This window comes from Oncorhynchus mykiss, chromosome 10 (genome assembly GCF_013265735.2).
Source record: "Oncorhynchus mykiss isolate Arlee chromosome 10, USDA_OmykA_1.1, whole genome shotgun sequence".
In the NCBI taxonomy this organism is placed as follows: domain Eukaryota; kingdom Metazoa; phylum Chordata; class Actinopteri; order Salmoniformes; family Salmonidae; genus Oncorhynchus; species Oncorhynchus mykiss.
Window position 1 is genome coordinate 32,867,730 of NC_048574.1, and position 144,179 is coordinate 33,011,908.

At 42.1% G+C, this 144,179-nt stretch overlaps 7 protein-coding genes across 12 annotated transcripts in view; 1 reads left to right on the plus strand and 6 right to left on the minus strand.

Annotated features, from left to right (window-relative positions):
* Positions 1 to 8,509: 8,509 nt before the first annotated feature.
* LOC110533665 (protein Wnt-11) lies at positions 8,510 to 43,537 on the minus strand. Its single transcript, XM_021618098.2, has 6 exons — positions 43,343 to 43,537; positions 40,896 to 41,091; positions 38,171 to 38,415; positions 35,826 to 36,103; positions 27,454 to 27,746; positions 8,510 to 11,729 (listed from the first exon to the last, which is right to left on the minus strand). Exons 2-6 carry the CDS (start codon positions 40,976 to 40,978, stop codon positions 11,555 to 11,557), a joined length of 1,074 nt encoding a protein of 357 aa, XP_021473773.1. The 5' UTR covers positions 40,979 to 41,091; positions 43,343 to 43,537; the 3' UTR covers positions 8,510 to 11,554.
* Positions 43,538 to 66,001: 22,464 nt separating this feature from the next.
* LOC110533666 lies at positions 66,002 to 84,623 on the minus strand. 4 transcript variants are annotated; one of them, XM_021618102.2, is made up of 11 exons: positions 84,296 to 84,623; positions 77,308 to 77,428; positions 76,576 to 76,686; positions 76,286 to 76,322; positions 74,205 to 76,012; positions 73,967 to 74,000; positions 72,029 to 73,833; positions 71,349 to 71,397; positions 69,274 to 71,084; positions 69,011 to 69,047; positions 66,002 to 68,899 (listed from the first exon to the last, which is right to left on the minus strand). In XM_021618102.2, exons 1-11 carry the CDS (start codon positions 84,394 to 84,396, stop codon positions 67,134 to 67,136), a joined length of 7,680 nt encoding a protein of 2,559 aa, XP_021473777.2. In that variant the 5' UTR covers positions 84,397 to 84,623; the 3' UTR covers positions 66,002 to 67,133. The 4 variants fall into 4 exon arrangements, with proteins under 4 accessions (XP_021473777.2, XP_021473775.2, XP_021473774.2 ...); XM_021618100.2 differs by having other exon boundaries at positions 76,274 to 76,322; XM_021618099.2 differs by having other exon boundaries at positions 74,205 to 76,015; positions 76,274 to 76,322.
* Positions 84,624 to 92,937: 8,314 nt separating this feature from the next.
* LOC110533667 (52 kDa repressor of the inhibitor of the protein kinase) lies at positions 92,938 to 100,025 on the minus strand. Of its 2 annotated transcripts, XM_021618104.2 has the most exons (6): positions 99,890 to 100,025; positions 99,746 to 99,815; positions 99,087 to 99,207; positions 98,495 to 98,602; positions 98,343 to 98,379; positions 92,938 to 98,134 (listed from the first exon to the last, which is right to left on the minus strand). In XM_021618104.2, exons 3-6 carry the CDS (start codon positions 99,099 to 99,101, stop codon positions 96,243 to 96,245), a joined length of 2,052 nt encoding a protein of 683 aa, XP_021473779.1. In that variant the 5' UTR covers positions 99,102 to 99,207; positions 99,746 to 99,815; positions 99,890 to 100,025; the 3' UTR covers positions 92,938 to 96,242. The 2 variants fall into 2 exon arrangements, with proteins under 2 accessions (XP_021473779.1, XP_021473778.1); XM_021618103.2 differs by having other exon boundaries at positions 99,746 to 100,001.
* Positions 100,026 to 105,687: 5,662 nt separating this feature from the next.
* On the minus strand, positions 105,688 to 109,447 carry LOC110533668 (cytoskeleton-associated protein 2). Of its 2 annotated transcripts, none has more exons than XM_021618105.2 (7): positions 109,242 to 109,447; positions 108,933 to 109,006; positions 107,654 to 108,462; positions 107,199 to 107,553; positions 107,068 to 107,119; positions 106,627 to 106,897; positions 105,688 to 106,454 (listed from the first exon to the last, which is right to left on the minus strand). In XM_021618105.2, exons 2-7 carry the CDS (start codon positions 108,969 to 108,971, stop codon positions 106,178 to 106,180), a joined length of 1,803 nt encoding a protein of 600 aa, XP_021473780.2. In that variant the 5' UTR covers positions 108,972 to 109,006; positions 109,242 to 109,447; the 3' UTR covers positions 105,688 to 106,177. The 2 variants fall into 2 exon arrangements, with proteins under 2 accessions (XP_021473780.2, XP_021473781.2); XM_021618106.2 differs by having other exon boundaries at positions 106,067 to 106,454; positions 107,214 to 107,553.
* Positions 109,448 to 115,978: 6,531 nt separating this feature from the next.
* Positions 115,979 to 124,959, minus strand: LOC110533669 (dolichyl-diphosphooligosaccharide--protein glycosyltransferase subunit STT3A). The gene is made up of 17 exons (XM_021618107.2): positions 124,807 to 124,959; positions 122,850 to 122,977; positions 122,652 to 122,712; positions 122,408 to 122,529; positions 121,907 to 122,052; positions 121,691 to 121,781; positions 121,491 to 121,597; positions 121,102 to 121,266; positions 120,682 to 120,862; positions 119,016 to 119,171; positions 118,756 to 118,847; positions 118,337 to 118,492; positions 117,773 to 118,078; positions 117,530 to 117,632; positions 116,930 to 117,118; positions 116,726 to 116,841; positions 115,979 to 116,346 (listed from the first exon to the last, which is right to left on the minus strand). Exons 2-17 carry the CDS (start codon positions 122,935 to 122,937, stop codon positions 116,308 to 116,310), a joined length of 2,118 nt encoding a protein of 705 aa, XP_021473782.1. The 5' UTR covers positions 122,938 to 122,977; positions 124,807 to 124,959; the 3' UTR covers positions 115,979 to 116,307.
* Positions 124,960 to 125,395: 436 nt separating this feature from the next.
* On the minus strand, positions 125,396 to 135,147 carry LOC110533670 (etoposide-induced protein 2.4 homolog). The gene is made up of 11 exons (XM_036990083.1): positions 134,986 to 135,147; positions 133,617 to 133,764; positions 132,812 to 132,957; positions 132,165 to 132,225; positions 131,951 to 132,017; positions 131,712 to 131,836; positions 127,982 to 128,101; positions 127,653 to 127,764; positions 127,432 to 127,543; positions 127,226 to 127,300; positions 125,396 to 127,110 (listed from the first exon to the last, which is right to left on the minus strand). The coding sequence occupies exons 2-11, from the start codon at positions 133,656 to 133,658 to the stop codon at positions 126,945 to 126,947; spliced, it is 1,026 nt and encodes a 341-aa protein (XP_036845978.1). The 5' UTR covers positions 133,659 to 133,764; positions 134,986 to 135,147; the 3' UTR covers positions 125,396 to 126,944.
* A 6,510-nt stretch (positions 135,148 to 141,657) lies between these two features.
* The window catches only part of LOC110533671 (spectrin beta chain, non-erythrocytic 4), a 31,628-nt gene continuing 29,106 nt past the window's right edge, over positions 141,658 to 144,179 (plus strand). The window contains exon 1 of the mRNA XM_036990084.1: positions 141,658 to 142,768. Within this exon, the coding sequence (XP_036845979.1) occupies positions 142,640 to 142,768 (129 nt within the window). The 5' untranslated portion in view covers positions 141,658 to 142,639. The remainder of the gene's footprint in view (positions 142,769 to 144,179) is intronic.

A 144,179-nucleotide genomic window follows, 5' to 3' on the forward strand; every position in this document is an offset into this window, starting at 1 on the left:
AATGGATGAAATAAATGTTTTTTTGCTAGGGTATTTAGAGGTTAATGCAATTGGAACAAGTATCTAAAGACATCAATTAACATGAATGGTGTCCTTTTATCTAAATCACATGGCATGTTTCGTAACTCCTTCGTAACTCCTTCTTTTAGTGCTGAGACACTGTCAATAATGACTGCTCGCTATGTCAAGAATCTTGATCTTCAATATTATGAGAGCATCTGTATTGTATCTATGATGATCGTTGACTGACTTGATTTTGGGGGGAAAGCACCATAGAAATAGAATAACCTGTAATTCTATCTCTCTGGAAAGTACCCATTATATCTACATATTTCTCCACTAAACCGACCTCCATAACCTTCCTTCACCAGTTCCCCTGATCCCCCATCTCACCCATCTTACCAGTTAGTCTTTATCTGGGATGTTCCTGTGCTATCTCCCAGGCAAGATGCCTCAGGACACATCCTAACTGCCCTGGAGCACCAGCCAGCTGTCTGATCTCAGAAAACAACAAAAGCAGCATTTAACAGCACATACTGCTGTGCCCTATTTACAAAGGGCTGGAGGGTGGGTGGGGAGTGGCTCACAAAAGTCAATTTACAGTATGGGTCAGTACATCTCAAAGCCTTTACTACTCCAGTCAAATTCTTTGTCTCCTTCGTTCACAGCAAGTATCTAGACCATAGGGTACACAAAGGTGATGGTCATTATTATGGTCATCAACCCCTAGAGATTTTCACTGCTGCCCATTGAACTCTCCTTTCCCCTGTCGATTACAGGCCAATTCACGCAGAGCCAGGGTCATACCAACTCCACTACCATCGCTCTGGCTAAACACATATCTCTGGAAAATACATAGAAACGTTAACTTTAGCGACAATCAGTTTGTGTTGATTTTTTATGTCTTGGGACTATGGGTGTTCTAAAGCTGCTGTGGTGGTGAAAGGCTGAGCAACAAAACCGCCTGGCCATTCTGTTCACATAAGCTCACAGCTCCTCGTCCGCTTCTCTCTGGACTTTGTGTAGAAAGAAAGAGAACAGACAGAATGTGCAACAAGTTTATTTTCTTTTAGCCACTAGTGGTCCTCTCTAAAATGGACACCCACATTAAAAAATACTACAGTTTACTAGAGAATACTATTGTACTTACTAATAGCATTCTACAGTAAACTACACAGTATCCCTCGATATGTGTAGTACTTACTATAGAATTTTGTAGTATAATTTAGAATACCATAGTAAATACTACAGTATACTACAGTCCGTAAAAACACTAGAGTGTGCTTAAACACTACCGTTTAACTATAGTAGTAAACTATTGTATTTATTCATGTGGGTAGAATCAACCACACTTTCATGGATTATCTGAATTGTTTCACAGAGTCAAAGTCTTCTTAATTTCTGTTATTCTGTGAGATATTTCAACCCTATTGTTCAATTAGACGTAGTAAGGTCAGATAGGGCCTCCTGAGTAGAGCATTGGTCTAAGGCACTGCATCAGGGTGCTAGCTGTGCCACTAGAGATTCTGGGTCCAGGCGCTGTCGCAGCTGGCCGTGACCAGGAGACCGATGATGTGGCGCACAATTGGCCCAGCGTCATGTCCTTGTCCCATCTCGCACTAGCGGGCGCAGTGCACGCTGACACATTCGCCAGGTGTATGGTGTTTCCTCCGACACATTGATGCGGATGGCTTCCGAGTTAAGTGGGCATTGTGTCAAGAAGCAGAGCGGCTTGGCTGGGTTGTGTTTCGTGGGACGCACGGCTCTCGGCCTTCACCTCTCCCGAGTCCATACGGGAGTTGCAGCGATGAGACAAGACTGTAACTACCAATTGGATACCACGCAATTTGGGAGAAAAAAAGAGGTAAAAAAAAAAAATAGAAACAAGAAAGGTCAGATAGAGGTCAGTGGAATTGAAGCATGCTGACAGAACTCACAAGTGATTCTAAGGCATTGTAAATCTCTGGTAAAAAAATTCAGAGAATGATTTTCAGCAAGACTATTATTAGACTGAATTCATTATTGTGTTCACATATTGTTGTTTTTTATATTGGGTATACATTTAGGGGATTTATAGACTTATTAGAGTAAATCTTTTGTTACAATGGAAACAACCTAGTCTCAGGGTAATTCTGTCATGTGTGTGCGTACTGGTAGCGAAGTCAGGTGCAGGAGAGCAGAGAGTTGTGAACAGGCGCACGCTTTATTGAGGCAGGAGAAACCAACAGACGGACCCAACTGCGTCAAAACCTCCAGCCCATAGGCAAAAGTGCAAAATGCACAAAACAATCACAATAATATATGTTTAACAATAAACAACTTTGTGAACAACACGTATAAGCAAACCAGTCTGGCGTGTCAACAATTAACCTTTCTAGGGCACGGAAACCCTCGTCAACATTCCGCTGAACAGGCAGTGCGCGAAATTCAAAAATATTTTGGGGAAATATGTAACTTTCACACATTAACAAGTCCAATACAGCATATGAAAGGTAAACATCTTGTTAATCTACCCATCGTGTACGATTTCAAAAATGCTTTACAGCGAAAGCACAACATATGATTATGTTAGGTCATAGCCAAGTCGAAAAAACACAGGCATTTTTCCAGCTAAAGATAGGAGTCACAAAAAGCTGAATTATAGATCAAATTAATCACTAACCTTTGATGATTTTCATCAGATGACACTCATAGGACATCATGTTACACAATACATGTATGTTTTGTTCGATAATGTGCATATTTATATCCAAGAAACTCAGTTTACATTGGCGCCTTACGTGCAGTAATGTTTTGATTCCAAAACATCCTGTGTTTTTGCAGAAATACTCATAATAAACATTGATAAAAGATACAAGTGTTATTCACAGTGTCAGATTTCAAAAAAACTTTACGGAAAAAGCATAATCTGAGAACGGCGCTCAAAACCCAAAACAGCCAGAGGAATTTCCGCCATTTTGGAGTCAACAAAGTTAGAAACAACACCATAAATAGTCACTTACCTTTGATGATCTTCATCAGAAGGCACTCCCAGGAATCCCAGTTCGACAATAAATGACTGATTTGTTCCACAAAGTCCATCATTTATGTCCAAATAGCCACTTGTTTTTAGCGTGTTCAGCCCAGTAATCCATCTTCATGAGGCGCAGGCACTTCATCCAGACAAAAACTCGAAAAGTTTGGTTACAGTCCTTTAGAAACATGTCAAACGATGTATGGAATCAATCTTTAGGATGTTTTTAACATAAAACCTCAATAATGTTCCAACAGGAGAATTCCTTTGTCTTCAGAATAGCACTGGAACGATAGGTAACTCTGTCGGGAGTGCGCGTCATTAGACCAAGGCACTCTGCCAGACCACTGACTCAACGAGGTCTCATGAGCCCCTCCTTTATAGTAGAATCCTCATTCAAGTTTCTAAAGACGGTTGACATCTAGTGGAAGCCGTAGGAAGTGCAACTTTATCCATATCTCACTGTGTATTCGGTAGGCCAAGCTTTGAAAAACTACAAACCTCAGATGTCCCACTTCCTGGTTGGATTTTTCTCAGGTTTTCGCCTGCCATATGAGTACTGTTATACTCACAGGCATCATTCAAACAGTTTTAGAAACTTCAGAGTGTTTTCTATCCAATACTAATACTAATATGCATATATTAGCATCTGGGACAGAGTAGGAGGCAGTTCACTTTGGGCACGCTATTCATCCAAAAGTGAAAATGATGCCCCCTATCCCAAAAAGGTTTTAACATGTAACACAAACAATTTCACACAAAGACATGAGGGGGAACGGAGGAATAAATACATGCAGTGAGATTGGGGAATGAAAACCAGGTGTGCAGGGAACAAGACAAAACAAACGGATCAATGAAAAATGGAGCGGCGATGGCTAGAAAACCGGTGACGTCGACCACCGAACGCCGCCCGAACAAGGAGAGGAGCCGACTTCGGCGGAAGTCATGACAAATTCGTAGGATTCATATCTGTTCCCTCCATTTAGTACAATATATTACGTTACATTTGGCTACATTAATAGTGGTTGTATAATTTCATACGAATTAGAGGACGTACAGTATCATCCGTCTTAGAGACTCTGCAGATCTTACACAGTGCAATGATTCGGAGCGTAACGCAGTATATCTATATTTTTTTAATTCTCACAAAAACGGGTGGCTTCTTATGTAGTCCTGCTTATGCTGCTCACAACACAGTTTTGTTCCATTCAAATACTGTAAGGGGATGGAGAGTTCCTTGCACAGCCGTGTGGGTTGTGTTGTGTGTGTGTAGGCAATGAATCTGTATTTTACCACCAAACTCGCTTGGTTCATTTATCTGATCTTTAGGCTATGCATCATAGAACAGTCTATTTTGCATTGGTAACAAATATCGCCTTTTGAGCGCATTCCTATGCTTATACGTTGCTGATGCCTGACAGCTCTTACAATGCCTGGATAGGTATTTAAGTATCAGCTAACCTAATCATATGTTATAGCTATTTGTCAGTCGATGACACATTTGATGACATGGCACACAACCATTGGTTGTTGCTTCACCATGCCTTAGCTGTGGAACGCACCCTTTCTCAACGAGGCTGTATTTTACCACCAAATTCTCTTGGTTGAAATGGAACCAGAAAAATGTATTTTATTCCTCTTTCTCTTTAGGTCTATTCTATCAATTTAAACTGCTCTAAAAAATAATCACCAGTGAAAACAAAAGTGATGAAAGTGATGACCCATGAAAACAAAAGTGATGAAAATGTAAACGCCGTTCCTTGATCTATAGGCTATGCATCAAAGTAGCATATTTTGTGTTGATATACTGTCCATTCACATCACACCCACACACACCAACATGGACTCAGGGGTAGATGTAACATGGTAAACGAAAATCCAGGACATTCAAATTAGTATGATATGTTACGTTGTATTAATTTGCGAATGTCCTTCATGCATTTCGGAGGATATGTTCCGAATTACAATTCGTATGATATGTTACGAATTACAGTTCGCATGATATGTTACGAATTACAATATGTATGATATGTTACGAATTACAGTTCGCATGATATGTTACGAATTACAATTCATATGATATGTCACGAATTACAGTTCGTATGATATGTTACGAATTACAATATGTATGATATGTTAAGAATTGCAATTCTTACAATATGTTATGAATTTGCAATACGTATGATATGTTACGAATTCTAGCTAACTTTAGCTAGGTGGCTAACATGAATGTTAGCTAGGTGGCTAACGTTAGCTAGGCTTAGGGTTAAGGGTTAAAGGTAGGGTTAGGAGTTAGGAGTTAGGTTAGGGGAAGGGTTATCGTACATGCTAAGTAGTTGCAAAATAGCTAAAGAGTAGTAAGTAGTTGCAAAGTTGCTAAAATGCTGAAGTTGTCCGAGATGAGATTCAAACACGCAACCTTTGTGTTGCTAGACATTTGTGTTATACGCCTACCCATCTACCCGGTCCAACCACCCTCCTTTAGTTTATGCCCTAAGTAACCCTTCTGTCTTGTGTAACCATACCAAACGTAACATATCATACTAATTTGAGTGTCCGGGTTTCCATTTTCTATGTTACATCTAGGCTATGAGACCAGAATGCACACAGTCTATGACAGCATGGCTTTAGTGGACTCACTGTTCACTATTCTACTCTAGCTCTCCACGCGCTACCCTCCTCCAACACCCATTTACCCCCCACGCCCATTCCCCATCACGACAGATTGTGTCCATCCTTACTTGCTGGCACTGCTTTTAGAATGCTGACAGATAGGTTCACAGGATGCCCTTTGAAGATTCTAAGTAGATAGTGTCCATTGTTCACTCCTTCTACACTGTGTTTCTATATACAGTATGTACTGTTCTAACACAGCATGAAAATAGGGTTATGTATCCATGACACTGGCTTGTCTGGATTACAGGAAACATTGTGGGTGTGTTCAAGCGGATCGCTTTTGTCAAAATGTTGACCAACGTTGGTCACCGCCTTTCAAAGTGTTGCATTATGGTATAAAAATTGTCCGACTTACAACAACATGTCAACTGCATGACCTTTACAACAACCACGTGATCAAAGGTCATGATCTTTCGACTGCAGTTGGCTGGACATTTCAACCGTTTGCTCCTCACCAACTGCAACTTGAAGTCGGAACCAAAGCATTGTTCGAGACAACCTTCTGTTTTTTTGGAAGCAAAAGGCACTACATGCTCATAAATGGTTGATGTCGCCAACTATCATTGGTTATTATCAATGCAATGTTTACTTTATTCTTACATCCTTACATCTAATTACATAGGACTACATACATAAATAAATGAAATATCCTACTGTACCTATCTAGATGTAATGTTGTGTCCCATGTTATAGTCTACAATTTGTCTTGTATGTAATGTTGCTGTCACCAAACAAAGGCAAAATTGTTGATTGTCTATTAAGTGTGAATAAAATAGAATGCGTATTGTAAGCTACTTGTGGGTTATTTTAGGGGATTTCTACACTGGCAATTTTAGAGGCTTAATCTGTGTCTGGGAAATGGACCCTTAATGAGCAGACAAATTACCAGGATGTGTACTCAGAACATGCGCTGACCTGCTGGCAAGTGTTTTCAGTGACATTTTCAACCTCTCTCTGACCCAGTCTGTATGACTTACATGTTTCAAGCAGACCACCATAGTCCCTGTGCTCAAGAACACCAAGGTAACCTGCCTAAAGGGCTATCCCCCCGTAGCACTCACATCTGTAGCCATGAAATTCTTTGAAAGGCTGGTCATGGCTCACATCAACACCATCATCCCAGACACCGTGGACCCACTCCAATTCGCATACCACCCTAACAAATCTGCAGATGACTCGGTCTTTATTGCACTCCACACTGCCCTTTCCCACTTGGACAAAAGGCACCTACAGTATGTGAAAATGCTGTTTATTGACTATAGCTCAGCGTTCAACACTATAGTGCCCTCCAAGCTCATAACTAAGCTAAGGACAATGGGACTGAACACATCCCCCTGCAACTGGATCCTGGACTTCCTGATGGGACATCCCCAGGTGGTGAGGGTAGGCAACAACACATTTGCCACACTGACCCTCAACACGGGTGCCCCTCAGGGGTGTGTGCTTAGTCCCCTCCTCTACTCCCTGTTCACCCATGACTGTGTGGCAGTGCACAACTCCAACGACGATGAGACAGCCTATAGGGAGGAAGTTAGAGACCAGGTAGTGTGGTGCCAGGACATCAACTTCTCCCTCAACGTCAGCAAGACAATGGAGCTGATCGTGGACTACAGGAAACAGAAGGCCAAGCACTCATCATCGACAGGGCGGTAGTCCACATCACTAAGGATCTATCACGGTCCAAACACACCAACACAGTCGTGGAGAGGGCACGAAAACACATCTCCCCCTCAAGACGCTGAAAAGATTTGGCATGGGTCCTCAGGTCCTCAAAACGTTTTACACCTGCCCCATTGAGAGTATCTTGACTGGGTGCATCACCGCTTGGTATGGCAACTGCTTGGCATCTGACCAAAAGGCGCTACAGAGAGTATTGCGTACAGCCCAGTACATCACTGGGGCTGAGCTCCCTGCCATCCAGAACATCTATACTAGGCAGTGTCAGAGGAAGGCCCTAAAAGTTGTGAAAGACTCCAGCCACCTAGACTATTCTCTCTGCTACCACATGGCAAGCGGTACCGATGCACCAAGTTTGGAACCAACAGGACCCTGAACAGCTTCTACCCCCAAGGCATAAGACTGCTAAATTAACCAAACCCTGAACAGCTTCTACCCCCAAGGCATAAGACTGCTAAATTAACCAATAGCTAGCCGGACTATCTGCATTGACTTTTTTTGCACAAACTTTTTTGACTCATCACATACGCTGCTGCTACTGTTCATTATCTGTCACTTTATTCCTAGTTATATGTACATATATAACTCAATATAACTCAATTTCCTCATATCACATATCACAGCACATCGACTTTGTACTGGTACCCCTTGTATAATGCCAAGTTATCGTTACTCATTGTGTATCTACTATTACGTTATTGTTAAGTGTTTTATTTTTCTATTATTTTTCTACTTTCTTTGTCTCTGCATTGTTGGGAATGCCTGTAAGCAAGCATTTCACTGTTAGTCCACACCTGTTGTTTACAAAACATGTGACATATGAAATTATACTAGATTTGATTTGAAGTACCCCAGACAACAGTCGTGGGTTCAATACCAAGTGCATTTGAGTGCTTGGCATATTACTTGGCATATTGTTTACCCTGTAACTTATGTGAACTGATGTACATGTAGTGTGTAGTATAATTATTGTCATGTTTTTTACCCAGTAACTTACCCTGAGTGCTTTGTCATTCATGTGATTGAATAAAATGCTGTTCTTTACATGCTTACTGACAAAAGCAACATAAAGGTTGAGAATTAAAGAAATTCACTGCAGTCTATAGTGATGATGACATGCAATCAATTACCATACAGGAATAATCTTTGTGGACTCCATTTAATCACATCTGTTATAATTCCATGTTGCACAATCACAAATAATAATGAGGAAGGTACAAGGCATGAAGTAATGGCAAGTAACAGGGGAGGCTAGCATTTTTTGGTGGGTATGATATTTGTGCATCTGTAACTTTCTCACTCATCATTATTGACGATTCATTTCAGGACTATCCGCAATCATGCTAGCATCCACATTAATGTACATGCTTAGAAGTGTTTAGAAACATATGCTATTCTTATTTACAATGTAAATTATTCCAAAGTGACACAATACATTATTTACTATTAATTTCTATTGGGCACAAAATAATCTGAAACACAACCAAAACAAACAGCAAATGCATCCAACAAATTTGTAGTGTCACAAGCTTGATGCAATCATTGCGTGTTAGTCAAAAGGTTGGACACACCTAGTCATTCAAGGGTTTTTCTTTATTTTTTACTATTTTCTACATTGTAGAATAGTAGTGAAGACGTCAAAACTATGAAATAACACATTTGGAATCATGTAGTAACCAAAAAGTCTTAAACAAATATTTTATATTTCAGACACTTCAATGTATTCACCCCTTGCCTTGTTGATAGCTTTGCTGTAATTCCTAAACGGTTGACCCGATATGGATGCAAATAACCTGAAATTAAAGCTGACAGTCTGCACTTTAACCTCATCGCCGTATAATTTCAAATCTAAAGTGCTGTAGTACAGAGCCAAAAGAAGACTAAATGCTTCACTGTGCCAATAATTACAGAGGGCTCTGTATGTTCTCATTCTAGCAGCCTGTGCACTCACTACCTGCTAATATTTTTGAGAAAACCATCACAAAAATACAAAACAAGTCCTGTGAACTTGGTATCTTATTTCCTTATCAAAATATGAATTCTTTAGAACATGTTGATCATGTTTAGCTTTGTGTAGAAGTGTAATTTTGATAACATCACCTTTATCAACAATAACAAAGGAAATTTTTATTTTATTTAACTAGGCAAGTCAGTTAAGAACAAATTCTTATTTTCTATGACAGCCTAGGAACAGTGGGTTAACTGCCTGTTCAGGGGTAGAACGACAGATTTGTAACTTGTCAGCTGGGGGGTTTGAACTTGCAACCTTCCAGCTGCTAGTCCAACGCTCTAACCACTAGGCTACCCTGCCATGTCTCCCATTGTAACGTTTCCTAGAAACAGCAGAAGTTGTCCAACTTGCTGTCGGTGCATTTGAACCTCCCCTGACTTTACTGTCAACTTCCGTTTACAGTCGGCTACTTTCGCCTTACCACTCAAACACGCCAGTGTATCTGGAATCCACTCCGCTGTACATTTCTCATAATTCCTAAAAATAGAAAGACTTTAATCAGTTAAAACATGCCTATCAACCAATTTGTTAGCAGCTATTGACCGCTGCAAACACAAACCGAGCTCATAAAAGGCCTCCAAAAAGCTCATGTAACAATGATTGCGTTCTATTAAACATACTTCCCCTGCTGTTCTATATTGCTGTAGCTGTGTTGGCAGCATCTGTGCCCCCATGGGCAGGCTAGGTCAATAGTGGTACATGTGCAGGTTGGAGCCTCAATGTGTCAGAGCACAGCATTGGCCAAGATGCTTAGCTTCAAGCCCTCACTAGCTATTTGTGTCTGTTAAGAATTATGAGAACCACAAGGCAACACAACGTTTGGTCAGAGGGTAATACTTCCCTTTAGTAACAACCTAACCCTTTGTATTCAAATAAATTAGATTTATTTTGTTTTTTAATTAGAGGTTTAACCACTTCCAAGATCTCACCTAATTCATATGAGCGTTAGGCTAAACCTGTGATAGAATTAAAGCTTTCTTACAATGGTCTTTGTGACAGTGAGGAATGTCCAAACAAACAGTATCCCAGGTATTTTGTAATTGAGAGGTTGATCACAATTGGCCTTGAGATGAAACACTACAACACATCACAAGTGTGTTCATTTATCATAGGTTCACAGATGATTGTGTGAAATATTTATTTTCTTAACACTTGGAGATTAAAACAGTAATGCTTCGAGGGGAATAAATATAGCTAGTCTATTCCAAAAACATCAACTTGTGAGATTATGTAGTTCTCTTGACAAGTTTTTTCTAAATGACCAACAAGTTTTTCACCACGATGATGATGATGATGCTGATAATGTGCGGTCTTGGGAAATTTTTTACGAGCTTGGTAAAGATTCTTTAATTAGTTTATAAATATTTAATTATTTAATTCAGCATACAAAAAGACAGTATGTACATCCACTCAAGAGTGGTTCATAATAACACAGGATTATATGAGACCGATGTGTTCTGTTCACATGCTCTGAGCGTTAGGCTTTGGACTACCTGCATGTCAGACATTATAGGGATGATGTGCTGTTTCTACCACTGGGAGTTCTTTTTCCTTTTTCTGAGGATGCACACAGAACTTTCTGTCTGCAGGCGAGTCCCCATTCGAGTTCAAGTGTCCACAGTTCAACATCAGTTACTGAAAGTACTTGAAGTTCCCTTTGTGTGTTTTGTACCCTTTTCCTCTCTTTCTTTGCGTGTCTTTCTCTCTTGAAAAAACAAGTATCATTTGAGCAATAAAAAATATGGATCCTTCAGAACCCTTTGAACTCCGTGGAAACGGTGAACGTCAACATCAGAGCGTGACCAGAAGTACAAAAAAACAAACATCCAATATCATTTATTTTAATAAAGGTATATGAAAATAGACTTTTGATATCCAAGTATAGCAAGTGTAAGGAAAGTGTAAGGAAAGAAAAAACCCTTGAGGACGGTGGTCTTCACGTAAACCGATAGGCATTGTCACAACACCCATTTGTCCACGTTCGTAAAAATGTTTAACTTTTTAGTCCAGCTTGTGGGTCAGAGTTTAATAAAGAATTATGAACAAAAATAAACTGTTTCTTGTCAAAATATACATGCTAAAGCTTAAGACAAAAGTAAGCCATCTTGGAAACGTAGTGCTTTGGTTATCTGTGGCCCCAGCCCAGAGACTGGATGGATGAAGTAGACAACATGGACTCATTTGCAGACGTATCTCTCCACAATCCTCTCACACTTCTTACATGTGACATAGCAGCACCAGTGGTACTTGCAGTGGCAGCGTTCCACCAGCTTCTCTGTGTAGGGGTTGTAGCCTCGCCCACAGCACATCAGGTCGCAGCTGTCGCTGCCGATGGACGTCTTGTTGCACTGCCTGGAATGGACAGAGAAAGCAAGTTAAAATGACGTTTAATCCTTTTTTGCATCCATAAATGACACTGTCTGCCCCAAAACAAATGACAGAGAAACAAACCATTCTATACACCGGTAATACATTTTTGGCCAATGGAAAGCCCTCAAGGTCCCTAACATGTTTACACACACGCACGCACACACACACAGATACACACAGTCTCTCCAATGAATTCCCCGCTCAAAAAAAACCATTGTTCCTCTCTCAAATATCAACCCCAAAAAGGCCAACCCAAGCCTCACAAATGTATTTAAAAGGGAGAGCTTGACAAATGCTAATTGTGCATTCACCCAAACATTCTCCCACGTGTTTTGTCTGAGGGCAGCAGATGCTTTGCTTGGGACCCTTTAATTTCTTAAGCCCAGGGGCATCTTAAGTGAGCAGAGAATAGCTCTATCATAAATCAGAGTGAATACAGGGGAGCCCTCCCTCTATTTAACCCTCTCCACATAATTGCATTGATTTATAATAGCAGAGTGTTAATGGCCAGCGTGGTGGGAGACAGAGACACTAAGAGGATGGCTGAAGGCTGCTGACACAGAGGGAAAAGGAGGGAAGGGGTGGTGGGTAGGGAGGGGGGAGGGAAGGAGGGAGGGAGGGAGGGTCATTGGAATACGTAGGACAGACTCCTTTATTTATTTTCTTTTTACCTTTTTCTTTTTTGTTTATTTTTAGGGGGTGGATCAGCTTTAATATTGAGGATAGATTGTTGCTTCCATCAATGTAATTGTCTAAATCATTTCCAATCCCCCATATCATTTTTGGGTAAATATATATATCCATGTACATACATACAGTACATACAGTACATAGACATACACACCCAAATATATATATATGTAAACATTCATAGATACAGTGCCTTGCGAAAGTATTCGGCCCCCTTGAACTTTGCGACCTTTTGCCACATTTCAGGCTTCAAACATAAAGATATAAAACTGTATTTTTTTGTGAACAATCAACAACAAGTGGGACACAATCATGAAGTGGAACGACATTTATTGGATATTTCAAACTTTTTTAACAAATCAAAAACTGAAAAATTGGGCATGCAAAATTATTTACATACACTTAGTTTGGAGTCATTAAATCTAGTTTTTCAACCACTCCACAAAATTCTTGTTAACAAACTATAGTTTGGCAAGTCGGTTAGGACATCTACTTTGTGCATGACACAAGTAATTTTTCCAACAATTGTTTGCAGACAGATTATTTATTTATCACAATTCCAGTGGGTCAGAAGTTAACATACACTAAATGAATTGTGCCTTTAAATAACTTGGAAAATTCCAGAAAATGATGTCATGGCTTTAGATGCTTCTGATAGGCTACTTGACATCATTTCAGTCAATTGGAGGTGTACCTGTGGATGTATTTCAAAGCCTACCTTCAAACTCATTGACTCTGCTTGACATCATGGGAAAATCAAAAGAAATCAACCAAGACCTCAGAAAAAATTAATTGTAGACCTCCACAAGTCTGGTTCATCCTTGGGAGCAATTTCCAAACGCCTGGAGGTACAACGTTCATCTGTACAAACAATATCACGCAAGTATAAACACCATGGGAACACACAGCCATGATACCACTCAGGAAGGAGACGCGTTCTGTCTCTTAGAGATGAACATACTTTGGTGCAAAAAGTGCAAATCAATCGTAGAACAACAGCAAAGGACCTTGTGAAGATGCTGGAGGAAACAGGTACAAAAGTATCTATATCCACAGTAAAACGAGTCTTATATCGACATAACCTCAAAGGCCGTTCAGCAAGGAAGAAGCCACTGCTCCAAAACCAGCATAAAAAAGCCAGACTACGGTTTGCAACTGCACATGGGGGCAAAGATCGTACTTTTTGGAGAAATGTCCTCTGGTCCTCTGATGAAACAAAAATGGAACTGTTTGGCCATAATGACCATCATTATGTTTGGAGGAAAAAAGGTGGAGGCTTGCAAGCCGAAGAACACTATCCCAACCGTGAAGCACAAGGGTGGCAGCATCATGTTGTGGGGGTGCATTGCTGCAAGAGGGACTGGTGCACTTCACAAAATAGATGGCAACATGAGCAAAGACAATTATGTGGATATATTGAAGCAACATCTCAAGACATCAGTCAGGAAGTTAAAGCTTGGTCGCAAATTGGTCTTCCAAATGAACAATGACCCCAAGCATACCTCCAAAGTTGTGGCAAAATGGCTTAAATACAACAAAGTCAAGATATTGGAGTGTCCATCACAAAGCCCTGACCTCAATCCCATAGAAAATGTGCGGGCAGAACTGAAAAAAACGTGGGCGAGCAAGGAGGCCTACAAACCTGACTCAGTTACACCAGTTCTGTCAGGAGGAATGGACCAAAATTCACCCAACTTATTGTGGGAAGCTTGTGGAAGAACACCCAAACCGTTTGACCAAAGTTAAACCATTTAAAGGCAATGCTACCAAATACTAATTGAGTGCATTTAAACTTCTGACTCACTGGGAATGTGATGAAAGAAATAAAAGCTGAAATTAACCATTCTCTCTATTATTATTCTGACATTTCACATTCTTAAAATAAAGTGGTGATCCTAATTGGCCTAAAACAGGTCATTTTTATGAGGATTAAATGTCAGGAATTGTGAAAAACTGAATTAACATGTTTTTGGCTAAGGTGTATGTAAACTTCTGACTTCAACTGTACATACAGTGCCTTGCGAAAGTATTCGGCCACCTTGAACTTTGCGACCTTTTGCCACATTTCAGGCTTCAAACAAAGATTTAAACTGTATTTTTTTGTGAAGAATCAACAACAAGTGGGACACAATCATGAAGTGGAACGACATTTATTGGATATTTCAAACCTTTTTAACAAATCAAAAACTGAAAAATTGGGCGTGCAAAATTATTCAGCCCCTTTACTTTCAGTGCAGCAAACTCTCTCCAGAAGTTCAGTGAGGATCTCTGAATGATCCAATGTTGACCTAAATGACTAATTACATCTGTAATTGCAGCAAAAGGTGGCGCTACAAAGTATTAACTTAAGGGGGCTGAATAATTTTGCACGCCCAATTTTTCTGTTTTTGATTTGTTAAAAAAGTTTGAAATATCCAATAAATGTAGTTCCACTTCATGAATGTGTCCCACTTGTTGTTGATTCTTCACAAAAAATACAGTTTTATATCTTTATGTTTGAAGCCTGAAATGTGGCAAAAGGTCGCAAAGTTCAAGGTGGCCAAATACTTTCGCAAGGCACTGTACATACACATTCATATATACATACATACATACATATGCACACTTTTTTTTAGAATATGCCTTTATTATTCCCCGCAAACCCTACCACCCTTCCCACAATTGAAGTAAACTAATAAACAATAACACTTAGGCTTCTACCTTCAGTTTATACGTATCATACACATTTACAGACACAATCTATTTTACAATAGTTATATATATATTTTTTTGTCCTTCCTCTATTTCTGATGTCCATCCAGTTTGATTTCTATTTGTAACTGTGCTATTTCAAAATTTCTGAACCTATACACATTTTACAGACCCTGTATGTTTTACATTGGTTATCTTGTTGTTATTAGTCCCAACCTTCAGCTTCATTCAACCCCTCCCATCTTTCTCTTAACACCATCCATTTTGGATTTCTATTTTCCATATATTTTTCAACTGTGCTGTGATTCTTCAGAAAAGTACTGAACCTTTCTAATCTCATAGCTTCTACAGACTGTAAATTAAAGATAAACAATTTTGCTAAAATAATTATTGTATTATTGATTGATTGACTATGACTTTTCAAATCACCCAGTATTGCTATCTGCAGCGTTAGTTCTAGGTAAATGTTGCAATTCTTCAGCCAATCCTGGACCTATGACCAAAAACGAGCTACATATGGACAGTACCAAAATAAATTATCTAATGACTGCCTCCTCGCAGCAAAATCTGCAGAACTGGGAAGATTGTATCCCCCATGTATATAACATTATATTGGTTGCAAGAATTTTGAATAATAATTTACATTTGAAGTTTTGAATCCGGCGTTGTTTTTATGAACCATGTGAATTCATGAACCATGTGCCATGGAATCGGTACATCGAATATCTCTCCCAAACTATTTTGCAATTTATATGGCACAGCTGTCAATTTCTTGGTCCTTATATGAAATTGGTATATATTTTTATTTATCACAATTTTCTTTAACCATTTATGGTCTTTAATACAGGGTCGACAGACAAGTTCCTTACTCTTTCCCCCTTCTACTTGCCTCTTCCATTTTTGTGGTAATGCTGCAATTAGTTGGTTGTAATTTTGGGTAGAGCAGACATTTCCATATGTCTGTGTTAGCTGCATGTGTGACATAACTCCACCAGTCCTGTCAATGATATAATTTACAAAAAGTATAACTTTTTTTTATTAAAAAAAATACATTCTTTCTATCAATTAGTATATTTGAGTTTAACCACAATATTTTTTGTATTATTTATTCTGTTCTTTCAGGTGGATTAAACTGAAATTGCAACCAACTTTCTAAGGCTTGTTTAAAAAAGAACAATATTTTGTAGAGAGGATTTCATTTTCAAATAATCAAATGTGAGCAGTTGTAATCTGAATAAAGGGAAAAAAGGCCATTCTTGAACATGGGGTGTGACATTCTTACTAATTTACTTGAGAACCATTTCATATTTAAGTATTAATTTTGTATGACTGATGCCTTTAGTGAGAGGTCTAATGCTTTAATATTTAATCATTTCTGCCCTCCAAATTCATATTCGTTATATAAATAGACCAGTTTAATTTTGTCTGGCTTGCCATTCCAAATACAATTTAATATTTTTAGTTCATATAATTTAAAAAGCAGGTCACTAGGTGTATGCAAAACCATAAGTAAATAGATGAACTGTGATATGACTAAAGAGTTAATCATGGAGATTTTTCCACAAATAGACAGGTATTTTCCTTTCCATGGTAGGAAGAGCTTATCTATTTTTGCTAACTTTCTATTAAAATATAGTGGAGTGAGATTATTTCTTTCTTTTGAGATATGTACACCGAGTATGTCCACATCCCTGTCAGACCATTTTATTGGTAAACTACACGGTAATGTAAAAGTTTCATTTTTTGTGATCCAATACATCATATAGTAAGTACACTTATCATAATTTGGTTCTAATCCAGCGAGGTTAGCAAAAGTATCTAGATCCTCTATGAGGCTGTGGAGGGATTCTAACTGTGGTTATAAAAGAAAACATAAATCATCAGCGTACCATGACACCTTTGTTTTTAAGCCACAGATTTCTAATCCCTTAATATTATTGTTAGATCTAATTTTAACAGCTAACATTTCTATGGCAATAATAAATAGATATGTCGATAGTGGACAACCTTGTTTTACTCCTCTTGACAGTTTAAAACTTTCTGACATGTAGTCATTATTTACTATTATACACATAACTTTAACCAATTTTATAAGAGATTCTACAAAATTGAAATATTCTAGGCCTTTATATATAAACTCCAGTTGTACTTTATCAAAAGTCTTTTCAAAATCAGCTATGAAAACCAGGACTGGTTTCCCCGATATTTCATAGTACTCTATTGTTCCCAGTATTTGTCTTATATTATCTCCAATGTATCAACCATGTAAAAAAAAACGTCTGATTAGGATTAATAATATCTGACAATACCTTTTTAATTCCATGCGGCAATCATTTAGCCATACATTTTTGCATCACAACACTGAAGTGTAAGAGGCCTCCAATTTTTTTTATGGACTGGATCTTTATACAGTATATACCACTTGAATCCTGTTTCAGTAATAATGAAATCAGACCTTCTTGTTGCGTGTCCGATAATCTACCATTTATATAGGAGTGGTTAAAACATGCTAATAATGGCCCTCTGAGTATATAAAAAAAGTTTGGTATTCTTCCACTTCTATGCCATCCAGACCTGGAGTTTTCCCAGACTTAAAGGCTTTAATTGTATCATGAAGTTCCTCCTCTGTAATTTGGCCTTCACATGAGTCTTTCTGTACAGATGTTCATTGTACATTATTAATAGGAAACAAATCCATACAATTAGCTTTGATTGGTGGAGATGGAAGAGACTGAAACGAAAACATATTCTTAAAGTACTTTACTTCCTCTTTCAAAATATTGTTTGGTGAATCATGCGTGACTCCATCATCTGTAACAAGTTTCAATACATTTTGGGGGGTAGCATTTCTATATTGAAGATTGAAAAAGAATTTGGTGCATTTATCCCCATATTCCATCCAGTTTGCTTTATTTTATAATATATTACATAATATATTACACTGGATCTTTCTTGAATAAGTTCCATTTCTTTTTGTTTTTCCTCTAACTTATTCTGTGCCTCTATGGTACAGTTTTTATTGCTATCTGACTGTACTGTTAGTCCTTCAATTTCCTTTGTTAATATGGACTCTTTATCTCTAAATTGCATTTGTTTTATAGATGAGTACTGAATTGCATGGCCTCTAAAGGCACATTTAAAAGTGTCCCATACAATAAAGGGATCTGCTGTACCTATGTTATGTCGGGAAAAGTCTGTTATAAATTATTCTGTGCTAGTTATAAACAAGTTATCATCCAGTAGGCTTTGATTAAATTTCCAATATCCTCGCCCATGTGGACATTCTGTAAGAGTAACATATACATGCTAATTATGTGATGATGTGATTATGTGATGTGCATTCTGTCCCCTATCGACACTTTTTAAACTTTTGGTGCCAGAGAGAATGACATAAGAAAGTAATCAAGACGACTAGCTTGATAAAGCCTCTGCCATGTATATCTCACTAGGTCAGGGTATTTAAGCCTCCATATATTCACAAATTCCAATATATCCATGACATTCATGATTTCCTTAAGTGCCTGAGGGTGATAGTTTGTAGTGTGATTTCCTTTACGGTCCATAGAGGTATTTCAAACCGTAATCCCCCACCATAATAATATAGTCTAGTGTTGCTTGTAGAGTTGATAAATTCTTATATATATTTTCAAAGAAGCTTGGATCATCATTATTCGGACCGCATAGGTTAATAAGCCATATCTGTTTACTGTCCAATAACATGTTTAAAATTATCCATCGACCTTGATAATCTGTTTGGAATATTTGCACATTTAGATCAAAATGACTGTTAATTAATATCATCATCCATTTTGAGATTCTTTCCCATGGGAGAAATATGTATCCCCCCAGTCCTTTTTCCCCAAAACTTCATCTAAAATTGTTGAATGAGTTTCCTGTAAAAACAAAATATATTATATTCCTTCTCTTTTAGCCAGGTAAATACTGATTGTCTTTTCGTATTATCTGCTAAACCATTACAATTATAACTGGCTATACTTATTTCACCACTTACCATAATGAGACACAAGTTTCAATTCTATTTATCAAAATATATGTCTGTAAACGTACCATTAAAAACGAACATGATGATTGGGTGTCAATATAGCTGTACCAGGATATTTGCATTGCTACTAAGTAAACCTCCAATTGGTCCCCACTATTCCACCCACTAAAACCCCTCCTCATCCCGAGTTGGGTTGTCATCCCAATGCCTGGCAGACCACTCCCGCCCCTCCGGATCCCATGGCCCCGAAGACACAGGGACCCATCCTTCGAAAAGAACACACAGTGCCACCCACAGAATAGAGCAAATCAACCGCCAAATGCATTTCCATCGCCCTCACCTTGATTTGTATTATATATAGCCATTAAAAAATGTATATACTGTATATATATTTAAAAAATCATGTTTATCTTATTTTCCATAATTAGCTATTAATATTTGGAGTAATGTAGGTAATTTATGCAAAGGATTTTTACCTCTCACCAGTCTCGCCATCACCAAAATTACATTATCGCAAGCAATTATTATTTTAGCAAACAATTATTGTGATTCATCCTATATTGTCCCTAACATCTTTTAACATCTTTTACTTTTACTGGGATACACACACACACACTCATACACACTCATACACACTCATACACACTCAACCCCTTTCCCCCACAACAACCATAGACTCAACAGTTACACTATCCTAGAGCCCAACTCAAGAAAGGTCTTGATTTATGAATGCATATACAGTTGCAGTTGTATGAGAAGGCCTGCAAAACTGAGCAAAGAAATGGGGAGATTTGATTAACCATTGTCAGGTCCTAGGTGATGGAGGTCAGATATACTCCCTTCCCCTGACACACCCACAACATGTTCCCCCATAGTGATCATATTCTTAGCATCTCTCCGTGCAGTCAGACCTTTGATTTTGTGCCTCCATTGCCACAATAATATGCCCCCTCTCTGAATGTCTGAGTGTGACCTCCTCCCCGGCTAGGTTCAAGGTCGTCAAGGTTCCCATTAGCAGCTTTGAGAATTTCCTTGTATATTATGCTCTCCCATCCTTACAATAATGGCCTTTGGGGTGGAACAATTAACAATAGCTCTACACAGATTTGTTTTGTCAGGGAAAATCTGCCCTATCTGGTGCAAGTTAATGGATCAAAAGGACAGCACAGTCTGTTAACTCCACATCACTCTCACACAGCTGTCACTCACAGTCAGAGCTACTAATGTCATTCTGAATTAAAACACATCCTTCGATGGTGCCGTCACACGCAAGACCCACAGTGCTTGTTGCATTTGAGACACTGATCATCCCTCAGCTCCGGGGATATTATTGAAACGTAATTTGTTATGCATTTCCTATTATTACAGAACACATTATAATCCCACAAACAACATCACTATAGGACACTTGTAAAAGACAGCTTTCTACAGAAGAGGCGTCCAACATTTCTGTCCCTAACTGAGTAGGCTTCAAGTTTGCTGCTACTCCACTCCAGGTATTATCAAAGGGCAGTGGTGGAAAAAGTACCCAACGGTCATACTTAAGAGATACCTTAATAGAAAATGACTCAAGTAAAAGTAAAAGTCACCCAGTAAAATTCTACTTGAATAAAAGTCTAAGTATTTGGTTTAAAATGTATTTAAGTATCAAAGGTAAAAGTATAAATCATTTCAAATTCCTAATATTAAGCAAAACAGATGGCACATTTTATTTTTTATTTTTTCTTTACGGAAAGCCACGGGCACACTCCAACATTCAGACATAATTTACAAATGAAGCATGTGTGTTTAGTGAGTCCACCAGATCAAAGGCAGTAGGGATGACCAGGGATGTCCGGTTGATAAGTGCGTGTATTTGACTATTTTTACTATTTGTCCTGCTAAGCGTTCAAAATGTAACGAGTACTTTTTGGTGTCAAGGACAATGTATGGAGAAAAAAGTACAATATTTTCTTAAGCGAAGTAAAAGTAGTAAAACATATAAATAGTAAACTACTTAAATAGTACTTTAAAGTATTTATAAATTTATAAAGTACTTTACACAACTGTCAATGGGGTCAAAGCTATCCATGGCGAGGAGTAGTGAGATTAGAATTCACTTGAAGAGAAAACACAGATAAGGCCATCCTGAAGTGTGCACCACTGAACATGGCTCCGTCAGGGTATCCCACTAGCTCTTGTGGAGTGTCTAGGGATCGTGTGGGTGAGGAGTATGGTGCTGTGATGAGGCCATGTGATGGCGAGGAGGAGGTGTGGGGTAGGGCGGTTAAAACATCCCTAGACCTCTGGGACCCTCTTGGAAGCACACACCACACCATCAGTGTCACACGTCCCCTTGCAGACTGCCACCAACGATTGCAGGAGTCAGAGGCCGAGCCTTCTCTTGTCTCTACTCCTCCCGTTACGGGGTCTGAGACGCCGAAGCTTCCCACCATTAGCTCTGACAAATTGAAAACTCTAGTCATTGGCGACTCCATTACCCGCAGTATTAGACTTAAAACAAATCATCCAGCGATCATACACTGTTTACCACTGGGCAGGGCTACTGACGTTAAGGCTAATCTGAAGATGGTGCTGGCTAAAGCTAAAACTGGCGAGTGTAGAGAGTATAGAGATATTGTTATCCACGTCGGCACCAACGATGTTAGGATGAAACAGTCAGAGATCACCAAGCGCAACATAGCTTCAGCGTGTAAATCAGCAAGAAAGATGTGTCGGCGTCGAGTAATTGTCTCTGGCCCCCTCCCAGTTAGGGGGAGTGATGACCTCTACAGCAGAGTCTCACAACTCAATCGCTGGTTGAAAACTGTTTCCTGCCTCTCCCAAAAGATAGAATTTGTAGATAATTGGCCCTCTTTCTGGGACTCACCCACAAACAGGATCTAGCCTGACCTGCTGAGGAGTGACGGACTCTCATCTTATCTACCAACATAGACAGGGCTCTAACTCCTCTAGCGCCACAATGAAATAGGGTGCAGGCCAGGCAGCAGGCTGTTAGCCAGCCTGCCAGCATAGTGGAGTCTGCCGCTAGCACAGTCAGTGTAGTCAGCTCAGCTATCCCCATTTAGACCGTGTCTGTGCCTCGACCTAGGTTGGGCAAAATTAAACATGGCGGTGTTCGCCTTAGCAATCTCACTAGGATAAAGACCTCCTCCATTCCTGTCATTATTGAAAGAGATCATGATACCTCACATCTCAAAATGGGGCTACTTAATGTTAGACCCCTTACTTCAAAGGCAATTATAGTCAATGAACTAATCACTGATCATAATCTTGATGTGATTGGCCTGACTGAAACATGGCTTAAGCCTGATGAATTTACTGTGTTAAATGAGGCCTCACCTCCTGGCTACACTAGTGACCATATCCCCCGTGCATCGTCTTTTGAGCTTCTAGTCAAGAAATCTATGCAGCCTACTCAATCACTTTTTATAGCTACTGTTTACAGGCCTCCTGGGCCATATACAGCGTTCCTCATTGAGTTTCCTGAATTCCTATCAGACCTTGTAGTCATAGCAGATAATATTCTAATCTTTGGTGACTTTAATATTCACATGGAAAAGTCCACAGACCCACTCCAAAAGGCTTTCGGAGCCATCATCGACTCAGTGGGTTTTGTCCAACATGTCTCCGGACCTACTCACTGTCACAGTCATACTCTGGACCTAGTTTTGTCCCATGGAATAAATGTTGTGGATCTTAATGTTTTTCCTCATAATCCTGGACTATCGGACCACCATTTTATTACGTTTGCAATTGCAACAACTAATCTGCTCAGACCCCAACCAAGGAATATCAAAAGTCGTGCTATAAATTCACAGACAACACAAACATTCCTTGATGTCCTTCCAGACTCCCTCTGTCTACCCAAGGACGCCAGAGGACAAAAATCAGTTAACCACCTAACTGAGGAACTCAATTTAACCTTGCGCAATACCCTAGATGCAGTTGCACCCCTAAAAACTAAAAACATTTCTCATAAGAAACTAGCTCCCTGGTATACAGAAAATACCCGAGCTCTGAAGCAAGCTTCCAGAAAATTGGAACGGAAATGGCGTCACACAAAACTGGAAGTCTTCCGACTAGCTTGGAAAGACAGTACCGCGAAGTATCAAAGAGCCCTTACTGCTGCTCGATCATCCTATGTTTCCAACTTAATTGAGGAAAATAAGAACAATCCGAAATTCCTTTTTGATACTGTCACAAAGCTAACTAAAAAGCAGCATTCCCCAAGAGAGGATGGCTTTCACTTCAGCAGTAATAAATTCATGAACTTCTTTGAGGAAAAGATCATGATTATTAGAAAACAAATTACGGACTCCTCTTTAAATCTGCGTATTCCTTCAAAGCTCAGTTGTCCTGAGTTTGCACAACCCTGCCAGGATCTAGGATCAAGTGAGACACTCACGTGTTTTAGTACTATATCTCTTGACACAATGATGAAAATAATCATGGCCTCTAAACCTTCAAGCTGCATACTGGACCCTATTCCAGCTTGGCCCTCCTATGTTGAACATAATAAACAGCTCTCTATCCACCGGATGTGTACCAAACTCCCTAAAAGTGGCAGTAATAAAGCCTCTCTTGAAAAAGCCAAATCTTGACCCAGAAAATGTCAAAAAAAACTATCAGCCTATATCGAATCTTCCATTCCTCTCAAAAATTTTAGAAAAGGCTGTTGTATATGAAATGCTTCAGTCTGGTTTTAGACCCCATCATAGCACTGAGCCTGCACTTGTGAAGGTGGTAAATTACCTTTTAATGGCATGAGACCGAGGCTCTGCATCTGGCCTTGTGCTCCTAGACCTTAGTGCTGCTTTTGATACCATCGATCACCACATTCTTTTGGAGAAATTGGAAACCCAAATTGGTCTACATGGACAAGTTCTGACCTGGTTTAGATCTTATCTGTCGGAAAGATAACCGTTTGTCTCTGTGAATGGTTTGTCCTCTGACAAATCAACTGTAAATTTCGGTGTTCCTCAAGGTTCCGTTTTAGGACCACTATTGTTTTCACTATATATTTTACCTCTTGGGGATGTCATTCGAAAACGTAATGTTAACTTTCACTGCTATGCGGATGACACACAGCTGTACATTTCAATGAAACATGGTGAAGCCCCAAAATTGCACTCGCTAGAAGCATGGGTTTCAGACATAAGGAAGTGAATGGCTGCAAACTTTCTACTTTTAAACTCGGACAAAACAGAGATGCTTGTTCTAGGTCCCAAGAAACAAAGATATCTTCTGTTGAATCTGACAATTAATCTTAATGGTTGTACAGTCGTCTCAAATAAAACTGTGAAGGTCCTCTGCGTTACTCTGGACCCTGATCTCTCTTTTGAAGAACATATCAAGACTGTTTAAAGGACAGCTCTTTTCCATCTACGTAACATTGCAAAAATCAGAAACTCTCTGTCCAAAAATGATGCAGAAAAAGTAATCCATGCTTTTGTCACTTCTAGGTTAGACTACTGCAATGCTCTACTTTCCGGCTACCCGGATAAAGCACTAAATAAACGTCAGTTAGTGCTAAATACGGCTGCTAGAATCCTGACTAGAACCAAAAAATTGGATCATATTACTCCAGTGCTAGCCTCCCTACACTGGCTTCCTGTCAAGGAAAGGGCTGATTTCAAGGTTTTACTGCTAACCTACAAAGCATTACATGGGCTTGCTACTACCTATCTCTCTGATTTGGTCCTGCCGTACATACCTACATGTACGCTACGGTCACAAGACGCAGGCCTCCTATTTGTCCCTAGAATTTCTAAGCAAACAGCTGGAGGCAGGGCTTTCTCCTATAGAGCTTCATTTTTATGGAATGGTCTGCCTACCCATGTGAGAGACGCAAACTCAACCTTTAAGTCTTTACTGAAGACTCATCTCTTCAGTGGGTCATATGATTGAGTGTAGTCTGGCACAGGAGTGTGAAGGTGAACGGAAAGGCTCTGGAGCAACGAACCACCCTTGCTGTCTCTGCCTGGCCAGTTCCCCTCTTTCCACTGGGATTCTCTGCCTCTAACCCTATTACAGGGGCTGAGTCACTGGCTTACTAAGGCTCTTTCATACCGTCCCTAGGAGGGGTGCGTCACTTGAGTGGGTTGAGTCACTGATGTGATCTTCCTGTCTGGGTTGGCGCCCCCCCTTGGGTTTTGCCGTGGCGGAGATCTTTGTGGGCTATACTCGGCCTTGTCTCAGGATGGTAAGTTGGTGGTTGAAGATATCCCTCTAGTGGTGTGGGGGCTGTGCTTTGGCAAAATGGGTGGGGTTATATCCTTCCTGTTTGGCCCTGTCCGGGGGTGTCATCGGATGGGGCCACAGTGTCTCCTGACCCCTCCTGTCTCAACCTCCAGTATCTATGCTGCAGTAGTTTATGTGTCGGGGGGCTAGGGTCAGTTTGTTATATCTGGAGTACTTCTCCTTGTCCTATCCGGTATCCTGTGTGAATTTAAGTATGCTCTCTCTAATTCTCTCTTTCTCTCTTTCTTTTTCTCTCTCGGAGGACCTGAGCCCTAGGACCATGTCTCAGGACTACCTGACATGATGACTCCTTGCTGTCCCCAGTCCACCTGGCCGTGCTGCTGCTCCAGTTTCAACTGTTCTGCCTGTGATTATTATTATTTGACCATGCTGGTCATTTATGAACATTTGAACATCTTGGCCATGTTCTGTTATAATCTCCACCTGGCACAGCCAGAAGAGGACTGGCCACCCCACATAGCCTGGTTCCTCTCTAGGTTTCTTCCTAGGTTTTGGCCTTTCTAGGGAGTTTTTCATTGCCACCGTGCTTCTACACCTGCATTGCTTGCTGTTTGGGGTTTCAGGCTGGGTTTCTGTACAGCACTTTGAGATATCAGCTGATGTACGAAGGGCTATATAAATACATTTGATTTGATTTGATTTGACTGATGGTGCCTTAAGACTCTACATAAAGGACTAAATAGTGTACATGCTATAGACCACGTGTGGTGAGAACCTTATCAGGTTGGGGGCAGCAAATACATGGAGCACAGTGAGTGTACCTGACGCGCAATATGTCTTCAGGTTACAGTATCTGTTAAGTGGCCTGCTGCCCAGTAGCTCAGGGCTAGGCACATGACACTTGACATTTGGACTATAGCTGGCTCCAGGAACAGTAAAGATACATTTGCATTAGCTGTTTTCAATGGTCCACATATGTTAGTCTGCATTTCCAGCTCCAAGAGCTGCAGACCACAAAACCCTACTCCTTTTTTACATTTGTAATACGTCTTCTGCAGTCCAAAACCAAATAGCAGAAATTCAGGAATATGCTGCTAAAATGGATACCCATGCGAAAGGCAGAAAATGTGAAAGGCAGAAAATCCACTAGGCTGCCAAAGATGGCTAGCACATTTTTGTAGAAGGGGGTGGCCAGACCTCTCTCTATATCTGGCCCTTACCTCAGACAAAGAAAACGTCCGTTACTTTCCGCTAAGTTCTCACAGTTGTCAGACCAACAACATGCAACACATATTTAAGCAATAAAGCCTGAGGGGGTGTGGTATATGGCCAAGGCTGTTCTTATGCATGACTCAATGGCCACTTACCACAAACCCCAGAGGTGCCTTATTGCTATTATAAACTGGTTACCAACGTAATTAGAGTAGTATAAATAAATGTTTTGTCATACCTGTGGAATATGGTCTGATATATCACGGTTGTCAGCCAATCAGCATTCAGGGCTCGGACCAACCAGTTTCTAATTCCTAATAAAACACTTCAGATGAATAGAGAGTCTTATTCTATCTTTGGGGACCATTACCTCTCATATCGATATCAGCTGAATGCACTCAGGCCCTAAGAATAACCGCATTACTCACCCCTGTCTGATTGCAACACAAGGGCCCAAGTCACAACGGTCATGTCAGGGACACGTGCTCAGACATACCACAGACAGGCTAATCTCCGGGACCACTTTCTTTGTCAGAGATTCTTAAAACAAAATGGTGTCTGCCACCAGAGTGGGTGGTAGCTAATTAAATCAACATCCTGGACAAACTACCCGCTTGAGAAAACAAACAGGATTGGTCCAGACAGAGCCAGGCCAGTAAACTGAGTATCTAGAGTTTTGCAAAAGAGGACCTCTGATTTTATACGGTATATACTTCCACAATGTGCCACCCACTACACCCTGCTTTTATGAACATAAGGCACACACACACACACACACACACACACACACACACACACACACACACACACACACACACACACACACACACACACACACACACACACACACACACACACACACACACACACACACACACACACACACACACACTGTAACAGTCTCACCTGTCCTGGGTGCCAATGGAGCCGAGCTTGTCGTTCTTGGCACAGAAGTCTGGGGAGCTCTGCAAGTAAACCAGCTCGTTCTCCCTAACGGGCCTGATGTCGATGTCCTTGGGAACCAGCTGCTTGCGCGTACCCATGGGTCTGTGCACCACCTTGGTGGCTGACAGGTACTTGGTCTTCAGGTCCATGGCGATATCCTTCAGATCCTGCAGGCCTCTCCAGCAGGTCCGTATGGAGCAAGAGCCAGACACACCATGACACTTACATTTCATCACCAGCGCATCCCTCAGGGCCTGGGGGAGAAATAGAGGATGTGAATGTCAAACACTGTTACTACTGAGGCTGATGCTATGGCAGAAAATACGTAAAATATTCTACAAAGGCATTATAAATTACAAGAGTTATAAATGTACATGCTCATATGTAGGGCTGTTAGGGTGACCGTATTACCACCACACCGCTGGTCAGGAGTCATGACTGCAGTCAAATTCCACCTGACCGTTTAGTCAGGGTAATTTGGCTTTTCCAAGCTCTGATGCTGCTGATGGTCATTTGTAGCCTACCAAACTTGCTAACTGCATGGTACTCCGCACTCTATTGTCCCTCTAATTCCTCTGACATCAATGCAAATGTCATCGAAAATCGAATCAAACACTTCATTAGAGCCCATTAGCTCATGTTGAGCAACATTTCTATTAAAAAGAGGAGGATCCTATCAGCTTTCTATAGGTATGGCATACTATATTTATTTCTCTACTTTCCTAGTATTAAGCACATTGCTTATCTTTACAACAGGAGTATAGCCTACCTGGCTGGCATGAAAATGAACCACGTGAAAAGCGTCCTCCATTCTCTATTTAAGTGCAAAGATGACATGTATTTTTTTCTGCAGCCCCTGTTTCGAGACAGGTGCATGATAATGGTCCATTCTAAATCAAAACACATTTCACACATATATTATTTAGTATATGTAAAGACAAGATTAAATCAAGAATAGTGTGATAGGTGACAATGTTAGCCTATCACCTATGAATTATATATTATCACGTGTGAATGAATCCCATCTTAAGGCAAGCAGCGCATACATTTTTTTGCGACTTTTTCAAATCATAGTCGCACACTACATGTAGCCTAGCCCATATGCCTATATATTTTGATAAGGTTTGTATCACAACTAAAGTGGCCAAATAACTTCTTAAAATAAAGCACATTAATCCGCTTTATAACGGGTGTAGAGCCTAAATGGAATACGTACGCAGCGGGTGAGTTTCAAGTTTGGGGAAGATAACTTTCACCATAAAAATGCACCTTTATAATAAAATAAATACATACATTATCACATTTGTGGTCACTTTTGAGAATGGTGTTTTCCTGCTAATGGAACATTCGCGCTTATAGCCTACTGCAGTGTGAGCATTGCTGAGCTTATAATGTTAAGAAATAGCCTAATAGTTTATCAACATTTTAAGCTAAACGTCCTGATCGGTTGCATCAGCCTCATTGCTTAAAACAGTTTTTTTGATGCTAGTGGTTGTATTCATTTGGGATCAATCGCATCCCACAACTGTCCCAGACTATATTTGGAATATTTATTTATCACACTGAATTGAATAGGTCAAGGTTTGTACTATGGGGGATAGTAGATTGACATAGGCTAGAGCTTTTGCTGTTCATTAGGCCTACTCATCTTGTTGGCTGACAAAAAATAAATGTGGACAGTTCTTCCAATATCTTTGATATGCGCCTGGGAATTGTATAAGGACGCATGCAGTTGTGTCCCGCATGTGTCTGTCTTCACTTGTAGCCTGTGAGAATTCACGGCCACATGATGGAGAGCCTTGTGAGTGATAGGAGGAAGAAAGGAATTATAATTATTATATTCAGCCCAAGAGCACAACGGCCATTGTCCGCAAAAGGCATGGATAGAGCCGGGAAATTCGAGGCATTATCAAGTGCTTGTCAAATTGTGAATAAGAGACTGATAAAGTGTGTACAGCCTGCGGAAAAAACAAAGCAGAGCTTATGCCTTTCATGCAATATTTTTCAAATCATCATTAGAGTCGCTGTCATGTATTGTCATGTTGTGTCCTGTTCCTGTTCTTTCTCTTCACCCTGTCTCCCTCTGCTGGTCGTATTAGGTTACCTTTTCTTCCCCTCTTTCCCCCAGCTGTTCCTTGTCTTCTCTAACTACCTCGTTCACCCCTTTTCCCACCTGTTCCCTTTTTCCCTCTGATTAGGTCTCTATATCTCTCTCTGTTTCTGCTTCTGTCTTTGTCGGATTCTCGTTTGTGTTACTCATGCCTGAACCAGACTATCGTCGTGTTTGCTGCAACCTTGTCCTGTCGGAATCTGCCTGTTCATCTAACCTTGTCCTGTCCTGTCGGAATCTGCCTGTCCATCTGAGCCTACGTGTGTTTCGTCATTAAAGAAACTTTTTTCTTTGTTTTGTTAATTCGCTTTTGGGTCCTCATTCACGCACCTGACAGAAGAATCCGACCAAGAATGGACCCAGCGACTTCGGATCCTCTCCACTCAGCCGTCGAGATCCAGGGAGCGATGCTAGGCAGACACGAGCAGGAATTGTCTGCTGCTCGACATGCCGTTGAGACCCTGGCCACCCAAGTCTCCAACCTCACAGAACAGGTTCACCATCTCCGCCTCGATCCACCGGCCACTTCCAGGGCTTTCGAATCTCCGGAGCCCAGAATCAATAACCCGCCGTGTTACTCTGGGGAGCCCACTGAATGCCGCTCGTTCCTCACCCAGTGTGATATTGTGTTTTCTCTCCAGCCCAACACTTACTCCAGGAGCACTGCTCGTATCGCCTACGTCATATCTCTCCTTACTGGACGGGCTCGTGAGTGGGGCACGGCAATCTGGGAGGCAAGGGCTGAGTGTACTAACCAGTATCAGGACTTTAAGGAGGAGATGATACGGGTTTTTGATCGATCTGTTTTTGGGGAGGAGGCTTCCAGGGTCCTGTCTTCCCTATGTCAAGGTAATCGATCCATAACAGACTACTCTATTGAGTTTCGCACTCTTGCTGCCTCCAGTGGCTGGAACGAGCCGGCTTTGCTCACTCGTTTTCTGGAGGGTCTCCGCGCAGAGGTAAAGGATGAGATTCTCTCCCGGGAGGTTCCTTCCAGCGTGGATTCCTTGATTGAACTCGCTATTCGCATTGAGCGACGGGTTGATCTTCGTCACCGAGCTCGTGGAAAGGAGCTCGCGTTCTCCGTTGCCCCCCTCTCCGCATCACTACCATCTTCCTCTGCCGGCTCGGGTGCTGAGCCTATGCAGCTGGGAGGTATCCGCATCTCGACTAAAGAGAGGGAACGGAGAATCACCAACCGCCTCTGTCTCTATTGCGGTTCCGCTGGTCATTTTGTCACTTCATGTCCAGTAAAAGCCAGAGCTCATCAGTAAGCGGAGGGCTACTGGTGAGCGCTACTACTCCTGTCTCTCCTTCAAGATCCTGCACTACCTTGTCGGTCCATCTACGCTGGACCGGTTCGTCAGCTTCCTGCAGTGCCTTGATAGACTCTGGGGCGGAGGGCTGTTTTATGGACGAGACCTGGGCTCGGGAACATGACATTCCTCTCAGACAGTTAAGGGAGCCCACGGCCTTGTTCGCCTTGGATGGTAGTCCTCTCCCCAGGATTCAGCGTGAGACGCTACCTTTAACCCTCACTGTCTCTGGTAATCATAGCGAAACCATTTCTTTTTTAATTTTTCGTTCACCTTTTACACCTGTTGTTTTGGGCCATCCCTGGCTAGTTTGTCATAATCCTTCTATTAATTGGTCTAGTAATTCTATCCTCTCCTGGAACGTCTCTTGTCATGTGAAATGTTTAATGTCTGCTATCCCTCCTGTTTCCTCTGTCTCTTCTTCACAGGAGGAGCCTGGTGATTTGACAGGGGTGCCGGAGGAATATCACGATCTGCGCACGGTGTTCAGTCGGTCCAGGGCCACCTCTCTTCCTCCACACCGGTCGTATGATTGTAGTATTGATCTCCTTCCGGGAACCACTCCCCCCCGGGGTAGACTATACTCTCTGTCGGCTCCCGAACGTAAGGCTCTCGAAGATTATTTGTCTGTAGCTCTTGCCGCCGGTACCATAGTCCCCTCCTCCTCTCCCGCCGGAGCGGGGGTTTTTTTTGTTAAGAAGAAGGACGGGTCCCTGCGCCCCTGCATAGATTATCGAGGGCTGAATGACATAACAGTGAAGAATCGTTATCCGCTTCCTCTTATGTCTTCAGCCTTCGAGATCCTGCAGGGAGCCAGGTTTTTCACTAAGTTGGACCTTCGTAACGCTTACCATCTCGTGCGCATCAGGGAGGGGGACGAGTGGAAGACGGCGTTTAACACTCCGTTAGGGCACTTTGAATACCGGGTTCTTCCTTTCGGCCTCGCTAACGCTCCAGCTGTCTTTCAGGCATTAGTCAATGATGTCCTGAGAGACATGCTGAACATCTTTGTTTTCGTTTACCTTGACGATATCCTGATTTTTTCACCGTCACTCCAGATTCATGTTCAGCACGTTCGACGTGTCCTCCAGCGCCTTTTAGAGAATTGTCTTTTTGTGAAGGCTGAGAAGTGCACTTTTCATGCCTCCTCCGTCACATTTCTCGGTTCTGTTATTTCCGCTGAAGGCATTAAGATGGATCCCGCTAAGGTCCAAGCTGTCATTGATTGGCCCGTCCCTAAGTCACGCGTCGAGCTGCAGCGCTTTCTCGGCTTCGCAAACTTCTATCGTCGTTTCATCCGTAATTTCGGTCAGGTGGCAGCTCCTCTCACAGCCCTTACTTCTGTCAAGACGTGCTTTAAGTGGTCCGTTTCCGCCCAGGGAGCTTTTGATCTCCTCAAGAATCGTTTTACATCCGCACCTATCCTTGTTACACCTGACGTCTCTAGACAGTTCGTTGTCGAGGTTGACGCGTCAGAGGTGGGCGTGGGAGCCATTCTTTCTCAGCGCTCCCTCTCTGACGACAAGGTCCACCCTTGCGCGTATTTTTCTCATCGCCTGTCGCCGTCGGAACGTAACTATGATGTGGGAAACCGCGAACTGCTCGCCATCCGCTTAGCCCTAGGCGAATGGCGACAGTGGTTGGAGGGGGCGACCGTTCCTTTTGTCGTTTGGACTGACCATAGGAACCTTGAGTACATCCGTTCTGCCAAACGACTTAATGCGCGTCAGGCGCGCTGGGCGCTGTTTTTCGCTCGTTTCGAGTTCGTGATTTCTTATCGTCCGGGCTCTAAGAACACCAAGCCTGATGCTTTATCTCGTCTCTTCAGTTCTTCAGTAGCCTCCACTGACCCCGAGGGGATTCTCCCTGAGGGGCGTGTTGTCGGGTTGACTGTCTGGGGAATTGAGAGGCAGGTAAAGCAAGCACTCACTCACACTCCGTCGCCGCGCGCTTGTCCTAGGAACCTTCTTTTCGTTCCCGTTCCTACTCGTCTGGCCGTTCTTCAGTGGGCTCACTCTGCCAAGTTAGCCGGCCACCCTGGCGTTCGGGGTACGCTTGCTTCCATTCGCCAGCGTTTTTGGTGGCCCACCCGGGAGCATGACACGCGTCGTTTCGTGGCTGCTTGTTCGGTCTGCGCGCAGACTAAGTCCGGTAACTCCCCTCCTGCCGGCCGTCTCAGGCCGCTTCCCATTCCCTCTCGACCGTGGTCTCACATCGCCTTAGATTTTGTCACCGGACTGCCTTCGTCAGCGGGGAAGACTGTTATTCTTACGGTTGTCGATAGGTTCTCTAAGGCGGCTCATTTTATTCCCCTTGCTAAGCTTCCTTCTGCTAAAGAGACGGCACAAATCATCATCGAGAATGTTTTCAGAATTCATGGCCTTCCGTCAGACGTCGTTTCGGACAGAGGTCCGCAATTCACGTCTCAATTTTGGAGGGAGTTTTGCCGTTTGATTGGGGCTTCCGTCAGTCTCTCTTCCGGCTTTCACCCCCAGTCTAACGGTCAAGCAGAACGGGCCAATCAGACTATTGGTCGCATCTTACGCAGTCTTTCTTTTCGCAACCCTGCGTCTTGGTCAGAACAGCTCCCCTGGGCAGAATACGCCCACAACTCGCTTCCTTCGTCTGCGACCGGGCTATCTCCTTTTCAGAGTAGCCTCGGGTACCAGCCTCCGCTGTTCTCATCTCAGTTCGCCGAGTCCAGCGTCCCCTCCGCTCAGGCTTTTGTCCAACGTTGCGAGCGCACCTGGAAGAGGGTCAGGTCTGCACTTTGCCGTTATAGGGCGCAGACTGTGAGAGCTGCTAATAAGCGTAGAACTAAGAGTCCTAGATATTGTCGCGGTCAGAGAGTTTGGCTCTCCACTCAGAACCTTCCCCTTAAGACAGCTTCTCGCAAGTTGACCCCGCGGTTCATTGGTCCGTTCCGTATTTCTCAGATCATTAATCCTGTCGCAGTGCGACTTCTTCTTCCGCGATATCTTCGTCGCGTCCACCCGGTCTTCCATGTCTCCTGTATTAAGCCCGTTCTTCGCGCCCCCGCTCGTCCCCCCCCCCCCCCCCTCCCATCCTTGTCGAGGGCGCACCTATCTACAGGGTCCGTAAGATTTTGGACATGCGTCCTCGGGGCCGTGGTCACCAGTACCTAGTGGATTGGGAGGGGTACGGTCCTGAGGAAAGGAGTTGGGTTCCCTCTCGGGACGTGCTGGACCGTTCGCTGATCGATGATTTCCTCCGTTGCCGCCAGGTTTCCTCCTCAAGTGCGCCAGGAGGCGCTCGGTGAGTGGGGGGGTACTGTCATGTATTGTCATGTTGTGTCCTGTTCCTGTTCTTTCTCTTCACCCTGTCTCCCTCTGCTGGTCGTATTAGGTTACCTTTTCTTCCCCTCTTTCCCCCAGCTGTTCCTTGTCTTCTCTAACTACCTCATTCACCCCTTTTCCCACCTGTTCCCTTTTTCCCTCTGATTAGGTCTCTATATCTCTCTCTGTTTCTGCTTCTGTCTTTGTCGGATTCTCGTTTGTGTTACTCATGCCTGAACCAGACTATCGTCGTGTTTGCTGCAACCTTGTCCTGTCGGAATCTGCCTGTTCATCTAACCTTGTCCTGTCCTGTCGGAATCTGCCTGTCCATCTGAGCCTACGTGTGTTTCGTCATTAAAGAAACTCTGTTTTGTTAATTCGCTTTTGGGTCCTCATTCACGCACCTGACAGTCGCATCATGCAGCCTTAGAATGTATTAAAAATCCAAACATATAGCCCAACATTTGTATCACCACTTAAGTTACATAAATAACTCTAAATTAAGCATATAGTAGTACCTGTTTCTTTGTTAACCACTCAACACAGAATGGCCACATGTGCATTCCCTCAAATCGTTTGGAGAAAATATACTTTCTATTTTATTCAGCTATGTTCAATTGTATTCTTCATACTCTAAAATAAAATAATGCCATGGAATTCTAAGCTAAATTTGTCTGCAAATTATTTTATTTGACCTTTATTTAACTAGGCAAGTCAGTTAAGAACCAATTCTTATTTTCAATGACGGCCTGTGAACAGTGGGTTAACTGCCCTGTTCAGGGGCAGAACGACAGATTTGTACCTTGTCAGCTCGGGGATTCGAACCTAGCCCATAGCCATATGGCATATCCAGATCAGGGCCTAACATAAGGACAACTCAGAGTATGCTACTCTGTTCTTCTGAAATAGACTACATTTTCTTCATATAATGTTTCTTTAGACCTGTCTAAAATAAATAATGGATTTATTACATGGATTTATTAGACTTTTTAAAATGTAGAAGTTCACAAGGTCTGCATCAGTGGCTTGTAGGCTATGCGTGGAAGCCAGGAGATGCTAAATGTGTTTATGATCATTAACGGTAAATTAGTGTGAGACAGCAGTTATTTTCTTTACCATCACCTGTTGACAAAATGGCATGACCGCCAGAGCCCTACTCATATGTCCACCCGTATATTCATATATCCCTCTTTCAATCCAGACTGCTGTTACTACTACTACTACTACTACTATTATTATTACCACTACCACTACCACCACTACCACTACCACCACTACAACTAAAACCACTATCACTACTCCAACTACCACCACCACCACCACTACCACTAACACTACTACCACTACCACTACTACCACTACTTCTACCACTACTACCATTACTACCACTACCACTACCACTACTACCACTACCACTACTACTACCACTAAGACTACTACTACCATTACTAATACCACTACTACTACCACTACCACTACCCCTACTTCTACTACTACTACTACTACTACTACTACCACTACCACTACCGCTACCACTACCACTAATACTACTACTACTATATCTGATTAGCATAAACAGTGAGTATATCCGTGATCTGCATGTGTAACTACCTGTCTCCCCACTTCACTGTTGTGCAGGTGCATCAGCTTGTTGGCGTGGGAGCCTGCCTTCTTCATCTTCATGGGGGCGTCAGAGAACTTGGAGCCCATGACCAGGCCGTAGTGCAGGTTGTCTGCACAGCCACCCCAGCGGTAGCCTGGCTCAGGGATCTCTCCGGGGATGGGGCCACATGAACACAGCCGCAGGTCCCCCGATGTGCACGCCCGCGCGATGGTGTGGCTGATGGCTGCCGCGGACAGGGCGTACACGAACGCTGACTCCCTCGTGCCTGTTGAGAACAACAAGACAAATCCTTGTAAGTGAGGGAACTGACTTCTGTAGATTAACTGTTATTGTTTTTCATTCATGTAACCTTCATTTAACCCTAACCTGTACCCTTAGTGAGGGTAACATGACAAAGTCACTAGGCATATATGGTTATACAGCCAGAGAGAATAATATGGATGTTATAAAGTGAGTGGACAAAACATTAGGAACATATGCTCTTTCCATGACAGACTGACCAGGTGAATCCAGGTAAAAGCTATAATCCCTTAGTGATATCACTTGTAAAATCCACTTCAATCAATGTAGATGAAGGGGAGGAGACAGGTTAAAGAATGATTTTTAAGCCTTTAGACAATTGAGATATAGATTGTGTATGTGTGTCATTCAGAGTGCCTTTTAACAGAGTACCGGTTTGAGTGTGTCAGGAACTGAACCCACTGCTGGGTTTTTCAAATCAACAGTTTCCCGTGTGTATCAAGAATGGTCCACCCCCCAAAGCACATCCAGCCAACTTGACACAACTGTGAGAAGCATTGGAGTCAACATGGGCCAGCATTCCTGTGGAACACTTTCGACGCCTTGTAGAGTCCATCCCCCTGTTGGACTGAGGCTGTTCTGAGGCCAAAAGGGGGGCAACTTAATATTAGGAAGGTGTTCCTAATGTTTCGTACACTCAGTGTATAGGTAATGAAGTGTGTACACACAGATGGCATATATGTCAATGCTGGATGATGGAGGTAGGAGACTGGAAGAAAGAACCATTCAGGCCATCAAAGACATCCCTGTATGAAGAAGAGCATTCGTCTAGAGTCTGCCAGGGGCTTCTTAAGACTGGTCTAACAGTTGACAGATGGAGCCTGTCTTTTCCTGAGGCGCATCATCGTGGAGCTATCTCACTAAACCTTTGATTAGAAGCCAGCTCTTTGTTGTGGGGTTTTTACATCTTCACCCAAACTCAGTAAAACTGGAACTGGCATTGGTTCTGTCTGGCTCAGCAAAGATCCTTTTGGCAATGGAAATGAACCCATCAAGGTACAAGTCCAGAACACGGAAAGACTCTCAAAACACTGCAAGGAGTGTGCATTTAATGAAACGAGGATCAATAGAAAAAATGTAGGCACATTACTAATGCTTTGTACTGAAGGGAGCAACTAAGAGCCTGCCTATTCATAAGAAGTATGTTCCGCAGAGATCGCTGGCAATATTTCACATCATGCTTTACTATAGAAAAACAGATGCATTTAGGTAATGTGAAGAAGGATGAGATGCCACAAAAAAGATATCTAGATCCCTTCTAATAGTCACTGTCCAACTCAATACTATCTCTTACATAGTGGAATCTATTGTGCAACAGAAAAGGTACTACTATTTAAAACAATTTAATTAACCTTTATTTAACCAGTTAAGATCCATTGAGGTTAAAGCCTATTTTGTGAGGGCGACCTGGCAAGAGGGAAATACAGGGAAAGTTTGTACATAAAGTGTACATAAAATATTATTAAATATTATAACAAAAAAATACAAAATACACACAAAAGACAAAGTGTCACAAGTTACAGATACGTTTGAAGATTATCTGTATCTAATTTATGAAGACAACCACATCAAGTACTTGGAATTTAAAGAGAAGAACTTTGTAGCACAGATATTATGGAGGTGAGTGGGTAGGGTGATAGCAGATGATTTTCTTTCTTTCAAGGGGACACAAAGAAGAATGGTATCCTTTGCTTGTCACAGTGAGCTCTGCCCTCAGAGCACAAAAGACCACCAATAATAATTAAAGCTTTAAACTCTCTCTTGTAAATAATCTCCAGCGACACTTAGGTCAGATTTTTGAATCCCACCAAGGACACAGGGTTTCTGCTGTGCTAATCATTTGGTCAGAGAAGATCACTCCTAGTTCGTTTGAAAAAAAACGTTAGTTTGCACACCGAGCACAATGGATCTCACACCACCATTTCAGTCAATAGATCTTCACATAGTTTACTCCCGTATTCTGGAGTTGATTTCTGTATTTTACGCCTAGTTCTAACCACCATAAATAATAGATTGTGACCAGTAGGCCTACCTCTGTCAAGGTCCGGTCGATACCTCGAGGAGTCCCTGGGGATATCAATAGAGGAACAGTTCCAGCGCATGTCAGCAAAGGTCTTCTGGCAGGTCTTCTTGACCTCGCGGGCTGCAGCGATGATGGTCTGCATGAGCTCCAGGTTGCTCCGACACAGCTGGGCTTGTGAGGACACCAGGCCCGGCAGCAGCTTGCAGTGGTGGGTCTGGTTGATGTGTAAGGACACAGGTGTGTGTGATAGGGCCCTGGAACAGAAACAGACATGCAGAAGCCAATACAAGGTCATTTTCTTACTTGTGCCATATACTGAGCCACATGTTTTCAACCATTCAAACACAATGAGAGCTGTTTGGAATGGGGAACATTTTTGGCATTTGAACCACTTGACTTAGGAGATACAAAGGAAATGCCAATGGAAATCTCTCAAAAAGTCACGAACAGGTAAAACATAATAGACCACAGCTAGGCATCAGGTTATTCTCCTGATTCAGTTCACTAGAGGAGGTTCCAGAACATGCCAAACAATTTATTCATCATAGGCAAAAAGCCAAATCTGACGGCGCTACATCTATTAATCTATCATCATTTACATTCTTCATTGGTTTAAAGGATTTTATTCCACCCGAGACTTTACTCTGACATAAGTCATCTGAATATGGAAATCTAAAAGGGGGGCACACATACTTTGTTTTCACTTAGACTGAATAGAAGATTAGTTAATAGAAAATCCACCAGAGAACCTGGTCAGTCAGTCAGTTCCTGATCTTTGTTTTCTGTCTTGCAGGAGCACTGCGAGGGAGAGAGTTCTGTGAGAACCAGCCAATGCCTCATGCACCTTGGCCTGTTTGGGATTAGGAGGAAGGGGCGGCCACTCCATGCCTAATGGTAAACTGCGACACCCCTGTGCTCCTAGTAACCCAGCGCTCACAAGTGTTTATGGTCCCATCTGGTTCACATCCAGGCCCTGTAGCAATATCAAGGCTGGGAGAGACCCTTTCTACGATAGGATTTAGTACAATGTCATGCAATCCCCAATCTCACTCTCTCTCTCTCTCTGAGGCACATTTTCTGCTCAACGGTTATAGCCTAGAGAAATATTAACAACTTACTCATATAGGTTTCAGATGCTACAGATGCTAAATAACCATTCCAAATCATGTGCAGGCTTAAAATGGCCATTCATCTATGAACAGAATACAAATATGTACCAAAATCACTTAAGAAGAGTGTGCAAAGCTGTCATCAAGGCAAAGGGTTTGAAGAATCTCAAATATAAATATTTTTTTAATTGTTTTAACACTTTTTTGGTTATTACATGATTCCATGTGTTATTTCATAGTTTTGATAAAGAAAAACCCTGGAATGAGTAGGTGTGCCAAAACTTTTGACTGGTACAGTATATATATACAAAAGTATGTCGACACCCCTTCAAATTAGTGGATTCGGTTATTTCAGCCACACCCGTTGCTGACAGGTGTATAAAATCGAGCACACAGCCATGTAATATTCACAGACAAACATTGGCATTAGAATGGCCTTACTGAAGAGCTCAGTGACTTTCAACGTGGCAAAAGTCATAGGATGCCACCTTTCCCTGGTCAACTGTAAGTGCTGTTATTATGAAGTGGAAACGTCTAGGAGCAACAATGGCTCAGCTGTAAAGTGATACGCCACACAAGCTCACAAAACGGGACCGGCGAGTGCTTTGTGGCAACAGTTTGGGAAAGGCCCTTTCCTGTTTCAGCATAACATTCTGACTAGACCGGGCGCACACGTGCTTCAATGTGCATGTTAATTTTGTCCACCCACACCAGACGCGATCAGGACACACAGGTTGAAATATCTAAACGAACTCTGAACCAACTATATTAATTTGGGGAGAGGTCGAAAAGCATTAAACATTTAAGGCAATTTAGCTAGCTAACTTGCTGTTGCTAGATAATTTGTCCTGGCACATACAAATTGGGTTGTTTTTTTACCTGAAATGCACAAGGTCCTCTACTCTACTGACAATTAATCCACAGATAAAAGGGTAAACCGAGTTTGTTTCTAATATATCCTCGTTCAGGATTCTTCTTTGGACTTTATATGGCAGTTGGAAACTTTAAGGTGCATTACCACCACTGACTGGACTGGAGTGTGGACCTCAGTTCATCTTTCAATCACCCACATGGATATATGCTCCTAAAAACCAATGAGGAGATGGGAGAGGTGGGACTTGCAGCGCGTCAAGCGTCACAAATAGAACTTAGTTCTATTTTAGTGCCTGGCTATGCAGACCAACTCCATATTAATTCAACGAGCAGGTGTCCACATACTTTTGGTCATGTAGTGTATATATATTATTATTATTTTTATTTTGGGGGGAAATTGATCCGCCAGTTGCCCATCCCTGCTGTAGAGCATTAATTTTTCAATCTCTAATTCCAGTTAAAATCTTCTTATTAACATTCACCAGGCAACAAATTGAGAACCTCATTTAATCTCAGTACTCAAACTAAAACACACAACCTGTCTTTCTTTTTACCCACATAGACAATATGGCAAAATAATTAATCTTCAGATGGACAATAAAGTTAAATTATATTCTGTTATTTTCTATAACAGTTTAAGAAGCAATAAAGTAAAAAACGAGAAGGATTAGGAGAGCCCCATCTTCTGTACAACATTGTGCACAATAAAGGAAAAATGCAGACACAAAAATAAGGAAAGAAAAGGTCCTTACAGCCATTTGATACCGGAGCAGATCTGGGACAACAGCAGAATGGTAAGCAGACAGAGCGGGAGGGTGTTAGACATTTTCTTCATGATGATAATGTTCCAACTTAGAGATGACGGTAATGCAGGTGAATGTTGGCTTCTAGGCTCTTCTAGATGCAATCACAAGTCAACTGTCATGGCACCGTCTCACCCTCTATCCCCTGTTTGGTGGAATAGAAAAATGCACCATTAAAATGCACCTCCAGTGAGAATCTCACATTTAAAAGTTAATATTCTGTTAACTCATATCCAAATAATGTTGTTGACTCATCCTATACTCATATATGTGGCCAAAGCATAAATTGGAGAAGAAGAAAAAACACCTCAAACTTGTATCTCGACCAGACATAATATTGTTCTATTTCCTCATTGAGGATTATGTCATCCTCCTGAGGAGGATGAGCTGGCCTATCAGCGGTCTATTTGCGGGAATATTTTGAATTACCAGAATATGCCCACACCATTCCCACACAGAAAAACTTCATTTTAACATAATTAATGACAAAAAAATCAGAGGGAAAACTATTTTACTCATATTGTCATTATTTATAGGTCATATTTATTCAAATCTGGAAACACTGGACAGTTACTTTAAAGCAACATTCCACAGCAAATATTCAAAACAAAATGTCAAAAGATAATCTATACTATATTGGTTTTATTTATTGTCACATTTTTTAAAAATATAGTGTAAAAGTAATAGAGAAATCTAAAACTCTATTTCAATAAATGTATTAATTATGGAAGCCTCTTTCCACTGCAACAACACCAAGACACATATTCAGCATAGCAAAGTTTATAGCAGCACACAGTTTGCTCATACATTTCAATGATCCTTTTGGGAAACGCTGATCATGTAAATTACATAAACTCTCCCGAAAGTTGACAGAATCTCAAAAATTCTCTGAAAAATTCTCACAAAATTCTCACAATTGATAAAAGGTTACCTTCCCAAAAGTGTTACCCTCCCAAAAAGAATGTCCAACTACGACCAATTCTGCACTAAATATCCTGTATATATATATGTTTTGTTTGTTTTTACAAATGAGCAATTAAAATGTAACTTAGGCTAGATAGGATATAACCACAAACTGACTGTAATTTCTACTTAACTTTGGAGAAATCTCAGAAGGAATTTTAGATATTAGCATGATCAGTGGAAGGCTACAACAAACCAGCACAGTAGACCTATAGCCTCCAGCAGACACGGTTTTTAGGCCTACATGGCATTACCTGTATCAGATAGGGCCTTTTATTGTCGATGTGAATCTCAGAGCTTTACATCTATGCATAAAACAAAACACTACTGGTTGTAGTGATATTTACAGTGGGAAGAGTAGTTGCTTAATAATTCTTATAACCACAAACAATAAGACATATGTCAATATTATCACCAGGGCCAAATATTCACAAGCATCATTAACCATGTGTGTAATGATGATCCATCCAAGTTTATAGACCCGTTTCGAGTTGTCATCTAAATTGGGTTAGGACTATATTCTGTACAGGAGCGTAACAAGACACGTAGGAAATTTAAACTAAAACGCATGTGGTAGCCTATACGCGCTAGCAATCAACCATAAATTTAGACTAGAGAAGAAAATCCGATTCTACATTGGTAACATTTCTTTAACATTGACATTAACATTTCACTACCCGACCCCTACAGTTGTGGTAGCTAGTTAGTAGCCTAGCTATATTAATCCCGAGCTCCCATTAAATGTTTACATAAAGTGCATTGGGTTTATGCGAGGGTAACTTCTCTATTCATGCAGAGCTTAAATTGGGATTTGTTTTTCCATGATTATCTTCAACAAATATCAATTAAATTCCCTCTATTAGCCATGTCAGCCACTCAACCTGAAGCGGTGGAACTTTTTTCCACATCGTTCTCTTTCAATTTCCCACATGAATGCATGTTTGAAGCTGTCTTCTTGTTTCTAAGCCTTCTATTCAGTCCCTGTGGGGACGGGAGGAAAATTCAAAAAGGCACTTGCACAGCTGAGTTATCTTTGTTGCAGGTGCATGTTAACAATTGAATAACATGGAAGGAAAGAGAAACCCGCACACTGCTCTTGCTAGTATCACAGTTCTTTATTAAGCTCTACTTATCGGCCTCAAGGCCTTCGTCATAGCTTTTTCATCTGAGCTTTTTTTGCGAGGCAAATAAAATGAGGTTAAAGTTATAATGCAAATACTTTGAGTCACGTTCAACTTCATGAAGTGGCCTGTCGGGTCGTTATTCCAACAATATATTGGATACAATCTATCCAAACTACAAGAGTAGAACTTGATAAAATATAAGCTTTAAATAGCCTACCAAGCTTTAAAACAACAACAAAAATAAGCATGTTATCGATAACTTTAGACTATGATAGTCATGTGATGAAAACGTATGTCATTGCTCCTCACCTTTAATGATGATTAAGTATCAATTCCGTGTAGCCTAATATCCTTTTGAATTCAATATCTTCCACAAACACGTATAAATCCACAATTTCGTAATTCGAATGAATCCCAAAAAGAGGAAAGCATCGTTTACTCCCCAGCAGCAGCGGCTCTCTTCTCTCGCAGGTTCTTCGGTGTGGTGTGTCTCGAGCTGCTGAATGTGTCTGACTCTTGGCAGTTGGGCAGCCTCAACTCATAAGTACTCCTGCACGGCTTTGATCTCACTGGTGATGTCAGGCACACTTAGCATAACAAAGCGCATTGGATTTGGAATTCCAAGGAAAGGGGTAAGACACTCATTGTCCAATCTTGTTCTACACATGATAGACATTTTTGTTATTGTTGATGTTTGTTATATATATATATTTTTGCAGTATTATTTTCGAGGTTGCCCACAACAATAGCAATGGCCAACAATAGCCTAACGCTCACAATAATGATGCTAATATATAATATAAATCAGGAATAATAACATGTAGGCTATTTTTATTATGGTTAATATAATTATGATGATCATTATTATGATTATTATGATTCTTGTTATGTGTTTTATTATTATTATTATTGTTGCTGTTATTGTTATTATTATCATTATTTTTATTTATTAATTAGCCTATTATTATTATATTGCATTATACTATACTATCATTACCTTCATTGGGCCATTTGATGCTGTTTTCTTATCAGCATCACTATCTAATTAAAAACTGATTTTAATTTATTATTTAACTATGCTGAGTTTTCTTAAATATATTCGATAATAATAAACAAAATATTGAAAATATGTAACGCACATATGATTCCACCATGGTCACCTCATAATTTTTTACAAGCAAGACAGGTAACTATTGATTTATAGTTTCTCTTCACAGCTTCATGTTCCCATGCATCGCCATGTACATTTTATATACCTAGCTCTCTCTGCTCACTTCGCCACCTGCAGATAATTCCGTAACGCTCAGTGCTCTCCCCGCAGTAAAACAAACACATACCCACGCATTTAAGACACATTCATTAAGAATGTTTCCACTGTTAACACTGTTCCAGTGTGTTGTCTGACAGAGCGGGAACCCCCGCCGGTAATTAGTGCGGGTGTTTGCTTTTATGAGGAAAAAAACTTTATGAGAGAAAGGAGAGGATGACAAAGTGTAGAATACCTACCTATAGGCTACAATTCAAGTTCTGAAAGCTTGGTCCGAATGACTCAGATTAAAAAGAGGGATGGTATTTTATTAAACTGGCATAACCAGCCCATAATTAAATGAATTCATTTATAATTGAACATTTATATTAAACGTTATTATTCTTTCAATTACTGGACAGCAGTTATGTTATGGGACACTTTGCCAAATAGTGTTTCGGCCTTAAACAATGTTGAACACCTGATACAGTCTTTGTAAAAACAAAAGACAAGCTGGAAAATTATTTTTTATGATAAATATTAATTAAAGCAAGACCACAGTTATTCAGATTTTACAATGCAGGGCTTTCTGTTTCACTGGGGTATAAAAATGAGGTAACAAGCATGAAAAATCCCTGTGTCACTCATCACCATTGGAAAAGGCAAAGTGTTCAATAACGAAACAGACAAATGGTTGTTGACCTTCATAAATTAGGCAATGGGTACAACAAATAGCTCAAAAATTAAATATGCCACTTACCACTATTAGGGCAAACTTTAAAAAGTTTAAAACCATTGGAACTGTCTTGCCTGGTAGGTCTATCTTGTCCCCACACACTATGAGGAAGATGGTTCAGGAGGAAAATAAAAATCCAAGGGCCAAGGTTTGAGAATTACAGAAATTGGTCGCATATTGGGTTCACCAAGTCTCAACATCTACAGTTAGATGCTATCTTCTTGCCAATATGCTCTCTGGAAGAGTTGCCTGAAAAAATCCTTTATGCAACTGACAAATGTAAATGCACAGAGCTTGCCTAACGACATTGTCACTGGGATTGAAACCGGTGCTAGGGTCAGATGAGACAAAAATAGAGCTCTTTGGCTATGCTCACCAGTGGTGAGTTTTTTTTTTTACTAATGAAGGGTGCATATGCAGAAAAGTACCTCATACCTACTGTAAAATATGGATGTTATGGGGCTGTTTTGCTTCCTGGTGCCCTTGTGAAGGTCAATAGCATCATGAACTCTACCAAGTATCAGAACATTTTACAGTCCCTCCAGCATTTCACAGCGTTTTATGCTGTGGTAATTCTGAAATATTTAATGGCAATATGCAATGATTTTGTCAAATTGTACATGGAAATGCGCTGACGAGGGGAAAAAGTTTGACCTGTGGCTTGATTGAACCCTATGATGCTGTAAATGTTTGATGATTGGTTGAAACTGAAAGCCCTTTTTTAATACTGTGGTGAGTTAGTTTGGTTAGTTTTATTCAATAATAGTGCGATGATTGCTCAAATTTGCAAGCCCTCATACCACCACATTATCACAGCCACTTTTTCTCACTCCATGTTTTCTTTAACTCCACAGGAGTCCTCTAAGGATATATTCTGTCTTTTATGGTCGGATATCATGAAACTTGTTTAAAAGGCAACTATATGAAAGCAAATAAATGGATTGCTTCACAGAGACCCCCACCCACACACACACACACACACATATACACACATACACACATATACACATATACACACACACACACACACACACACACACACACACACACACACACACACACACACACACACACACACACACACACACACACACACACACACACACACACACACACACACACACACACACAAAGCGGATGTTACACAAAACTGTCTGTTCTACAACCAGTAAGATCCTGTGTAGATTGGGCTGGGCTCCAGATGGGCATGCGTGTTTTAAACCACTGACTTTGCTACCCGCCCGCGCCAAACATGCTAGCAGATCCTCTACTGGCTGCTCCAGAGGGAAGGGAGGATTAACCCCCGGTTTCTTACCACCGGTTTCATCAAGTGGGGTAGACACATTTACGAACCAGAACATGCTCACTTCCCCTCTGTACAGGACGATTCTTTGGCCCAAATCTGTTTGGCAAATGGTACAATCCAAGGTTGTTCTTTGACAGTCACATATATCTAGCCAACAGTTGGAGTTTGAATTAAAGGCTCAATGCAGCTGTTCGTATCTCAATAATAAATAATTTCTGGGTAACAATTAAGTATCTTTGTACAATTTTTAAAAAGTTAAAATGGTCCAAAAAGAAACAAAAATAGCAAAGAGCAATTCTTCAAGCAAGAATTTTGCTAGGATTGTCTGGGAGTGGTCTGAGTGAGGATGATAATTGGATAAGCCTAATGGGAGGGATATGTATCCTGAATAATAGCTGTTATTGAAAGAGAGGTTTGAACTCCTAATTTATATTGGTCTATTAACTTACTGTCTATATATATATACTGAACAGAAATATAAACTCAACATGTAAAGTGTTGGTCCCATGTTTCATGAGCTGAAATAAAATATCCCAGAAATGTTCAATATGCACAAAAAGCTTATTTCTCTCAAATGTTGGCCACAAATTTGTTTACATCCCTGTTAGTGAGAAATTCTCCTTTGCCAAGATAATCCATCCACCTGACAGGTGTGACATATCAAGAAGCTGATTAAACAGCATGATCATCAGCATGCTGGGGACAATAAAAGGTGACTCTAAAATGTGTCGTTTTGTCACACAACACAATGCCACAGATGTCTTAAGTTTTGTGGGTGCATGCAATTGGCATCCTGACTGCAGGAATGTCCACCAGAGCTGTTGCCAGAGAACGGAATGTTAATTTCTCTACCATAAGCCTCCTCCAACGTCGTTTTAGGGAATTTGGCAGTACAACCAACTGGCCTCACAACTACAGACCACATGTAACCACGTCAGCACAGGACCTACACATCCAGCTTCTTCACCTGCGGGATCATCTGAAACCAGCTACCCGGGTAGCTGATGAAGTTGAGGAGTATTTATGTCAGTAATAAAGCCCTTTTGTGGGGAAAAACTCATTCTGATTGGCTCGGACTCACTCCCCAGTGGGTGGGCCAGGCTCCCAAGTGGGTGGGCCTATGCCCTCCCAAGCCCACCCATGGCTACGCTCTTGTCCAGTCATGTGAAATCCATAGACTAGACCGATTTCCTTATATGAACTGTAACTAATTTTCTAAATTTACAGCATCATATGGTTCAATAATAGTGACGACATCAAAACTTTGAAATAACACATATGGAATCATGTAGTAACCAAAAAAGTGTTAAACAAATCAAAATACACTTAAGATTTTAGATTCTTCAACGTAACCACCCTTTGCCTTGATGACTGCTTTGCACACTGTCTACTGTATATATACTTATAGTACCTGTTGATGTCGCCAGACAGGCCAAAACTCCATCCCACCAAAACAGGCAGAAATTTCAGGCGGTCTTTTCAAACAGCTTTTACACTAAAATGGCATTATCATAATTTTCACAGTTTCATAGTATTATTCCAACCTCATCATGTGGAAATATATATAAAACACAGGAAATCATGTGGTTGATCCCAATGGGCCTTTAAGCATGTAGTGTGACTGCACTATGCCATGTTTCTGGTTCTGGCAGAGTGGGCAAAATGTGTTTTATTGTAGTCAACTGTGAATGGGCATGGGTTGTACTGTGTGTGGGGAAGGAGGGGGCTTCAGCAGAGCATACTGTCCCTGGAGCACTATAGCAGCATCTCAGGGTTGACTGTTTTACACAGAGGCTCTCCATTCCTGTGTAAGCCAGGATCAACACACAGGCCTTTTATCTCCCATCTCACCTTTTAACCAACACACAGTGGAAATGAAACCTTTTGGCTGTTCTGATTGGACACAAATTAAATAACTCTTCGTTTTTTTACCAGATAATAGTCAGCAAAGCTTAGATTTAGTACCTGCAAACCAGAATGGTGAGAGAGCATTACTTTTGTTTTACCAATTAGCTACTCGTAGTTAGTTAACATCATGCTATTTAATGTTGAAGCAACTTGCCAACTGTGCACACACTGGTTGAATCAATGTTGTTTCCACACAATTTCAATTAAATTATCTTAAACCAACGTGGAATAGACATTGAATTGACGTCTGTGACCAGTGGGTTGCCTTTGTACAATTATTCTCTGTATATGTATAACAAACTCACAATGCCTTGTTCTACCTAAGAAAAAGAGCCTAAAGTGATCTGAATACAGTGCTTAATCATTTGGGAGGGAAAAATGCTTAAATGTTTGATAGGAATGGCTCTTCCAGCTCACAATGTTGTCCCATTGTCTCCCCTATCTCAAGAGTATCAGATATATCAAGAGGCTGGAGGCTGGCCAAGAGAAGATAAGACCACTTACCTTTCACCTCCTGCGATCCAGGCCTGAATGGGTCCTGAGTCACAGCTACCAACTACCCCATGAAAAGATTTACCTGTCTGGCATCCAGTCAACACTTGCCTTTTATCCCTCTATCCCTCTAGTCCCGTGTTTCTAAGCACAACCACCAGACGGGAAGATTTTATCATGGTGTTGCATAAACACGTTTCAACGCTCACATACTCCCATCTACTGGCTTACAAGATTGTTGTTAGTTCAATCAACTCACTAATGTGAATGCCGTTGCATTATTATGAGAAGGATCTGAAAGTTGATATACAATGCAATTGAATGAAGTGTCTGTCCTCTTGTTGATGTTACAGGTTGGAAGCATATGTCCTAGCTTTTTCACAGAACATTTCTCACACATACTGACATACTGTAGCTCGGCTTGTTACAATTAAGGCAACAACTTCAATTCATAAATTAATACTCTATTGTGCTATCTTTCACCAGTAGATATTATTTAAAACAACAAATATGATTCACAGCAAAGAGATCAATAACCAACATTTAAAAAATCTGCCCGAGAAGAACAAAAACTTTAAAAACAATAGATTTCATACACACAATTTTTTTTGTTTTTAATTGTTCATCAAATGTCAACCAACAAACACTAAAAACTACATGATGCTATTGTCAGTTTGTACTGATATAAAGCATTTGTGTCTACAACATCCTACATAACGCAGCACCATAACCAATGAAAGAGATTTCCCTATAACGGGGTAGGCAACTAGATTCAGCCACGGGCTGATTTTTATTGGAGCTGATGGTCGGTGGTGGAACATAATTATAATAATTTGCACACTGCAAATTGACCACAACTAACTAAGTCTAGAAAGAGATTGTATTTGAAAATAACGATAATTTCATACCTTGAATTACACTGAAACACGATCAAATATGTTTCTTGGAAACAGATTTCCTAATTAAACATTTTTTTGCTGAATTCCTGGTCATTTTACAAAAAAAACAAAAACGTTTTTTTTTTATTTATAAAAAGTTTGGGGACCCCAAAAAAATCACTCAGACGGTTTTGGCCTGTTACTGACCTCTGCCCTATAAACACCAACAAAGGAAAAACGCATCATCAAAGAGGATTTAGTGAGTGCAGTTTAACAATGTGAAAATTGTATCTTGAAGTATGCATTTTCAGGTGCTCTTCTTGTGAAAACAGTCCAGAGTGTACCTCACAGCAGGGTCCACCACAGAAACAACGATAATCATCCAATGCTCTACACCCAGGAGAAGATTGGAGCACATCTTTTGTGTACGATTTGTTCTTAATCATTCTATGCCTCTGCTTTGAGAAGCCAAAGTCCTCTCAACGGACAGATGGGTGTCACTTTTTAAAACATTTCATGTGGTCTTCAAGGAGGAGTGCTCAGGCCTGCATCTACACAGTGTATAGGACTGTTAATCCATTCATGGAAAATGTAGGCCTCCTTCTCTGGATCCAGAATCCAACACCATTGGTTACAGATTCATTTAAAATTAAAGAGTGGAGGGTGCTCAACCAACGTGAGTCAAGGTACAACCAAAACATTTGATAATCATTAAAAACGAAGCCGTAATGCTCGCTGACCATTGAAAACTTGTTTTATTCAAGTTAAAAGATGAATGTTTAGTCCATCAATGGCCTTCATCAAAACAATGACACAAAAGCCCCCTTTATACCTCCTGTCTTGTACACATTCTGATTGTGGCCACATTTGGCGACAGGTGTAAACAATCAAAAGATGGATTGCGATCTGATTGTGATTAGATATTTCTGACCTCCGCAGGCATCTACGGATAGCCTTGAAGTGTACATGCACACTGACAACGAATGCTATAAAGTTGGCCAACGTCACGATGTTCCCGCCCTCTCAAATAAATCACACTGGCCAGTTGTATTAATTCTGGACAAGGATACCTCTGCAATTCCTCCAGAATTAGAAACCAAGTGCCTACTGGCACTGCGGTAGGATTCCACAGTCGAGTTAAGCAATAAGGCCCGAGGAGATGTGGTATATTGGCCATATATCACAAACCCCCAGAGGAGCGTTATTGCTATTATAAACTGGCTTCCAAAGTAATTAGAGCAGTAAAACAAAATGTTTTGTCATACTCTTGTTATACCATGGCTTTCAGCTTTCAGGGCCCAAACCACCCAGTTTATAATCCAAATTAGATCACGCATATAGAAAATAAGACATTCATGAAAAGGTACTGTATCATCCAGAATGAGAGAAAAGGGGTCCCTGTTTCCATTCCCACCAACGCCAGCGCAAAATCAAACATTTTGAAAACATCATACCAAAAGTTATACTGTTATACTGTAGTGGGAATGGGAGAACCCAATGCACATTTTATTCATAGCTGGACATGGTATTGGGTGACCATCCCATCACCCGCCCACCGTTCATTCTGGACAGTACTGTGGCAATATTGAGGAAAGCTGCTGGGCGCTTTATCAACTTTTTGTGTAATGTGAATACTCTAATTCAGTTGCTATATCAGATCTGAAAATAATACAGTGGTATAATACATTGGCTTTCTTATGGACATTTTATAAACATCCCCTCTGGCTAGATTTAAAGGTACAGGTGGAAGATTTGGCCTACACATTCTACAGTCCCTTGCAATATACTTGTCATGCACTCTTCTCTTATGCTGCAACTCCATCAGTCCGTCCCATGCTTTCCCAATACATATGTAGTTTAGTTTAAATTATGTAATGCTATTATACAGTACCAGTCTATCAAACCTCCATGAGTGAAAGAGACTGTTGCTGAATTATCACTAATCAATGATTTGAAGGAAACCAAACCATGGTTTTCTCCCAGTATGTTGCATTCTTTTTCTTTGTTAAAACTGTTTAGACCTATACTAAATAACAATCAGACTTTATTCTATTATATAATATTTTGAGAATTTTCTGGACTTATTGATAGCAATAAAGTGCCAAATATATCCAAACTGAGCGAGGCCACTGCCCAATTTGATGTAAAATATGAAGGACTCTTTATGCTACTTTTAGATGTAGACTTTATTCCTTTATAAAGGCATAGTATTTGCATTATTTTCATGCTCCTTTACACTTTTTATCCATTGCTGCTTTTATCCATTTTCATCATTTCACCAGGCGTCTGGCTATAGATTATCATATTAGAGGTTCTTCAAAATACAAACTGTTGCTATGTCAATTCTTTTAAGACCTGCCTAAACACAATGCACTTAGGTCTACAAAGCTGTTTTACTGTTTTTAAAACAGGAGGAAATACAATATATTTATTTGTATGGCAGTGGACAGGAGGAGGATATTGGGACAGTAGCCTATTATGCCCAGTCTTAAATCGTTGGATAACAAATATAGGATGCAATGATGAGAGTGTAAAACTACTGCTTATAAAAGTGTGCTGTTTTCTGCCAATTTATAAAACTTGTCTCATAAGGTAGGTCCAATGCAGGTTGGATTAATTTGCATACAGGGAGGGACCAGGGAATCTGGTCACAGTATGGACACTGTGGCAGAAAATAGACACGTTATTACCATGTGTAGATCCAACAAATCTCAATCAGATAGTGATCGGATCATCTTGATCAGATGACGACAATCACATGTTAATGCAATGTATAACCAGGGCTAAAGGGAATGGACAAGTACATATGATGATACATATGATATAGTTCCATACTACAATCTGGCCACACAATATTTACAGATTTCTCGATTTGCTTTGCTGGGACTGTCAGGGTTTAAAAACCGCTTATAAAGCACATATAGTGCATTCGGAAAGAATTCAGACCCTTTGACTTTTTCGCCCAAAAATTACATCACAGCTTTATTCTAAAATGTATGAAAGTTTTTCCCCCTCATCAATCTACACACAATACCCCATAATGACAAAGATTTTTTTTCCCATCATATCACATTTACATAAGTATTCACACCCTTTATTCAGTACTTTGTTGAAGCACCTTTGGCAGTGATTATAGCCTCTTGGGTATGATGCTACAAGCTTGGCACACCTGTATTTGGGGAGATTCTCTCAATCTCTGTCAGTTTGGATGGGGAGCATCGCTGCAGAGCTATTTTCAGGTCTCCCCAGAGATGTTGATCAGATTCAAGTCCGGGTTCTGACTGGGCCACTCAAGGACATTCAGAGACTTGTCCCGAAGACACTCCTGCGTTGTCTTGGCTGTGTGCTTAAGGTCGTTGTCCTGATGGAAGATGAACCTTTGCCCCAGTCTGAGGTCCTGAGCACTCTGGAGCAGGTTTTCATCAAGGATCTCTCTGTACTTTACTCCATTCATCATTCACTTGATCCTGACTAGTCTAGTCCCTGCAACTGAAAAACATCCCCACAGCATGATGCTGCCACCAACATGCTTCACCGTAGGGATGTCGCCAGGTTTCCTCCAGACTTGATGCTTGGCATACAGGCCAAATAGTTTAATCTTGGTTTCCTCAGATCAGAGAATCTTGTTTCTCGTGGTCTGTTAGTCCTTTAGGTGCCTTTTGACAAACTCTAAGTGGGCTGTCATGGTTTCCGTCTGGCCACTCTACCATAAAGGCCTGATTGGTGGAGTGCTGCAGAGATGGTTGTACTTCTGGAAGGTTCTCCCATCTCCACAGAGGAACTCTGGAGCTCTGTCAGAGTGCCCATGGGGTTCTTGGTCACCTCCCTGACCAAGGCCCTTCTACCCCGATTGCTCAGTTTGGCTGAGCGGCCAGCTCTAGGAAGAGTCTCGGTGGTTCCAAACTTCTTCCATTTAAGAGTGATGGATTATACTGTGTTCTTGGGGTCCTTCAATGCTGCCGACATTTTTCTGAACCCTTCCCCAGATCTGTGCCCCGACACAAGTCTGTCTTGGAGCTCTATAATTGCTTCAACTTCATGGCTTGGTTTTTGCTCTGACATGTACTGTCAACTGTGCGACCTTATATAGACAGGTGTGTGCCTTTCCAAATCATGTCCAATTAATTGAATTTACCTCAGGTGGACTATAAAACAAATAAATCATAAAAAAAAGAATAATGAGAATTCAAATACTGAACAAAACAAATCAATATTTTCTTTCTGGCACAAGGTTAGGAAAATCAAAAGCCTTTTTTTCGCCACATGCACACTCGAAGAAAGGGCAGTGTTGGCTTCTGCAGGCCCACCATCATATGAGAGCGTAATATTATTATGTCTGACAAAGTGTTACTGAAAGAGGAGGAAAAGGGAGAGCAGGTGATAAGGGCAGTGGCAGGATGGAGATAAATCACCTGGGTGAGGTGATGACCTATGCAGGGTTTTGCATGGTGCTTCCCTTCACAGATCAAATTCACTCTGCTAACAACTCTCAGGAACACTGACCCAGAGAAAGATGGAGGGGCCAACAAGGGCAAGTGCTGCCACCACAGGACCATAGGCCTCTGGGCAGCACAATAGATAAATTGTGCATCAGAAAGATACATATGTTTCTTATTCTCCTTCTTAGAATGGGTGGAGTGGTATCAGTGTACTGGAGCACTCTTTATAAATGGGTAATGCTTCATTCTGAAAGTGGAGCAGCAGTAGAAAAAGGGGTTACCAAAGCAGTAACCTAATCACTTCAAATCACAAGGTAATACTCCTTGCCCTCTGCTGGTAAAGGGGCAGATTTTTACTGGGCCAACCTCCGTACAAGAGCAATCAGTGACCCATTGCTGATGCCTGCCCTGGCTTTAGGAAAGATTTGGGTTTAGGAAATATTAGCACTGCACACAGATTTTGAAGCAACAGGTTAATCAATGGTATTCCTATGCATGTCACAGAGATGTAATTTCAACAGTATGTCTGTCGAGTGCATAAAAACGTGTTTCTGGGTTTGATCGGCAGACTTTGCGTTGCAATAATTCAAACCAAATGGTCTATTTGTCGGTGGTTCTGAATTCTGGTCAGGCTGCCATTTCTTCCCTGCAAAAGAAACCTTGAAATAAAATCTAGTTAAGCCCGTCTGCATTCCTCTCCAGAGTGAGGTTAAATACTAGCAGTGTATGGACATGATTAGTGCCACAGGTCTTACATCAGTGCAGAACCTTGACTTCCAACAGGAAACCAGCGTAGAAGTTCAATTATGGCAATTCCTTGTTTTGATTGGAGAAGGCATTTCTCGCTTGGTATAGCAAGGGGCCTCAAAAACAACCAACCATAAAGATTCAACATTAGAGATCAAGAGAGGAGTACAACAGACCTGAAATGAGGTCCACCTTTATTTCTGCATGACAGGGGTTGAGAGGTATACCAAGAGGTTATGGGACTGAGTAGAGCTAAGTTCCAGCCTGGTCTCATCGACTAGATGTAACATAGTAAATGGAAATCCGATTCATATTTGGTATGGTTACACGATACAGATGGTTACTTAAGGCAAAAACAAAAGTAACATGGTTGATTAGGGTGATTGCATAACATGCATGTCTAGCAACCCAAAGGTTGCGAGTTTGAATCTCATCATTGACAACTTCAGCATTTTAGATAATTAGCAACTTTTCAACTACTTACTACTTTTTAGCTACTTAGCATGTTAGCTAACCCTTCCCCTAACCCTTTTAGCTAACCCTTCCCCTAAACTTAACCCTTTTACCTAACTCCTAAACTTAACCATAACCTTAATCCTAACCCCTAGCCTAGCTAACAATAGGTAGGCTAACGCATACAAAGCAGAAAGAGGACCATTTCCAAATAATCTGTGGGACAAGAAAAATATTTTCATCCCAAAGTCGTCTGTCTGACAGCCGCAGATGTAAAATGCCGACCATGCAGCAGTGATCTCTGTCGGAACCTCCGCAGTCATGCCGAGGGAATGCAGCACTCTAGTGCAGTCAGTACACAACACTATGCTCATGTCTCAGCTAAAACAGATGGTGACAGGGGTCCCAGCAGGGTCAGACAGCCAGGGAAGACCAGTCTATGGAGCTCAGGTGAGTTTTGCAGCAGACCTACATTAACAATATCAGTGAATGATACAAAGTTCCATCTTGAATTTATGGGTAGTCCTACAGTAGCTATGGGACAGCAGCTTAAGCTTCAAGCTACAGTCTGGGATCTGGGAATAATGGTCATTTCAATTATTGAACCACTGATTATATTCTTGGATAATATCATGTATAAATGTAAACCAAGGACATTTTTTTTCATGCCTCATTTTAGGAGGTTCGGTTGGTGACATGGATCTCAGCAGGGTCAGGCAGCCAGGGAAGACCAGTCTGTGTGGAGGTGAGGTGAATTTTTGCAAATACAACACTTCATTCTCTCTGTGCAGCAAGCACTGGACAAGCCAGATGCAACTTTAAGGCAGTCTGACTAACCTCCAAAGTTGATTTCCAAGTTGTATCAAGCGTTGATAGATTATTTTCCCGATGACACAAAATGTGATGAATGGATACAGATATGTTTGAATGCCCGGTCATGTTCATATCATCTCAGACATAAATTACTGCAATACTATATGCCAGTGAAACTGAATAACATGCACTCTGAAATGTCATTCCTCTGCTGGAGGTGTAAAACACAAAAGGGGACATATTTGCATATGTTATGGTCTTGTGAAGGCTGGCTTAATTCTGGCAAAGAGTATGTTCTTTTATCTCAGCATGTCTACAGATTCTCCCTTATCCCTGTTTTTGTTTTCTTGGAAATGTTGATACTGGAGACTGTGTAACCAAGCATTTATAGCGGCTAAGAAATGCATTGCCATGAATTGAAGGTTGGTTATCCTCCCACAATGTCAAGTTATGTATCACTAGATTTGATTTATTACAAGATTAAGGGTATACTGGGCAACTTTCATAAGGTCTGGATGCCTTAAATGGAATACAGTACGACTAAAATGAGTCTGTATTGAAAACATGCCCACGTCAGAGTAGGTACCTTTTAACATTCTCTGTTTCACGGCTCTCTCGGGATATGTTGTTGGAATCGGTTCAGACCCCGGGCTTCTCCATGCATCGCGCCGACAGAGATAAACACATCTCTGGGAAAAGGAAGGGCGGGGGTGTATGCTTTATGATTAACGACTCATGGTGTAATCATAACAACATACAGGAACTCAAGTCCTTCTGCTCACACAATCTAGAATTCCTTACAATCAAGTGCCGGCCATTTTACCTACCAAGAGAATTCTCGTCAGTTATAGTCACAGCTGTGTACATTCCCCCTCAAGCAGACACCAATATTGCCATCAAGGAACCTCATTGGACTATATGCTAACTGGAAACCATACATCCTGAGGCTGCATTTATTGTAGCTGGGGATTTTAAGAAAGCACATTTGAGAACAAGACTACCTAAATTCTGCCAGTATATTGATTGCGCTATGCGCATGAGTAATACCCTCGACCACTTATACTCTAACATCCGCGATGCATACAAAGCCCTCCCCCGCCCTCCCTTCGGCAAATCCGACCACGACGCCATCTTGTACCGTCTTATAGGCAGAAACTCAAACAGGATGTACCAGTGACGAGAACCATTCAACACTGGTCCGACCAATCGGAAGCCACACTGACTCGGTGAGTGTGTTTATAAAGAAGTGCATTGGAGATGTTGTACCCACTGTGACAATTAAAACCTACACTAACCAGAAACCGTGGATGGATTGCGGCATTCCCGCAAAACTGAAAGCGCGATCCACCGCATTTAACCATGGAAAGAGATCTGGGAATATGTCTGAATATAAACAGTATAGCTATTCCCTCCACTAGGTAATCAAACAAGCGAAATGCCAGTACAGGGACAAGGTGGTCGCAAATCAGTGGCTCAGACACGAGACATATGTGGCAGTGTCTACAGGAAATCACGGACTACAAAAAGAAATCCAGCCACATCATGGACACTGACGTCACATTTCCAGACAAACTAAACACCTTCTTTAACCACTTTGAGGATAATACGGTGCCACCGTCGCGGCTCGCTAACAAGGACTGCCCCCCTCCCCCCTCTTCTCCTTGGCTGACGTGAGTAAAAAACATTTAAACATGATAACCCTCACAAGGCTGCTGGCCCAGACGGCATCCCTAGCCGCGTCAAAGCATGCACAGACCAGCTGGCTGGTGTGTTTACGGACATATTCAATAAATCCCTTTCCCAGTCTGTTGTCCCCACATGCTTCAAGATGGCTGCTATTGTTCCTGTACCCAAGAAGGCAAAGATAACTGAACTAAATGACTACCGCCCCGTAGCACTCCCTTCTGTCATCATGAAGTGCTTTGAAAGACTAGTCAAGGATCATATCCCCTCCACCTTACCGGCCACCCTAGACCCACTTCAGTTTGCATACCGCCCCAACAGGTCCACAGATGACCCAATCGCAATCACACTGCACACTGCCCTATCCCATCTGGACAAAAGGAATACCTATGTAAGAATGCTGTTCATTGACTACAGCTCAGCAGTCAACACCATAGTACCCTCCAAGTTCATCATCAAGCTCGAGGCCCTGGGTCTCAACGCCACCCTGTGCAATTGGGTCCTGGACATCCTGACGGGCCGTCCCCAGGTGGTGAGCGTAGGAAACAACAACTCCACTTCACTGACCCTCAACAGTGGGGCCCCACAAGGGTGCGTGCTTAGCCCTCTCCTGTACTACTTGTTCACCCACGACTGCGTGGCCATGCACGCCTTCAACTCAATCATCAAGTTTGCAGACGACACAACAGTAGTGGACTTGATTACCAACAATGACGAGACAGCCTACAGGGAGGAGGTGAGGACACTCGGAGTGTGATGTCAGGAAAACAACCTCTCACTTAACGTCAACAAAACAAAGGAGATGATCGTGGACTTCAGGAAACAGCAGAGAGAGCACCCCCCTATCCACATCGGAAGGACAGCAGCGGAGAAGGTGGAACTTTTTAAGTTCCTCGGTGTACATATCACAGACAAACTGAAACGGTCCACTCACACAGACAATGTGGTGAAAAAGGCACAACATAGCCTCTTCAACCTCAGGAGGCTGAAGAAATTTGTCTTGACACCCAAAACCCTGACAAACTTTTACAGATGCACAATCGAGAGCATCCTGTGAGGCTGTATCACAGCCTGGTACGGCAACTGCACAATGCATCACCGCATCACCTACCTTCCATGACACCTACAGTACCCGATGTCACAGGCAGGCCAAAAAGATCATCAAGGACATCAACCACCCGAGCCACTGCCTGTTCACACCGTTACAATCCAGAAGGCAAGGTAAGTACAGGTGCATCAAAGCTGGGACCCGAGAGACTGGAAAACAGCTTCTATCTCAAGGCCATTCAACTGCTAAACAGCAATCACTAACTCAGAGAGGCTACTGCCTACATTGAGACCCAATCACTGGCCATTTTAATAAATGGATCACCAGTGACTTTATACAATGCACTCTAAATAATGCCACTTGAATAATGTTTACATATTTTACATTAATCATATCACATGTATATACTGTACTTTATACCAGCTATTACACTTTGCCTATGCCGCTCGGCCATAGCTCATCCATATACTTGCATGTACATATTCTCATTCCCCCCTTTAGATTTGTGTGTATTAGGTAGTTGTTGGGGAATTGTTAGATTACTTGTTAGATATTACTGCACTGTCGGAACTAGAAGCACAAGCAATTCGCTACAGTCGCATTAACATCTGCTGCACATACATGTGTATGTGACAAATTAGATTTGATTTGAGTTTGACCTATTTAGGCAATCCCTAGTGGCTGGGCTGATCAGTCCTGGCCCTGGAGGTCTGCCGTCCTGTGGGTTGTCACTCTGGCCTTGGACTAACACACCCGAAACCAGTAATGAATGTTTCACTAAGATCCTAAAGCTGAGTGGGGTGTGTTGTTTTGGGGCGCTACAGGGTGGTGGACCCCTAGGGACAGGAAGGGGTGACCCAGCTGTATTGTGTGAAAGTAAAACAGAGCTCTACAGTACCATTAGTACTATGATATTAACTGTATATGGAGGATGTGCTGTTTCTGTGTAAATGTATATTTGAGGTGTATGTGGGTTTCTTTGGTTTAGTTTTTTGTTTCCAAACCTTTCCATTGGGAATTAAAAATATGAAAGGTGTGAATGTTCAGACAGCTTGGGCTGGCTGGTCGGTCTGGCTGAAATTTGATATAGAGCACTTAGGTCTTAATAAAGACAATCAAAAGTCTTTGTATTTTTTCAAGAGTTGTTCATTTGTTAGGCTATTGATTAAAGGTGCAACACAATTTTTGAATTTAATTATTGCATTACCTTTGATCTAGTTCAGTCTTACTAAACACTTAAACATATTTAATAACAATCTCTTACCTAGCTTGATGACTGGGCATTTCTACTTGCTTTTTGTTCTAAATGGAGACGGCATATTTTGGCTTGTGTAAAAATGCAGGAAATTTGCTTTAGATGCCCCATAAAATTCTGGGGAGAACCCCCAGATCCCCCGACAGGTTATATCCCACTCCACTTCTAAAACCAAAGTGGTGCTCCTGACTACAAGGGAAATGTATTCTTCCTGTGAGCTGTAACAGCAGAACCCTCCCTGACAAAGAGTTGGTTATTGGTGCTCAGCTCAGTGTGAAAGGAACATCTCCATGCCCTCAGTCAGCTGCTGATTAAACAGATCCGTCTCTGTCTCTGCTGTGCTGTGGGTCGTCACCGACAAGCCAGGAGAATTGTTTGACTCCGGGATTACAGTCTACAGCCGGGACCATTATCCTATCCTTGATGTGGCCACCAGGGTTGGGGTCAAATCTTTTTCAATTCAGGAAGTACACTTAAATTCTAATTTTCTCATGTTCTAATTCTAATGTTCGGTTTACATCTTGAATTGACTGAATTGAAATGGAAATTACCCCAACCCTGGTGGCCCAACCTGGTCTCAGAGCATTTTGTATTATTCTGTATGTAAATCCGGGACACTCCATTGGATCCCACAAAATTGGGGAGAAATAAAGGGGGTACATTTTTTAAATGTATTTTTAATTGGGTTGAGGTCGGGTGATTGTGGAGGCCAGGTCATCTGATGCAACTGTCAAATAGCCCTTACACAGCCTGGAGTCAATGAACAGCAACCTTTTGTCCAGATGGGATAGGGCAGTGTGCAGTGTGATGGCGATTGCGTCATCTGTGGACCTGTTGGGGCGGTATGCAAACTGAAGTGGGTCTAGGGTGGCCGGTAAGGTGGAAGGGGATATGATCCTTTGAAATACAAATGATAGTCGCATTAAGCGCCAACCAGATGGGATTGCGTATCGCTGCAGAATTCTATGGTAGCCATGCTGGTTAAGAGTGCCTTGAATTCTAAATAAATCATTGACTGTGTCACCAGCAATGCACCCCCACACCATCACACCTCCTCCTACATGCTTGAAGGTGGGAACCACACGTGGAGATCATCCATTCACCTACTCTGTGTCTCACAAAGACACAGGGGTTGGAACAAAAAATCAAAAATTTGGACTTATCAGACCAAAGGACAGATTTCCACCGGTGCTTCTTGGCCCAAGCAAGTCTCTTATTATTATTGGTGTCCTTTAGTAATGGTTTCTTTGCAGCAATTCGACCATGAAGGCCTGATTCACGCAGTCTCCTCTGAACAGTTGACGTTGAGATGTGTCTGTTACTTGAACTCTGTGAAGCATTTATTTGGGCTGCAATATGAGGTGCAGTTAACGCTAATGAACTTATCCTCTGCAGCAGAGGTAACTCTGGGTCTTCCATTCCTGTGGCGGTCCTCATGAGAGCCAGTTTCATCATAGCACTCAATGTTTTTTGCGACTGCACCTGAAGAAACTTTCAAAGTTCTTGAAATCTTACAGATTGACTGACCTTCATGTCTTAAAGTAATGATGGACTGTCATTTATCTTTGCTTATTTGAGCTGTTCTTGCCATAATATGGACTTGGTCTTTTACCAAATAGGGCTATCTTCGGTACACCAACCTTGTAACAACACAACTGATTGGCTCAAACGCATTAAGGAAAGAAAGAAATTCCATAAATTCACTTTTATCAAGGCACACCTGTTATTTGAAATGCATTCCAGGTGACTACCTCATGAAACTGGTTGAGAGAATGCCAAGAGTGTGCAAAGCAGTCATCAAGGCAATGGGTGATTTGTTTAACACTGTTTTAGTTACTATATGATTCAATGTGTGTTATTTCATAGTTTTGACGTCTTCACTATTATTCTACAATGTAAAAAATAGTAAAAATAAAGAAAACCCCTGGAATGAGTAGGTGTGCCCAAACTTTTGACTGGTACAGTAAATCTAGCATATTGGCTGATATAGCCCAGTAATACAATATAGGGACCATGTGAGAATCTGTGGTTATTGAACAGATTTGTTATTTTTGTGCATTTTATATTGCCTATTGGACGCACAATTGCTGGGACCATGGCTGGCAAGTGACCTACGTCACATAGCCTAAAAGCAGTTGGGTTTGGGACCAGTTCTTGCAATTGCGGTAGCGGGTTGGAGTCGGACAAAGGTGGGAGCAGCATGAAGAAATAGGTCCTGCGCAGACCTCTGGTGTGCACCATGACAGTGGCGCTTGTAATGTTAGAGCTGTTTAATACTGTGCCAGTGTGAAAAGTAAGGAATTAGCTAGGGAAACTGACAGATCAATAACGTTACATTGCCACACTGACTAAAACTCACATTGCACTGATAAAATGTCAGAATATCAATATTCAATCCAGTGGCCCGTGGTTTCATCGTTTGATTCAGGTCTAGTCTGGTTGAAGCAAGAAAGGAATAGCTAACATTAGCTAACTTTTGGCCAGCTCTCTCTAATGGTACATCAACTGGCAAAAGCTAGCCAAGTTAATTTACTTCTGAAACTGACAAAACAAAGGCTACAAAACATTTCCGTACAAACAACAGCTATTAGATAGTAATAATAGACACCTCATATCTTTATCTGACAGATGGCTAGAGCTGACCTGGCTGCTAGAGCTGACCTGGCTGTGGTATCTAGCGTAGTTTATTCATTCACCTCAGTCGACAGGGGATGAAACATTAGCTAACGTTACATGTCAGTTACAATACTAGCTCAACACCGCGAATAAACACTAGTTTATTTTTGTTCTGTTAAACAACAATTACATCAGTCAACTAAAAAGTAGCCAGTTTCTGCTCTGCTTGCGTTTACAACTAGGTGAAAGAACGCAACACATACAGACTGAACTATGCTCAACTCTCCGGTGCTGGTCTAGCCAGTGATTGTAAATGCAGCAGGCTGAAAACTCCAAACATCCTGCCTGACCACATGGAGGCATCCGCATGGCCCTTAAGCACACCGTTGCCACTTTTTGTATCACATTGCAACGATACAACTGGGGTCGCCAGTGAAAGTTGCGCCCCTGCTTGTAGTACACTACTACTAGGGCAATTTGTAGGTACATTTTTACATCTAAGCTGCAGCATGCGTGGGAGCACAGCTCCACTGGACTGTGTTCAGGCTACACAGTATGAGCAGTCAAAGTATATGTGGTTCTGAGATCAAAGTGAGAGCTGCAAGTAGACAGACATGTGTGCATCTTTGTTACGAGTCATTGCTAGTTGGTGAGTTATTAGGCCAGTTATAGCTCATTTCTAGTCAACAATGGTGGAGCTTCCAACAAGAGTACAAAATGTGTGCATTTCTAGCCATATTTGAAAAGCGAGTTAGGTAAAGTGCTTTATTATGTCTTAAAGGGGCAGTGTTGTATTTTGAGACTGTCTTGAATAGCCAATAGGCAGAGAGTAGCATAATTTGTCTGATTCTTTGTAATAATGGTATGGGAATAATAATGAATTTTATTTTGTAAAGTAGTTTCTTGCATCAGACATTTTCAATCACCTTGTCTGAAGGACAAGTGGATAAACAGGTTAATGTAAAGCCCTTTTCTCAAAAGTCTGATGGAATGTCGGCATTGAACACCACACATTGGCTGATACTGTAGTCTGAATAATAGAACAGCTATTTCCATGTTAAAATGTTATGGGATGCATTTTTCTCCATTGTTGGTAGGGCACTCTGGTAGGCCTACATTATGATCACATAGCCACAGCAGCTTACTTGGCCACTGTTAAAACTGCAACTTAAAACAGGTGAAGCCTCAGTGTTCACAGTAAACGCGTGCCGGAAGTTGTACAGAATTTTCACAACCAAGTTTGTGCTCAGCAGACCTGAAATTTGCTCATTGCCTAAACATTTTGGGAAAATTAATTTTATGTAAGAGGTTAGGCGAACTAAAACGACAAAGGTTAGGAAAATGTACGTAAAAGGAGAATTAGGTTAAGGTTAGAAAAAGGGTTAGGGGAAGGGTTAACTAAACACTAGTTACCTTCTACGTGAACACACAACCTTTGGATTGTGAGACAGTTGCGGTATACTCCCCCCCCCCCGAACCAAGCTCCTTACTTAAAGTAACTAAACCATAAGTGCATATCATAAACTCAGCAAAAAAAGAAATGTCCTCTCACTGTCAACTGCGTTTATTTTCAGCAAACTTAACGTGTAAAAATTTGAATGAACATAACAAGATTCAACAACTGAGACATACAGTTGAAGTCGTAAGTTTACATACGCCTTAGCCAAGTATTTTAAACTCAGTTTTTCACAATTCCTGACATTTAATCCTAGTAAAAATTCCATTTTTAGGTCAGTTAGGATCACTACTTTATTTTAAGAAATGTCAGAATAATAGTAGAGAGATTGATTTATTTCAGCTTTTATTTCTTTCATCACATTCCCAGTGGGTCAGAAATTTACATACACTCAATTAATATTTGGTAGCATTGCCTTTAAATTGTTTAACCTGGGTCAACTGTTTTGGGTATCCGACCACAAGCTTCCCACAATAAGTTGGGTGAATTTTGGCCCATTCCTCCTGACAGAGCTGGTGTAACTGAGTCAGGTTTGTAGGCCTCCTTGCTCGCACACGCTTTTTCAGTTCTGCCCACACATTTTCTATAGGATTGAGGTCAGGGCTTTGTGATGGCCACTCCAATACACTGACTTTGTTGTCCTTAAGCCATTGAACTTCCTGACTGATGTCTTGAAATGTTGCTTCAATATATCCACATAATTTTCATTCCTCATGAAGCCATCTATTTTGTGAAGTGCACCAGTCCTTCCTGCAGCAAAGCACCCCCACAACATGATTCTGCCACCCCTGTCCACGGTTGGGATGGTGTTCTCCGGCTTGCAAGCATCCCCCTTTTTCCTCCAAACATAACGATGGTCATTATGGACAAACAGTTCTATATTTGTTTCATCAAACCAGAGGAAATTTCTCCAAAAAGTACAGTCTTTGTCCCCATGTGCATTTGCAAACCGTAGTCTGGCTTTTTATGGCTGTTTTGGAGCAGGGGCTTCTTCCTTGCTGAGCGGCCTTTCAGGTTATGTCGATATAGGACTCGCTTTACTATGGATATAGATACTTTATTGCTGTTTCCTCCAGCATCTTCACAAGGTCCTTTGCTGTTGTTCTGGGATTGATTTGCACTTATCGCACCAAAGTACGTTAATCACTAGGAGACAGAACGCGTCTCCTTCCTGGGCGGTATGACGGCTGCACGGTCCCATGGTGTTTATACTTGCGTACTATTGTTTGTACAAATGAACGTGGTACCTTCAGGCGATTGGAAATTGCTCCCAAGGATGAACCAGACTTGTGGAGGTCTACAATTTATTTTTCCTGAGGAAAAATATCTGCAGTCCTCATGCCTCCTTGCAGCATGCCTAAGGCAAGTTCATGCAGATGAGAAGGGATAATTGGCATCTTTCGTTTGGTGTTTTTCCAGTCAGTAGAAAGGCCTCTTTAGTGTCCTAAGTTTTCATAACTGTGACCTTAATTGCCTATCGTCTGTAAACTGTTAGTGTCTTAACACCGTTCCACAGGTGCATGTTCATTAATTGTTTATGGTTCATTGAACAAGCATGGGAAACTGTGTTTAAAACCATTTACAAATTATCTTTGGAAGACAGGGTTCTTTTTTTTTTGCTGATTTTGTCTTGGAGGTGCATAAAAATATGTATAGTATGCTTCGTATGGTTACGAGGCCAGGCAGCACTACTCAACATATTCAAGACATTACATAATAACCATGTTATTGAAACAGGAGGAATACCGCCATGTAGGAAGTGAAGAAATAAAAGTGACCACTGGGATAAAACAGTTGGAAGATGGAAGTGCATAGGCCTACAGTACAATAAGCAATTGTGAGAATGGAGACATTTCCCTTTGCTGTATAGTTGTCAAGACCGGTTCATTATGTTTGATTGATTTGTCTTTAATAATATCCATTAAGCAGTAGACACCATCACTCAATGATCACTCATCACTTCATGACACTAAGATTGTGATATTCCCATTAAAGATGGTAAACCGGTAAGATATACAGCAAGCTTTATGGTTTATATGGCCTTGGATCCCATATCAAAGGTGTGGCAATTCTTACATTCTCCAATCCTCAACAGAGCGGACAGCTGTATTCATCTGAAGTCTGACAACAACAAAAAACATCAAACTACTTCATTAAAACATGCTTTATAATCAAACATTTTCTATATGAATAAAGACAAGGGTACTCTTAATATAGCCTAAATTAAATTACAATAAAATTTCCTCAAAATAATTCAAGCTTATAGCGCCCTCTTGTGACTCATGAAAATCAATTTACTCATTATGGTAGGCCTAACACTGCAATGTGATAAGTTATTTACAATAAGAACATTGGGTCTTTTTATAACTTTTTATTATTTTTTTGGACAAATATATATGAATGTTTAACTCTTAAGGAGACAGTATTTGGAGAATTCTTTACAGAAAATGAACTCTCCTAAATAGACAGAAAACCTAGGAAATCATCATAAAACATCTACATGATAGAACTAACCATTTCCATTTGTGCCAAGGAAGAGAATGATAACTTATTCATTGACAGTGAATTGATGCACGTGATTCTTTAAATTCAGTCCAATGTTATTTGGTGCTGACAAAAATAAAAGTTATTTCAAAAAGCCTGATGGGACTGTGTCATTTTCAGACATCTGAATTCATATGGTTCATTGGGTTGACTGTTAGTTATGCATAAAGGCACACACGCATTGGTAACCCGCAGGTGAGCATTGCTATTTTTGGCAAGACATTGGTCCCATTAGGCAGTACAATTATCCAAACAACTTAATCAAACAAAAAATATATACGCTTGCAGGAAAACAAATAAAATGATCAAAATATTTAGATCATTCATGTATGCAGGGAAATGTCTTCTAGTAAGTTAAAAACTGGATTGAGACCTAAATTAGGTTGGATATTTACTCAAAGATACAGTGGGTCAGCAGTATAGGACACCAACTCAGAAACCTGCTTTATGCTAATGAGAGCTTGAGGGAACACCAACGTTTTACAGAGGATGAAGTTCAGAAAGAGACCTGGTCTCCTGCTGTATGAAACCCTGGAGGCTTCTCTTTCCCTGCCTGAAGGTACTCTCCCTCCGGGAAAATGGTAATATGACAAGGAGCCTTAGGAGGGTTTCAATGTTACTAAAGCTCCTAATGTCTGATGCCTTCAGAGTGTCGAGCACAGTGGCTGGAAGATACCCAGACATGGGATCCAACCACTTCTCTCTCCAAGACTTCATCTCTGTGTGGAGTGAGGCCATGTCAGGCATGTCATCTTTATACACGCGGAAAAGGTGGGCATTTACACTGCTGTTTTCCACCTTTGACATGGCATAAGGCACAATCTCCAGGCACCTCAGGGTACTGAGGACCTTCTCTGTGAAGAGCTCACTGACCTCAACAATGGAGTGCTCTACCACTTTCTGACTCACCGCCATTTTGTAAAACTGACTCAGGGGTTCTAGTAGCCCAGAGTGCAACAGCGTTATCTGCAGCTTGGAAGCTAAAGCGACAGCTTCCTCATACCAGGCCTTATGATGTGTGTCGATATCGCTCTTCAATTCATTGAGGGAAGTTAGGAGGTCAGGCAAGCTATTCATAGCTAGCAACACATCTAGAGGTTTGCCCTGAAGAGATTGGCTCAGCTTTTTGGTCAAACTCAGGACATTCTTCAGCACAACAGCCGAGAAGATGAACTCAAAACTTCTGACTTTATTGAAGTAAAGCAGTGCTTGGCCACTTCCTGAGCTACTCTCCTCACTTTTCTGCTCATTCAAGCACAGCATCACTACCTCAAGAAGCTCTACCATCAACTCATGCATTTCATGACTTTTCTCCCAGTTCTTAATAAGCTTGTCCCTATGCTCATTACCCTTCCCCTCATCATGTTGGAACATGGCAATGATCATGTCCTCCAGTTTGGTCTGTCGTTCTGTGTCCTCTGTGAGCCATTGTAACATGTTTTCTACAGACGCTGCACAGTCTGCTGCTGCCACTGCAGGAGATGACCTGGCTAGCCACACATTCAGAGAGAGAGCAGCGCTGACTGTTCGCATGGCCAGGGGGTATTTCTGGGATATTACAGCAGAAACAGCCCTCATCTGAGACCCTACCTCACCTACACTTAGCAAAGCTTGCCCTCTACAGTACTCCATGTTGAGCCCCAATTTCTCTGATAAGGCTGTTTCAATAGCATCAGCCAAGACAGCAGTGTCCTGGCTGAATGGGATGAAAGCTACAGTCTCCTCGCACTGAGTGTCCTGTTTTTCCAAGTACCTGATGCACAGGGGGACGTAGAGCTGTCCCTCGATCTCAACTGCCCGTTCCGTTATTATTGTAAAGAACTGTGAGTCCCAGAGTTCCTTGAGGATTTCCTCACGCACAGGTGGGTCGTAGAAAGACATGGCCTGCTTCTGACCTATGACCCCATCCTCTACTATCACAATACTGTCCTCTGCCTTCACGCCGTCCTCGGCTAACACAATGTCCACTGCTTTTACATCGTCCTCTGCAAACATGACTTCCTCTGTTATCACGCAGACTTCTACTTTCCCACCGCCCCCGGCCCCCACAACGTCCTCAGCGATCACAACGTCCTCAGCGATCACAATGTCTGCCTTTATCACAGCATCTTCCACTTTCACATAGTACTCTGCCGCCTCCTCTGCCTTCAGCTTTCCTGCAGGGAGTTGATCTGACGTACCAGCTTGGTGTTCCTCAACTGCCTGCTCATGTCTTCCATCAGGGTTTACATCCAAAGCTCTAAAATCTAAAACGCACACAGTTAAACCACCTCCCCCTTCCCCTCATTTGCTTTCTGATATCATATTCTACATTAACCTTGTCATGAATGTTCATATGATTTAACATTTTCACTTACCACTTTCCAGCTTCAGACCTTCAATTTGTTTCTTCACCTAAATCATAAAACAGAAATCAGTACATTTACAACATAAAGTTTAATATGTATGTCTTGTCAAGGGGTGAGTGGTGTTGTTGATGTATTATTTCCTGTTATTATCTATCTGTAACTGAAAATGTATTTATAAAATATTGGAAAAATTATGCATACCTATACCAATAAAAATCTGTCATAAATACATCAGCATTGGAATGATAAAAGGAGTATTGTTGTTAATGTACCTGCTCAAGACATGGGCTGCTTTCTGGGTCAACTTCTATGCACTTCTCAATGACCTCCCCTAGTCTTTGAACAGTTGGGTAATGCATAAGAAGCATCACAGTGTCTGTTTTACTGCCCTTGCAGACGGTGTTCTTCAGCAGAGCCCTCATGGAGTTCAGGGTGGTCTTCATCAGGTCCCACTCCATACTGACGCTCGGTAGAACAGCCACCAGTCTAAGCAGTCTGGTCACTGTGGGGTGGCATTGAGACTCAGCGTGAAGCAGTATCTCAGAGATAGAAGCTGGTGGTGAGAGGTCTTGATATTTCTCTTTCCAGACAGAGGCCCAGTTACTGATATCCTGCTCTACTGTGTCAGGGTCAGGGAGGTCAGACAGGTAGAGACTGTATAGCTTGTCTGTTGACTCTGCGCGGATTGGCTCTGAAATGGGCTGTGGATTGCAGGTGGGGAGCAGAGACAAGATCTTCAGGGCTTTTAAGTGACTGTCGGAGAAGTTGTACTTCATTTCATCAACGAGGCTGCTCAGTAGAGGAGCACTCAAGTTGTCCCTGTAGTACATCTCTGGAGACCCATAAGAGTTAGCTTTCTCTGGGAAACATACTTGCTGAGGGGCCACCTTGGATGCTAGTTGGAATGCTTCCTCAAACCAAGGTGAATGTACAGAGCTTATGTTATCCAGCATCTTGCTCAGCGTTTCAATGATTGGTACTATCTTCTCCACTTCACAGATGATGTCAGCAGGGTTACCACAGCGGAAGACAGTGCTGCAGTTCCGAAGAGGAGAACAGGCATTCTTCAGGATCACAAGTGTGATGACAAAATCTGCATCTCGCAAAGCAGTGGCGAGAACCTGTGCATGTAGCGACATAGTTCCGGCATCATGGGCACTAACTGAATCCAAGCAACTCAAGACTCCCTCCAATGTGTCGACTAGGAGATCAAAAAAGTCCTCCCTCTTCTTCCACCTGGAGCAACAAGTTTCTGGAATCTCATCCAAGGCCTCCCGAGGTGTATTCAGTAACCCATCCACGGCCTGTGCTAGCTCTGCCTCTAGACCAGGTGACTGGTCAAAAAACAGTAGGAGGTCTTCCACAATTCGCAGCATCTTTGTGACAGGTGGGCAGTGTACGCTTCCTGCTAGCCAACAGGCAAGACCACAAGACTCACTGGGTGTGATGACAGACAGAGGATAGCTCTCAAGGAACTCCAAAGACATCTTCTTCAGGCTGTGACAACCTGAGCCCATGCGCATGATTGCTTGTCCACGACACTGACTCATCGGCAATCCCCAGTCTTCAGTTAGAGTCGTAGAGAGATTCTTGGCTTGAACATCAACGTCACAGGATTCAAAAAATCGCAAAAAACCAATGAGCTCTACCTTGGGGGCACATTGCCCAACATATCTGACAAAGACAGGCAGATAGCTCTTATTAGCAATTACAACAGGTTTATCTGTGATAAGAGAAAAGAAGGGGGACTCCTGTATTTCTGAGAGTATGACTTCCCTGATGGATTTTGTAAGAAGCTGTACCATTTCCTCCTCTCCTATTTTACATGTGAACTTCCCATCTCTTCCAAACCAGTGGCACATGCCGAGATCCTGGATGAGAAGGTCTTGATCTTCTTTGGAGAGTTCGGAAAGCTGGCACTTATTTTTCCCCAAACGTGCAGCCTGTCTGAACACTGCTTCTAAACTCTGTCGATTATCTCCAGTGTGCCCATTCTCATCCACTGCTTTCCTTTCTTGGTCTTTTTTCTTGTCAGAAGACTGTTGATTCTCAAGCTCCTCTGTTCTATCTTTGTCATGATCCACTGAAAATATGAAAAAGGTGAATTAGTCAATTGAATTGACTCCTCTACCATAGAGTTCAGGTCATTAAAGTGGAAAAATAATTGAGAATAAAATTAAGGTGATCGTAAGGTGAATGAGAACAAGTGTTTCTCTTGATAAAACATGGGCCCATCCCTATTACCAACATATACTAAATGGTAACAGTGTCATTACATAGTTATTAGCTAATAAATACTTAATGATCACATGGGGATTAACTGAAACAAAGCTTTGCCATCACATACCTTCCATGTTGGCTTCAGAGTTCTTCATCAGACTTTTGGATTCCTTATCCTGTGAATTTGATTTTCAATAGACATTATTAAAAGGAAATCAATTATTTTAAAAGGACATCTCTGTATAGGATACTCTGAAAGACTGCATAAAATATTAAAAACAATAATATTCATGGGGGGGCCTCCCGGGTGGCGCAGTGGTTAAGGGCGCTGTACTGCAGCGCCAGCTGGCCACCAGAGACTCTGGGTTCGCGTACAGGCTCTGTCGTAACCGGCCGCGACCGGGAGGTCCACAATTGGCCTAGCGTCGTTAGGGAGGGCTTGGCTGGTAGGGATGTCCTTGTCTCATCGCGCACCAGCGACTCCTGTGGCGGGCCGGGCGCAGTGCGCGCTAACCAAGGTTGCCAGGTGCACAGTGTTTCCTCCGACACATTGGTGCGGCTGGCTTCCGGGTTGGATGCGCGCTGTGTTAAGAAGCAGTGCGGCTTGTTTGGGTTGTGTATCGGAGGACGCATGACTTTCAACCTTCGTCTCTCCCGAGCCCGTACGGGAGTTGTAGCGATGAGACAAGATAGTAGCTACTAAAACAATTGGATACCACGAAATTGGGGAGAAAAAGGGGTCAAATTCAAATATATATATATATATATATATATATATATTAATGGAAATGTATTTTGAAAACTTACCAAGCAGAAACCCTCTAAAGCCTGGGGAGTGACCTTCAAGCACTTAGTCACCATCCGGTCCAAATCTCTGCTGAAGTTGGTTCCCACCTGCAGCATGGCCAGACACGGGGACCTGTCCTTGGAGCTGGTGTTCCTCAGGTATTCCTGGAACATCTTGTGGCGCATCGCTTCCCCACAGTTCTCCAGTACTGTGCTGGGTAACACAGACATGATCCTCAGCAGTGTATTGATGTTCCCAAAGTATTGCATGAGTGGCAGACGGAGAGTCTGAAAGATGGTGTCTGGGATGGTCACTGACGCAACTTTGGTCTTCCACTTCACCCTCCAGCAGCACAACTCTGTGAAGAAGTTGTCAGAGTCAGGCAGATCACTGGCGTAGAGAGGAGGCTTTGACCTCAGGATCTCAAACATGTAACTCACAGTCACAGAGCAGGGAACCAGGGATAAGAAGTTTAGGGCCTCCTTGTGGTCCTCAGAGAAATGATCCTTAACAGCATTGGTGAGGTTGTCCACTAGGGGCACACTCAGTGAATCTTTGTAATACAGAGCTGGCTTGATCATGCTATCCCTGGCCGCAGATGAATTATCAGGCACTTTTATCTGCACAGCCAGACTCTGGGCAAGGGCACAGGCTTCATCGAACCAATTCTGGTGAAAGACCTTGATGTTTGTTTTGACCCTGTTGAGAGTAGCCACTATACCACTGATCTGGCAAAGCTGTGATGCTGCGCTAAAATGATCCTTCTGGAGTCCTGCACTCAGCTCCCTGGTAAAGGACGAGGCATTCTTCAGGGCTACCATGGGAACAATGAAATCAAAGTCCCTTATCAAACGCAGCAGTGCTCTAGCTTTTAGAGAGAGTGAGGATTTCCATCTCTGTGGGTTGGTCTTGATTTTCTCCAAACATTCAACAAGGGGCTCCAGCATCTGCACAAAGACTTCATAGGAATCGTGCTTCTCCTGCCAGACGGTACAGAACTTACCCTGCAATTCTTGAACCTTTTCATAGCTTTCCCTAAGACCAAATGCAATGACATGATCCAGCTGTTTCTCAAGCATAGGCGTGCTCCCAAAAAACATCAACACCTCCTCAAAAACATCCAGGGCCCGTTTGACTGACGGCACAGGGGTGGATTTTGACCACCATGTGTTAAACGAGTAACAAGAGCTGTGTGTGCATATTGCAAGGGGGTACTTTTCCTGGATTTTACAGGCAAAGGCTTTCAGCTTGTAGGAGACATCACCGGATCCTAGGTAGGCTTGACCTCTGCAGTAACACAAATCGAGACACCACTCTTTGGTGACAATTTCCAATATGCGCTCTGACATGGCATCGCAGTCAAGATCCACATCCAGAAAACCCATGAGCTCCAATCGCATGACATCAAAACTGTCCACAAACCTGAGGAAGAGGGGAAGATATTTTTTCTCCCCTAACTTCACAACGCGGTCGATGAACAGAGAGAAAAAGGAAGTGCCAACTTCCAAAAGTATTTCCTCCCTGACTGCATCCTCGCATACTCTGAGAACTTCTTTCATCTCAGACTTCGATACATATTTCAATGTGTCTTCAACCTCGCCATCCTGTTCAGCAGAGGCCTCACCAGGCTGTCTGCTCTGGCTGTTATATGCCGCTGTCACAGCAGCCTGTAGAGCAGATTTGAGCGCCTCCTTATTAGTCTCTGAGGCTACGCATTTCGGTTGCTCCACTCTCTCCACCTCTAAGACCATTTCCTGTGGTTCTTTTTGTGTTTCATCAACATTCTCTTTTAGAGTGTGTTTTCCATCATTCTCAGAGTCTGGTTCTGAAATAAAGCAGTCAAGAGCATGAGCCATGAATGATGAATGAATAAACATGGGTATTAAGGCAAATATTTTTATATACACCATGGCGCAATAAATACTACATAATATATATGAATACTATTATTTCCTTACCAGCTGCAGAGTGAATCTCCATCACCTCATCATCCTATGAACATAGACAATAAAAGCATTAGCAAAATACAGCTTTTGTTCAGTTACCGGGACCTACAAATACAAATATTAGTAAAATAACAACACAAAAATATTCAACATCCACTTAGGGTAACTTCATTTTATGTTTTTCAAATTATTTGAAATCTTCAATTTGTGTGATTGCTAGGCAAATACTTTTATATTAAAATAAATTTACCATATGCAACAACTGCAATATGTCAGGATGCTTCTCCACATAGGACTCCACCATGTCTTCAACATTGAAGTGCACATCTTGATTGACATAGACAAATGCCATGTTGCACAGTCTCTGATCCTCCGGTGTGGCTTTCAGGTAAGACTGGTACCGCTCCAGCACCATGTTGTACTGCCCATAGACGTCTGCCTCTGCGTTCACACAGGGGATGGTGCCCAGAACTCTCAGCAGGCTCTGCACATTTGGGTAAAATGCAATGTCTGGGATTTTCAATGTTGCAAACACTGTTGTGGGTAGGATCCTCCGCTTGCTAGCATGTCTCCACTTCACCTCCCAGCAACCAAGCTCATCGTAAAACGTGTCGGGTCGAGCGAGGTTGTTCAAGTTCGCATCCGCCACTTTATCCCTGCGGATACTGAAATTGTGGTCAGCCATATAAGACGGCACCAACGAGAGCCATCTCAGAATCCGAACCATCTCAGTGCTAAACACCCTCTTTACCTCCGCAACAAGGTACTGTAAGATCTGCCTGCTCAGAGTCTCTCTGTAGAAATCCTCCAGAGAGGTTTCAGTTGCACCTGCCTCACCAGTATCAGGTGAGTTCTCCTCCGGCCTAGCGACCTCCACTCCCAGCTTTTTAGCCCTGCCCACTGCATCAGAAAACCACTTCCTGTGGAATATTGCTATCTCCTGCAGATGTTTGTTGACCAGCTTTAAGGCGTTGGAGATTGTGTACTGCAAGGTGCTGCTGATGCTGATGGCTCCCCTGAGACTCGGGTTGAGGATGCTCACACAACAGAGGGTATTCTTCAGGACAACCAGGGTGATGAGGAAATTGAAGTTCTTTAGGATCGGCTTGAGCTTGGCCATCTGCTCACAAATAGCAGTGTCTGCGTTTGCAGCCGAGCACACCTCATTGATGCAGGCGAGGAATGGCTCAAGAATGTCCAACATGGTGTGGAAGGCATCAACACCATACTCCCAGGTGTTCTGGCAAGCCTCTGTGATCCTGTCCACTTCACCTTTAAGGTGGCCGTAAGATGACTTGATCTTCCCTTCCAGTCTTTCCCAAAGATCTGGGGACCCTCTAAGCATTGTGGCGACCTCCTCCACTGTGTTCACAACCTTCTGTATGGAAGGCATGGGCATGGAGCGGATGAGCCACATGTTAAAGGCGTATGGGTCACTAGGTGCTAGCACTACCTGAGGAAACTCCTGCAAAATCCTGCTGGTGAGATCCTTCATTTTCTGACATAGAATGCCTGTGGTCAGGTAGGTAAGTCCTCGACAATGCTCCATCCGCAGCCCCCACTTATTCCGTATTTCTGAGAGCAGCATGTAAAACAGACCCTCAGAATCTGCATCACAGGGCAGGAACCCCATGAGGTGTTTCTGAGGGAAACCTGCCACAGTGACGGACCTGATGAAAACTGGGATCTGATCTTTTCCCTCTATGTTTGTGACATCTTGCAGCAGAATGGAGAAAAAGCGTGCCAACCTTAAACTGTTCCGGATCTCCTCCCGCATGAGGTTCTCACTGAACTGGAGGACATCTTTCTGGTCAATTCTTTCAACACAGATGGGGTTGAGAGACTGTTGTCCCCTGTGGCCTCCCATCGGCTCATCAGTGTTGGGGTTTGCATCGTTCCCTATGCTGAATCCAGTGAAGGCAAGAGTTTCCTTGAAGTAGACTTTAAGGATTTCCTTTGCTTTGGAGTTGGAGACATCCTCTCTCCTTTGGTCCTCTTGCGGTAGATCACATGTTGCACTATTCTCTCCTGGCTTATCTTTCACCTCAGTTGGAGCATCTTCTGAAGTAAAGGAGAAAACATGGACATGCGATTGAAACAAATTTATTGAATAAATAAGTTGAGACATTTCTACAAATATCCTATTAAAAGGGTGTACTTTTCTTAGAGGGCTATCCCAATACAGACCACATGACTATGCACTGCCATGAAGTTGTGAACCAATTACTTAAATGCCATTTTTGGTAGGAAAATGGATGGCTAAATATGGGAATCTTAAATTGTTATGGTAAAACAAACGAGAAAAATATATTGATTTACCAAACCAATCACCTTTAGCTTTCTTCGAGGTTGCAAACTCCGCCTCACTCTAAAGGAATAAAATATATAATTAGCTGTAGACTGGAGTTAATGCAATAGGATCAGATTATACACTGATCAGGTTAGGATGACTATATATACACACACACACTTACTGAGATCAGGTTAGGATGAATATATATACACACACACACACACTTACTGAGATCTGGTTAGGATGACTAGATACACACACGGAGATCAGGTTAGGATGACTATATGGGGTACAACATTGTGTGGTTTAAACATGACAGAATACTTACAGGTTCTCTTATTCTCTTATTCCCGTTGCGGCCTGATGGATTGTTCAAATGTGTTGTAAAATCAAATATGGTTGGCATAGCACCCTCTTTCAAGGATGTTCTTAAAGTGCTCTGAAAAAGAAACAAGCAAATTCTTATTATGACTACTTTATTGCCACTGTTGCATGCCTGCCAGGAAGAACCTCCAGGGAGAAGCATGACCTTTTAATACGGATAAAACCTAGTTTTCAATGTTGACCTACCAGTGGCCTTCAGAAAAACCGAGTGCATTATGATTAAGCTAGTCCCAACAAAGGTATACATGACTTAGACCTCACATCACACAGCATGTGGGAGACATATTCTACTACAGTTTTTTATTATCCTAAGCACGTGAGAAGACGTTATTTTGGGTGTGCAAGAGTTTGTGTTCTGAATCCATTAACAAAAAACAATATGATATATTGCACAAGCTAGTTTAGCTAGCAAGCTCGGGAGGCGTTTCAATGGCGCAACTTAGCTAGCTTGCTAATGAGCAATAGCATAACTTTAAATGTACAGTTAATAAGGGATTGCACACTATTTAAGCCTACATCCCAAATCTGCTCATTGGTCTATTGGCTAATGCATAGATGAGTCACCTCCTGAATAGATAGTCTAACTCAAGTCCCCTCTGAACAATATAACAACGGAATGAAAGTATAAAAGGAATGCTTTTTGGAAATACAAATGGTTTCTTCAGTAGATACTTACATCACAACAGATCAAGGAAGGCTCAAAATGATTTGCACATATTTTGAAGGAATTGTGCAACTCCTCAGGGGTTTTTGGCTCCAAGTCAGTTCGATGACAATTATTCAACCATTGTTTACATCTGAAAGGAAGAATTAACAGGTTAAAATTTAATATCTGCAATATGGATAGGCCTGCCCCTAGCCCATGTTATTCACCTTGATGAACGAGGTCTATCTGCATATCACTAGCAAACCATGTACCTGTTTAGCAAAAATGGAAGGTATATCCGTAATCAGTAGAACATTGTGCTTAAAAAGGCATCACCAGACTGATTTGTTCTTGCAATGTAGTCTGACATTTCAGATTGACATTTTAGTAATTTAGCAGACACTCTCATCCAGAAGATGTTCTCATTGCAAGTTAAAGCGTACTGTTTGCTAGCTTGATATGTGTAGTAATGTTATTCTAATCAGAAATGTATTTGCATTGTGTTCTGGATAAAGTGCAGAGGTTTGATGGCACAAGCGGGGAGCCCAGCCAACAGAGAATTGCTGTAGTCCAAACGGGATATGGCTAATGCCTGGATTTGGACCTGCGCAGCTGCTTGTGTATATTTGTAAACAACGGCTGGTTCACGAAATCTAATATTAAGCAAGTCTCGAGGTTTTGCTCGCCTGAGTATCTCATGATAAGCTGTAGACCACACTATTTACCAAGAGAGTTTATCTATATTTTTTCATAGCTGTCTATTCACCACCACAAACCGATGCTGGCACTAAGACCGCACTCAATGAGCTGTAGGTCATAGGCAAACAGAAAAACGCTCATCCAGAGGCCGCGCGCCTAGTGGCCGGGGACTTTAATGCAAGGAAACAAATCAGTTTTACCTAATTTCTACCAGCATGTTAAAATGTGCAACCAGAGGGAAAAAACTAGACCACCTTTACTCCACACACAGAGACGTGTATAAAGCTCTCCCTCGCCCTCCATTTGGCAAATCTGACCATAACTCTATCGTCCTGATTCGCGCTCACAAGCAAAAACTAAAGTAGGAAGCACCAGTGACTCGGTTAATAAAGTGGTCAGAAGACACAGATGCTAAGCTACAGGACTGTTTTGCTAGCACAGACTGGAATATGTTCCGGGATTCTTCCAAAGGCATTGAGGAGTACACTACAGTTACTGGCTTCATCAATAAGTGCATCATTGACGTTGTCCCCAGTGACCGTACGTACATACCCCAACCAAAAGCCATGGATTACAGGCAACACTCGCACTAAGCTAAAGGGTAGAGCTGCCGCTTTCAAGGAGCGGGACTCTAACCCGGACGCGTATAAGAGATCCCGCTAGGACCTCCGATGAACACACAAACAGGCAAAGCGTCAATACAGGACTAAGATTGAATCCTACTACACTGGCTCCGACACTCATCACATGTGGCAGGGCTCGCAAACTATTACAAACTACAAAGGGAGGCACAACCTCGAGCTTCCCAGTGACACGAGCAGGCCAAATTAGCTAAATTACTTCTATGCTCCCTTCAAGGCAAGCAACACTGAAGCATGCATAAGAGCATCAGCTGTTCCAGATGACTGATCACGCTCTCCGTAGCTGATGTGATTAAGACCTTGAAACAGGTCAACATTCACAAGGCAGCAGGGTCAGACGGACTACCAGAACTTGCACTCTGAGAATGCACTAACCAAAGGGCAAGTGTCCTCACTGACATTTTTCAACATGTTCCTGGCTGAGTCTGTAATACCATGTTTCAAGCAGACCACCATAGTGTTCTTGGGCACAGGGACTAAGGTAACCTGCCTAAATGAATACCGACCTGTAGCACTCACATCTGTAGCCATGAAGTGCTTTGAAAGGCTGGTCATGGCTCACAACACCACTACTACCCCAGAAACCCTAGACCCACTCCAATTTGCATACCGCCCAAACAGATGATGCAATCTCTATTGCACGCCACACTGCCCTTTCCCACCTGGAAAAAAGGAACACCTACATGAGAATGCTATTCATTGACTACACCTCAGCGCTCAACAGCATAGTGTCCTCAAAGCTCATCACTAAGCTAAGGACCCTGGGACTAAACACCTCCCTCTGCAACTGGATCCTGAACTTGTGCCACATCTGCCACGCAGGGCCCCACATCAACACAGGGCCCCTCAGGGGTGCGTGCCTAGTCCCCTCCTGTACTCCCTCTTCACCCATGACTGCATGGCCAGGCATGACTCCAACACCATCATTAAGTTTGGCAATGACACAACCGTGGTAGGCCTGATCAGCGACAACGATGAGACAGCCTATTTGGAGGTCAGAGACCTGCCGTGTGGTGTCAGGATAACAACAACTCTCTCAACGTGATCAAGACAAAAGGAGATGATTGTGGACTACAGGAAGAGGAGGACCGAGCACACCCGCATTCTCACCGATGGGCTGTAGTGGAGCAGGTTGAGGGCTTCAAGTTCCTTGTTGTCCACATAACCAACAACCTATCATGGTCTAAACACACCAAGACAGTCGTAAAGAGGGTACGACAAAGCCTTTTCCCCCTCAGGAGACTGAAAAGATTTGGCATGGTCCTCAAATCCTAAAAAAAAAATTAAAAAAGAAGCTCAACAGCTCCACCATTGAGAGCATTCATCACTGCCTTGTATGTCAACTGCTCGGCCACAGACCGCAAGGCACTACGGAGGGTAGTACGTACGGCCCAGTACATCCTGGATGGTTCCTGCCATCCTGACCTCGATACAAGGCGGTGTCAGAAGAAGGCCCTAGAAATGGTTAACGGCCCCAGCCACGGGCCTCCCAGGTGGTGCAGTGGTCTAGGGCACTGCATCGCAGTGCTAGCTGTGCCACCAGAGACTCTGGGTTCGAGCCCAGGCTCTGTCGCAGCCGGCCGCAACTGGGAGGGCCATGAGGCGACGCACAATTGGCCTAGCGTCGTCCGGGTTAGGCCGGTAGGGATATCCTTGTCTCATCGCGCACTAGCGACTCCTGTGGAGGGCCGGGCGCAGTGCACGCTGACCAGGTCACCAGGTGCACGGTGTTTCCTCCGACACATTGGTGCGGCTGGCTTCCGGGTTGGATGCGCACTGTGTTAAGAAGGCTTGGTTTGGTTGTGTTTCGGAGGACGCATGGCCTTCGACCTTAGTCTCTCCCGAGCCCGTACAGGAGTTATAGCGATGAGACAAGATAGTATCTACTAACAATTGGCTACTACGAAATTGGGGAGAAAGGGGGGTAAATTCAAAAAATAAAAATAAAAGACCCCAGCCACAGACTGTTCTCTCTGCTACCTCACAGCAAGCGGTAACGGAGCGCTCACAAGGTCCAAAAGGCTTCTTAACAGCTTCCAACCCCAAGCCATAAGTCTCCTGAACAGCTAATCAAATGGCTACTCAGACAATTTGCATGGAATTGGGACTTTAAAAAAATCTGTTCCCAACAATCTGGAATTGCATGCTGCAAAGTTGTCAAACATCTTAACTTTAAGTGAAACTGATACTTCTTACAATTTATACTAGTCATTTTAGGCCATGCAGGGTTTTCATTGGAGCTAGACAAAACAATGAATTCCTTTCTCTTGAGCAATTGTCTTGTCCATTTTTGTGGCAGAGCTGCAGTGAGTTGGTTATACTTTCGTATTGAGCACATACCTCCTTACACCTTGCTTGTGTGACAAATTTTACCATCCTTATTTACAATGCCATTCATAAACCTACCTTCCTTATATTTTTCCCCCTCTATCAGTACATTGGAGTTTAGCCATATTATTTTATGTAATATTTGTTCTGTCTGGAGGATGAAATTGTAATTGTAACCAACTCTGTGTGGCTTCAATTAAAACAGGGATCCATTATCAATCCACCAGAAATTGTTGGCTTTAATCTGTATAACATAAAAGGGCTACATTTTGAACATTGGATGTGCTGCTGGAAAACCAGTTTGGATTTAGATATACAGTGCCTTCATAAAGTATTAACACCCCTTTACTGTTGTATTGTGTTAGACAGAATTTAAAATGTATTAAAATGTAGATTGTCACTGCCCTAGACAATAGCCCATAATGTCAAACATGGATTTTAAAAATGCATTATATAGATATATTTTTTTGTAACTATTAAAAAATGAAAAGCTGAAATGTCTTGAGTCAATAAGTATTCAACCCCTTTGTTAGCAAGCCAAAATAAGTTCAGGAGTAAACATCTACTTAAGTCACATAATACGATGCGTGGACTCATTCAGTGTTCAATAATAGTGGTTAACATGATTTCTGAACGACTACCAGGTTCAACCACAAAGACCAGGGAGGTTTTCCAATGCCCCCATTGGTTGATGGGTAAAACAAAAATGATAAAGACATTGAATATCCCTTTGAGCATGGTGAAGTTATTAATTACACTTTGGATGGTGTATCAATATACCCAGTCACTACAAAGATAAAGGTGTCGTTCCTGACTCAGTTGACAGAGAGGAAGGAAACCGCTCAGGGATTTCACCATGGTGAGGCCAATGGTGACTTTAATACAGTTACAGATTTTGTCTGTGATAGAAAACAGAGGATGAATCAACAACATTGTAGTTACTCCACATTACTAACCATATTGACAAAGTGAGAAGAAAGCCTGAACAGAATACAAAAGATTCCAAAAACATGCATCCTGTTTGCAACAAGGCACTAAAGTAATAATGAAACATGTGGCAAAGAAATGAACTGTCCTGAATACAAAGTGTTATAGTTGGGGTAAATCCAATTAAACACATTACTGAGTACCTCTCTCCATATTTTCAAGCATAGTGGTGCCTGCATCATGTTATGCGTATGCTTGTAATAGCTAAGGATTGGGGAGTATTTCAGTATAAAAACGAAACCGAATTAAGCTAAACGCAGGCAAAATCCTAGAGGAAAACCTGGTTCAGCGTGCTTTCCACCAGGCACTGGGAGATTAATTCACTTTTCAGCGGGATAATAACCTAAAACACAAGGTTGAATCTACACGAGTTGCTTAACAAGAATACAATGAATTTTCATGAGTGGCCGAGTTACAGTTGACTTAAATCGGCTTGAAAATCTATGTCAAGAATAGAAAATTGTCTAGCAATGAGCTTGCAGAATTTTGAAAAGAATAATGTGCAAATATTGTACAATCCAGGTGTGCAAAGCTCTTAGAGACTTACCCAGAAAGACTGTAAAAAAAACTGTAATCTCTGCCAAAGGTGATGTATTGACTCAGGGCTGTGAATACTTATGTCTATTTCATTTTCAATACAGTTGCATACATTTCTAAAAACATTTTTCCACTTTGTCATTATGGGGTATTGTGTGTAGATGGCTGAGAGAAAAAAAATCTATTTAAATCAATTTTGAAATCCGGCTGTAACAAAATGTGGAATAAGTCAAGGGATATGAATACTTTCTGAAGGCACTGTAATTTTGGAATAAGTAACAGGTTTCATCTTAAAATCACCCATAAATCCCCCTTTGAGATGGGGAGTGTTTTGAGTGCAACAGTGAGTTGCAATTGAAAGCATGCTTCACAAAAAAAGATGAAATTGTTAAAACATTTCTAGTCTGACTATCTATGGGTAAAACTAACAGGGTTAGTTATCCACCAGAAAACCTCAAATTGCCAAAAAGAGTAGAACTCACCTTCTTTTATGCTATGATTTGACAATTAGATGTTTAATGTTTCTTTTGAAAAAATATTTTAAAAGGAATAGTTTCACCATATTAAAATGAGTTCAGTTGACATAACAGGGTTGACCTTAAATTGAGGGACAGATGGAAACGCTAATCACAATATATAAATAATAATCTTGAGAAATGACTGTCAAATCAACAAAATAACTATGGGTTTACAATGATGGATAAATGCTGCGGTTAAGTGGATTAAAATCGTCAGAAGTCACAGAGGGTGCACGGAGGGACATAAAAAAAATGTTTTACAGCTAATTTCCAGCAATCCTACACATTTTGCCATAGGGTGGAGAGAAACGTCTGCAGTTTTCAATATTAAATCTGAGTGAGACTGACTAACAAAATCAAATGGGGGCACCCCGGCCGGTATTTCAACCATGATTACAAAGTTCCGGTAGCTGGCTGCTAGACTAATTTACCAATCTCAAAAATGTTAGCTGACATGGTCTAATTGAGTGACCATCAGTGAACGTAACAAGAATAAAACAGATGACGCACAACCAAAGTTCTAAATTGCACCTTGTGTATACTAATATTCTAACTTGCTACTATTCTAAGTTGAGAACCCGACTGAATTGTTTTGTTGTTGTTTTTTTACCCAAGGGCCTGGTCTATACTTTGGCGACCCTTCGGGCTGTCCCACGCAAGATTTCTGTCCCCAACACTAAAACTAAATAATAAAAACAATATGTATTTTTATACAATTGAAAATAAATAAAAAAACAGCAAATCAGCTCTGAAAACAAACTGAAACTAAACTTAATATCAAATAAAAATAGAAAAACGAATAGAAAAAAATGACAACCTTGGCCCCATGAACTTACTTCTGTAATATTCCATTTCTAATCACTATTTTCGGGGGACTTATATTCATGAACCTCAACAGCATATTTGGACCATAATCAACATGGGGAGGTTGTTATTACCTGCTAGCTACATCAAGCCAGGTGGTCTGCTAGCCAATTGTGTTATTTACACAATTGCAAGAGGAAGTTGTCAGATTAAAGTTTTCATAACTTTGTGGGCTCAACAGAGACTACCCCCCCACTAAAATAGACTTTTCATGGATCCTTTGATAAATAATACTGTATCCGATTCCTCAACCAGAATGTAGCCTTTTAGCAAGCTAATTGGCTAGTTCCATCTTTGACATTAACTATTACCATCAACGCTAGCACAAGCTAGGTTAGCTAGCTAGCTGACTCCGTACTGTTTCAATGCCAATGAGGAATACAAAGATACATTTAAAAGTAGCTAGAGTTAATAAGGGATTGGAAACTATTTAACATAACTTACCCCTCCGGGTCCAAAGGGAATCTGAAAAAGGGGACGTCTGATTTATCTGTGTAGATATTACAATTTGGTGCGGCACAGCGCTTGGGCATTTTGGGATCCATGCACTCACTGGTCGTTCAGAAGTCGTGCATCGTGAAATTAATCAGAAATCCACCCGTTTTTAATCTTTAGCTCAATATTAGCACAACGTCTTGAAATTAACTTTGTAGCTAAGTTCATTATTTAATTCCGGAAAAAGTTAATTTGTTGCGTGGTGTAGTTAGTTGCCTGTGTGTTCATAAATCAGGAAGAACATCAGTCTTGTCAGCCACACGAGAAAAGTACTTCCGGGTCACGGAATTTCGAAAACGTTCCAAATCAAAGTTCTCTACGTAGTAGCAGAAAAATATCATTAACATGTATTTATTAAGTTGAATGAAAACTAATAATCTTAACATTAATAATGATTCTTATTTGTTAATATTTAAGTGACATTTGCATTAAATGTGTGTTTTAAAACATGTTCCAAGGTCAAATATATGCCCGCAAAGCAAATTGTGCATACATTACATATTGGCTTTTAGATAAAAAAAAAAAAAGTGTGTGCCTATGTAAAAGTGGGTTGGGGAGTACTCAGTGGGGACTGTAAAATCTATATATGGGGCTCTGAATAATATGGAGTGTTGCTGGATATATACAACAAAAAATAAGAAGGTAACCTGCCTAAATGACTGCTGCCCCGTAGCACTCTCATCGGTAGCCATGAAGTGCTTTGAAAGGCTGGTCATGGCTCACAACACACCATCATCCCGGAAACCCTAGACCCACTCCAATTCGCATACCGCCCAAACAGATCCACAGATGACACAATATTAATCGCACTCCACACTGCCCTTTCCCACATGGACAAAAGGAACACCTATGTGAGAATACTATTCATTGACTACAGCTCAGAATTCAACACCATAGTGCCCACAAAGCTCATCACTAAGCTAGGGACCCTGGGACTAAACACCTCCCTCTGCAACTGGATCCTGGACTTCCTGAAGGGCCACCCTCAGGTGGTAAGGGTAGACAACTCGCTGATCCTAAACACCCTTAGTGGTGCATGCTTAGTCCCCTCCTGTAGTCCCTGTTCACCCACAACTGCGTAGTCAAGCACGACTCCAACACCATCATTAAGTTCGCTGACGAAAACAGTGGTAGGCCTGATCAGCGACAATGATGAGACACCCTATAGGGAGAAGGTCTGAGAACTGACAGGACAACATCCTCTCTCTCAATGTGAGCAAGACAAAGGAGATGATTGTGGACTACAGTCAAAGGAGGGCCGAACAGGCCCCCATTAACATCGACAGGGCTGTAGTGGAGCAGGTCGAGAGTTTCAAGTTCCTTGGTGTCCACATCACCAACAAACTATCATGGTCCAAAAACACCAAGACAATCTTGAAGACAGCATGACAACACCTTTTCCCCCCTAAGGAGACTGAAAAGATTTGGCATGGGTCACAAGATCCTCAAAACGTTCTACAGCTGCACCATCGAGACCACCCTGACTCGTTGCATCACCGACTGGTATGGCAACTGCTCTGCATCCGATCGTAAGGCGCTACAGTATAATCCAAGATGGCGCAGCAGTAAAACGTGTTTGTTTTTGTCCCATGTAAATATTGTCTTTTTCGTTTTTTTTGTAAACATTTCAATCTCTTTTTCCATTTTCAAAATAAATATACATTCCTGCAACCCGCCTCACCCAATGTGATAGATCAGCCATTTTTTTAGACCTTATAACTGGAACCTCCATCAGGAAGCTGGCTAGCTAATTAGCTACTAGATATTTAGTTATTGTTAGCCTCTGCTAGCGGTCTTTACCTTTAGCTCGGACTCCTGCCGCTTTAGCCTGGATAGCCCGGAAAATACCTGCCAGTCTGTACAGCGCGATACCAGCCATGAGTATATCTGACTGCTCTTTTCAACTACATCACCGGATTCCTGTCGCAAGCTCTGAACCATTACACCGGATGGTCATAGCTAGCTAGTTGCTACTGAGGAGCTATTGTGGCTAACGCCCTTGTCCAGAAGCATGCACCAGTTAGCCCCGAGATAGGCCCATCTCCCGACTAGCAAACGAAATACACCAACTACAACACTTCTCTTGCCTATTGGCCTGGACCCTTTGTCGACACGGAGCCCCGCCGATCCATCACGACTGGTCTGCTGACGTAACTCGGCCAGTGTGCTCTCAATCGGCCTCTGCGTCGTGGATGTTTGGTGATGATCCATCTGCTAGCCCCGGCCTGGTAGCTCCCTGAACGCCCTGTCTCCCGCTAGTTCAACGTAGTAAACGACTACCGAACTGATCCACGTTTCATCTAGTGCTGCTCATTGGACCCTATGATCACTCGGCTGCACAGCCAATGCCTGCTAGACTGTCAATTAACACGAACCAGAACCCCCAACAGAAGCTAGCCAACTAGCTGGAAGTCAGTTAGCCACTGCTAGCGGTCATCAGCTAACCTTAGCCCGGTCAACTCCTGCCAGTCTGCACAGCGCGATTCAACCCAGACCATACAGGACTGCTATTTCTACACTAAATATCCATATCTCTGGATTCCTACCTCAAGCTCTGAACCTTTTCACCTGGATCATCGCAGCTAGCCAGCTGCTATCCGAGTGGCTACTCCTGGCTAATGTCTCTGTCCCGAAGCAATAATGAGTTAGCCTGGAACTAGCCTCATGCTAGGCCCATCTCCCAGCTAGCTGAAGAGGTCCATAAGCCACCCCTTGGGCTACAATACCTATTTTGCTAATTGGCCTGGACCCCTTTTACTGCCGACACGGAGCCCCACCGATCCAACACGACTGGTCTACCGACGTAATCCACCGAGGAGGTTTCAACAGGCTCCTCCGTCATAGCATCCCCTGAAGGCCCATCCCCTAGCCTCCTAGCTGCGGTCCGCTAGCTGTCGAGAACATATCAGACTTTTAGCTTAAGAGGTCCATCAGCCAATTTCTTGGGCTACAATACCTGTTTTGTCAATTGGCCTGGACCCTTTTACTGCCTACACAGAGCCCTGCCGATCCATCACGACTGGTCTGCCGATGTAACTGTCCGAGGGGGCTACAACAGACTAACGTTGCGACGTCCCCCTAAGGCCTTTCTGCTATCCCCGGCCTGCTAGTTGTCTGAATCGCTGTGTATCCAGCTCGCCTAGCTACTCATTGGTCTCTATGATCACTTGGCTATGCATGCCTCTCCCTAATGTCAATATGCCTTGTCCGTTGCTGTTTTGGTTCTTGATTAGGGTCTTATTTCACTGTAGAGCCTCCAGCCCTGCTCAATATGCCTTACCTACCCCTTTTTTCCACCTCCCCCACATGCGGTGACCGCACCTGGCTTAAATAGTGCCACTAGAGACAAAACCTCTCTCATCGTCACTCAATGCCTAGGTTTACCTCCACTGTATTCAAATCCTACCATTCCCTTGTTTGTACATTATGCCTTGAATCTATTCTTCCACACCCAGAAACATGCTACTTTCACTCTCTGTTCGGAACACACTAGACGGCTAGTTCTTATAGCCTTTAGCTGTACCATTATCCTACTCCTCGTCTGTTCCTCTGGTGATGTAGAGGTTAATCTAGGCCCTGCAGCGCCTAGCTCCACTCCCATTCACCAGGCGTTCTCATTTGCTGACTTCTGTAACCGTAAAAGCCTTGGTTTCATGCATGTTAACATTAGAAGCCTCCTCCCTAAGTTGGTTTTATTCACTGCTTTAGCACACTCTGCCAACCCGGGTGTCCTAGCCATGTCTGAATCCTGGCCTAGGAAGGCCACCAAAAATCCTGAAATTTCCACCCCCAACTATAACATTTTCCGACAAGACAGAACTGCCAAAGTGGGCGGAGTTGCAATCTACTGCAGAGATAGCCTGCAGAGTTCTGTGATACTATCCAGGTCTGTGGCCAAACAATTCGAGCTTCTACTTCTAAAAATCCACCTTTCCAGAAACAAGTCTCTCACCGTTGTCGCTTATTATAGCTACCCCTACACAAATGGTGCCGAGAGAACTGGCAGCAGTTTTAAGTGCGCCCAACCAATTGTGCTATTATGTGTGTGTGTGTGTGGGGGGGGGGGTTGTACATAAATGTTTCTGCAACCGTATCTTACGGCAAAAAAAGAGCTTCTGGATATCAGGATCACTCACCTCGGATTAGACAAAAATTATTTTCTACAGCAAGGAGGACGCACAGGACATTCTCCAAACACCCGACAGGGCCAACATCGTCGTTATTTGCAAAGTGAAGCGACGCATGTACAGAGGACAAAGAGCCGGATGCCTCATCAGGACCCGGAGAAGGCAAGAGAGAAAGCTGCCATTACTGTCAATACTACTCAGTTGTAATTGAGAACTTATTCTCAACTGGCCTACCTGGTTAAACAAAGGTGAAATAAATAAAAAATACAGAGGGTAGTGAGTATGGCCTGTGACAATGAACAAGCATGAATGTTCATTCAAGAAAGCCCCTTCTTTTTAATGGGGGTGAGGGGTGCTGTGTGATTATTAAATATATATATATATATATTTTTTTTTTAATAATTTTTATTTTCATTTCACATTCAAATACAATTACAAATTTAGTGCATAACGTTGTACATAACATGCAAACTTACAAACAGTATCAAAAAGTACCGTAACAATATAAGAATATCAAAACTCCTAAAAAAAGTGCTGTTCTGCAGAACCTGACCAGTATTATTGGCCTATATTCAAGATTAACATGCCTCTAACAATCTCCAAAAAGAATACAAACAATTCTATAAATAAAAATATATTCATATGCCAAAATGCACTCTGGATAAACCTCAGTGTTTATCAAATATCTACAAGGGCTTAGTTTACATTTCAATTGTACCTATGTAATACAATTATATATCGGTTATGAACACATTTACAATGACGGGTAAAGCCCTTTCCATCTCTGTTTTACTGATGCAATGCCCCCCTTATCTATTTCGAATTGTATTCTTTTCCAAACTTCCTGTTTTATAAATTGAACCAATCCCGTCGGTGACCACTTGAGGGTGTCATTAACTGCACCACATCTGGCCTCCCAAAGTTTGGTCTTGATAAGGGACACCAGAGTCACTAATGCTAATAATTGCACCCTTTCCACATTTTTTATTTCAAGTTTGGCAACCCCTTCGTAATCAATGTTTTTTAAAATCTCAAAAAATTGTTGACTTTTTCCCCAAACTGATTGAGCAAAAGAACATTCCCATAAAACATGTGGAATTGTTTCGATTGCGAAACAATTGTCCCTGGGACAGAATTTATTTAGGGTCAAATTATGATCGTATAAAGTTGAACGGACCGGAAGACGTCTGTGTAAAACAAGCCAATTAAAATATTTCAGTCTGTTGTCTAACCCTTTTAATTGTGTCCGTATCCAGGTGGAAGGCGATATCGGTAATCCGTCTCTAGGACGACAATTTTCTGTTAATTTCGCGTATAGCAATCTGTGGTTGATTACATTTTCCTTTACTTTGCAGACAGGGGATTTCCTTGCCCATTCCACTATTTTCTTAAAATGTAACGGGATAATTTCAGCTTTTGGCTTACTATTATCCCACTTCACCATGAATCTTAACGGTACAGACAGCCAGAATTTTATTAAAATGTGACATTTGTGTACAGAAGACGACAAAAGACAACAAATGTTTGAGTAGAACAACGCATCTAGCTTGAGAGGAATATGAGGCAAATCCCTTCCACCAGCCTCTATAGGCTGGTACATCCGATCTCTACGGATGTACTCATATCCCCCCCAAAAGAAATTAAACAGTACCCGTATGAAAGTTTTTCTTAGTGATACCGGCATGGGAAACACATAGGCAAGGTGAAGTAATGAAGGCAGAATGTCCGCCTTCAGCACTAACACCTTCCCACTAAAAGATAGTCGCCTGACTTTCCACAGTCCTAATCTTTTATTAATCGATAATAGTTTTTCTTTCCAATTAAACATGTCATCTTTAATTTCATTTCCGAAAGATATTCCGAGCACAACCATTGGTCCTGTGCACACAGTCAAACCACATAACTGGTCCGTTCTCCTTTTCCACTGTCCGAAATATTTTATTTCTGTTTTATTCTTGTTTATCTTCGACCCAGACGCAACAGAGAATTCATCAATTACTTTGATAGACTCTTTCAAGCTCAGGTCGTCTTGTAAATATAAAACTGTGTCGTCTGCATATTGCGATATTTTTAGCATATCCCCTCCAGGTAAAATGATGCCTTTGATGTTATAATTTTTCCTAATTGCGCATGCGAAAGGTTCAATATATAAAACATACAATAGAGCAGATAGAAGGTCACCCTGTCTGACACCTCGTAATTGCTTGATAACATTTCCAATATTCCCATTAATATTTACCCTGCTACCCACATTACTATACAGAATTTTTACCCATTTCATAAAATTATTTCCAAACCCAAATTTTTCCATAATTCTAAACAAAAACTCATGGTTTACCATGTCAAAGGCTTTTTCCTGGTCCAAATTCACAGTAATAGCTGGCAGGTGCCTTTCCTCTAAATAGGCTTGAACGTCTCTGTGCAATTGCAAGTTCCAGGTTAATCTTCTCCCCACCACACCACATGTTTGGTCTAAACCAACAACATATGCCATGGCAGAAGATAGGCGATTAGTTACGGCTTTGCTTAATAATTTATAGTCAACACACAACATTGTTAAAGGTCTCCAATTTGCTAATGTCTTGGGGTCTCCCTTTTTATACATTAGAGAGATTACCCCCTCACACATCGAAACTCCCATATGCTCTAAACCAAATATACCTCTAAACACTTCCAACAGATGACATCCAATTATATACCAAAAAACTATGTAAAACTCTTTAGAGAGCCCATCCACTCCTGGTACTTTGTTATCTTTCATGCTCTTTAGTGCCATATAAATTTCATCTAATTTCAATTCCCCTTCTAATTGGTCTCTAATATCCAAAGGTATATGCACATCCACGCATTTTAAAAATGTAGTCCCTTTCTCATAATCAATTGTTTGTTTTTGGAATAGCTGAGAAAAGTGGTGTGTAGCGACACCAAGCATGCTAACTCTCCATTTTGGTCCAATAAAGCCGAAATAGTCCTCCTCTTTCCCCGTCATTTAATTTGCTTGAAAAAATATGCCGAGCACTTCTCATAATTTTCCCATTTATCTTGCTGACTTTTAAAAATGAAGTCTCGAGCTTTCTTTTCAAATAATGTGTGTTGCTTTTTCAGCAGGATACCCAATTTGTCTTTATCTAATCCACCACCATTTACATTTCCTTGGATGTGTAGATCTTTTAGTTCATTCTGCAATTTATAAAATTGTGTGGTTATTACGTACTTTGTCTTTGCAAAAATTCTGAATAAAACTCTTGATTCTTAATTTTGTGCTCTCCCACCACTCTATGACAGTGGAATAAAAAGGTTTCATAGCTACACAGCCCTGGAAAAAAGACCTGAATCTTGTCCCAAAAGTTGTCATGTAAAATGCCGTTATTAATGATTAATTTTCCAATATCCTTTTCCAAAGTGATTATTAAATATACTCTAAGGAGGTAGGGTTTTGGATGTTTTCGGAAGATGGGCTGCTGTCCTAACGAAGCTGGTTCCACCAATGGGGTGCCAAGACAGAGAAGAGCTGCCCTCTCGTAAGGGCGGGAGGGCCAAATAAAATAAAATGTTATTGGTCCATACACATATTTAGCAGATGTTATTACAGTAGTATCTAACAATACACACTAATCTAAAAGTAAAATAATGGAATTAAGAATCTAAATATGACAAACAATGTCAGAGTCAGGAATATATATATATATATATATGTGTGTGTGTGTTGGCGGCATGCCTAAGACCAGGGCTAGCAGATTTACTACTTTCTTATATAAAAAAGTGGCACTTTTTAGTTTTGATTTGTCCCCCCTAATTAGTTTACATAATTTTAACGTCATGTACTATGCAAAAAATGTAATATCATACGCATAGCATTTTAAGGCAAATTCCGTAAACCGGAAGTCAAGCTACTCTAATTAGGATGAAGACATTTGCAAAACGAAAATCAACACACTGCTAGGCTTAAATGGGGCATTGAGGGTTCTGACCGTTCTTACTTTACCTCAATGGTACTGACAAATAGTACAGCTACGACCGGAAGTTACTTTTTCGTAGCGATTAGGATAATTAACGTGGCAGGTTAGAAGACTTCTTATTTAGGCTACGGTTAGCTAAAATGCTCTCCTAACCTGCTACGAAAAGTCACTTCCGGTCGTAGCCTTACTCTCTCTAATCAATCTTCATTGATCTCTGAATCTTGTATAAAGTGTATATCAGCATGTTTTCCCTCTATGTATGCAGTAGAGTACTGTAATATCAAATGTATTTTGATATCCTGAATTTTCAAAAATACAGTTATGACAACCGAGTAGGTGATATCGGAATACCACGAGGCTCATGAAATGTACTGCCTACTTCTCAAGTTACATGACTAGAGTTAATGGTTGTACCAAAGAGCCTATGGAAAAGGTTTGAAAACTCCGTGGTTGTCAAAAATACATCTGGTTATAATTAGACAGGGATTATATTGGCTTCGTGTGATCAAAGTCAATGAGGAAAAACCTTCCATTTATTTCAGAGATAATGCTATCACCCAAACAAACAGGTAACCCAAATAAAATGTGTAGTGTAATTATCAAATGAATGACAATTGCAATTCATTAGACTGAATAATTTTATTTTTTTTCATTTCTAACGATCATTTTTACAAAATGAATATAATCAACTGTATTTCTTTCAAATTGGTTTTACAAGATGGAGCACTTCAACCCAGATTGCACAAACTGTACATCTAAACATAAGCCTAAAATGTAGTATGGAGTTTGCCAATTGGCAAGACATCTTGCAGATGTATTTATAAATGTCTACATTTTAAATTGTTTATGTCTGACAAGCATCAACATGCTATTATGATGTCTTGCAATGTGTAAACACTCCAAACTACATATTCCCTACGCATTTTGATAAATCGGCCAAAGGTGTTAGTGTCTACTGGGAACAACACAAGTTTACATATTACATTTCCAGTCGCATAAACATCAATTACCTATACATAAATTCAGTGGCATGTATTCATGGACACCAAGAGAAACCAGGCTTCCCAAAAATGTTTTAAAAATATCATTACATTTTGTCTGTGTTTAATAATTTTCCTTCAATTTGCAAGAGACAATGTATCTCACAGGAGAAAGCATCCGAGCGAGCGAAACAGCGACCCTCGGTCTCTACGTGAAGACCATCTACTGTCTGGTTCAAACGAGTATGACATTGTTTCTTGGATTGACATATTAATTAAAAATGAAAAGCTGAAATGTCTTGACTCAGTAAGTATTCAACCCCTTTGTAATGGCAAGCCTAAATCAATTCAGGAGTAAAAAGTTGCTTAACATGTCACATAAGTTGCATGGACTGTGTGCAACAATAGTGTTCAACATGAACACACACAAATAAATCAGATTTGGACACTTGTAATGTGCTGTCTGTAGTCCAAAACGGATTTGAAAAACAAAACTGATTTGAGCATTACGACCTGCAGTGTGAACAAGGCTTTAGAGACTTACCCAGAAAGGCACAGCTGTAATAGCTGCCAAAGGTGCTTCTAAAAAGTACTGACTCAGGGGTGAGGCAATTACCAGTAAAACATAATCAAAACCTATTTACTTCACTTACTTGCTGTTTCGTTGTTCAGTCGTTCCATTCTCAACCAGGATTTCTATGGAATGCCATTTCGGTCTTTGCATGTCAAAAAAGATGTCAAATAACACGACATCCGTTTCAGTAGCTATAGTTAGCTTGCTAACTGTGTAGTAGTACGTGTCATCTAAAATAACCCTAATTATAAGACAGTTTTTATTTGATTCATGGTGGTCAGACCCATCTATGTGAAGCTAGTCACAATAGTGGACTTTGCGGTTAGCCTTCAAAATAAAAATGGCATAATTACATTTGTATTACTGTCAATGACATACTTTTATTTTGAAGGCAAACCGAAAATTCCACTATTGTGCCCAATCCTTATTGCGGCTAGCTTCACAAGCATAAGCTAGCTGGCTGCTTATTACGCTAGCTTTGGGCAACAGGGTTATGTTGCCGACTAGCTATTTATTTTCATGAACTGAAGTTCAATTTCAATAGCCGAACAAAAAGTGGCAACCTAGCTAATACTTACTCACAAGGATTCCTAAATCATTGCTAAGAATAATATAAATGACTGCAGGTTCTACTGATCATTGTTTTCAGGCTGGTTGTATTGCGGTCGAACAAATTATGCTTTATTACCAACGCGGTATTGTAAACACATTGTTCGTGGCCTGTGCATGCAGATTTTTTTGTACAGCTTTGACAGTGCTACTGTATCTTTTTTGACACGCAGACCCAAACGGCGTTCCATAGTATGCATGTCATGAAGCTAATAGCAGTTACGCCATTACTGTGCAACTCCGGTAGGGAAACATCTGAAAAATAGCGCACTTGGTAGCGCTTGACCAGTCGCGAAAGCCAGTATCACCCACAACAGAGAACGATTGATTGTCAAGGACAATGAATTCCATTATCTTGGCTTTAATGGATTTCGCCTTTGAGTTGTCTCGCTGACATTTTTTTTACTCTTTCAAATGATTGCTTGATCCACAGCAGACATTGTGAGCTAGTTTAGGAATGCTGTGTTGCACGTATAGCGCAACGTTTGTACGTGGCATCATGTATCTACGTTATATAGGTATGCACGTCAGCTTTGATATCGGGGCGTTTAGCTAAAAATGGCTAGTTTATATCAGCCGATTCCAATATGTTCACCGATACATTGTGCACCACTAGTGTGAATACTTATGCAAATGAAATATTAATGCATTTCATTTTTAAATGTGCTAACACTTCTAAAAACATGTTTACACTGTCATTATGGGGTATTGTAGAAGGAATAAATGTATATTTTTCACCCATTTTTTTTTATTCAAAATGTGGAACAAGTCTAAGGGTATGAATACTTTCTGAAGGTGCTGTACACACAGAAGTATGTGGACACCCCTTCAAATGAGTGGATTTGGCTATTTATGCAACACCCGTTGCTGACAGGTGTATAAAATCCGAGCACACTGCCACACAACCTCAATAGACAAACATTGGCAGTAGAATTTCCTTACTGAAGAGCTCAGTGACTTTCAATGTGGCAAAGTCATAGGACGCCACCTTCTCAACAAGTCAGTTCATCAAATTTCTGCCCTGCTAGAGCTGCCTCGGTCAACTGTAAGCGCTGTTATTGTGAAGTGGAAACGTCTGGGAGCAACAACAGCTCAGCCGCAAAGTGGTAGGCCACAGAAGCTCACAGAACGGAACCACTGAGTGCTGAAGTGTGTAAAAATTGTCTGTTCTCAGTTGCAACACTCACTACCGAGTTCCAAACTGCCTCAGGAAGAAATGTTCAGCACAATAATTGTTCGTAATGAGCTTAATGAAATGGGTTTCTATGGCCAAGCAGCCGCATACAAGCCTAAGATCACCATGTGCAATGCTAAGCGTCGGCTGGAGAGGTAAAGCTCAGCACCATTGGACTCTGGAGCATTGGAAGTGTGTTCTCTGGAATGATGAATTACGCTTCACCATACATATTAATGCCCATGATTTTGGAATGCGATGTTCGACAAGCAGGTGTCCACATACTTTTTGCAGTTTAAAACTAATGATTGATTTTCCCCAAAACAAAAAACGTATATATTTGCATTGGTCATTGGTAAACATATACAGCCATAATAAGTGGTTTAAACATATCAAACATCCAATAGGTGATAGGTAAGCTCAGGTCACAAATGCTAAGGACAGACTACTACTAACATAAAATAACAAGTAATTTAGTCAACAGGCTGGCATACTTGCTCATGACTTTCATTTTCAGGGTACATCTTAATGTAACTATCAACCATGACATCCAGGTCATGTCTGGCATTATAATGTATGTTCAGAAACGCCAGACTCTTGGACCTGTGTTTGTCAGGTGTGTTCTCCAGGTACATCTGAAAGCGTTTACGAGAAGCATCGCCATCAACATCAAGGCTCAGGACTGGCAGGTTGCAGAGCACCCTCAAGAAGGCAAGCACGTTGGGGAAGAACTTCACTTCAGCCAGCTGCAGCGTCTCATGGACGGTGGAGGGCAGGGTCACCTTGCCCCTGTGCTTCCACTTCACCCTCCAGCAGTGCAGCTCAGTGGGGAGAGTGTCTGCATTGGGAAGGTCGTTTCTGTACATCTCCACGTTGTTCTCCTCAGAAGTGTTGAACTTTAACTGCCCCATGACAGCAGGGACGAGCGTCAGACATCTCAGGGCATTGAGGTGGTTTTCAGAGAAGAGGTCGTTCAGTTCATTGATGACGTGGCTCACCACCGGGGCGGTCAGGTGTTCTTTAAAGTAGCTCTCAGGCTGGATCTCTGTTCCAGATTCTGCATGGTACTTTCTCAAGTAGAGCCTGGGAACCTTGACCGGGATTTCCAGTGCAGCGGCTAGGTTAACAGCCTCTTCAAACCAGAACTCATGGTATACATCAATGTTGTCAGAGACCTCGTTCAGCGAGTGCAACACAGCGGTCAAGCTGTTGGCAGCAAAGTAGACATCCATCGTTGGCCCTTGCAAGTTCTTGCCAAAGGCTCTTGTGAATGACAGGGTGTTTTTTAGCACAACCAATGTTGCAACAAACTCAAAATCAGCCAGAGCCTCTGATATCTCCAAGGCATCATTTGTGACTTGGTCACTCCACCTCAGATCTTCATTGTCATGAACACTATCCATGCAGAGCAGAAGAGATTCCAGGACATCGACTGCTACCTCAAATGCATCATGTCTCACTGTCCAGTTGGTACGGCAGGCCTCTTTCAGATCATTGGCCTTCTCTTCATTACCCTGGTAGAAAATGGAGATGGCATTCTCCAACTCCAATTGCAGTGAAGAAGCTTCATTGAAAAAAGACTCAATCTTCTTGAAAGTAGACATGACAATCTGAACGCCTGTCAAAGCCACTCCACTTGCCAGTGAGGCATTTAAGGCACAGGTGGATCTTGGTGTGTACACTGCTGTGGGGTACATCTCTGTGAGTTTGGTTGCAATGGTTTTTATTTTGCTAGAATGCACACCGGAGCTGAAGTGGGCCTGCCCTCTACAGTAGTCCATATTTAAACCCCACTTCTTTGTCACCTCAGTCAGCAGCCTCTCCATCAGGGTCTCATCTTCTCCCTCAAATAGAAGGAATCCCACAAAATCCTCCCGCAAGCAGTTGGCCTGGTCCAAAAAACGCAAGAACATGGGGAGGTGGCTCTCGCCAGAGATTTCAACGACATCGTCAGTGACTAATGAGAAGAAGCGAACCTCTCTGACTTCCCGTAAGAGCTCCTCACGGATGCAACTCTCACAGACCTCCATCATCTGCATCTGCTGGGTGAAGGTGCAGCACACTGCGTTCATAGCACTCATCTCAAACCTTTTCCTAAGAGCTTCGTCACCACCAGCATTCATTCGGTACTCCAACAATGCCTTGAAGTTGCTCGGAGTAAGGCACTTGCTCTCCTGCACCTCCTTGGTATGTCTATTCAGAGGTATGTTTTGTTTGCCCAATACTACAATAACTTCAAATAGTGATTTGAGGTATTCTCTATGCTCCTTCTCCTTAGAGGTCAGCTGGGTGGTGTCGTTTGTCTCAGGGTCATCTTGACCTTCCGCAAAATTTGTGTTAGTTTTTGACTGGTCCGCCGAGTCCTCTATAGACAAACAAATCAATATTGGGAAAAGAGGATTAGCGTAACTTTTTGCTTGTGGGTCCTGTGATCGTGCATTGTCTTATGATGAAGAGAGAAAGACAGCCTTCATTGCTGGTCATTAAATTAAAATCTTGATTATTATCATATTACATTTTAAAACAGCCTCAACAAAAACTGTTGTTAAACATAAATTGGATGCACAACTTACTTTTCCTCTCTTTCATTTGTCCTGCTTCAGCTTTACTCTACAATAGAAAGAGAAACAGTCAATACCAAGCTGTTAGAAGAAGCCTTTAAAAATTGTAAGAAATACACTGAATATTTCACTTCTGATTTGGTAAATGGAGAAGAAACCCATACCAGCTCTTTAATCCTCTTGCGTTGCCTACATTGTGGATTATTGAGGTGGCTTGTTAAGTCAAAGATGGTTGGTGTGGCATTATCCTTCAGCTTTGTCCTGTAAGGACTCTGAAAATATGAAAGATAAGATATTAACATAACCTATTTGATGGGAATGTAGCACTGGGGTGCACATCTCTGTTCAACTACATCCATTTCAAATATTAAAGCTACATATTTAACTTTTTGGGTGATGACAAAATTCACATAGAAATGTTAATCAATCTCATTGAACGCAAGTCTAAGAAGTAGGTCAGTTCTATGTGATATATTTATATGCTTCCTTTTCTTAAGTTTTGCATCTTTTACTTTCGGTATTGTACACCAGCTTCAAACTAAAAATACAATATTTTGGTTATTGAAAATATATTTCACAGCGGTTAAGATGGTACAATGATCCTCTACACTTTCATTGCTTGTTCTGTCACAAACTGAAAGTATACTATTAGAATTTTAGCCACCAGAAAATGGCAGAGCAATTTCTCCATGTTGCACCTTTATATGCTTCAGTTAGGCCAAAGAAACATTAAGCTCGAGCATCAACATCACTTACTGCTTTACATATCATGGATGGTTCAAAGTGGTTAACACAAAGTCTGTAGTGTCTGTTTAGCTGGTCAGGTGTTTTATCTTCAAGATCCTTGCAATGACAGTTGTCCACCCACTGCTTGCATCTGTGCAAGACAAACAAAACCAAATTAAAATGTATACAATTAACTATCACTGAACATAGGAGACTAGTGAGGGGAGGAAGGCTCATAAATTGCTGGAATGAAGCAAAGGGAATGGCATCAAATGTATGTATTTGATACCATTACACCCATTCCGCTCCAGTCATTACCACGAGCCCGTGCTCCCCAATTAATGTAACACCAACCTCCTGTGATGACTACCATAGACGACAATGGTATAATCACGTGTGCCACGTTGACAAGAACATGCAAACTAAAACATTGTGTTATTCCGAAAGCCATCTCTAGTAAACTAGCGTTCTGGTGTTAAAAATAAGCCCTACTGATTTACAAAACTCAAAAGGCTAGCTATGCAATTATCTCTGCAAGCATGCAGCAAAACTAACTAGTAGGCGAGATACTACTCGAAGCACATCTCTGGCTGACAGCTAACGTTAGGCTACCTTTCCGTGCAATTAAAAGACAGTACATTACGTAATGTCAAGCAATGAACCACGACTTAGTCAGATTGGTACTATACCTTTCAGTGTCGCTTGGAAACCTGAATAATGGCGATGCTGACTCATTGCTTCTTGTGGTGCAATTCGGTGCTGCGCAAAAGTTCGACATTGTTAGTTTTGCTAATATGCTGCTTTTCAAAAGTAAATTTGAATATTCACTTTACCCTGAAATTACTAAAGAATAGAAGAGCGCACTGCGTGGCCTTGAGTCCTGGAGGAAACAACAGGACGCGCGAAAAATCATCTTCCCACAATGCTTTGCTAACGTCACATCCCAGTGCGCATGTCTGTCACAATATTGAACGCTATTTGGGTCGTTGGGATGCCTTAACCGTTTTAAATGTCAACTTCAATTGGGTAGGGAGTCCACTCAACAACAGAGAAACACGAACCTTGTTTCAACTATACCTTATGTCATGCCTTATTGGAATGGTTTTATTGATAATGTCTTTTGGAAAAAACGTTGGATGTTGCCACACACATACGTACTTTTTAACAAAATGAAGGAGCTTTCTTTTAAAATGATTAATAAATATTATCCTGCCAACCACTATATGAAGAAGTAAAAAAAAAAAAGTTTTTTAAATTGTACCTTTTGTAATGACCACCCAGAAACAGTGTTGCATCTTTTTTGGGATTGTATCCATGTAAGGAATCTGTGGCAAGACATCAGGAGATTTACAATTGAATACATTTATGAAGATTTTACACTATTACAGAGAAATGTGCTGCTTGGATTCTGTACTTATGGTAGAAATAAGTTGAAACAATTTTATGTAATTCATTTCATTATTATTTTGGCCAAATGTTATATTCACAAATGTAAATTGACAAGCAAAACACCACATTTTATTACCTTGCAAAAATAAATGGAACTATATTTTAAGACAATTAAAGACTCTGGCAACAAAAAAAGCTGTTAGAATTATAAATGTGTTCCCCCATGTACTTTTTGTATTGATTAGTTATGAATAAAATAAAAAAGACAGCCAATGTCAGCCAAAAAACGAAAATGTCAAACATTTCCGAATTAAACGTGTTAGCGCCATCTACTGCATGGAGGAAGCATGTTAGACTACATAACATTTCTAGATGTGCGTGCTGGCAATTTTTTAATTTTTTTATTTCACCTTTCTTTAACCAGGTAGGCCAGTTGAGAAAAAGTTATAATTTACAACTGCGACCTGGCCAAGATAAAGCAAAGCAGTGCGACAAAAACAACACAGAGTTACGCATAAACAAAAGTACAGTCAATAACACAAAAGAAAATACAAATCTATGTACAGTGTGTGCAAATGTAGAAGAGTAGGGAGGTAGCCAATAAATAGGCCATAGCAAAAATACAAAAATTACAATTTATATTAATATTTCCGTTAGGGAACGCCTACTCTGTGAAGTATGCATTTGCACTCTTTCTAAACAAAGCAATTTTTTTAAAACTTATGCAAAGGTTAAAGTTTACAAATCGTAGTCCACTCTGTTCTTAACATATTATAGTTTTGGGAACAGAAAACTCTATTGAGATCAAATGTTTCATCGATGAGAAAATGTGAAGAATATTTGACAAAATCTATCTCGTTCGAACTTCTCCCACTAGTGAGAGGAGGAAATATGGTAGTGAGAGGTGGGCTCCCTCTCACTACCATACTTGGTAGAATTGCCAAGCGAATGCTTCACATTTAAACATCCAGTGAAATATGTCTCATTGTTCTACCTTCTTGTTTTGTATTATGTTCCATTTATTTTTTATTAAAACACTCACTCCCTGAGCTTGCTTCTCGACTCTCAGTGCACATCGTTACATAGTCCCACTAAGCCCAAACCAGATGGGATGGCGTATCGCTGCAGAATGCTGTGGTCTCCATGCTGGTTAAGTGTGCCTTGACTTCTGAATAAATCAGACAGTGTCACCAGCAAAGCACCCCACACAAAATCTTGGCCCAAGCAAGTCTCTTCTTATTATTGGTGTCCTATAGTGGTGGTTCCTCTCCAGCAATTCAACTATGAAGGCTTGATTCATGCAGTCTCTTCTGAACAGTTTATGTTGAGATGTGTCTGTTACTGGTACTGTATATCAGTACACTCTTAATTTAAGCATTACGAAACGTGTATTCGATCAAATAAACCTCACTTAGCAAGTAAGCCCTTGACCAAATTCGACACTCATTGACCTCCATACAAAAACTCCTTGCTTGGTGGGCGAAACAACGAAAGCATGCCACCTGAGGGAGGGAGACAGATGGGCCTCTCTTCTGTTCTGGAGGTTCAAAACCGTATTTTAACCTTGGGTGGTTCAATCCCTGAATGCTGATTGGCTGAAAGCCATGGTATGACATTCATTTTTACTGTTGCAATTACGTAGGTAACCAGATTATTATAGCAGTAAGGCTACCTCTGGGGTTTGTGGTATATTGCCAATATACCACAGCTAAGGGCTGTATGTAGGCACTCCGCGTTGCATCACGCTTAAGAACAGCCCTTAGCCGTGACCATATACCACACCCCCTCGGTCCTTATTGCTTAAATGGATCATGGTTTAATTGTGACTGACCTACAAATAATGACTAGTTATTTATGACGCAAGCATTCACTGTTGGCTGCAATGTCAAACAAGCCCAGTGGCACTAAGAGAGGATGCCGTGGAGATGTCCTGTGGGCAAGTATGTATTTGGTATTTTATTAGGATCCCCATTAGCTGTTGCAAAAGCAGCAGGTACTCTTCCTGGGGTCCACACCAAACACAAACGATTAATACAGAACGACATAACACAGAACATCAATAGACAAGAACAGCTAAAGGACAGAACTACATACATGTTTTTAAAGGCACACATAGCCTACATATCAATACATACACACAAACTATCTAGGTCAAATAGGGGAGAGGCGTTGCTTTATCTGTTTTTTGAAACCAGGTTTGCGGTTTATTTTAGCAATATAAGATGGAAGGAAGTTCCATGCATGTGATGACCATTTCCTAACTGTTATGTCAATAAAGTTATGTCTCCTCTTTGAATGAGTTAAAATAATGCCTCTCTCGGCCCCTCTTCCAGTTTTTTGACGAAATTGAAAACGTATTAGTTTTCCCCTTCACAAGGTTGGCAAACGTTTTACAGGCTCCTAACCAATTGTGCTATTGTGAGTGTTTTTTCACGTTATAACTTACTTTGTACATAATGCTTCTGCCACCGTCTCATGACTGTAAACAGCTTCTGGATATCAGAACAGCAATTACTCACCTCGTACTTGAGTGGACGCAAAGGATTTACTTCAGACACCGGACAAGGCCTAATCCCCGTCATTTGCATGAAGAAGAGACAGAGATATAGGGGTCGTAGGTCAGGGTGCATTGTAAGAATCCAACGGCGAGCTGTTAACCCGCCTCTACCATCAGTCCTATTAGCCAACGTGCAATCATTGGATAATAAACTGGATGAGCTCCGATCAAGACTATCCTACCAACAGGACATTAAAAACTGTAATATCTTATGTTTCACAGTCGTGGCTGAACGACGACATGGATAACATTCAGCTGGCTGGGTTTTCCTTGCATCGGCATGATAGAACAGCTGCCTCCAAACAAGAAAATGCTCATCCAGAGACGGCGCTCCTAGTGGCAGGGACTTAAATGCAGGGAAACTTAAATCCGTTTTCTACCAGCCTGTTACGTGTGCAACCAGAGAAAAACTCTAGACCACCTTTACTCCACACACAGAGACGTGTACAAAGCTCTCCCTCCCTGATTCCTGCTTACAAGCAAAAACTAAAGCAGGAAGTACCAGTGACTCGCTCAATACGGAAGTGGTCAGACGACGCAGATCCTAAACTACAGGACTGTTTTGCAAGCACAGACTGGAATATGTTCCGGGATTCTTCTGATGGGATTGAGTACACCACCTTAGTCACTCACTGCCTTCAATACGTGCATCGATGATGTCGCCCCAACAGTGACTGTATGTACATACCCCAACCAGAAGCCATGGATTACAGGCAACATCCACACTGAGGTAAAGGGTAGAGTTGCCACATTCAAGGAGCAGGAATCTAATCCAGCTATGCCCTCCAACAAACCATCAAACAGGCATTACAGGACTAAGATTGAATTTTACTACACCGGCTCTGACACTCATCTGATGTGGCAGGGCTTGCAAACTATTATGGACTACAACGGGAAAAACACCGCCGTGAGCTGCCCAGTGACGCGAGGCTACCAGACGAGCTAAATTACTTCTATGCACGCTTCGAGGCAACCAACACTGAAGCATGCATGAGAGCACCAGCTGTTCGAGACGACTGTGGGACCACGTTCTCCGGGGTCAGACGGACTCCCAGGACGCGTACACCAAGCATGCGCTGACCAACTGGCAAGTGCCTTCACTGACATTTTTAACCCATCCCTGACCGAGTCTGTAATACCAACATGTTTCAAGCAGACCACCATAGTCCCTGTGCCCAAGAACACCAAGGTAACCTGCCTAAATAACTACAAGTCTGTAGTCATGAAATTCTTTGAAAGGCTGATCATGGCTCACATCAACATCATTACCCCCAGAAACCCTAGACCTACACCAATTTGCATACCGCAAAATGGACTTCCTGATGGGCCACCCCCAGGTGGTAAGGGTTGGTAACAACATCTGCCATGGTGATCCTCAACACAGTGGCCCCTCAGGAGTGCGTGCTCAGCCCCCTGTTGTACTCCATGTTCACCCATGACTGTATGGCCAAGCACGACTCAAACACCATCAAGTTTGCCGACGACACAACAGTGGTAGGCCTGATCACTGACAATGAGACAGCCTATAGGGAGATCAGAGACCTGGCAGTGTGGTGCCAGGATAATAACCTCTCCCTCAACGTGATCAGGGAGGAGATGATCGTGGACTTCAGGAAAAGGGCCGTTCTCATCGACGGGGCTGTAGGGGAGCAGGTTGAGAGCTTCAAGTGCCTTAGTGTCCACATCACCAACGAACTGTCATGGTCCAAACACACCAAGACAGTTGGAAAGAGGGCACAACAACGCCTATTCCCCATCAGGAGACTGAAAAGATTTGGCGTGGGTCCCCAGATCCTCAAAACGGTCTACAGCTGCACCATCAAAAGCATCCTGACTGGTTGCATCACCACCTGGTATGGCAACTGCTCGGCCTCAGACCGCAAGGCACTACAGAGAGTAGTACGTATGGCCCAATACATCACCGGAGCCAAGATTCCTGCCATCCAGGACCTCTATACCAGTGTCAGAGGAAGGCCATAAAAATTGCCAAAAACTCCAGGCACCCTAATCATAGACTGTTCTCTCTCCATCCGCACGGCAAGCGGTACCGGAGGGCCAAGTCTAGGTCCAAAAGGTTTCTTAACAGCTTCTATCCCCAAGCCATAAGACTCCTGAAAAGCTGTCCAAATGGCTAACTGGACTATTTGCAATTTACCTATATTTACCTACCTACCTACATATTACCTCAACTAACCTGTGCCCCCACACTTTTACACTGTACCAGTACCCCCTTTATAGGGCCTCGTTATTGTTATTTTGTTGCTCTTCTTCATTTACTTCAGTTAATATAGTAAACACTTATTTTTCTTAACTGCAGTGTTGGTTAAGGGCTTGTAAAGTAAGCATTTCACTCTAAGGTCTACTACACCTGTTGTATTCGGAAACATTTGTCAAATACAATTTTATTTAAGACAGCGTTAATCATGACAATTATCTAAGGAATCATTTTTCACTTCTCATGGATTTGGTGTAGAAACTCTGCTTACACCTGTTGTTTGGTTAAAGATATTCCTGCTCAATCTACACAACATTTTTAAAGAGTTCTGACATTGCTTATGTTTGGCCCTCTAAAACTTGTTAGGTAGCATTACTATTTATTAAGAGACAAGTTGCAGCCAGTGAGTTGGGAAATTCTGATAAATTGACATTCAAAATTGCAACAGCAATAATTCTACCAGACACGTATTTAGCTTTTTTTTTTTATTTAAAAAAATAATGTCACTTTTCCTTGATGAGCAACACAGATTTGCCGATAAAAGGTGGTGTACATTATTAAATCTATGGTAAAACTTTGTGGTAGATATTAATGTATCAACTCCGCCAATAAAATAACAAACAATACAGTCATAAAAACAGAATATATACAATAACAAATAGAATAGGAGGTGTAGCAGATCAAGGTATAGCAAACCAGTCTTCCTTATGAGAAGTGACAACACAAAGAGAAATAAGAAACAGAAGAACAAAAAGGCATGCCTAATTGAGGCACCAAGTCTTAGTGGATCAGTAATATTAGTCTGCCACACAGTCCATATTATCACAATTTGGATTAACCAACATTATGTAAAATAGCAAATCTATTTTCATTATTTTAATACCCCTTCTGTAAAGTGCCGATCAACTCCACATGTTTTATCTTCCTTTTCAGGCCTCTTCTTCACACTCATCCAAAGACTCAGAACCTCTCCAGGTCTTTGGGATGGTCAGGCAGGTCTGCCAGAAGGGCAGGGTTCCTCCTGTAGATGTAGGCATTGGCATCGTCGTCCAGCTTCACCAGCTCAGCCAGCGAGGACACACAGGTGTCATGGTCTGTTAGCATCCTAGGCAGGCGGGATGCCGTTCGCTGGATGCGACAGGAACGACGGACTGGTGTCAGAAAATTCAGATCCTTGATGGTGCTCTTTCGCCTGGAACCACTTGCATATGCCTCACCGTCGATTTTTCTCTTAACACTAGAAAGGGGAAAGAGATGGACAGCATTCTGTGATTAGTTGAAAGCCATGTCAGTTGAATATACATTTCAATATAGAGATGTAAAGTAGTGCTGTTCTCCATGACCTCCAGAAGTTGCTATAAATGGAAGTGATGATTACAGCAGGTATTTTTAAAGACAAGAAATCTCACCTTTGCAGGTATGGAGTTGTCGTCACACTGTATTTCACCACCGATGATGTACCGTCTGCCTCTGGTGTCGTCTCCATCAAACAGTCGCCGTCGTCATGAACTTCATCAATATAACCCTTCCTTACTTTCTGCTCTGAAGCTCCCTCACCCACTTCACATTTCACTTCAACATCCTTATTCACAGAAGACTCATTTCTTTCTTCAAATTCCTTATTTGTCAGTCTCTCCACCATTTTCACTTTAGATTCATCCCTTTTCTCATTCGGGTCTTCTAAAACAGAAACACCAAAGAATATAACACGTTACTACAGTTAACAAGTTCATCTCACACTATTTGAGCCTGTGTTGCATAATTTCAAAAAGGCAGACATCAAATGAGCAAGTACATTTGTCTGCATTTGTGTTCGCTGTGAATGTAAATGCATTAACCACAAAATGTACCATCCACACATGCTGAGGGCTTCTCCAATGCATCACGATGGTTGACTACAATCTGTGATGAGACATACGACAGAGGCAATTAGGTTATATTTAAGAGTTTTGATGAATAAAACAGTATATAGGTTTCTTACATCATTCATTCTGACCTCTGGATCAACAGGAAGAAAATCTGTAGCAGAGTTGTCAAGCAGGTCCAATGTTATGTTCATTGTCAGTGGAGTTGAGGCACAGGCTGCCTCCTGTTCAATGACCACCTGGTTGTTTTTAAGCCGAACAGTCGGTTCAGGCTCATCAACGGGTTGTTGTGAATCCTGGTCAACGGGCAGAGGCGCAACATTGGTCTTTAGTTGAGAGACAGCTGTGGATTCTGGGTGCACTTCAGGCTCTGGCTGCACAAATAGTTTAGACTTTGGGGGTGCCACTGCTGATATGGGAGGCCTCTTCAGAGTCTTTCCCTTGGATGCCAGCCACTCTGCCAGCTTTGTCCTGGGAATCAAAAACATCAGTTATAACAATTTTGATCACTTGACCCAGTTATTTGACAATTTCCAAGAATGTAATTTAAAAAATAATAATAATCGCAAACCTTCTCTCTTCAGCAGTCTCTGTGTTAGCCCTGTACTGGCTTCGGGTACTGGCAACTGGAATCTTGTGAACCTTCTTGTCAGTTGCCACTGTCATCTTAGGCTTGGTGCCCTGCGGTAGCTCTTTCCCCTTAGATGTCATGGCAGACCTAGTGGAGCTTGGGCAAGCTGTGGTAAATGGAGCAGTTCTGAAAGGAGGGACTACAGAGTGAATGCCCGTGGGACGGCGTATAGCTGGGACTGGACACTTGGAGACTGGAGGAGGCCCATTGGACACAGACTTGGATCTTGAGGGTTGACATGATTGGGGGGGCTTAAACGTGCCACGCCCAGGCAAATCAGCAACGGATTTGGACTTTGTCAAATTTCCAGGCTTTTGGCTCTTAGCTTTGGGCACAGCGTTCTTCGCAGCTGCTTTGCTTTCTAGCCCTCCCCCCAGGCCACTAGGCTTCCTGAAGGAGCTTATTTTAGATTGGACAACCTTGCCTTTGTATGTGCCAGGTTTGACAGGGACGGTAGCTGGAGGCTTTGGGGCGTCTGCAACCAGCTTTCTCTGTCTGACAGCCTGTTTGGTGAGGAAGGCTTGGCTGAAGGTGTTGCGTCTCTTCGTATCGCCAGTGGTTGTTGCCATCACATCTTTCTGCTCGGTCTTGACCTTCTTTAGAGCATCCTCTCCCTTTCCCAAGTCCTCCTTTTTATTGCTCTTGGAATGAAGAAGGGCAGATTGAGCAGCCACTGTTTTAGTAGGAGCAGCTCGGGTAATTAAACACTTAGTGGATCCACTTGTTGGTTTGGCATTCTCTTTGTTGCCCTAATAATAGCAGACAGGACAAAGAAACAAGATATATAAATTCAACCTGGAGTGCCAGAGTGTGCTCTGGGCGTTAGTAAATTCAGAGTGTTTAGCCTCCGGAACGATCAGAGCGCACACCGAACGCTATGGCAAGTTGATCCAAGTGTTCTGACCTCACAACGGCAGTCAAGCACCCAAGCTAACTGGCTAACGTTGGCTAGCTACTTCTAGACACAAAATGAGAGAACACCACACTGACCATTTTACTCGCCCTAGCAGAGCTGGTTAGGCTGTTTTCATGTTATACAGACCGTTGGTGACTGTGCTGTGCTACTGGAAACAATTTAATTACGTTTTTCCCCCCGACGTTTACTGACACCCGCCATATTCAACGGGTGTTGAGCGTTCCTAAATTCATCAGTAATTCTGCTCTGAAATCGGATTAGATTGCCAGAGAGAATTTACGAACGCACCCATATTTACCTTACCGTTTTTAAATTGGTGTTCTTTCTTGTAACTGTGGCCATTTTCTTCGGACACAAAAGGCAGATCCTCGATTGTCCTAAAAAAATATAAATATAGATGATCAGTAACAGATCTAGTATTTTTTACTACGTCTCACTCTCGACCGCGTTGCCTACCTAACTAGCAGTTTACCTACTAGTAATACTTTGTTATATATTATGAACGTTTTCGACCACGTTGGCTTGCAACGTAGGAAACAGAGCGTAAGAGGTTGCTGGAAAAATAGCAGGTCGGGTGTACATTTCAATCCAGAAGGTATAACTAGCGCGTACCTTGTTATTGAATGTATTGTAGACAGAGGAAAACCGAAGGTCACAGACAAAAGCTAAAACGACTCTCACAAAACAAACCCATTCAACTTTCGCGCTGTATAACGGCAAATAAGATTGGTCCGGATGTTGTCAGGGAAAACTCATGTTAGCCAATCGAATGTCTCGAGATGAGGTCATGGGACATTTTGGAGAGTCTGGGCGGTTTCATCTGAGAAGGCATCCATCTGCACTTTTGAATGTTTGAACCATAATAGAATTCCTAAACTACTGGCTGCCTGCAACACCCCAGATGGGATAGGGAGGCATTTTATTATATAACTTATAAAATCACTTAAATGCTACTGTATTGACCTAGGTTATTTGTGTTAGCAAATCACCAAATTCACTATTCTAAATAAGTTCCTCCATTTTTGAGAGAGAGAATTCAAAAACAAACCTGATTGACAAACTCCAACATCTACTGGATGAAATACCAGTGTGCCATCACAGCAGCAAGATTTGTGACCTGTTGCCACAGGAAAAGGTCAACCAGTGAAGAACAACCACCATTATAAATATAACCCATATTTATTTTCTCTTTTGTACTTTAACCATTTGTACATCATTACAACACACAATGACATTTGTAATGACTATTCTTTTGGAACTTCTGTTTCCCATGGCAATAAAGCCCCTTTGAATGAGAGAGCGAGAGAGAGCTCTATTTGTATGTCATCTGATCACAGCCCCATCTGGAGTTTGCTAAATGGCATTGGCACTTGGATTGGAACCAGTGCTTTGGTCAGATAACATTAAAATAGAGCTCTTTGGCAATGCACACCAGTGGTGGGTTTGGCTTTGAAAAACGTTAGGTTACGACCGTAACCCCAGTTCTCTGATAGTATGAGTGAGGTATTTCACTTATGGGATACGCCCCCAGCGTATTTGTCAGAAGCCTTTATTACACTACGCCAGCCATGATTGGCTGGACATCAAGACGTGTCGGGGAAGGGTGTCCCTCCTACCCTATAAAAAAAAGTCCAACACAGCGTCTCTGAGTCTTTTAAAAATAATACAGGAGTCAGTATACCCCATAAGTGAAATACCTCACTCATACTATCAGAGAACCTGGGTTACAGTTGTAACCTAAAGTTCTCTTACAATTATTAATTTAGTTATTTCACTTATGGGATATACTGACCCCTGTATTGCCAGACAAGCTTATCCTGACAACCAACTGCCCTGTGCAATGTATCACACAAATGGGTTTTGCCCCAAGATCCTACACGTATAACAGTATGCACCAGGGTCAGTGCAGTGCCATCGAGCCTATAAAACTTCGCAAATGTATGAGGCGAAGCCCAACTCGCTGCTGAGAGAAATATCTTGGACAAATATGCCCTTAAATAAAGTCCAGGACGTAGCCATTCCTCTAGTGGAATGAGCCCGTTGGCCAGCAGGAGACTGAAGACCCTTACTTGTGTAGGCCAGAGGAGAGGCATTGTGAGAGAGGCATTGTTAAGTGAGCGCTTTACCTGTGTGAGGTTTCGGCCAGGAAACAAACAACTGATCACATTTTCTAAATCCCTTAGTCCTGTCCATGTAGATGCGCAGAGCACAACATATAAAACCGTTGATGTTCCAGAGAGAAAAACAACAGGGAATAAAAAGCTACCAGCTCAAGGGGAAGACATATCAAAGATGGGTTAATAATCTTCGGGATAAAGACTGAGTTAGGCCGTAATGATACCCAATTACGTGTATGTGACCAATAAAATTTGATTTGATACCGGGTGCAAATTGTGCGTGAATGTCACTTACACGCTTGGCGGAGGCCAATGCTAGTAATAGAGCAGTCTTAAATGAAAGCATCTTTTGCTCTACCTGATTCAGGGGCTCAAAAGGCTGTTGGCATAGAGCATTCAAAACAATTGATAAATCCCATGACGGGGCAAGCTGTTTGGACACCGGACTCAAACGACATGCACCCTTCATAAAACAGGCGACAAGGGGGTGTTGCCCCACTGTCGTGCTCCCAAAACCCACACGACAAGCCAAAATAACTGCTAGATATACCTTAATAGTAGAAAAGGCATTTCTTTTTTCTAATAATTCCTGTAGAAACGACAGGATTACCGGGACAGAGCACTGGAATTGCACTGTCTGTGATTTAGTGCACCATTCCTCAAACACAGACCTAGAGAAGAGACCCATCATTGAAACCCTCTCATATCCAAACATCCAAATAACTACTAAAGCCGATGCCATCAAACCTAGTAGACTCAGGTATGTTTTCAAAGAGACCAGGTTCCTTCTGCTAGGCAATCTTGTAAAGTTACTATATGTTCCACTGAAAGGAAAGCTTTGAATGATACAGAATCTAGGATTAAACCTAGGAAAGAGATTGTTGGCGTGGGAATCAGAACACTTTTTACTGTGTTTATTCTGAAACCTAGAAATGTCAGGTGTTCCAAGAGAAGCGGACTATGTTGTAAGACCTCTTATCTCGATTGCGCACACAGCAACCAAACATCCATGTACGTCATCGGCTGAATGCCCCTCTCTGAGTGGGGCTATGGCTGCGTCGTACACTTCATAAAAACATGAGGGGCCGAAAGGGAGCACCAGAAATTCATAGATTACGCCTTGAAAAGCGGATCTGAGAAATTTCCTGTGAGGAGGGTATATTGAGATGCGAAAGTAAGCTTCCTTCAGGTTGACGGATACGAACCAATCACCTGGGCACACAGAACATAGCAGAGCAGTGTGTCAACATTCTGAATGTGTACTTTCTCATGTGCCTGTTCACATGAGCACATTAATCTAGGATTAGGTGTATGCCACCCCCCTTTTTTGGAACCAGGAAATATTGAGTAAAAGCCGCAGTGTCTTTGCTCGGGAGGAACATTTCTTATTGCCCTTTTCCCTATTAGCGATGTGATTTCCTCCCGGAGTACACGCGGTGATTCCCCCTGAGCCTTAGTGTATATGATTTCCTTGAATCGAGGCAGGGTGACATCGAATTGCAGTCTACATCCCCTGTCTATCGTGCCCTGTACCCAGTTTGACACTGCATGCCTGCCAGTTCTCTGGGTGGGAAGGGAGGCTTCTTAAACCAGGGTCCCTTAGGGTCCAAGGTTCTCTGCTGCTGGGATTTTAAAGGTTGGGGGGGGGGTCGACCTGCTGCAGCCTGGGCGAAGGTGTGGTGAGGCACAGGGCTGTATCTTCGTGGGCTTCACCCTCACTCTTTTTCTCCTCACACGGTTTCTGTATCATCTTGACGGTGGGACCGAAAAGGCCTTTAGGGTCTACTGGAGCTTCCAGGATCTACAGCTTCTCACTATCATACACCGTGGAAAGGTTGAGTCATTGAGCCCTCTCCTGGGATATCATGAGCCCCATCGCTCTTCCTGACGCCTGGACAGCGGCTTTAAGCAGATGCAGGTTGAGGTCTGTGGCAATAAAGATCTCATCCCATAGACCTGGCTCCAGTGTGTACAGCTCTTCCTGTAGCTCAGCTTGGTATGCCGAGAACATGGAGGCAGTGCTGAGAACCCTCACCGCTGTGGCGACCGACCTGTGGACCACCTCTGTCACAGAGGACTGGAAGCGCTCATACTTGGTTGGTAAGGTGGGGCCAGTCAAGGTCATGGAGGACTTCTGGCTGGGGCGTAGATAGGAAGCCACCAGGTGTTCGATGGGGGGCATGTGGGCAAACCCAATCCCCACCATGTCAACACTGACCCACCTTGAACAGGGTTCTTGGAGGAGAAAGATGTACTCCAGGTACGAGTAATCTCCTCCAGGCAATTCTGGGAAGACTGGTAATAATTGCCTGGCTGCCCATTTAGCTTTGGTGGTCTCCACCTGGCCCAATGCAGTAGCAATCACCAGCTTATACACAGCACGTTTGCACACGCCCTGTCGGTCTACACTGAGAACTGGTGGGGATGACGCTCACACTAGCCGTTACTCCATGATTCCCGGTGGGGATATCCATCGCCTCTGGTGAGCCATCGGGGACGCCGGCCCCCATGTTAGGGTCCTGTCGACTAAGGCTAGTTTGGTGTGTGCTAGCCTGCAACACAGGCTCTTCACAGTGAAGAGGGCACAGTGTGGACAGGAGCCGGGGAGATGCTAAGGCTACCTGGGCATGTTGCAGCCCAAGGCAAGCGGAGCACACCAATATCTTGTTTGCACAGGAACAGATTGTGCGTATTGAAAACAGGTGACAATAATTGGGGTGACAATAATTGTTTTTGTATTACTTGTTAAATATTTCCCCTTTAAAAAAATATATATATAAAAAATGTATTTTGCTATTTTCTTTTATCAAGGGTGACAATCATTTTGGATCTGACAGTATATCCAAATGCCCAGCCAAAACATTGAAAACCAAATTACTGTAAGATGCCCCCCTTGCCCCTTCAGACAATTTCTTCACCTGAAATTACAACGCAATTAAGGTGTATCATACATAATGAAAGGTCATACATTCTAAAGGCGATTTAAAAAGAAAAACCCATTAAGGATTTGATGAGACAAACCTTGCTGAACTGATTGAACCCTCCTACTCCAAAACAGCAAGCAGCAAAATATATTTCAGGATGGACCAGCAGTAAGTCCAGCACCTATGACTCTTCAGTTGACATATTGGAAACATTATTTTGGGTTGGCATGTCAGTTACATGGGTGTTTGACGTACCTCAGGCTCTAAAAAGATGAATGCTTAATACAGCCAACCTTTAAACCAAGGCATCCTACCCACCACATTTGATTGACAGAGCACGAGCCATAACTAGGCCAGGCTTCACTTTGTTTCAGAGAAATTAGCAAACAAAAGAACCGTACAGTTTTGGGGAGGGGAAAAAAAGGGTCATTATTGGAAGATCATGTTAAACTTTCAGTTATACTTGCTAATTTATTTAATAGATTCATTTTTACCACACATTTCGTCGACATCCTCACGATGGAATTCTAAAAAGAAATGTCTAATATCCAGAAATTGTGTTTAGTGAAAAGTTCTGACAAGTCTTGGATCTTGAGGAACCTGGTGACCCATTTATAAAAACTTGTTCCTTTTCTGTGAAACATGACCACAAGTACCACTACCTACCTATAGTTGAAGTCAGAAGTTTACATACACTTAGGTTGGAGTCATTAAAAATGTTTCAACCACTCCACAAATTTCTTGTTAACAAACTATAGTTTTGGCAAGTCGGATAGGACATCTACTTTGTGCATGACACAAGTACTTTTCCCCAACAATTGTATGCAGAGATTATTTCACTATCACAATCCCAGTGGGTCAGAGGTTTACATACACTAAGTTGATTGTGCCTTTAAACAGCTTGGAAAATTCCAGAAAATTATGTCATGGCCTTAGGCTAATTGACATCATTTGAGTCAATTGGAGGTGTACCTGTGGATGTATTTCAAGGCCTACCTTCAAACTCAGTGCCTCTTTGCTTGGCATCAAGGGGAGAAAAAAAAAATCTAAAGAAATCAGCCAAGACCTCAGAAAGAAAATTATTGCTCCCATGTCTGGTTCATCCTTGGGAGCAATTTCCAAATGCCTGAAGGTACCACATTCATCTGTACAAACAATAGTATGAAAGTATAAACACCATGGGACCACGCAGCAGTCATGCCGCTCAGGAAGGAGACGCGTTCTGTCTCCTAGAGATGAACATACTTGTGCGAAAAGTGCAAATCAATTCAAGAAGAGCAGCAAAGGACCTTGTGAAGATACTGGGAAAAGAATGGTACAAAAGTATCTATATCCACAGTAAAACGAGTTCTATAAATCGACATAACCTGGAAGGCCGCTCAGCAAGGAAGAAACTGCCGAAGAATACCATCCCAACCGTGAAGCACGGGGGTGGCAGCATCATGTTGTGCGGGTGCATTGCTGCAGGAGGGACTGGTGCACTTCACAAAATAGATGGCATCATGAGGAACGAAAATTGTGGATATATTGAAGCAACATCAAGACATGTCAGGAAGTTAAAGCTTGGTCGCAAATGGGTCTTCCAAATGGACAATGACCCCAAGGCTCCAAAGTTGTGGCAAAATGGCTTAAGGACAACAAAGTCAAGGTATTGGAGTGGCCATCACAAAGCCCTGACCTCAATCCCATAGAAAATGTGTGGGCAGAACTAAAAAGTGTGTGCGAGCAAGGAGGCCTACAAACCTGACTCAGTTACACCAGCCAAGTCAGGAGGAATGGGCCAAAATTCACCCTTGTGGAAGGCTACCAAAAACATTTGACCCAAGTTACACAATTTAAAGGCAATGCTACCAAAATACTGAGTGTAGGTAAACCTCTGACCCACTGGGAATGTGATGAAAGAAATAATAAATCATTATACTATTATTCTGACATTTCACATTCTTAAAAGGCGTGATCCTAACTGACCTAAAACAGTGCATTTTTACTAGGATTAAGTGTCAGGAATTGTGAAAAACTGAGTTTAAATGTATTTGGCTAAGGTGTATGTACATTTCTGACTTCAACTGTATATACACAGTAGTACCCACCCTCTTTTCCCCCCAGTTCAAATCATATCATCTCCCATGATTGCTTATTGTATGCATTTGGTATTCAGCAAGCAAAATCATATATATATATATATATTTTTTTTTTTTAAAGAGTTGCATGGTTGCTAAATCTTGACTCAAAGCTCTTGGGAAAAACGTATTTGCCCATGGTAATGTAAATACAACGCAAATTCAAAACTAGACGGACAACATGCCAGTCACATTTATCCCGCTTTTATTGACCACATTATTAAAATCAAAGCTCACCGACTGACAATATTGTTATTTTGGCCATTGACTGCAGAAATAATTTGACATTTGATTGGACATTAATAAACACCACCTCCTGCCATTCCCAGACGAGAGAAACGCCACATTGGTAAAAAAAAATTAAAAAAATTTATCTGCAATTCCCAACAAAAGTACAATAAAAAAAATAAAAATTAAAAAAAAATAAAAAGTTTAATTTCACACTCATCTGCAGACCACAGGGGAAGGCTTTCTCAGTGCTAAAAGGGGTTTATGAACGCTGATGGGTCAGCGGGCTTTACGTCCGTGATAGCCCTCGGTTATCCAGGTCTTTCACCTGAAGGTTAAAAAAAAAAGGCTGTTAATAAATCGTAAAAATAAAATATTTTGACTCCTTGGTATCAAATAAGGAAATAGAATTTATACTCCCACATCGCAACTTTTTCATGTAGCGTCTACATGAAATGTTTTTTAAAAATAAGCCTCTGGAATTATTTTTTTATTTAACTAGGCAAGCCAGTTAAGAACATTCTTATTTACAATGACGGCCTACACCGGCCAAACCCGGATGACGCTGGGCTAATTGTGCGCCGCCCTATAGGACTCCCAATCACGGCCGGTAGTGATTCAGTTTGGATTGGTCTGGTACTCTACAGGTGACTGTGACTGTATACTGTAAATACAGAGGAGTAGAATACCATAGCAAGGATATATACCTTGTATATCCTGACCAGCCAGTGCTCTGTAGTGTAGGCCTCCTCCAGCACATCCAGCTCAAAGTCCTTGTTGCCGATCTCAGCATTTCTCACTCGATCATAGCCAGGGGGACGCTCTGGAACAAAGATTAGAACATCAGGACTAGGGCCAAGATGAATAGAAGCTTGACACCCACAGTGTCATAATAAGGCAGGGTTACTCACTGGCCTCTGTGTAGACCTGGCCGAAGCGGTAGTAGCACATCTTGTACATAAGGCAGTTGAGCAGGACAGGGGAGCCCTCACGGTCCACACGGAACTCTCCAGTGGGGGTGTAGTAGTCGTGCTCCTTGATGTGCTTCCCTGTGTCTGTGCTGCCCCCAATGCGCACCATCCACAGAAACTTGTTAATGTCTGCACAGAGAGAGAGATGTGTTGGCAGACCCAAAGCATGAGTTATATTTTTAAGTTAAAGATTATCTAATGCAGTTGTATTCAAACTTTTACCACCAGAATTTCTGGGGACCCCATGTTTTCCGCAATTATTTATTGCGACCCCACCCCCAAAATCAAATGAACCTTAAAAATAAGATGCATTTAAATTGAAAACAACAAAAGCTTAAATTCAATGCATTTTCATCTTATCAAAAATGAAACCAATAAATGCATTTACCACTGATCTGATTCATGAATGTGGCAATGACAACTTAATCTGAAACAGATATGTTAAGAAGCTGTAATAATAAGAAGCTGAAGAATAATAAGAAGCTGTAATAATCCAAGAGAGATTGGCATTGATAGTTTCCACTGGCATTGTAGACTTACCGTCTGAGGAGTATCCCGTCAGTCCACCAAAAATGACCAGGACGTAGCTGACATCCAGCTCTCGCATGATCTCATAGGCCTTCTCCTCGGTGGACGCCATAGCCTACCGGTCAACAGACACACACAGTTCATATATAGTTCAGAAGTCACGAGTATCAACCACACATTAAGATGATAGGATTGCCACATGTCAGTCCCATGTAAAGGAATCAATACAGAGAAGAAAAAAATAAAACACTTCACCTGGCCAACTCTGGAGATGTGCGTGTTGTTCCATGTGTTGTTGTCCACTAGAATTGTTCGATTAGCCATGGCTGTTATCTGATAGCCGTAATCCCACCATGACATCACTTTAGCATCCTCTGGGGTGTTGTGGCGGAGCCAGTAGTAGGCCTCTCTGAAGTCATCAAAGATTATGCGGCTGCCGTCTCCGCCGCGGGCTGACAGGACGATGGAGGGGGAGGAGTAGGCCTCGCTGGTCACCCAGGTCGAGTGGAAGGTGTAGGTGATGAGGAAGAAGGTCATGACCAGAATCATCCCGCTGGCCACCTGGTGGACAAAATGGTACAGGATATGAGGGACCTAATTCTACTTTCAGATCTACAGTGCTTAAGGGTTGTAACTGGACCAGGCAAAGATCACCCTTATCAAATGCATGCCCTGACTTCATCAGTTGGAATGATATCCAGTATCAAATGGCTACATGCCAAAGCTGCATTTAGGTGACAGTAACAACCATTTATTGAACAGTGCCATCTGGGGGCCAATATTGCATCATGATGCCTTGATGTATCCGTCCTCGCTTACCTCGTTCTTGATGGGGTAGGTGGAGTCCTGCTGCTTCTTGCTCTTCTTGTCTGGCCGACTGATATCCAGGTTCTTCATGTAGGTGGTGAGGACCTGGGACACACCAATGCCTGACAGGATGCACATGACTGGGGCCAGGACCAGCATCAGACGCACCTGAGGAGAGAAGCAGCAAAATCAGTTGAACATAACTTGCTACATAGTCTCTTTCTGGGAGCTCATCTGCTTGCACAACATACAATAGGGGAAAACTAATCAAGCGTTGCCAGACTTCATGAATATTATGGATAGATGGAGCCTAGGGGAGCACTGACAGGTACCATGTGCAATTCCTACTACAAAAGTAAATATTGGCATATTAGACACTACACATTTCAAATATTCCTCTCATCCAAGAGCTAATCTGCAGGCCGACTTACCATGACAGCTGAGAAGTACATGCTGGTGACTCCGTACATAATGATGAAGATCCTGGCATCAGACAAGTTGTTGAAGCAGTAATACAGACCCACTGTCAGTAGGAAGAAAAGCAGGTTCATTAAATCGTCGCAATGTTTTTCTTTACGTGTGATTTGTACCTTTGTCTCAACAGTATTCTGATCAATCCAGTTACCTAAACATCCCTCTGCTGTGTCATTTCACCAGCAAAAACCATTTCAGACTGATTGAGTGGGTTTACCTGGGAACATGAAGACAAGCAGCTGCAGGTCAAAGTAGTAGGAGGACCAGGTGGTGGGCTGGTGCTCAGACACAGAGGCGATGATGGGGATGTTGTTCTTGGCATAGGACGGGTCCAGCAGCGAGTAGAAACGACCCGTCCAGGGGGAGATCTTCCCTGAGAAACACCACAATCACAACAGTCAAGTTGAGACAAATGAACAAGGCACTACCAAATCACTTGGTTCTGATATTTATTGGGTATAGGGTTATGCATTTCTGATATTTATTGGGTATAGGGTTATGCGTTTTATCTTTAACCACATCTGTATGTTCCTAAAATACTTTTTAATCTGCAGGACCTCAAATTTAGAGAATATTTTGATCTAGGAATAACCAAGTCTTGGTCCCATGTTTCATGAGCTGAAATAAATGATCCCAGACATTTTCCATAAGCACCAAATGTATTTACATCCCTGGTAGTGAGCATTTATCCTTTGCCAAGATAATCCATCCACCTGACAGGTGTGGCATATCAAGAAGCTGACTTAACAGCATGATCATTACACAGGTGCACCTTGTGTTAGGGACAATAAAAGGCCACTAAAAAGGTGCAGTTGTGCCACACAATTCAGACGTCTCAAGTTGAGGGAGCATGCAACTGGTATGCTGACTGCAGGAATGTCCACCAAAGCCGTTGCCAGAGAATTAAATATTAATTTCTCTACCATAAGCCACCGCCGCATTTTAGAGAAATGGGCAGTAGGCCTCACAACCATGTGTAACCACACCAGGACCTCCACAGCCAGCTGCTTCAACTGCGGGATATTTTGCGACCAGCTACCCGGACAGCTGATAAAATTGTGGGTTTGCACAACCAAAGAATTTCTGCACAAATTATCAGAAACAGTCTCAGGGAAGCTCATCTGTTTGCTCGTCATCCTCACCAGGGTCTTGACCTGACTGCGGTTTGGCGTCGTAAATCGACTTCAGTGGGCAAATGCTCATTTGAATGCACAGAGATACTGTGACAAGATCCTGCGGCACATTGTGCCATTCATCCACCGCCATCCCCTCATGTTTCAGCATGATGATGCACGGCCCCATGTCGCAAGGATCTGTACACAATTCCTGGAAGCTGAAAATGTCCCCGCATACTCAGATATGCCACCCGTGAAGCATGTTTGGGATGCTCTGGGTCGACATTTCCAGCAACTTCACACAGGCATTGAAGAGAAGTGGACAACATTTCACAGGCCACAACCAACAGCCTGATTTACTCTATGCAAAGGAGACACGTCTCGCTGCATGAGGTAAATGGAGGTCACACCAGATACTAGTTCTGATCCACGCCCCTACCTTTTTTGTTAAGGCGTCTGACCAACAGATGGATATTCTGTATTCCCAGTCATGTGAAATCCATGTTCAGGCCTAATTTATTTATTTCAGTTGACTGATTTTCTTATATGAACTGTAACTAAGTAAAATCTTTTCAATTGTTGCATTTATATTTTTGTTTAGTGTATATGTTAATCATCAAGAACAAACAGGCTTTGAACAACTATACAGGTCTGTAAATAGAAACTTATATTACCGAGTAGAGACATTTGTCTGGCCCAGAGTTCAAATACTTAAGCTGTACTTGATTGAGTGTATTTTCCTGTGCGGATCCTTGGCGAGTTTCTTACCGGTAAGCATGAGCACGGTGCCCACAGAAAGCAGGACGAAGCCCACCAGGGAGATTACGCTCTTGAAGAGGACCTCAAACTGTTGAGTGTTCAGCTTGCTGCGCAGGTAGTCCACAAAGGCATGGATCTGACACAGGCCAAACACCCCGAATGCTGCCATGTGCTCAGACGACTGCACAGGCTTCAATGGAGACAAGGAGGTGAACGGAGTGAGTGTAATATCCCAAAATCCCTCCAATGGCAAACATTTGTGATAATAGGATATATAATCATTATTTTGAAAAATCATACTGGGCCATAATATTTATGGACCCATGTTGTAGTCACAAGATAACATGCAGTCTAACTGCATGTCCAGAGCAACATCTGGACAGCAGCTGTGTATGCGTTGGAAGGGAGAGAATACAGGTAAGTGTTTACCTGAAAGCCGACGAAAGAGATCTGCATGGAGAGGATGGTTCCCAGGCAGTAGACAGTGCAGTAGGCCACGTAAATACGGTGGGAGAAGCGGCCGGTGAGCATGAGGACAAGCACGTGGAGGGGGATGAGGTTGATCAGGAACACATAGCCACCCCAGGAGGACACCTGCAGACAAAGACATAAGGGTTGTGTTCATTTGGTTTAACGTTTTTGCTATATAGTGTAACAATGTTGTTTGCTATTTTTCCTTTATCTTAAACGCAGCCATGGTAAGTCTCCTTCAGATAAGCCTCACAAGTAGTGTCAACCTTTAGCAGGGACCAAGTTACTGTAATTTTCAGTTTCTAAGTTCCTTATATTTTCCTTTATTTTAGAGGCATTAGTCTCACCATATAAAAGTAAGCCAGGGCACACATGGAGGACCAGTAGATGGAGCCTGTATTGACTGCCTTGATCCACATGTAGTATGTCAGCAGCATGCAAAATATAGCAATACCTGGACAGAAAAACAAGAAAATATCTTAAAGATCACAACAAGGGCCAAGTCTTTTAGAGGGGCATGTCTGTGGGGAAGAGGCATGTTCTGTACCTTCATTGTCATAGGAGCCGGCAACAGAACGGGAAATGTAGCCAGGTACCACTGCTATCATGGCGGCAGCCAAGAGCCCAGCACCTGCATCCTACAAGAAGTAGACAGTAGATTTGAAAACCATGGAAACAAGTACATCTCAGAGCACTTGAGCATTTTCAGTTTGTAGGTTACCTTTGTTTCTTTACGCTTTCTACCTGATGTGCTGCAACCTACCTTGAGCTCCTTGGTAAAGTGGTAGGTGACAATGGCAGTGAAGGAGGAGAAAAGGGGAGCCAGGAAAACGCAGACGTTACGGATGTCGATGGTGATGTGGAAGAAGTTCAGGACGTGGTACAGGGCAGCAGATGTGATCATCAGGCCTGGGGGACAGGGCAGGACAAAGAGTTAACACAGGACAAGTCCACACCACGAAGCTGCCTACCTCAATGAAGTACACAAAATGGCCTTGGGGAACCCAGACAGAATAGAAAGAGTTAACAAAGGGCAAGTAGCTTCTATCAGTGTTAGCTTGCCGTTGCTGAATAATGTGTGGACAAGGCCAACACAACCGCAGAAAGGATATTTACGACAGAGGGGGGAAAAAGGTGACAATAGAGTTGATGACCAAAGCCACCTTAACACAGGACAGTCTCTTTTAGTGGAACATTCTAATGTTTAGATAGTCACCCAATAACTTCAAGTACAGTCTTGTGTTGAACAGGTCATCCCACCTACCTGGGTAAATGGTGCCACCGATGATCCTCCCCAGAGGGTACCATGCCCGGTCATCAAACCAGTTATGAAAGTTGTAGAATCCCTCCTCTACCAAGAAACGTGTTGTCCGGTAGTTGAAGTACCTGACGATGAAGAAACAAAGCATGCAAGGGATTTGAACACCATTTGAATTTCAATAGTAAACTGGCATCAATTTGAACAATTGGGGGGGGGGGACTATCATAAAATAAGGTAGTGGACTTACGGATCAAACTCATGGATGACACTCTCAAACCTCAACACAGAGAAAAGCCTGGTGGAAAAGGCTGGGGATAAGGGGGAAATAAAGAGCAAGTCTAAATCATCTCTACTCATGTCAGAGTCAGGTAACAGCCTTCAATAATAATAAATGAATACTATAAGTGAAGAGTAACCGAAAAGGATGTAAAGTGTGTGTTCTTACAGAGGATTGCAGCCATAGACAGGATGAGCAGCTTCAGCAGCGTATCCTGTTTTTCATAGGATAGCCGCAAGAAGCCCAACTTCGTCATCTTCAAGCAGGGAGGGATAACTTAGCTTATCCCTTAGTACCTGTTGGGAAGAAAATCTAAATTAACCGTGTAGGTGTGAGGCAGCAAGCACCATTCCACATTTGCCTTGCTTGTACATGAGTCAGAGCAGCAGTCATTCAGTTTTTTAGTAGCTTGATCAGTAACTCGGTCATGAGGCAAATCTGTTCAATAAAAATTATTCTTTGTTGCATTTCTGTTTTTTTTTTAAACATGGTGCTTCAGGATACAAACTCAGGTCGGGTAAGTTCTACTACTGTGTTTGTTGAAAAACTCACTTGACGAATTTTAAATACATCACACGATATATTAATCCATGTCTATATTTGAGTTTATTGAGTTGTTTTATTTTTTAACAGGGACAGTGCACATTAATCAAAAATGCCAGTTTTAGCCAGCCGGCTAATTTTCAACCACAGTCCCTGGGCAGGTTATTAAAAACAATTACAATATAGACAAGAGCAACATAGAACAAAAAGTAGCAAGACAAATTTCATAAAAGCAACAAAGTGTTTCCACACCTCACAAGATACAGACATGGAAAGCGGCAACATACAGCTAGGGACCATGTTCACAAATCTGATTGACCTTAAGCCATGTCTTCAAGAATTTTGTGAAAGTGTGATATGTGGTGCAGTTAGGTGTGTCTGATGGCAGTGTATTCCAGACATGGGAAGCTCTCACAGAGAAAGCGGATTTTCTAAAGGTGATTTTCCTTAAGGGAACTACACAGTCACCTCTCATGGCAGACCTTGTGGATCTGCTGCCATATGTTTGGGTTTTCTGTTTAACAAAAATACTGAGTGGAGGGGGAGCCAGGCCATTTAGGATCTTGAATAGAAGACATGCGTCGGTGTATTGCACAAGATTTTCCCAACTCAGGAGCTCATGCTTTCTCAGGATGTAACAGTGATGATGGCTATTGGGCTTCCTATCAAGCACTTTGAGAGCCTGTTTGTAGACAGACTGAATAGGTCTTAATGTTGTACAGCAAGTTTGGGCCCAACTAGTCAAGCAGTATGTTAAGTGGGGGAGTATCATAGATTTGAAGTACAGTTTTGCTACAAATGTAGTCAAACAATTTCGTATAAATCAGAAATTAGCTAGGTTGAATTTGGTTATTTGAATTACCTTTTTCACATGCTTTTTAAAAGAGAGGTTGGAATCAAGTATGCTGCCGAGGTACTTAAAATCTGATACCACCTGGAGCTTCTCCCCTGACACACAATACTAACACTATTTGCCAAATGAAATCACTGACTGAGTTTAAAGACGTGCCCAACTCTGTTCCAACCAGATAAGGACACGCGCACCGCCAAGTTGGATGTGGCGAGAGGAATCAGACCAGGAAATGGATGCAACTCAGTCTAGGCTGCAAACTTTCCTTGTATTGACATTCATAGTTATTTTTCTGCCTTGACCAACCAAATTAATTCACCCAGGCTATTAATGTTGTAGACATGGCAACACCGGTAATAGAGAAATTCTGCTAAATAGCTGACATTAAGGAATTGTCAAGTTCAATGCAAGTAGCTAGCGAATGTCGTTAATGTAGCTAATTTTCTAGCAAATAATCTGCATGCATGCATTGTCCTAAACGCAATAAATGGTTAGCCATCTGGTGGGTTTTACGTTCCTGTAAAAAAGACGGCTCGAGTTTAATGGAATCTGGGCAGTGCCTTATTTTACATGCTAGCTAACTTTAGCTGTATGAACGAACATAAGCTCTTATTCCACTTACTCTCACAATTACACAATTTCAGAATATGCATACAAACAGAACCACATAGCATTTCAATTATCTATCTCGTTGAATATGTTGATTTGCCAGCTATTTTGAGCGGCACTTACCCACTCCGTTCCTGTTACATACACTTTTCTCACACACAACCTTGTGTGCCTCTGAATCCCACCCAACTAAGCTATGCAACGTGTTTATTGGTCTTGCGTCGGCCTCAGGAAACTATCTCATTCCTGATTCGTTAATGAGCTATCATTCAAACAGACCGGATAAATCGCTGTTCCTTCCAGTGACGTGTCCTTAATGCTGAGAAAATATCTTGAGGGAGTTCGATTAAGCTGAACTGCGATGTACCGGGCTATGGCCAGTGACGTGAACGGGAAAAAGCGGTGAGGGAGGACTGCTTTCTCAAAATCGAACATTAATCTGCGAATCCCCTTCTTGATTAAATTGGTCTGGCAGTATAAAAAGCGACACCCATATATATATTTTTTAACATTGTTAAATATCTCTTAGTTTCCAACCAGTTATGCAGTAAAGTATCACCTACATTTGGACATTAATATAACACCAACATTTTGTGAATTATTTTACAAATGTTGAGATGTTTTAAATAAAATATCCACTTTGGAAACATTTAGCAGTTTACAATAGAATATTTTTGAATAATTGTGTCAATCAAGATGACTTCCAATTAGATGTAGTGTATACTGACCAATTTTATTGAAATTAGGCATATTACTTTTACAAAATCTCACTCACATATATCAATCTGGATACATAAATACTATGCACTTACAATTATTACATACTGCACCCCCCCCAACCTATTAGATAAGATTAGGTAAAAGCTTGATGGTAACCCCCATGGTGAGGTTTTGGTTGAACATTCAGAGCCAAGAGATATTATGTCAAAAATCCCTCGCAGCCCATTTGGATTTGCCCATCTCTAAAGGTATGCACTATACACCTTCCTTTCTTCCTTCAAGAGAAAATCAGTCAGAACAGAGCTCAGTGACATCTTCCAAGTACCTACACTGCAGTGTTCTGTGTACAATTGATCGAAGCAGAAGTGAGTCGAACAAAGTAGTAGATAAAGCAGTTTGGCAGTGTCATCTGATCTGGCCAAGCAGCAGAGTCATACAGCTTCACCTGTCTGTCTAATACACAACTATAGAAAACAGCTTCTTCAAAACAGCTAGCCTTACTTTACACACAACAACCAGTGATATATTTGGATTAATTAAGGATGCTCCTTTTTGTGGGATGTTTAGACCAGCTCCCATGCTGAAAGTGTACAAATTACAATTAGTCTAAAGAAAGCACTTATAAGAATTTAAAAAAAAGTCTCCCTTTGTTTTCACCACACAAGATTATTCCTGGGTTTCTGGCCAGGAGTATCAGTGACGCCCTGGCTTTACAGAGAAACAGCTATTTATTAACAAGACAACGTCCCATCAGTGTGAAAGGAATGTCACTTGCAACACAGAAAAATGTACATGTCACAACTCTTGTGCTCCACTTTTGAACACCGCAAACATGTCACCCCCTTCAATGGAGAAGGGGCTTATTTTAGTCACACACACTTTGATGAACATCTAGTCACTGGCTGCATCCCTGTGCTGATTCCTCAAACAAAGGAATACCAAGGATTGTGTGGCCAGTGTCTAAAGCTGTCTGCCATTCAAAATGTAGAGTAACATAACATGAGTCCTGGCAAAAATGTAACCCTTTTCCTTTTTCTCTTCCACATCAAGAGTTTTATACAAAGCAGTCTGGGATCAGCCACGGGGTGATAAACAGAATAAACAAGCAAAACATTGGAGTAGCAATCAAAAAGAGCAGAACAAAAACAAATGAAGAAAAACAATGTATATGACTGCTTTTGCTGAATTTAAAGCACTAAAATGGCACATCATACATAAAACACTATTAAAACAAAACATTTGAATGAGAATAAGATATAAGAATCCTGTGTGTTTGAGTGTGAGGCACACAGCAGTTAAATCTCCTTACATGTCATTCACATTAAAAACACACCTGACCTGTGCTCCAAAATAATATGAAATTGGCCATAGTAAAATCGTTAAAAGCACAATAAAACCTAGCTTTAAACCAAACATCCTCCTCCTGTCCTGATAAGAGAGATCCTTCCACAGACAGAATCAACTGCTCCATTGGTTTACTGAGCAGAGCTGCTCCCTTGTCGTTGTCACCCCCCCCCCCCCCCCCCCCCCCCCGGTGGGCATCACTGGGTGGACAGGGGTCTCTGGCGGGCAGGAGAGGCGTGGGGAGAGGTAGGCAGCTTCTCGGCGGAGATGGACGAGTTCAGGGAGGACTGCAGGTGGACCGTCTTGTGGAACAACTTGTTGCTAATCAGCACAACCAGAGAGAAGAGGCGCAGCTGGAAGTGGCTATGTATGGAAGATACGGGGGGGAAGAACAGAGTGAGTGAGTAGGGAAGATTTCACTGGCTCTTTTCACACAAGTGAATCAGTTTGATTAGGGCGTGCAGTGCACCATACTCACTATAGCTTTGTTGGGGTTTTGGCCTCATTAGCGCTGATAATGAACAGAGGGAAGAGGATGGAGAACAGACAGCCACTATTGCAGAAAAAAAATAGTATGATTTTAATGGATCATTAAAATGATTTGGGATATTAGTAGGACTGAAAGTCTGCATATTGTCTGCATGGCTTGAAAGAAAGACAGAGAGAAGACATTAGTGGCATTACCTGATTATATATGAAGAGGGGAGGGCAGTCAACAGAGCCATGGGGAGACCAAAGCCAAAGTAGTAGGGCCAGTTCCTCTCAATGTTGGACAGCCGTTGGTGCATCTCAATGCCTTGGATGAAACGGTTACAAATGGGTTGAGATTTTAATCAGTTCCTATTACCTAAAATTAGTATAATACTTTGACAAGAAATACATCTTTGAGTAGAAAGGAGGCTCACCATGGTTGAACCAGCGATACTCAAAGCAGTAGAGGGAGTAGAGCAAAGACATGTGGAGAAGGCTGACCATCTGTCCAATAGCGTCGATGGGGAAGAGACTCACAACCATACCCTAGAGGACCACAACAAAGACAAGATGAGATAATATGTTGATTACTAACTCGAACCATTGAAGGTAATGGATCACAGCTCTCAGTGTTGAACCCGAAGACCCCTGTAGGTTTTAATTACAACATAACCTTAGAGAACCCTCTTGACAGATAGTGAGATCATGATTGATAGTGAGTCTTCATGAACTTGACACATGGGAATGTCAACTGCTGTACTACCTGAATGAGGAAGAGAGCCTGGAGGAGGAGGTTGAAGATCATGTCAGCGATGATCTTACTGACACTGGGGAAGGGCTGGGCTTTCCGACCAGACACCTCGAAGGCCAGGTCAGCTATGTCCTACAGCAGACAACCAGAGGACGCGTTAACATGTGTTACACAGTAAAACAGGAGGTTAACGTCTCACAAGATCCTCAGGCAATAATATTCAAGACTGGAAGATAATATAGATAGCAATAACAAGGGAAATTCTTAACTACTGTGAGACATTCAACTGTATCAAAGCCACTACTCTATCCCGAGCATTGCTGGAAACTATATTGTCAACAGAGACTGTAATTTGGTTGAATGCATTCAGTTCTGCAACTGACTAGGTATCCCCCTTTCCCATTATTCATTAAATTGGATTATGATAAAAGGTATGGTTAGTGCTATCCTGTAGGGATGCACACTTAATCAAATTGCAATATCGACATGTACAATATCCATATCGCAAGAGGCTCCAATCTTTTTTTAAAACACCATCAATTTAAATGTAATAAAGGTACCCTGGGAAAGTCTGACCAACACTTAGGTTTCTACCCCGTCACAACAACTTCGACTGTACCAGGCCTTTTCATTAGTTGTCATTCCAAACACCACCAACCATAGAATTCAAATAATAGTTTGATTTCTATGATTCCAACAAATCACCAAAGTGTTTTGTAAAATTGCAATACATTTTTTTTTAAATGCCCATATCGTGGAGCCCTACTATCCGGGATCCTTGGGATGTCCCTACCCTAAAACTAAACCTAATCCATACCCTAACTCTTACCTAACCCTAACCCTTACCTAACAGTATTCCATTTCATATCGGGTGACATCAGAGTTGGGACATCCCAAGGATTTCATTTTTATTTATTTTATTTCACCTTTATTTAGCCAGGTTGGCAAGTTGAGAACAAGTTCTCATTTACAACTGCGACCTGGACAAGATAAAGCAAAGCAGTTCGACACAGAGTTACACATGGAGTAAAACAAACATACAGTCAATAATACAGTAGAAAAATAAGTCTATATACAATGTGAGCAACTGAGGTGAGATAAGGGAGGTAAAGGCAATAAATAGGCCATGGTGGCAAAGTAAATACAATATAACAAGTAAAACACTGGAATGGTAGATTTGACAGTAGATGAGTGTGCAAAGTAGAAATACTGGGGTGCAAAGGAGCAAAATAAATAAATACAGTAGGGGAAGAGGAAGTTGTTTGGGCTATTTACAGGTGCAGTGATCTGTGAGCTACTCTGACAGCTGGTGCTTAAAGCTAGTGAGGGACATAAGTGTTTCCAGTTACAGAGATTTTTGTAGTTCGTTCCAGTGATTGGCAGCAGAGAACTGGAAGGAGAGGCGACCAAAGGAGGAATTGGCTTTGGGGGTGACAACTGAGATATACCTGCTGGAACACGTGCTACAGGTGGGTGCAGCTATGGTGACAAGTGAGAAGAAATACGGCGGGACTTTACCTAGCAGGGTCTTGTAGATGACCTGGAGCCAGTGGGTTTGGCGACGAGTATGAAGCGAGGAGCAGCCAACGAAAGCATAAAGGTCGCAGTGGTGGGTAGTATTTGGGGCTTTGGTGACAAAACGGATGGCACTGTGATAGACTGCATCCAGTTTGCTGAATAGGGTGTTGGAGGCTATTTTGTAAATGACATCACCGAGGAGCGGTAAGATGGTCAGTTTTACGAGGGTACGTTTGGCAGCATGAGTGAAGGATGCTTTGTTGCGAAATAGGAAGCCAATTCTAGATTTAACTTTGGATTGGAGATGTTTTATGTGAGTCTGGAAGGAGAGTTTACAGTCTAACCAGACACCTAGGTATTTGTAGTTGTCCACATATTCTAAGTCAGAACCGTCTAGAGTAGTGATGCTGGACGGGCGGGCAGGTGCAGGCAGCGATCGGTTGAAGAGCATGCATTTATTTTTACTTGTATTTAAGAGCAGTTGGAGGCCACGGAAGGAGAGTTGTATGGCAGTGAAGCTCATCTGGAGGGTTGTTAACAGTGTCCAAAGGGCCAGAAGTATACAGAATGGTGTCGTCTGCGTAGAGGTGGATCAGAGACTCACGAGGAGCAAGAGCGACATCATTGATATATACAAACAAGAGAGTCGGCCCAAGAATTGAACCCCCATAGAGACTGCCAGAGGCCCGGACAACAGGCCCCCAGGTTTGACACATTGAACTCTGTCAGAGAAGTATTTGGTGAACCAGGCGAGGCAATCATTTGAGAAACATGGCTGTTGAGTCTGCCGATGAGGATGTGGTGATTGACAGTGATTGAGTCGAAAGCCTTGGCCAGGTCAATGAATACGGCTGCACAGTATTGTTTCTTATCGATGGCGGTTAAGATATTGGTTAGAGCCGTGAGCGTGGCCGAGGTGCACCCATGACCAGCTCTGAAACCAGATTGCATAGCGGAGAAGGTACGGTGGGATTCGAAATGGTCGGTGATCTGTTTGTTGACTTGGCTTTCGAAGACCTTAGAAAGGCAGGGTAGGATAGATATAGGTCTGTAGCAGTTTGGGTCAAGAGAGTCCCCCCCCCCCTTTGAAGAGGGGGATGACCGCAGCTGCTTTCCAATCTTTGGGAATCTCAGACGACACGAAAGTGAGGTTGAACAGGCTAGTAATAGGGGTTGCAACAATTTCGGCAGATAATTTTTAGAAAGAAAGGGCCAAGATTGTCTAGCCCGGCTGATTTGTGGGGGTCCAGATTTTACAGCTCTTTCAGAACATCAGCTGACTGGATTTGGGAGAAGGAGAAATGGGGAAGGCTTGGGCAAGTTGCTGTGGGGGGGTGCAGTGCTGTTGACCGGGGTAGGGGTGGCCAAGTGGAAAGCATGGCCAGCCGTAGAAAAATGCTTATTGAAATTCTCAATTATAGTGGATTTATCGGTGGTGACAGAGTTTCCTATCCTCAGTGCAGTGGGCAGCTGGGAGGAGGTGCTCTTATTCTCCATGGACTTTACAATGTCCCAGAACTTTTTTGAGTTTGTGTTGCAGGAAGCAAATTTCTGCTTGAAAAAGCTAGCCTTGGCTTTTCTAACTGCCTGTGTGTATTGGTTTCTAACCTCCCTAAAAAGTTGCATTTCACAGGAGCTGTTCGACGCTAATGCAGAACGCCACAGGATGTTTTTGTGTTGGTTAAGGGCAGTCAGGTCTGGAGAGAACCCAGGGCTATATTTGTTCCTGGTTCTACATTTCTTGAATGGGGCATGCTTATTTAAGATGGTGAGGAAGGTTTTTTTTTTAAATAACCAGGCATCCTCTACTGATGGGATGAGGTCGATATCCTTCCAGGATACCCGGGCCAGGTCGATTAGAAAGGCCTGCTCGCTGAAGTGTTTCAGGGAGCGTTTGATAGTGATGAGTGGAGGTCGTTTGACCGCTGACCCATTACGGATGCAGGCAATGAGGCAGTGATCGCTGAGATCGGGGTTGAAAACAGGGTTAGGGTCACAGTTTAGGTCACCTAGCAGCACGAGCTCTGAAGATAGATGGGGGGCAATCAGTTCACATATCCACGTATCCAGATCACAGCTGGAGGGTGTCGTTTAGACTAAAAGTATACACAACTAGTGCTCTCCAGTGCCAACCGTGCATCAGTTCTCCCTGACCAGCACCCTTGTTACAACAACCACAAAACATCTCTATCATCGTCTGTGTCCTAACTAACAGAGGCCTCACCTGGAACCAGATGGCGTTGACTATCTTGCTGAGCACAAACAAAGGGAGCACCCAGAGAGCACTGAACACGGAGGTCAATATGAACTCCAGCCAGGACCAGACGTTGCCATGGAGAGAGGGGTCACCTGGCAGGAAATGGCTCTTTGAGTGACAGATTTGACCACTGTTCTTAACAAATCACTATGAAGCATGTGATAATGGAGTAAACCCACCCCACTGTTCCTGGCAGGCACACATACCGATGATTATTGCTGTCAGAGTCTGCAGCAGTGGAATAAACACCCGGTAGAAGAGGAACAGACTGAGCTGCAAAGGGAATCGGAGGGGGGATTACTAACACAAACAATGTCTACGTAGTATTACATACAGTATTTGCCCATCATAAAAATACAGTATTTGCATGATATACATTTATCAAATGGTTTAAAAATATAGAAAAGTGTTATTATTTACCCAGAACACTCCCCCATTCCAGGCACAGCACTGAAAAATCCTACTGGCTAATTTGGGTTCACTGAAAGAAAGAATATGACAACACATTGTCATTAATAGGCACAAAAAGGTATAGGCCTTGGCCTATCGTGGACACTGGACAGCATACAAGGATCCATATTATAGGGCTTTACTCATAACTCTTAGGGCACAACTCAATCTGTATCGCGAAAGTTCAGTGCTATAGAGCAATTTAAAGGCCATATTCACACATTAGCGGAGACTGCATTCACAGAAAACACTGCATATGTCGGCTCAATTGGATATCAATCGCGCAATAGCGCTGAACTTCTGCGTTAGGGATTTAATTGAGCCCCTAATATGAACCTTTCACAACTAGAAATAGCGTATCAGGTTAGAGAGGGAGAAATGTAAATAAAATAGCAAAATATCAGTGTCTATTAGCAGTAGACTTTTATGATATGTAACATGTATACCCTTTCTTATACCCACAATATTGTGCCAACCTGAACAGAAGTGTGCTGGCTCTGACATTCTCTTTTCCCATCACCCTTTCACAGTTACAGAAACAGTGGTGGATACATGACCAGGACAGCCCAGCTTGGCAGTGTGAATAGGGTATTGCAGCCCTACGTGCCAGTGCCTACCTCTCCTGTTTGCGTTCCTCACTCTGGGCCCGTCTCTGAGCCAGGGCCCCGCTGGCTCTCCTCCTCCGCTGCTCCTCCCTTTTCTGCTGGATGCGGGCATCCAGCTTGGAGATAGTTCCAATCCCCAAAATGGAGTCCTTAATCCCCTGTTAGGACACACAGAAAATATGCACAGACTGGGGTAAATTACTTAAAGGAAATTAACACATCACATTAGACTTGGTGAGTTGAAAAGCTCAATAGTAGTGTTTTAAATACAAAATGTATTTTTATATCATCATTTATATCGTCATGTAGCATGTGCTTTAATGCACTTGGTTACATAGTAGCACAGTTGAAATAAAACATAAATTAATTTAAAAAACAAGGCTAATCTTTGTTCTGCTTTTGTGGAGGGGATCACTAGCCATCTGGAAGCAAGATGATAAGGTTCAAGGTAAACAACACAAAGGTAAACATTTGGTTAAGCCTCTAAATGTAGGCTACTATGATTTTGCCCCAAAGCTACGTTTGCTCTACTTCCTTTAGACTAGAGAAAACAAGACAAAAATAAAAAGCTTACATTTTCTCAAAACATTTCACTTGTCTTGTGTAAAAACGCACCAATTAACCAGGAAAAATGCTAAATGGGGCACTGGATGGCTTCAATTGAACTAAAAACATAGTTCCCAATGGATCTATACAGAACTTGGTAGTTGGTACACATCCTCATGATTCAGTGTCATAGCTGTACAGTCCTTTAACCCTATGTGTTGGCCTATCACTTGTGTGTGGATAGACAGGGTGTGTTGTGTTGTTGTCTGACCGTCGCAACATTGCGGAGGAAGGCCCTGATGCTGTCTGTCATCTCCAGACCAGCTGCAGATCCATCAACTGCAGAAGGAGGGGTGGCTGGGGACCTGGTCAGCTCTCATGGCAGGGAGGGTAACACCCAGCAACACCACACAGGAAAGCTGTTAGAGAGAGCAGCAGGGTCACTTTGCTCCAAGTCTCATTATATTAAAAGGCGCATGTCATGTTATACAGCCTATATTTATTCACATCAGGGAGGCAAACCAAGCGGGATGGGTATAATTTGTGGAAAGTTCCAACAGGAATCTCTTCCAAAAACGTTGTGAAGTACAAGGATGCCAACAAACAACGCATACACAGTAGCACGATCAAACGTGGACGGTGAGTGAAAAACTTAAATAAATAGCCCACTCCTACCCGGTATCTTATTCTGCCGCTATACAACCTTGTATGTGTTGTTTGTTGGCAACCTTGTTATTTACTTAGTTTATGGAACAGATTCCTGTTGGAACGTTCCACACCCAACCAAGCGACCTGGCTGTGTCGACATCAGTCACAACACGAGTCACACAGGAAAGATTTCTGTTGGAACGTTCCACACCCAACCAAGCGACCTGGCTGGCTCGACATCAGTCACAACACGAGTCACACAAGAAAGATTCCTGTTGGAACGTTCCACACCCAACCAAGCGACCTGGCTGGCTCGACATCAGTCACAACAACACGAGTCACACAGGAAAACATTTAGAGCAACAGGTTCACTTTGCTCAGCGGGTCTGTAAACTGATTGTTCACTGGCTTTATTGGTGACATTATATTGAATAACCAGTTAGCTACCTTATCAGGTAATGTTATCAAATAAACATTTAGGAATTCAATTTCTCGCCAGCTAACCAGCCATCTGTTGTTAGCCAGTCATGGTTGAAACGTCGCTTTGCCTCAAGACTTGTGACCTTCTTGTGCAGACAATACTGAAACCGTAACGCTAGCTAACACATACAAAACCAAACATGGTATAGTAACCACATCGTTAACTTTACTTAGAATAACTAACGTTAGCTATCTAACGGTAGATCGTTATTTAGCTAGTATACAGTACATGCGTTCAGTTTTAAGAATAGCCCATATTTTAGGTGTGAAACAAACTTAGCTAGCTAAAAAAACAAGTTAGCTAGTAAACATTACATCGTCCAAACTAAAACGGTGCAAGCTGATTTAGCAAACGTTAAATCTACCAAATTCAAACAGTGCAAGCTAGTTAGCACGCAAGCTAACTTGTCTCACTGGCTCGTTAGCTAAGCTAACAACGAAAATGATTTACTTGAATCAAGCAGACATTAAAGACAGGTCAGATAATCGATCATTTAGTCACCATGACCTACCTCATGCGACACTTTCCCTGAAATATTATCTTCACTTTTTTTTTTATTACTGTTTCTTTAGCTCTTTCTTCTGCAACAACAAACCAACCCCTGGCCCGTAATTTGTGTATTGGGCAACCTCCAACCAAGGGGATTGTGGGAGGTGTAGTGTGGTGTGGAATGATGGCTAAAAGTTGTGTCCACTGAAGTTGAACTTCATCAGAGTGACTTCCTTCCCTTCACTCACACGATATGAAGGCAATAATCATGGTTATATTGTTGATTGTTAGTCCCCGTTAGGTCTCTTCCTTGCCCTGCCACAGTGTTTCTGCTTCAATAAGGTATATAAACCCTGGATTGCTGATGTATTGGTCATTGAGAGGCTTTGCCTCCTGCTGGCCATATTAACACTCCCCATTAGGAGCAGAATGGAATTCTACAGTATTTCAATTAAATGTTTCATGGGCATTGTTGTAGTGGGGACAGTAACATTAGTAATCTAAAAAAATTAGACTTTAAGGAATGTATGTTTAGCTCACATAATATAATTTAAAAGTATGCATTAAGGTATCAGTAATATAATAAATGTGGCAAAAATTAACGTAGACATTAAATACATTTGAATTTTTATAGCTTCCAAAATATTTTTTTTGACGGTGGTGTCATGGTGGCTTCAACACAGCACCCATCTAGTGATCTAGTCATCTAGTGTATATAAATCATTGTTAGGCTTGCACTTTTGGGATTTAGGCCACGTGAAGCCACTGAGGTATAATATTAACTGGAGACTGTTAATTTGTCCGTCTGTTGTTTTCAAGGAAATCTACTCATGTTCGCCGATTCATGGACTGTCTATATCCGGTTTGCATCAGTTTATACGGGCCAACAGGGAGCAGCGCGAGCAGCGACTATCTTCGGCTGTGAGGGATGTAAAAAATTGTCTTATTAGACATTTTCAAATCTGATTTGGAATTTTCTTTCTTGGCCGGGAGTCAGTTGAACTGTAGTACCGAAGCAAAACTGTAGGAGCAGTCTAAACCATGCTTCTAGACCGGGGGGCACTTCAATCCGGTCCGCAAGACATTTACAAAAAATGTCTCCCCAGGTTCATGGTATCCAATTGGTAGTTATAGTCTTGTCCCATTGCTGCAACTCCCGTACGGACTCGGGAGAGCTGAAGGTTGAGTGCTGTGCGTGCTCCGAAACACGACCCAGCCAAGCCGCACTGCTTCTCGACAATGCCAGCTTAACCCGGAAGCCAGCCACACCAAGTGTCAGAAGAAACACCTGTCAGCGTGCATGCGCCTGGCCCACCACAGGAGTTGCTAGAGGCGCGATGGGACAAGGAAATCTCGGCCTGCCAAGCTCTCTCCTACCCCGGATGACGCTGGGTCAATTGTGCGCTGCCTCATGAGTCTCCCAGTCACTGCCAGCTGACTGACACAGCCTGGAATCGAACCCGGGTCTGTAGTGATGCCTCAATGGTGCCTTAGACCGCTGTACCACTCGGGAGGCCCCCGCAAATTTAACAAACAATTGGTTCCCCCAAAAATGTATCCCTCCGTTGAATATCAAAATCCCGATGTAGCCCTCAAGCCAAAAAGTTTGCCCACCCCTGTTCTAGAACGAAACCAGGGACCCTTGGGTGAAGCACTTGTGACAACTATTGATGTAGGCCTAAAGGTTTTTGTTTTGTAAATAAAATTTTCCAAGGAATCATCACTCATGGATTTCATACAATTTAACACTAGTAGGCCTACATCATTTTTCCATTCCCATTACTAAAATACTTTGAATGATGGGCTTATTGACACTTTAATAATTCTCATGCTGGGAACTAATGGGACCAACAAAGTGTGACGTCAATGGAGAGACAACCACTTTTCCAGGATATGAATGAATAACAATATGAACAAAGTCACTGTCTATCTTTTCCTCTGTGCCAAAACCACATGAACATTTTGAGAGAAAAGTTGAGACCTGAAAGCTAGGGCAGCATATAAGGAGGAAGAAGGTGAATAAAAAAAAGGGCTAACACAGTCTTGTGACAGGCAGGAGACCCAGTTCGAACCCAGTAGGTCACAAGAGCAAGATTAAATAGGGAGTGGAAAGGCTATCCTTAGAAGTGCAATGACAGGGCTATTCAACTATGTTCTTACGGGGGCCAAATTGAGGTTTTTATCACACTCCCTTTTAACGTGTCCTGTGCAGCCTGTAATCATCATAGAGGGGAATTGAAGGGACGTCCATGTTACAGTCTTATCTTTTAGGAATGGGTCATAAACAGTCATAATAACTTCTATCTCAAACGGTTCAAATGCTAGAGCCAAATTCATGGATAGAAAATGTATTCAACATGCCACATTGGCTTCAGAAACCGCCAGCAGCTGCTGTTGACCACAGAGAGTGTTTGATTCTATCAGGATGTTGTCTCTGGTTTTCAATCTTAATTTAGATACTGAATCTGAGAAATTGAATATATGAAACTTTGATAAACTTATGAAATTATAGTTTGTAACTTGATACACAGACAACGAATGCAATATCTACCATATTGAAACTGAATATATAAATATTGAATTTGAATATTCAATTCAATTGGAAATAGAATTGTACAAATTAATGCAATATTTATTCAATTCAGTTTCAAATCATGAAATACAAGTTCAATTTCTGAATTCAAGTATTCAATTTGTGCATTACAAATTCTAAAATATTAAATTCTAATTCTACATCCTAATACAAATTCAAAATTATGGAATTCCAAAACATTTCTGTTGGCACTGAAATTGCTCAATACTTGTCACACTCAACAGAAGAAGGATTAGGAACATGTTTGTATATCTTTAGCAAAACAAATCAAGTATTTAGCCGACTAACCAAGGCCATTATTGACAGTTATTGATAATTGCAGCTTTACTTTCCAGGTCACTCCTGTGTAGGCCATGACCTTTTGTTGCCTTTGGCTGTTACTGTCGGGGAAACATGACTTAGAATTGTTGAAGTTCCCATTCCAGCGAAAACTATTACGATGATTAGGAGATAAGAAAGTGACTCTTTATTTCTGTTTTTCATTTCAAAGGAAAAAACAAGACTAAACATGGCTTTGGTCCAGTGGTAAATACAGTAAGTAGAAGCCAAGGTTATATGATTTAGTGAACCTAATGATCTATTCAGCTTGAGTCTTTGTTTACGGTTCACCTTCAACTTTTTATTTAACCTAAAGAAATTGACAATGGACAAATTGTTATTATTTTTCACAAATGATAACATAATATGTATTGTGTACGAGTCATTAGAAAACAGTTCTGAAACTCGTAGAAAGAATGCACCAGGATTGCAAAATGCTATGGTGCTGAAGGCCTGTTTCTGAGAATTGAATAATATAAAACATACTGTATTGTATGCCTTGAATAAAAAATATGTACATTCATTCTAGGCTATATTACAAATCATACAGTGCCATCGGAAAGTATTGACCCCTTGACTTTTTCCACATTTTGTTACATTAGAGCCTTATTCTAAAATGGATTAAATAACTAAACATCCTCAGCAAGATACACACAATGCTCCATAATGACAAAATGAAAACAGGTTTTTCGAAATTGTTTCAAATGTATTAAAAATAAATAACAGTAATACCTTATTTACACTATTCAGACCCTTTGCTATGAGACTCGAAATTGAGCTCAGGTGCATCCTCTTTCCGTCAATCATCCTTGAGATGTTTCTACAACTACATTGGAGTCCACCTATGGTAAATTAAATTGATTGGATATGATTTGGAAAGGCACACACCTGTATATAAGGTCCCACAGTTGACAGTGCATGTCAGAGCAAAAACCAAGCCATGAGGTCGAAGGAATTGTCCGTAGACATCCGAGACAGGATTGTGTCAAGGCACAGATCTGGGGAGGCGTACCAAAACATTTCTGCAGCTTTGAAGGTTCCTAAGAACACAATGGCCTCCATCATTCTGAAATGGAAGAAGTTTGGAACCACCAACACTCTTCCTAGAGCTGGCTGCAACCATCCAATCTACCTACCTCATCCCCATATTGTTTTTATTCACTTTGCTGCTCTTTTGCACACCAGTATCACTACTTACACACCATCATCTGATCATCATCATCTGCTCATCTATCACTCCAGTGTTAATCTGCTAAATTGTAATTACTTTGCTACTATGGCCTATTTATTGCCTACCTCCTCACGCCATTTGCACACACTGTATATATACTTTCTTTTTTTTATATTGTGTTATTGACTGTACGCTTGTTTATTCCATGTGTAACTCTGTTGTTGTTTCTGTCGCACTGCTTTGCTTTATCTTGGCCAGGTCACAGTTGTAAATGAGAACTTGTTCTCAACTAGCTTACCTGGTTAAATAAAGGCAATTTTTTATTTTTTTTTTAAATCTCTGCAGCACTCCACCAATCAGGCCTTTATGGTAGAGTGGCCAGACGGATGCCACTCCTCAATAAAAGGCACATGACAGCTCGCTTGGAGTTTGCCAAAAGGCACCTAAAGACTCTCAGACCATGAGAAACAATTCTCTGGTCTGATGAAACCAAGATTGAACTCTTTGGCCTGAATGCCAAGTGTCACGTCTGGACAAAACCAGGCACCATCTCTAAGCATGGTGGTGGCAGCATCATGCTGTGGGGATGTTTTTCAGCGGCAGGGACTGGGAGACTAGTCAGGATCGAGGGAAAGATGAACGGAGCAAAGTAGAGAGAGATCCTTGAAGAAAACCTGCTCAGGACCTCAGACTGGGGCGAAGGTTCACCTTCCAACAGGACAACGACCCTAAGTACACAGCCAAGACAACACAGGAGTGGCTTCGGGACAAGGCTCTGAATGTCCTTGAGTGGCCCAGCCAGACCCCGGACTTTAACCCGATCAAACATCTCTGGAGACACCTGAAAATAGATGTGTAGCAACGCTCCCAATCCAATCTGATAGAGCTTGAGAGTATCTGTAGAGAAGAATGGGAGAAACTTCCCAAATACAGGTATGTCAAACTTGTATCATCATACCCAAGAAGAGTCAAGGTGGTAATCGCTGCCAAAGGTGCTTCAGCAAAGTACTGAGTAAAGGGTCTGAATACTTATGTAAATATAATATTTACGTTTTTTATTTTTAATAAATTAGCACAAAAAAAAACTGTTTTTGCTTTGTCATTATGGGGTATTGTGTGTAGATTGTTGAGGAAATATATATTTTTTTAATACATTTTTGAATAAGGCTGTAATGTAACAAAATGTGGAAAAAGTCAAGGGGTCTGAATTCTTTCTGAAGGCACTGTAGGTTACATTGTATATCTATAAACATAAAAACCATGGCAACATTGCATCATAGCTACATAGACCGTCTTATTTAAAATGTCTTTGTTGATATTATGGCATCACCTTATCAAGCCCAGCTAACTCCTCCACTCTGCTCACTCTCCAATCAGAACATTCACAGTGTTTTTGGAACACGACATTTTTATACTACTATAAAAAATATTAATTACATTTTCATAATGCTCTATGTAGCTATAATGCAATGTTTATGATGTGTGTATAGATGTGTAATGTATGCTTAATGGTACACATTCAATGTAAATTGTTAACATAGATTCATAGCACATGATATTGTAGATGCTGTCAGCATTAGGGAACTTTATAATAAAGCAGGAAGGTGATCTGTGATTTATTCATAATATATCATAGCATCTTGTGCCTTGTTACTTTACTATACAGCTCCATATTGTTCTATAGACTGCATCTTAATTCATAGGTGCTATAAATATGTTTATCTGGCAATATGAAACCATTCTACCCTAAAGTACCCGGGGGAAAGTGTTACCCTGAATTGCTTATCTCTACAAGAGTAACATTTGATAATTCCTTGTGTATAGTCTTTATCTTACTATACATTCAGTAGCATGTTCAATTGTTATTCAAGTATATTTACTCATACCTAATCCATATACATGACATAAACTGTCATTGAACGTTCATTGTCAATATCACTGTTTCTGATTTATGTGGAACAAATATTCATGGATTAAAACATTTATTTCAGAGGTCTAGAATTGCTTACAGGTTATGTCTGTGCTGTAAAGTCCTCCACTTCTAAGCCCTGAAATTGTGTTACTGTAGCTACCCAATGAGGTAGCCCTATTTGCTGCTGGTGAACCAAATGCATGCTGGTCCCTTTAAATGGGTGAGAGTGAACGGCATCCGAAGCAGCCAGCTGCACTGTGGGCCATGTGTTCCTGCATCCTCCTCCCCTCTCATTCAGCTGTTTCCAAATGACAACACCTCCCCCTCCCTCTTAAACCTCCTGCTCCCGCTCTGCTTTGCTCTGAGTGCAGTCATTTCTAGTGCAGAAAAATGTCCCTGGTGACACTAAAGGATGACGCAGGCTCTCTCTCGTTTTCTCTCTTTCCTTCTCCTCTCTCTCTCTCTTTCTCTTTTCCAATAGCTCAATATATCTTGCTTTGTTCTATCTCTCCCTCTCCCGCTATATCTCTCTACCTCTACCTCTTCATTTCTCCTTGCTTTCCCTCCCTCCCTCCCTCCCTCCCTCCCTCCCTCCCTCCCTCCCTCCCTCCCTCCCTCCCTCCCTCCCTCCCTCCCTCCCTCCCTCCCTCTTCCCCGGCACTGCAGTGCTGGTTGTGATTGCACACATACGTGCACACACACACACCACACACACACGTTCTCACACAGCGGAGCGTAGCTGAGAGGCAGGGACTGCAGCAGTATGCACCAGCCACGTCTGATCTGTGTGGAGACTTGAGGAAGGAGAACTAGGAAGAGGATATAATGTAGCAGTGTCTTACACAACCCAACCCCCGTGCGTACAGTAGCTACATCTCTACTCTGCAGCAGTGGCAACGGTGCATTTCAAGAGTGGACAGCTTATGTTATCTGCCCCCCTCTGACTGCACTGCCTCTGCATCCATCTCCATTCACTCTGCTCCTCCCATTCCACATCTTCATCCTCCTCTTCCTCCTCCCAACTACGGCAACATTAGGCAGGACCACGGACCGTACGAGATTGCCAACGCTGATCACAGGACCCTCAGGTTTGTCCTGTCTGATGGAGTCGTGCTGGTTATGCTAGATCATCATCACCTTCATTAACGACTGGATTCTAATCGAGCTCAGGAGACAAGGAAAGAAAAAACATCCCCCAAAAACGAAAAAGGAGTGTTGGATGTTTGTGACGCTCTTTGTCGGCTCTGTTGGGTTGTTGGCTCTTTTCCTGTATTTGCTTGGTTGTTTTTGCCTTCTCTGAGACCGGCTAGCAGGCACTGCAGCACCAGGAAGGACTGCAGGAGCCGTGAAGTAGTATGGCATGAGGACCCAGGGGCGAGCGAATCGGAAGGGCTTGAGCTACCATTACTGCTGCTGCTGAGGTGCTTATCTTAATTTTTTTTCTCCAGAAAGGGCATCTGGAGGGGGCTGGGTTGGGGTGGGTTGTGACAGTGAAGGTACCCGGGACCCTACAGAGTGGAGTGGGTGTCTCTGGCGTAGAGGAGCCACGCAGATAGGCAGGACGTCCTGTGGGAAAGGAGGAGAGAAGAGAGGAAGAGGGGCTGGCTCAGGCTCGGGCCCCTGATGGTGGCTATTTTTGTCTCCCCTAGCTGAGTGATTGGGGACAGCAGGTAAAGGAAAAGATGCTTATGGGTGCGGGACGAGACACGGCGCGGGATGAGGCCCAGAAGCTTCACAGGAAGTGGCTGAAGCACCAGGCCTTCATGGCCGAGCTGGCCCGCAACAAAGAATGGCTGGCCAAGATAGAGCAGGTGAGTGGAAAGGGCAGGGGAGAAGGTGGTGGGGGGAGGTCAGAGAGAGCAGGTGAATGGAGAGTGCAGGGGATAGGGTGGTGGGGGAGGAGGTCAGAGAGAGCAGGTGGATGGAGAGGGGAGGGGAGAGGGTGGTGGGGGGAGGTCAGAGAGAGCAGGTGGATGGAGAGGGGAGGGGAGAGGGTGGTGGGGGGAGGTCAGAGAGAGCAGGTGAATGGAGAGGGTGGTGGGAGGAGGTCAGAGAGAGCAGGTGAGTGGAGAGGCTGGTGGGAGGAGGTCAGAGAGAGCAGGTGAATGGAGAGGGTGGTGGAGGGAAGTCAGTGAGAGCAGGTGAGTGGAGAGGCTGGTGGGGGGAGTTCAGAGAGAGCAGGTGAGTGGAGAGGCTGGTGGGGGGAAGTCAGAGAGAACAGGTGAATGGAGAGGGGAAAGGGAGGTGGGGGAAGGTCAGACAGATCAGGTGAGTGGAAGGTGCAGGGGGAGGGTAGTGTGAGCACATGATTGAGAGAGGGTTTGTGCTTGGGGAGGATAGTGTGTGTGTGTGTGTGTGTGTGCGTGCGTGCGTGCGTGCGTGTGTAAAAGGGATGGTCACGGCGGCAAGACACACTAGGCATATTGGGGAGGGGGGGGGGGGGGGTTGTCATTACTCCGTTTTGATTACTCAGCCATGAGTAAACTGTAAGCAAATATTGTTATATGCTTCTCTTAAGGACATCCTGAATTTCAAGTTCAAGGTTATACATGTGGAATCATTGTTATGCTTTCTGCATAACTGAAGCAGTAAACCCTGGGCAATGTATTTTTCCCATTGCCTTTTCATCGGCCCATGCTATAGCTACATAACATTGGATTATATTTTACCAGTGTGCTTCTTCCTCAAAATATGTATTATCAATAATTGTATGAAACGTGAACATCATGACAGTTAGTGGGCAATCTATCAAACCTGTGTGCTATTGTCAACATACAATCCATTCTTGGCCTTATTTTATGAATATCCCAACAAGCCTGTATTAATAGCGTAGTACTGTCCAACATGCAATTGTTTGTATGGTAACTAGAGAGGCCTACAGTAAATGCTGACATCCCAGTTCTCTGGTGCTGTTTTATCAGTGAAGACAACCCATACCTGGGTTGGGTTCAATAGAGAGAATATTTTCGAAACTGGGAGGTACTACTTGAACTTGTCCAATAAGAACAAGCCTTGGTGTTACTGTGTGCCCTACTGACCCCGATCCAAGTGTTCTTCAACCACACTGCTGCAGAGAAGCCTGGTGGGAGGCTCATGTGGGTGCTCCACGTTTTAATTAGTTGATTTAACTCGGAATTCCACATCAACCCCTAGCCCATAAACCTAAGTCACTCAGCCAATCAGAAGGCCAGGTGAGGCAATTGACATAATATTGCCATACAC

Excerpts from the sequence above, each read along its gene's own strand:
- LOC110533670 (XM_036990083.1), bottom strand. The coding sequence starts at position 133,658 with ATGACAGACAGCATCAGGGCCTTCCTCCGCAATGTTGCGACG. Across the intron at positions 132,018-132,164 it reads GGAATGGGGGAGTGTTCTGG|CTCAGTCTGTTCCTCTTCTA; the intron begins GTAAATAATAAC and ends TTCCCTTTGCAG. Across the intron at positions 131,837-131,950 it reads TCTGACAGCAATAATCATCG|GTGACCCCTCTCTCCATGGC; the intron begins GTATGTGTGCCT and ends ATTTCCTGCCAG.
- LOC110533669 (XM_021618107.2), bottom strand. The coding sequence starts at position 122,937 with ATGACGAAGTTGGGCTTCTTGCGGCTATCCTATGAAAAACAGGATACG. Across the intron at positions 121,598-121,690 it reads CGGCTCCTATGACAATGAAG|GTATTGCTATATTTTGCATG; the intron begins GTACAGAACATG and ends TTTTCTGTCCAG. Across the intron at positions 117,633-117,772 it reads ACATCTCCAGAGTTGGCCAG|GCTATGGCGTCCACCGAGGA; the intron begins GTGAAGTGTTTT and ends GTTGACCGGTAG.
- LOC110533666 (XM_021618099.2), bottom strand. The coding sequence starts at position 84,396 with ATGGATCCCAAAATGCCCAAGCGCTGTGCCGCACCAAATTGTAATATC. Across the intron at positions 76,323-76,575 it reads ATAAGAGAATAAGAGAACCT|AGTGAGGCGGAGTTTGCAAC; the intron begins GTAAGTATTCTG and ends TTATTCCTTTAG. Across the intron at positions 71,398-72,028 it reads CTTTAGAGGGTTTCTGCTTG|GATAAGGAATCCAAAAGTCT; the intron begins GTAAGTTTTCAA and ends TCAAATTCACAG.
- LOC110533665 (XM_021618098.2), bottom strand. The coding sequence starts at position 40,978 with ATGAAGAAAATGTCTAACACCCTCCCGCTCTGTCTGCTTACCATTCTG. Across the intron at positions 27,747-35,825 it reads ACAGTGAAGTGGGGAGACAG|GCCCTGAGGGATGCGCTGGT; the intron begins GTAGTTACACAT and ends TTTCTCCCCCAG. Across the intron at positions 11,730-27,453 it reads TCCATTGGCACCCAGGACAG|GCAGTGCAACAAGACGTCCA; the intron begins GTGAGACTGTTA and ends TGTCCATTCCAG.
- LOC110533667 (XM_021618103.2), bottom strand. The coding sequence starts at position 99,834 with ATGTCGAACTTTTGCGCAGCACCGAATTGCACCACAAGAAGCAATGAG. Across the intron at positions 99,208-99,745 it reads TTTCCAAGCGACACTGAAAG|ATGCAAGCAGTGGGTGGACA; the intron begins GTATAGTACCAA and ends TGTCTTGCACAG. Across the intron at positions 98,135-98,342 it reads ACAAATGAAAGAGAGGAAAA|AGGACTCGGCGGACCAGTCA; the intron begins GTAAGTTGTGCA and ends GTTTGTCTATAG.
- LOC110533668 (XM_021618105.2), bottom strand. The coding sequence starts at position 108,971 with ATGGCCACAGTTACAAGAAAGAACACCAATTTAAAAACG. Across the intron at positions 108,463-108,932 it reads AGAACACCAATTTAAAAACG|GGCAACAAAGAGAATGCCAA; the intron begins GTAAGGTAAATA and ends TGCTATTATTAG. Across the intron at positions 107,120-107,198 it reads CAGAGGTCAGAATGAATGAT|ATTGTAGTCAACCATCGTGA; the intron begins GTAAGAAACCTA and ends GTCTCATCACAG.